At 44.1% G+C, this 144,179-nt stretch overlaps 1 protein-coding gene across 1 annotated transcript; it reads right to left on the reverse strand.

Moving 5' to 3' along the window:
- Positions 1-271: 271 nt before the first annotated feature.
- VIT (vitrin) lies at positions 272-105,177 on the reverse strand. The gene is made up of 15 exons (XM_015064230.3): positions 104,899-105,177; positions 81,867-81,936; positions 74,618-74,683; positions 60,974-61,130; positions 54,625-54,758; positions 49,487-49,564; positions 42,891-43,082; positions 38,023-38,079; positions 31,219-31,263; positions 29,692-29,754; positions 25,107-25,254; positions 11,928-12,031; positions 8,306-8,532; positions 5,308-5,821; positions 272-1,615 (listed from the first exon to the last, which is right to left on the reverse strand). The coding sequence occupies exons 2-15, from the start codon at positions 81,916-81,918 to the stop codon at positions 1,437-1,439; spliced, it is 2,016 nt and encodes a 671-aa protein (XP_014919716.2). The 5' UTR covers positions 81,919-81,936; positions 104,899-105,177; the 3' UTR covers positions 272-1,436.
- Positions 105,178-144,179: the final 39,002 nt, after the last annotated feature.

The raw sequence follows: 144,179 nt of genomic DNA on the forward strand, positions 1-144,179 counted from the left end.
TGAACAAATCTGTTTGTAATCGCTTTTGAAGTAAAATTTAGGGTTAAAGAATTTGAAATTGCTGACAATTAATGACTTGATTCCTCCCTGTAGACTTCAATGTTTTTAGTTGACAATATACTGTCTCTCCAGGTACCGAGAAATTTGGTAAGCTTGATACAAATTCTGCTAAATAGATATCTTCAGACTGTTTATGTTAAATATTTTGTCCCAAGTGTTGACACAGGTATAATCTTTTTGCCGCCATTCATGGTAGCAGCCTTCAACACACATTTTCACGAAACACAATTTGTCAGGTAAGTCATCTTTATTAAGGATTCTTTGGAACACTCCCCCATTACACACAGATTTCATATCCTAACAGATGAGTCCTTGGCAGGAGCTGGAAGTAGAAAGTGGAGCTCAACCAAACCCCATCCTGGCTTATCTGAATGCAACTATTAATGATCATATCTGGTTAACGACAAATGCAGTGCAAATGGTAAAACTGAATAGGACACAAGGCAACAGGCACAAACAGAGGCTCTCCCAGGAAACACCTATAACACTGACTCCTCAGAGGCAGCTCATGGTTCTCAATCAATGGCAGCATAGCAGTATTGCCAGAGAGCTCTTCAAACAATGCTGGTGTTCAGGCTCCACCCCCCGAGACTCAGATTCCATAGCTATTGGAATGGAGCCTGGGAGCCAGCATTTTAGTCTCTAAGAGAGTCTAAGGTGCAGCTCAGGCCAAGAGCAGCCTCACGCACTGCTGTTAGGCCAGATCACCGTGGTCCTCCAGGGCTGTTCCTCAACTCCTAACGCTATAGGATGCAGGTACACAGTGACTCAGATAATAGAGAGGAGGGAGGTAAATCAGGAGTGGCTATGCTGCTGCCACACTTTCTCTGCACCCCCATGGTTGTATTGTTACCATGGGCCAGGGGTGGGTGCATAGCAGGTGCTCTGAGAAACGAGAAGAGCGGAGGGTGGTTCTGCCATAAACCCTGTGAATATTAGCCATGATATGGTCAGAATGATTGCATGTAATCCTTTAAAACATTTAATGAAGCTACTCCTCTATTGTTATGATAAAAATGAAATTTGTTGAGGGTTACAGAATTGTAATTAGAAATAAAAATGGAAAAAATCTCACAAAAGCTCTAGTGAAGCCTGTCTTAAGTTCTGCACTCGATTCTGAACATTTATTTTGAAAATAATCACCAAATGTAAATCCCCAGCACCCTCAAAATGATGTATCATTTTGCCTCATTCTATAAGTTTCTGATCATCTTTCTCACTCCAAGTTTCAAAGTATGAAAAACCACACAGGCAGAAAACAATCACAGCACATCCATTGTCCAAGCCCTACACGCCTTACTGCCCCATAATGCATTGGGGTTGTCCCAGAGCCAGTCGGGAAAGCAGCATCCATCAGTGCTTCACCTGCTCTGAATTCAGTTTCGAGGCTGTGAGTTGAACTCTGTACAAATGTTCTGGATGACCTTGGGGACAAATTTGTACAGGTTGTCAAACTCATCGACAAAGAAGGAATGGTCCTTGGCGGGGTGAGTGGCAATGACTTCCAGCTCGTCCTGCGCAGCCCATGCGACACCTATTGCGTAGGTGATCACTCCTGTGGGGACAAAGTTTAGATGAAGCAAAAGTGCCCAAGAAAAGGTACTGCTGATGAATCCTTGCCTTACTGTTGCTCTGTTGGCTATTGTGTTTGAATGCAAACAAATTCAAAATCAGAAGTGTTCCTCAAAGCATAACTACCTGCTATGTGCCAACAGTAACAAAATTGATAGAGCTGCCATCTCATAGGAGTTTAGAATCTTTGGGAGGAAAAAACCCAGACAAAATGGAATAAATAAGTAAGATGTTCATGTCCAAGGGCAGTAGAGGGTATTTTGGGACAAGTAAAACTTGGTGCCGTGTAGATGACATCACACAGTACATGCCTGCTCTACCTGTGTGTAGAGCCAAACAAAATCTGATTGATTGATTGATTGATTGATTGATTTTTCAAAGATTGTATTTGTTTTTAAATCATCTCCATACCCAATGTGGGGCTTGAACTCACAACCCTGTGGTCAAGAGTCGTCAACTTGCTCCACTGACTGAGCCAGCCAGGCTCCCCTCAGTCTTAAATGCATCAAAAGTCAGTTTGAGATCTTAACGAAAACCATGGAACTGAATTACTTTAGGCTTGAAGGTGACTTTACAAGCCATACAATGCAATGTCATTCCCAGCGCAGGAGCCCTTGCACAAGGACCCGGAGAGACGGTGACCCAGCATCTGCTCCATCACTGGTATGAAGAAAGACTTTCAAGACAAGGAAGTGCCCAACAGTGTTGGATGCTGCAGGGAGGTCATGTGGGATTAAAACAAACAAACAAAAATGCACATTGGATTTAGAAAACAAGACATAGGTAGAGTGGTGAGAGCAGTTTCAGGGAAGTAAGTAGATGCCAAAAACCCCAGATGAATTGCTGTGAGGTGAGAGTGAAAAAGAACAGAAGATGTGGACACAGCACATAGAACTGATCCTTTTCAAAAGTTTGGCTGCAAAGAGAAGGAGGTAGGTGGGAAGTGGAGCAGAACATGGTATCAAAGAGTTTGGTTTTATTTTTTAGGGAGGGATCTCGGTGTGCCTAGATGCAAATGGGGAAGGGTGCCGGGGGGTTAAAGGTTCTGGACTGCAGTGAGGAGAAAGAGTCCCTAGGGAGGAGAGGACAGACTCAGAGACTAGGCATCTGTCCTCAGTGGGAAAACTGGAAGACTCGCTGCTGGATGGTTCCTGATTGGGGTTGGGGGCAGCTGGTCAGCGGGAGCTTGAGGTTACTCTGCAAAAGCCTGTTCCCATGCCACCTGCAGGCTGCCAGAGTGGGGTCAGCTACTTGGCCATGAAGCAGAGGGGAGAGCCTGGGTGTGGCTCTCCTACCCAGCCACCCATGGCAGCCCATGTCACCATCTTCCAAGTGCCCTGTTGTGCTGATTGGAGAGTCATCCACACCTCACATGGCTGTGGCCTAAGCTGCTTTTCAACTGTGGCTCGATAAGCTGCATTTAAGCTGCCAGTCCCTTTTCTTACCTCTCCAGTGTCTTTTCTCTGGATATTGTCTATGTTGTTGTCCACAAACACTAGCATTAGGCTTAAGAATGCTGCCAAGTGGCAGTGGGAACAGATTTGCTGCACAACGTGGCTCAGATCGGCTAAGCCCTCGTTTTGCACAAAGATTGAAAGGCTGCCCCCCAATAAAGGCAACACAAACAGTATTAGAAATTTAGCTTTTCAGATCCTTGAGTCCACCCTTGTAGAGAACCTTCTACTGGCAATTCTGACCAATGGTCAGCCAGCCTTGGCTTGGACACTCCTGGGGACACAATGCTCATTGCCTCCACATAATTTGCTTCTATTGTAAAGTTTCCCAGAACGTCTCTCTCAGTCTTCACTTCTTCTAATGAGGAGGCCGAGGATATCCTCTGGGTGAGGCCCAAAGGATGTCCATTTAGGAAAATGAGTAAGAGTGGAGCTAAACATGAACTGGAGACAGATGTTTGGAGATAGCAGGAGAGCCCTGGGCTTTCAGACAAAAGCTGGCCCATCTGGCTCTGCCCACTCACTTTGGAACTTTGAGAAGGCTGCGTCTCAGCTGTTTATCTTCACTCAGCTGACATGAGCCCGAGGGAGGCTGTGACTGCTGCCGACATGCAGGCCATCTACCATTTTGCTGTTGAATACCCCCCGTAGGCTCTACAAGGGCAAATCACTGGGAAGACTCTGCCTGAACCTGGTGTCTGGTTACTTTGGTTCCCAGAAGGCAGAACTGCTGGTTCATGAAGGCTTGTTTATTTTTCCCCCTCCTTGTTTAGGGAAGGATTAAAGCAGCTTTAAAGAATACTGAATATCCTGCAAACTAATGGAAATCAAATGCAGGCTCAGAAGAAGGGGACAACCCTGGCCCTGAGTGAGTCTTCTACCCTAGTATGTATCTGTCCAGTCTTTGGTGTTCACGGACAACTCAGTTTACTTTGGTTATCCTTACTATTATTACTAGCACTTGGGTTTTTGCCAGTTGTTTGTATTTTTGTGATATTTTGTGGTACTTTTCAAAATGGTGATTAAACTTGATTCTGTGAAAAAGGCATTTAATGGGACTGATTTTCTAAACAGCTCAATTTTCATAGTTTTAATTTTTTTAGTTTATTTTTTGAGAAAGAGCGAGAGCGAGAGAGAAAGAGAGAGAAAGTGAACAGGGGAGGGGCTGAGAGGGCGGGGAAGAGAGAATCCCAAGCAGGCTCCACACTGTCAGTGCACAGCCCAATGTGGGGCTCAAACTCACAAACCATCAGAGCATGACTTGAGCTGAAATCAAGAGGCAAACGTTTAACCAGCTGAACCACCCAGGTGCCCCTCATTTTTCATAGTTTTAAACTTTCTGTTGCCCTCTTACAAATTTTTATTCAGAAATATCTCTTTAAGTATTTTGGATGAAAATTTCTTTAAGGTTTCCTCAAAACCCCCAACATCTGGCTAGCAGCTACTTACAAAAAATAGTACTTTTCTTTTAAAACACTAGTTTTCTTCAAATTTCTAACACAATTTGGTGGCCTTCAATAGAGACTAAAATAATGAGTCAAATTCCTTTTTAATGCATTACAACTTCGTGTGTAATGCCTCAGAGTGTTGGGCGCAAAGGAGAGGGTTAATGTTCCCAGTCATCTGCAGGCCTTGGGTTTGCCATGACACTTTGTAAACCATCGTGGTACTCCCCACCTTGTTCCTTCTTTGCTGCTCATAGAGGCCTGTAGTGCTTACCAACACCTCAAATACATTCCCCATGGTTTTGGGCATTTTATTAAATGGTGGACAAAACCAGTGCATAAAAAGACAGCCCCGGGGTGCCTGGTGGCTCAGTTGGTTAAGCTACTGACTCTTGATTTCTGCTCAGGTTATGATCTCATGGTTCATGAGTTTGAGCCATGCAAACAGCCACAGCTGTGCTGTGCTGACGGCAGAGAGCCTACTTTGGATCCTCTGTTCCCCTCTCCCTCTGCTCCTCCCCTGCTTGTGCGCTCTCTCTCTCTCTCAAATATAAATAAATAAATTAAATAAATAAATAAATAAATAAATAAATAAAATATTTATAAATATAAATAAATAACATTTATAAATGCATATAAATATATAAAAATACAAATAAATAAATAAAATATTTACATAAATAAAACGTATTTAAAATAAATAAATAAAATAAAACAAAATAAAAAGACAGCCCCCTCCTTGTCCCTCACTGGACTGGTCAGCAAGACCAGCTTACCCTTGTGATGGGCAACCATGGCCGGTATTCGGACGTCATCATAGGATCTCCCATCAGTGATGAGGATCATTAACTTCCTCTTGTTGGGTTTGGACTTCTTGAAGAGCTGTTCCAGGGCATAGTTGATGGCGGCCCCCGTGCTGGTCCCACCACTCCAGTATCCCACCCTCTTGATGGCATTGAGGATGTCAGACTTGGTGCTGTAATCGTCAAATCCAAATTCCAGCCGCTGCTCGTAGGTGTACTGCACAGCCCCGATTCGCGTGTCTATGTCCGAAATCTCAAACTCTTTGCTGAGGTTGGCCACAAACTGGAGAACCGTGCGGAAGTTGCCTGTCCCCACGCTGCTGGAGCCGTCGATGACGAAGCCAATGTCGGCCGAGTTCAAGCAGGTCTTGCTACAGGCCAGTCTGTCGGTGTCACAGACCCGCTTCACCAGGGCTTGCACTGTCTTGTGGAGGCTGAACCAGCTCTGCACATTGAGCGAGTAGAAGCCATTTGTTCTGCACACAGCCTGGAAGACAGAGGGAAGGGACACTCGCCATGTCAGGTGTCACATTCTCCAGGCTGTTGTCACTACCCCGACCAGCAAGGCAGGCGAAGAAAGAAGCAAACAGACTCTTGTTTTCTGCACTCTTCTTCCTAATACTCTTTCTGCACCACGGCTCCCCCAGTCAGGTGCTCATTGGGGCAAAGATCCCTCAAGTTATCTCTGGACTCAGTCTTACTCCCTCAGCTGGCTCTCCGCTTTAGGGGAGAGCTATCACTTAAGCAAATCCTTAGAGAGAGGTGAATCACTCATTTCAGCTTTGTACCTGTGCCTCCCTGGGCCCCTCAGTTCATTTGTACTGGCAGCCGGCCATAAGATTGGCACTGGTGGGCACCAACATATGAGAGGATTAAAGAAAGTTTTTGTTCTGATGGGGAAAACAAGATACGTGAGAAATAGCTGAAGAAATGTTTCCAGAGCAGCCTTGCACCCAGCAACAAGGGGTCCCATACATATGTAAGGAGTCATGCTAGAAGTTCTTGGAGAGATTCTCTCATAACCCCCTGCCCTCACCCTAAAAGGAGGATATAACCCCTCTTCGTGAAGGAACAAACTGGGGGCCGCCTGTGAAGGGACATCCCTGAGTCCCTAAGACGGGAACACAAGTCTCTCTGCCTGCAAAACCCAAATTCTGTCCTCCAGATGACCCTGCCTCCAGACAAATGAGTATTTATTGACTTGTGCCCAAGCGTGTTCCAGAAAAAATGTACGGTAGCTACAAGTAAACATTGAGCAACCTGACTGGTGTGCTCCTGGAAGGGACCAGGCTTATGTTCCTAAAGTGAAGTGTTTCCTCCTTGCCGCTGTCTGTCCGGGGGTCACAGAGAGAGTCACAGACCTGGTGACTACAGATGAAGCAGTAAGATTACCAATTTATTTTAAAACAAGAAATGGCTTTAAAATATCCTAGGAAATGTTTTTAATTGGTTTGCAAAAACCTAAAAGGGGTTTATAAAACTTTCCATGAACTAGGTGGTATTTGAGATGAGTGTCCAGGTTGAGCTGAGTTCTAGCCAGTGGAGGGAAAGGAGGGAGACCCACCAGGCACTGGCTGAGGTCATGGAGGGAGAGGGCAGTGGTGCTTGGTGTGGGCAGGAAATGGGTCGGGACCACACTCCAGAAGGCCTCAAGAGTGTGGGGGACAATGAAGGGTTTGGAGCAAGGACCCCTCCGGACTGGAAGAACTCTCCATAAACAGGAGTTGGGCTTCATTGTGGAATCTAAACTAGACTGGGGAGCCCTAAGGGGGGAGACAGACCAGATGCAGAATGCTAGCGTGACCCAGGGAGGTAGCATTGGGAGTTATCGAGGCCTCTGGGACAGCTGTGGGGCCATTCATGTGAAGTCCAGAGGAGGAATAAATTTGGTGGGAAAGATGGCACTCAAGCTTTTTACATGCAAGATTCAAAGCTCTTCATGACATCAGGTGGAGGGAAGTCAATTGGCTGGAAACAGATGGAAACAGAGCTCAGGAGAGACCGGGGTTGGGGACAGATGAGGGTATTGTTGCTTGTGACTTGTGAGTGAAGGTGGCGGATGTGGCCTGGGAGGACTCTGTGGGGAGAAAGCCCAGTGAGAGGGAAGGAGAGGGCCAAGCACTGAGTCCGGGCAAGTCAGGTGCAAGACAGGAAAGGGTAGAGAGAGCAAAGGAGATAAGAGCCACGCTGTGTCCTGGAAGTCAAGGGAGATGAGAATTTCAAGGACGATGAAGTGGTCAGCAGATTGGTGCAGGAGGTTGAGCCCTGTGAGATCTGGAGACACAGACCATCAAAGCTAGAAGGGCGTCAAAGACAAACCAGTACAACGTACCCCTCCCTCCTTTCTTTTCCGTTTCAAGCTGGGGCCTTTTCCTTGGAGGCAGGTTTATGTGGAGTCCCACTGTGTAAAACATACAAAAGGTGAGCTTCTCCAGGGGAGTGGGCGCAGAGGCCTGGCTCCCCGTCTATCCTGCTCCTGTCTGCTGTCAGCCATCTCCACAGAAACCATGAGCAGAGTTTGGAAACCTGATCTGCCTGACCTGATTCAATGCCTTTCTTTTCTTGTTTATCGGGTTGGTTAATCTGCAGTGTGTGTGTATGTGTGCATGTACATGTGTGTGAGCAAGTGGACATGTGGCTGTGTGTGTGCTCACATGAGGCCTCACCAGGTGGCCTGGTGGAGGTCCTCTGTAGCCATGGAAAGAGCCTGGGGAAGCCTCTATTGGAGACTTGGGGACACTGCTTCTCCCGAGGGGCTGTTGTTGGCCTCAGTTCACCAGGTGGGTGTGGGGTCTTGCTCTGAGAGGGTAAGTCTGGCTTCCAGACTTACTAGCCCCTCACTAGAGGCTCCCCTACCTAGAAGAGAGCTCAATCCTTCTTCGAAAGTAGGAGAACAGCCTTGATGGCAGTTACAGCTTTGCAAAGTGCAGCAGATCCTGACGGTGGGTGGGTCCCTTGGGCAGTTACGTACCTTATGAGAGAAGTTGGGCTCCACCACATACTGCTTCTCATTTTCAGTGGCACCTTCGATGGTGATGAAGAAAATATTGATTCCTGACTCCCTTGCAAACCTCGAAGCCTCCTCCACCTTGTCAGTGGGCCAGCCATCCACAATCACCACGGCCACATTGGGAGCACTGCCTCTGTTCCCATTAGCTTTGGAAAAGAAGTTCTTGGTCACAAAGGAGATGGCCCGGCCTGGAAGAAAAAGAAACTTCATGCTTGGAGTGCTTAGAAATGCAGGCAAGATCCCAGGGGTGTAAAGAGAGCCAGAAAAACCCATTCATTCTCTTCTTTTGTTTGTTGGTTCCCCCCACCCCCACCAACTTTTTTTTTTTTAAACCACATTAACTATTTTGAGGTGTACAATTCAGTGGTATTAAGTACATTCACAATGTTGTAAAACCACGACCACTAACCATTTCCCTCCCCCATGTCACTTTAAGCCTTTAACTTCTAATTGTCTTTTATTTAAAAAAAAAAAGTGTTAGGGACCAGCAAACAGATGCGAAAGACTTTCATGGGAATAAAAGGGTCCCCTCTTTGCCTGCATGCTGGAACCACACTATGCTCTTTCTGGGAGCATGGGGTGGGAGGGGTTGACCTGGAGCGACAGGAGCCTTTTCTCCACCTCCTGTCACTGGGGGTCAGCCAGCCTGGTGCTCTAGGGGCTGCTGGGTGTGGAAGGCTACATTCGAGGTTGAGTGGTGTCTTTTGTCCAGTTAGGGGCACAGGTCTGGCTGGCGAGGGAAGCACCGCACCTGCTAAGAACTGAGGGACTGTGTTCTAGCCCTGGCTGCGCTGCCTACTGGCTGTGTGGGCCCAGGTAGGTCACTCCGGGCCTCTGGGCCTGGATTTCCATTTCAGCTGAAAGCCACAGTTGTAAGATGTAATGGAGCCTCCCAGCCTGCCTTTTCAAAGCACATGTTTCACACCACATAGGACCTCAGGGATTTTTCAGTCAAGCAGGGTGACAATTGTCCCAGTTTGCTGGGACTTTCCCAGTTTAAGCGCTGAAAGCCCCATATGTTCCTGGGAAGATGGGGATGACCAGGTCACCCTAGAGTTAGCATAGCTGCATACAGTAAGGTGGTGCTCTTAACCCGGGCTCTGTGGACCCCTGGGGCAATGGGCATGGGTATCCACAAATTCCCTGAAATTATACACAACATTTTGTGTATAAAAGTATTTGGGTAGAGGAGTAGCTTTCAGGATATGCTCAAAGGGGTCTTCAATCTAAATAAAAGTTAAGAACCATCTTAAGACTTTAGGATTAACGTCATTTCACTCAATGCTTTTTGGTTTTGGCCAATATCCTGGCTCCACGGGTTAATCTTAACCTGTCAAAAGAAGGATCAAATGATCACACATTCAGTTGCTGGAGAAAAGTCTTGGAAAACCCATGTGATCTGGCTGCAGGGAGCACAGTTGCTAAGGGAAAACCTGGCTGCTGAGAACTGCCTTCACAGCCAAGGGACATGTCCCTCAAGGCCCAAGGCACCTGGCAGTCCCCTCTGGCTTAATGTTAGATGCCTGTAAACAGAGCACACCCCTGGCCTCACTCAATCTTAAATTTGGAGGCCGTGGTCCATTACTGCTCAACCCACATTGCATCCACCTTCTAGCACATCTTGGAAGCAGAGGCTGGAAATCTGAAAACTACGTTGTTGAGACTCCCTTGCAACTACAGCCCTGGATTTGTTCTAGTTTCATGAATCGATGTGCATACATGAAATTTAGAAGAGTGAAGAGAGGCAGAGACTGTATTTTGGACTCTGCTCTTTCTGCTTATGAGCATCTGTAGGGTACTTGACTTCTTGGGTGGTGCCAGAGGAACTTATGTCTGCTGTCTAGCTTTGTTGCCATTGAGGTGGCAGGGTGCAGAACATTCTTTCTGTGCATGTGAATGGAGCAGGCAAGGCCTGGTTGGGGGGCTGACCACCGTAGCAGGAACTTCCTGACTGTGGTGGCTTCCTGGCTAAATCAGGTTCCTGAAGAGGCTCTATTGGCAGAATTGAGAATGTGATTTCCTGATCTTGGAAGAGGCAGCAGCTCCTTGGAGGTCCAAGTTTTGCAGGAAGACTTTAGAAAACATCTCTCAAAGTTCAACCTAGAGTTCATTTCTGCAGTCCTTTTGATTATCTTCAAAACCATTTAATACCTAGGAATAAACCCCTTTCTGCTTGAACCAGTTGAAATGGGTCCTGTTCTCTGAACCCAAACTCTGATCAGTACAGGGCAGGGATAGAACATGTTATCTGCTGAAAAAGGTATATGATTTTATTAAGACACCACTCTAATCCCATCAAGAACATAGGGTGTCTTCGGAAGTTTTAAAGTTTTGCTTCATGATACATTACTGCAGTATGACTGATACAAGTATTCAATTGAAAACAAATCAGAAATAAACTCTATCGGGGCACCTGGGTGGCTCAGTCAGTTAAACATCTGACTCGACTTCGGCTCAGGTCATGATCTCATAGCTCATGGGTTCGAGCCCCATGTCGGGCTCTGCTCTGGCAGGGCAGAGGCTGCTTGGGATTCTCTCTCTCTCCCTTTCTCTCTGCTCCTCCCCTGCTCACATGCTGTCTCTCTCTCAAAATAAATAAATAAACTTTTTTAAAAAAAGAAATTAAGTCTATTACGTTTGCAATGTGGTAATACTGATTTGGGGTCCCAGATAGCAGTGACTTGGCTAATGTTTATTTAGCATTTTTCGAAGATCAAGGGCTTTTCATTTGCCAGATACTAACATACCGGTCCACAGAGATGTACAATGAAGCAGAGAACAAAATAATCAGACTTATAGTAACTTCAAAGATGTTCCTTCAGAGTCAGTTCTATTCTCTGTGTGCTCCATGCCAAGCAACTGTGGCTCACTTCTCCATTTCTTTGGGTTTCAATGATACAAAGAGGTTCCCTGAGAAGTAGACAGCCCTCCCAGTGCCCCCAAAGCCAGACTACCATTTATGAATTGATATGCTGGCATAGGCTTACTGGCAACTTTTGAGTTTGGTTAGTGTGAAAGGGTTCCCCAATGCCTGGATAGCTCCTGGTGAACTGGCAAAATGGTTTCTGGACACATTGAGGGCTAGACTTGGACTTCTGGTAAACCCCCCACCCCACCCCTAACCACCAAGGTGCAGACATCTCAGGAGACTCAGCTTGAAACAAGGAACCTGTCTCTGTTTCCAGAGTCAACACTAGAACAGGGGAGCTCATTGGAAGAAGATTCCCAAGGGGCACTGTGGAACTTTCTGAGTGGAATTGGTTATAACATTTAATGTTAAATAGTTTATGGCTTGTCAGTCAATTAGGAAACAGTTACAATAGCAGTCCTGCTTGTCCTGAAGAAAGCTGCCAACCTGAGGAACCAGGCATGCTGGAACTCTTCAGCATATGTGTGGTGATGATTCTTACCCCTGAATCCATGATGATACCTTAGAAAAGATATAATTCATTTGTATATGTGTGTCATTTCTTGATGGATTATTATTATTATTTTTCCTCCTCCTATATAGGATGTTAGAAGACAATCACACAGAGGGAGAACCGTGGAAGCAAGCTAGAATGATCTGAATTCGGTCACATACCTGCATTGGAAAGCCCTCCTCTCTGGGTGATTTTCTCTATGGCAGTTCTCAGATCCCGGGAATTCATGTGAGTTCTGAGGTTAAACTGGGCAGAAGGGTTGTCTCTGGAGAGTGAGAACAAGAAATAAAAATTAGCTGGAAAGAGAACATGTTATATGCTGAAAAAGGTATATGGTTTTATTAAGACACCACTCTAATCCCATCAAGGATATAGGGTGTCTTCTGAAGTTTTAAGTTGTACTCCATGATTACGTTACTGTAATGTGATCTAAGTATTCAGTTGAAAACAAATCAGAAATCAACTCTAAAATCCAACTCTAAAATCCTTTGGAGGAAAGCAGAAATCAGAGTCTATTCTTTTATATATGAATAGAATGGAAGCCGCTTCAAAGCCTCGAGCTGGGTTTCATAAAATGCCCCACTGTGGACAGAAGGAACAATGAGATGGGGGGACTGGGGTCCTCTTCAGTGTGTGTAGAGAAAAGTGGTCTGTTTTAGGACTCAGGGTTCTAGTTTTGAGTGTGCTATTTCCTAGCTGTGTGACCTTGGAAAGTTGTTTAACTTCTCTCGGCTTCAACTTCCTCATCTAGGTAAAAGCAAAGATTGTGACATTCGGATTTCTAAAAAAACCAGGATGATAGTCAAGTGGGATTCTGCAAATGTGTAGGTGTCCCCAGGTTGCCTCAGACCCTCCTCTCCAGGGAGATAATCCCAGCTGGCATCCACTGCCTGGGTCACCCCTCCACTGGAATTGCGCCTTAACAGTGTTGTCCAGGAGAGGACATCCCTTTATTTTTTCATTTTGTGGTGCCTGTGACTGGGTGAGAATATTCAAATCTTACCCAAAAGTTTAATCTATTAACCAAAAGGTCAGCTGGAGAGGAGGTGGAGTGAATTAAATGGAGAAAGGGAAGGAGAATCCTTCTCTAGAGACGAGTCTCTGTGGGTAAGCTGGGCGTACAGGCATGGGAGCAGCTGAGCAGAGGGTGTGGATACGTTTTATGACCAGGTTGGGGAGGGGGGGATCTATCGGGTGGGTGTTTGCACCCACAGCCGCGATGAAGTGGGGAAGCACAGTATGAGCACATCTCACGATGCACTGACACAGAGCCATTGGCGCGGCTTCATGTGAGTGTGACCTCTAAGGTCACGTGGGCCCCCCACTCCAGAAAAGCCAGTGCTCGGTTCAGTGCTCTGATGCTGCCATCTTGAAATCCTTAGTTTTTAAAACAGGGCCCAGCAAATCATGTAACAGGTCATGCCTGCAGTTTACTAAGCCTTCAAGGGGAGGGAGAAGACTTTTTTCTGTTTATTTATTTATTTTGAGAGAGAGGGCCAGTGCAAGTGGGGAAGGGGCAGAAAGAGAGGGGGGCAGAGAATCCCAAGCACTAATAGTGTGGAGCCCTACGCAGGGCTCAAACTCACGAAACTGTGAGATCATGACCTGAGCTGAACCCCAGGGTCAGAGGTCTAACTAACCGAGCCACCCAGACGTTCCAGGAGAAGACTTTAAAAAGCAGCCTTTCCACAAGCACCTGGAGTAGGTCCCAGGAGAAGCAGCTTTAGGCAGTTTAGGTGGGAATTCCAAGGGGACTTACAGTGGATTCTTAGCAAGTCCTCTAGGAGACCTGGCAGTGTGGTCACCAGGAAGCCAGTTCCCTAGGACTGAGAGGAGACATCTTCTGTCTCTGTCCCTGCTTCCCTCCCCTACTCCGCCCATGATTCCCACTTTTCTAGGTATCTCAAGGTGATCTATGTCGGAGGAGAACTCTTGGAGACTGGCAGTGTGACCCTCTGTCCTCCATTTTATTAGTAAACGTGAGGGACATGGGCTGGTTCTCAGACCAAACCAAAGCAAAGTGCCCAGAAGGCATGCTTGTCTCGGTGAGAGGCAGGACAGGCTCCATTCAGGGAAGATGAGGGAGGTTTAAAAGCAGCTCAGTGACGTGAGTGTTAGGGCCAAACCCAACCAGAGAAATGCCACCAGATGAAAGCCAAGTTCTAGTTTAGGATTCAACAAGAACAAACAACAACAAAGCAAACTGCAGAATGGGGAAATGTGGGCGTTTTAGCTGAGCCCGACCTTACTCTCAACCTAAGTATGGTGTGGGTCCTCACGAATGGGCTGCAGTAACACAAGCCCTGTGCGGGACAGGGAGGAGGCATCACACAGAGAAGGAGCTCTGTGGTTTCCATGGTTAGATTTCTCTCTCCCTCCTGGCTCAAGGGTTTTGGGGCTTATATGCTTTGCAGATCAATCAGTGAATGCTGAACTTGCCCCCTGGCCATCAAGACTCAAAACCTGGACTCCCATCGCTATTTGCTCATCATAGGGCCCGTGAGTCCAATCAGTAAAACCCTTCAAGTTCCTTTGTACACCATCACTTGCTTTCATCCCTCCTCCATATGTCTGCAGTGACCCTCTGAGTTCAGGCACCCTGCTTCTTGCTGCTTCTATTATAAGAGTCTCTATTTGGTCTGTGCAAAGCCAATTGTATGCACATCTTCTAAAAACCTCTTCCTCATGTTCAGCTCTGAGAGTAAAATTCCTCTGCTCAAAAATCATCAGAGGCTCCCATGGTTAAACTTCATATTTTGGCTTTCAAAAGCCCATCCATAATTTAATGCCAACGTACAATGTTCATATCATGCTCTCTGTCTTTGTCCCAGGATAACCTATATCCTAGTTGGAAAGAGCTGCTCACTGTTTCCTGGTTTTTGAGCTTTGTGACTTTGCTCATTAACTCCCTCATCTGGAAAACCCAAATTGTGCTCACCCTCTACCTCTAGCTCCCTGTCACCCTGCCCGGTGCTGACAACCTCCATACCTGACTCTGCTCTCCTCTAACTCAACACCATACACAGTATGTAATCCCTGCAGGTTCTCAATGAACAGTATGAAGAAACAAACATTTCCTCTTTTTCTGTGCATCTCTACCTCTAAATGATGGTGTTGCCCAGAGTGTATCTCCCTCATGTCTCCCTCCTCATTTTATGCACTTCCCTGGGAGAGCTCATCAACTTCAGTCACCAGGGGTTCAGAGACCATTCATTCACATGCCAACAGCTGTCTGGTGCACACTGGTGGGTGCTCTGTCTTGAGCCCCAGATAGACATAAAATGACTTCCATCCATCTCTGTCCAGAATGCACTGTGTGGTGCCTGGGGGCGGTCCACAGCCACCTCAGGTTTGATATTTCCAAAACTGAAGTCATTTATCTTCTAAATCTGCTCCATCCAACCACTCATATCCCCTTCTGTGTTCCCTCTTCTGACTCATTGTCATCTCAGCAGAAAACATGCTGGACATGTTCTGACACCTCCTTCATCAAATGACATTTGCTATCAGACCAACCTCATAAATATCTCTTGTATCTCTCCCTTCCTTTACATCCCCATGTTTGTACTTTGATCTTTCCTTTCTTGAACTACTGCTAGAATTTCCTACCTGGTCTTCCTGTACCCAGGGTGGCCTCTGAAGAGGACCTTTTTTTTTTTTTTTTTTTTTTTTTTTAAGCAGGCTTCACACCCAGTGTGGAAGCCAATGTGGGGCTTGAACTCACGACTCCAAGACCAAGACCTAAGCTGAGATCAAGAACTCGATGTTTAACTGACTGAGCCTCTCTGCAGAGGACCTTTTATTCAATAGGCTATACATGCTGATCAGAGGCAAATTAACCTGGGAGCTAATAATACTTCTTCCAAGGGGCCTAATTTTGTATTTGTAATTATGTGTTCTTTTTCTTCACAGGACCCTTGAGCTGCATAAGCTTCAGAGTCCCCAGTCTTGATCTTCCCTTGGTTACCAAGGACTAGGAACTTTCTCAAGGCCTAAAAAATAAAATACGAGTTGAACCAAAACAAAATATTATGGGCTATAAAATTAAAAATTGCAAAATGGATATTGCCAATGGTAAGTATGTACATTGTCTACCAAACATAACACAACTTACACTTCCATAGTTGTACAATTTTAAACTCACCAAATTTTAATTACATTTGAAACTGATTTGTGGGCTAGATTTTCTCCCTCTGCAGGATTTCCTGCGTATGTGAGATGATCGTGTAGAAATCATAGCTAATCACAAAGTATTGCTCATACACACATAACTTAAAAAGCAAAAATATAAAATTTTCTTTTGAAAGTTTTTCCAGAAAAAAAATGTATTTAAATGTAGAACCTAGTCACTTAGTCACGTCCACAGCATTCCCTGGAATGCTGCTCAGGAAGCTGTCTTGATATTCATCACTTCGCAGAGCAATCGATTACCTGTCTCTTTCCCATTCTACATATACAGCCAAGTCTCCTTATTTGCAGTAGTTATGTTCTATAAAGTTGTTGTGAGCATCACATTAGCAAATACTGAGCCCTTGCTCCTAGGGGAAATACTGGCTTAGGTTCCTGTGGGCCTCTGGTCACATTTTCATCAGGAGATCGATATATAAACTTGTTTTATGTACGTTTCTCTTGGAAGACACCTAATTTAATATATGTTTCTTACAAATAATTAATTACATGCAATATTTCTGTCTAATAAAACACCAGCTGAGAAGGGTTTAACAGGTTCCTGACCCTGAGTAATGTTACCATAAATTTCTTTGGCTTTTAGCCTCACAATGCTGTCCACCATTTTTTTTTTTTTTTTTTTGCAAATCATTCTTCACTTCATGAATTCCTAAGTTCAGCTACTTTTCCATCTTTTTCATAGCTTCATCAGACATTATAGATATTACTTTAGAACTTTCCAGAGCAGAAGCACAAACATATCAGCGACGTTCCTCTTTCTTTTTCTGAAAGTACTGAATTATTGGTTCATTAACGTTGAGCTCATGACCAACGCACTGTCACGCATGCCTGAAGGAAACTTATCAAACAGTTGTAGCGTCTCAGTAAGTGCATCACAGCCTTCTTGTGCTTTGAACCCTAGATAGCATTTTCAGCACCACATTTGGGGGGCATTTCAAATAGTGAACATAACCAATGACAAGCACAAAAATATGAAGACTGTGGCACTAGATAGATTGTGACAAGGAGACTTGTTTATAGCATGGCGGCTGAAACAAGGCACAACATTGCCTTGTTTGACCTGGGCTGGGGATGTGTGTCAAGCAACTCAAATCCCACCCCTATGCTGTGCTAGTCTGCAGATGACTGTAAAAGTACCATGAGAGTTTGCTGCCAAATATGGAAGCCACAAGTCAGGAGGATCAACTGTTACCTATTTGAGAACAGGCGCTATGTCCCGGTATTTCCTATCCCTAATGTTTAGCGTACAAGTGATAATAGGTGATTGTGGAATAAATAAATGAAAGGAAGAAAGCTCAAATGTCCTTTCCTCTCTCAGATCATCCCCGGTGGAGTTGAACACTCTGCTTCTGGGCTCCACACTGATCCTTCTCTTCCTTTATGATACCATAGAGGTGGATGAATCCATCTACAGAGGCAGACAGATGAGCTATTCACATACCCAGTGAATGGATGCTTTTAATTTTATTTAATGTTATTTCTTTTAAAAATATTGCCTCCCTTACTAGATGGTGAAGTCCTGAAGAACACAATCTCTATCACATTTATTGATTTATTTTTAGCAGATTGAAAGTTTGGATCAGAGGACCTCTGAAACTCTCCAAATGCTAAAATTATGATTAGGGGCAAAGCAACTGAGCCATCCATCAAGAGACTTATAGGCAAATGTAATCAAACCACTTAGAAGAATTTCACATTAGCATCTCCTACAAATGGCATAGAGCTTAGTGCATGGTAAACACTCAATAAATCTTTATTAAATTGAAATGTAATTAAATCAGAGGGATGAGCGATAAGTCTTAAGTCTGCAAACTGTAGCAGCTCTTGGTACTAGAACACATGGGTGTATGTATCCTTTTTCAGGATATACGGGCTGGTGGCCTGACACCCAAGCCAGGTTACTTTTCAGAGACAGACTAGTTAAAAAGTTCAAAGAGGTATGCCACTACATTTCCATCTAAGTAATTTTATTACAAGATCTCATTAAAGGAAAACAATTTTTTTCCCTCAGCGATTTCAAAGCTTTCCTTTGAAAATAAGAGAAGAAAATAAAAAAAGGTTTATAGCTCAAGGAGAAAATAACAAATTGTTCTGTTTGGAAAAGAAGCTAATGACGAGAAATTATAGGGGGCCAGAATTTGTGCATGGAAAGGAATAATTTATGTGACAGGAAATGATGAGTCTGTGCATGTTTAAGAAAAAAGAATACCTATCAGAAATGGCCCCAGGTGATCAATTCCTAGGAAGGCTTGGGACCAGGGGGTAGGGAATTGGGATGGATATCAGTGTTTCCAGGCTTTCCTGCTGGTGCAACTCACCTGAGGCACTTGTTAAACTACATAGGTACCAGATCTCCTGCTGGCAGAAACTCAATTCAGTTGATCTGGGCTGGAAGTGGGAATTTTTATTTGTCTGTTTGTTTTAAACTAGGGATCCAGGCGAATCCTATCCTTAGGAAAGTCTGGGAAGGCCTGGGGTCTGAGGACTAATGAAGCCCTTTCAGTCCTAAGGTCCATGCAGTTCTAGTCCCAGAGGCTACTGCTTTACGCCCATAATACTTTCAGTCACACTGCGTGAGCCCCTCAAATGAATTTTTATGCCAGTAGAGACATATTAACTGATCATATAGCAAGAACCTTTCAAAACGGGTTCCTCCAACAAGGCATCACCTTAAGGTTACTAATGCTAAAATGTGACGATTCATGGGCTTAGTCACTGAGATGTACCATGTGAAATCAGGAGGATGTTCTAGGGTGACCCTGGCCACCCAAGGACATGCTGGTGGCTACAGATTGGGTGGCAAACTTGTTCCTTTAGTGCATTACCTGGCTCAGAACAGAAATGATTTTGCCCCCATCCTCTCAAAGGACCGAGAGCTATGGTCCACCCGGTGGCCTGGGCCAATCTGCTGAGGGACTTTGTACAACTAGCCCCTTCTGAAAGGACACTGGCCTTACACTTCCAAGGATCAGAGATGGGAAGCAGGGTCTCAGAATCAAATTTTGTCTTTAGATGAGTGTTTTTTTGTCACTAATGACAACAAATTCAATCCACCCACCAAAAAGTGGAGAATTGACCTGAGTACCTCTTCCTTATGGGGGAAAAGCAGACATGCAATCTGCTCATCTGAGAGTCACTCTGGAACCAACGGACTCTCAGGCTGGCTCGTCTGTGACCACATCACAGGGCTCGGAAGCACTACAACGTGGAATGTCTTGGCAACAGACACACTTGCTGGCACCCCCTGGGCTCAGACGTGCACCCGATCTCCTGGGGATCCTGTCTGATTCTATAGGTCTAGAGTGAGGTCTGAGGTTCTGCCTTTCTCCCAGATGATACTGTGGATCCCATGTTGAGAAGCAATGTCTTAGAGGATGCCACGCCATCAAGAAAATCAGCAGTGCGCTGCCAGTGATAAGGGGAAGGGAGGAGAACAGCTGAGGAGTCTAGAGGAAGCATGAGAAAGGCAGAGAAAAGGGGGAGGAGGACGGAGCGGAGGCAGCTCTGTAGGCACAGAGCTGGGAGAGGATTCACCAGATGACAGCACAAGCCTGTGGGACTATCTGTGCCTGAGCTCTCTGGTTGCACAATATAATCACCTGGGGAGCTCTAAAAATTAATGATGCCTGGGTCCCACACTCAGAAATTCTGATTTAATCGATCTGAGGTTTAGTCGGGGAATTGGGATTTTCAAAAGCTCCCCAAGTGGTTCTAATTGCATGGGGGTGGCCATCTGCTTCTCTAGCAGAATGATCTAGGGATCTAGGGATGTAGGGAGAATGATCTCAGGGGGGGCCCTGGGATAAACCCAGCCAACGTGCGGGGGGGGCTGGAGGGGGACCGCTGAAAGGGAAGTGGTAGAAGTCAAGTGCACTCTGTGTTTTATTTGTACCTCTGGGAGAACTGAATGGTGAGGAATAGAAAAAGCATAGGGTTCCTTGTGTAGATTTTATTCATAGCTCATTCAGCTTTGAGACTGTGTCCCTGAGGAGTGTGGCACACAGGCTCACCTGTGATCCTGTGAGAAGGGTCCTGTGAGGAAGGCAGAGGCAGTCTTTACAAGTTCCATTAGGCCCTTGGAGAGGCTGCTCGGGGGCCCCGTTGGTTTCTGTAAAGGCAGTGTAGACTAGGGCACGAGGAGAATGGGGTGGGCATGGGAGAGATCTGAGTTCTGGACGGCGTGGCCACTCTGCTCCTGGGAAGCCGAGCTGTGCCTGACTCTCTCAACAACAGACTGAAATTACAGACTAAAATATCAGCTTCTGGGTTTTTACCAGATTCTGACTTACTCAGTCTGGAATGGGACCTGGGCAGCGGCATCTGTGAAGCCCCCTAGGTGACACTAGCATGCAGTCGGGGCCTGGGCCGCAGCTTCTTGCTCTGAGCCCCCTGGAGCCATGTCTCATGCTCCAGCCCTGCCCGCTCCTCCTTTGCTGCAGACTCAAGAGAATGTGACAGAATGGTCCTCCTTGCCAGGCATATTCGTTTTCTCTTTCCGCTGTAACAAATGGCCATAAACCTAGGGGCTTAAACGCTCAGTAGCTTATGGTTCTGGAGGTCAGAAGTCTGACACGGGTCTCCCTGGCAGGGCTGCGTTCCTTCCGGAGGCTTGGGGGCAGGGGTGGGGTGGTTCCATCTCTTTGTCTTTTCTATCTTCTAGAGGCCACTTGCATTCCTTAGTTGTGGCCCCTCTCTCCATCTTCAAAGTCAACACTCACACCTCTGACCATCTTTCCATAGGCATATGTTCCTCTGACTGATAACAGCTGGGGAAGATTCTCTGCTTTAAGGCCTCGTGTGATTAGATTGGGGCACTGGATAATCCAGGATAATCTCCCCATCTCAGGGTCCTTAACTTTAATCACATCTGCAAAGTCCCTTTTGCCCTGTGAGGCAACATAATTATAGGTTCCAGGGATTTGGATGTGGACGAGTTTGGGGGCCACTGTTCTGCCTGCCACACCAGGCCTGACATTGGTTCTTCCCTCCGCTCTGACTGTCCCGTGCACGGGGGCTCAGCTGATCCACAGGAGTCTCTGGGCATCCTTTCTTTGCGGGGGGTGAGGAGGCAGGGAAGGAGGGAGGGGAGCCGCTGAGTGTACGACTGAGGGTCTTCGGTCCAGGGCTGATAGGTAAGAAGGGTAAGAAAGTGCAGCCCGCTTTCTACCTCACTGGACGACTGGTACAGAGCAATGAGCAGAGAAAAGTCTTATTTCATTCTGAAATGAAGAAAAGCCAACATGTGGCTTTGTTCTGTAACTGTTTTCGAATGTTGATATCCTAGGGTTGATTACAGAGTTCAGAAGCACAGGTGCAATTCTGTTCCATTTGTACCGAAACTGGGGGCTAAAACAAAATCATGTCGAAGGTCAGGGGGCACGAAGCACACGCGGATCCAGGCTGCAGTGAAAACACCAGTGTGTTGGTTTCATTCGTTCTGCCGGCTCGAGTTCACCTACTAGCCACTTGCTCTGGCTGTCCTTGCGTTTAGCCTTTCCGTGTGCCTGTTGGTATTAAGTGCAGTCACGAGCCTGTTGGCTGTGCACTTCTAAATCAGAGCTCAGCTGCAAAACAAGGGCTTGGTCCTAGGCTTTTTGCTCAAGCACAGCGTTTCAGTCTTCAGCTTGGTGGAAAGCTTCAATCATCAGAAGCTTTCTCGGCAGATGAGCAAAATCTTTGCTTTGAAGTCAATTTTGGTTGACATTGTAGGGATTAACCCAAGATTTAATACCTGCCCTCTCCCCAGTGGTCATGCATTTAGCTGTGTGCTCTTGGGCAAGTCACTCAACCTCTCTGAGGGCAGCACCGCCTCTCTTACAGCAGGCCTGTGATGATTGGGGAATGAACTCTGGTTGCCGGAAGGCTGGTGCGGTTGGGGGTTAGAGGCTTCTTCATGTGCAGGGAGGGGGGACGTGGGAGCATGCTGGTACCACAGTGGTTGAGGCCTCCCCTGGTCTGGATCAGGAGCAGAAGCCCAGGAAGTGCAAGGTGAAGGTGCGGAGGAGCAGAGACCGCGAGCCCGCTGCTCGGCTGAATGGGGAATCGAGGGGACAGAGAGACGCAGAGAGGCAAAGAGGGAAGGACCAACCACTTGTCAGTCCCGTGACATCAACCCCCCTTCCCTTGGGCTACCAGGACTGATTTTCTGTTTCTTGCACCCAAAAGATCTTTGTGTAGGATGCTTGGGAATCAGGATTCGGAATGAGCACTGCATCCTGTAAATCAGATCATTTTTAATACTTGCGGTATTTTTATTTCATATTTGCCTTTTGTTTCCTGTTAATAGTATGAGTCTCTTAAATTCTAAATGTAAAAGTCTAAATCTAGCCGTGAAAGTCTAAATTCTGACGCAGCCCTCCTAAGGAAACGCGGGGAAGGAATCTTCTGAGCCTGGCACGTATGAGCAGAGTTTCCAGATTTCAGGGACTCCTGCCTGGCCAGCTTCTTCCCAGCCCACACCTCTCCTCGGAGTGCTCATTGTTGGTAGGCTGGGCACTTCCTGTAGAGCCTCATTTCCTCATTATAACACGCGGGACTTTCTATGGCCCCAAGGCTCTGTGATCCTGAGAAAGCAACGCGATCCCAGTGACCCTAAGGTGGGCACTGGAATCCACTGAGGACCCAAGACTCCAGGAGAAGGATCAGATACCAAATCAGCCAAACACTGGCCCTTCCTGCTTTTCATCTTCCAGAAACACAGGCCCCACATCTGCCTCTACTTCTGCTTCCTCCCCTTTCCTGCCCCACTCCCTCCCTCTAGATGCACTAAGACCATTTGGTAAAGAAAGGATTGAAGGGAGCCCCCTCAGGAAGGAAGCCAGGGGGCTGAAATCAGAAGCAATTTCAGCTGGGCACACGGATTTCCCTTCCACCTCACACACACTTCTTATACCGCCCTCCAATTTATTGTGTTCCCCACATTCCAATGAAGGATGCATCACCTCCGTGCAACACATCAGGTCATTACTGACCACGCCACCTAACTGGAACCAAGGCTGGAAGGAAGGGAGAGGCGGCTCGTTTAGTCTGTTAGCCCAACCTTCATTTATTGGGTGTCTTCCGAGTACAGAGCCAGTCACCGAATCACAGGACATCAGGGCTGGTGGCGCCCTAATAAATCATCCCGTCCGCCCCCAGGACTTCACAGATGGCAGCACTCACATGGAGAGGTTAAAGCACCTGCTTAAGGTCACACAGCAGAGCTCAGGCCAGAATTCAAGACATCCTGTCACCAGTTTGTTGTGCTTTCTAGCCCACCCTATGGCTGAAGGAAGGTGCAGATGATTGATTCACTTCTATGAGTACATAAAGTGAAGGAAAACATGCAATTTCTCTTAAGTGCTCCAAATTAATAAGGACCCAGGATACAGAAAAAGATGAATAGCAAAGGCATTTTTAGAAAGCGAAATTGGAAAGCATGGAGGTAACTCTTCTTCTGCAAATGGTGATCACATTAGGAAAACGTGGGGGGAAATAGTTTTCTGGGGGGGAAGGAGCCTTTATTGAATTGGTTTTCCTTCCCTGCTACATTTGCTCGTTCATCCGCCTTCCCACTGGCACACAACACTATTCTTCCGCCCATTTTTCTTTCCCCTGACATATTTATTACCTTATTTTCATATTATACTATAACCCTTGGTATACACAGCTTTTAAAGCAGCTATTTTTAATGCAAGATGACGCGCCAAGCTTTGAACCCCCCAATAAAATTGACCGGGGACATCTGGCACTAAAATGCTTACACTTCCTCCCTAGAGAAGCCTGCTCTCCGTTTGCTATCTTTAAAAAGTAACGTAGGAATGAAAATAGGTTGACATTTCGAAAACAAAACAATGACCAAAAAATCTCATTTTTCTATTTCAAGTTAAAGTCTTCAAGATAGATCCCTTGAGAGTTGACATTTGACGCAGCTGGTTATTTTCATATATTTGACTCTGACTATATACAAGGGCCAGGTAGCTCATCTACTAATTTTTCTTCAGAGGAATACAAGATAGTACTAAACGTGTCATTGGAATTCAATGTTAAAAGTACAAATGCTATAAATTTATGAAAACAAAGGACTTGTGATTATTTCTTTTGACAATTGAAAAATAAATATTCTAAGGTCTTTGAGAGAACAGCCTTGATTAAAATACAGCTCCTGGAGATCCTTGGGGAATTCCAAAGGATCTGGAGACCCTCTGGTTGTTGTCAGGTACACATGTTTTTACTTTTTAGGTGCAGAGAAATTAAGTCGTGACTGAAGCTTCTGAGCTACAGGCACAGAGGTCTGTGTTAGTTTCCGCTGCTAAGGTTAAGCCGTGGGTCTGCGGGGAAGAAGGGGTCATCTTGTGTCTGAGAGTCCTTTGTGGAAAGGGAGATAACTATCCTGCCCTTAATGGTTTCTGGTCAAAAGTCCATCTATTATTTGAGATTTGTGCTTGTTCGCTCTTCTGATCGTTTGCTTATTACCTGTCAATATCTGTATATCTGCTTCAGGGAGAAGTAGGTTTCTCGTATTATAATGAAATAAGATGGGCTTATTATCCCAAAGAAGAGGTTGAGATTGGATGTCAGTATGAATGCTCGATTTCTACCCCAGCTAAAATAATAGAACAGAATGGGGACAGGCACCTGGTGCTCAGCTGACTGACAGAGACCACTCCCCTCCCTGCCCATTCTTCCCCATTGCCTGGTGAGCTCTTCTGGTACCAGTGCAGAGGCCTAAGGTCATATGGAGAAAAGAGAAAGGTCAACCTAGAACACCATATCTTCTGGGCATCTTACCTGTCTGTGTGCAGGAGTGAGCACATGGTACGGTCCACCTTCCTCATCTACAGATGACAAAACTGAGGACAAGAGAGGCGAAGGCCTAGCCTGAGGCCACGTGCTTGTTGTGGGCAGAGCGAACACTGGATTCCAGCTCTCCTCCTTCCAGATAAATATCCTCTCTACCAATCGGAAGTGCAAATGCCATTTACCTCCAAATGTTCATTAACCTGTCCTTCCCTTCTGGAAGAATCAGATTTCTTAAATGGCACCTGAATTGCTTCAGTTTCTTTCACTTACATTTGTATTAGGGAAGACATGAATTTATGCTCTAGGATGCGTTGGTATCATTTGTGGCACAAGATTAAGTATGCGATGCCACTTGGTTTCACAGCACTTACCCATACTGAACGATGCCCATCAGTGGACCAGCAGGGCCAATGTCAAGAGCTTGGGCAACATCAGCCAGGAACTGCTTTTGGATTCGGAATCGACGTTTGCCAATGCTTGAGCTCCCGTCAATTACAAATGACAAGTCAATTTTGCAGTCTGAGGAATGGAAAAGGGGTCTGTTATTCTGATGATCTCTCATTGCATTAACCTGGGCATTCTCCCCCTCCCTCTTTCCCCATCAGAGCCCTCCCCACCCCACCCCGAGAATCCAATGAAAAGAAAATAAAAAGAAGTGGCAAGATGCAGGGTATATTCACTTATTTATATTCCTGACAGATTTTCACTGGGCCCCAAGATCCGGGACACTTGGACTAGTACTTATTTCTATAAATGTTTTAGAATTCTCTGCCCCAGCCACACTGATAGACTTCAGAAGCAATGACCTCCCATTCAAGTTTGGGGAAATCCTGAGGATGGTTTCCTCGTTTCAGACCACATAGGTTCAGACCCCTAGATGTAGAATTCACGAAGACTGAGTCTCAGGAGCTTGTGCTCTCTAACTCTCATCTTAATTTTGTAGAATTATGTGTTGGGTCTTTATAAAGGCAAGAAAAAATCAGCAAGGCTAGTGCGGAGGGGAGGGCAGGAATGGTAGAATGAGAAATTAATACCAATTTTCTCCTCATGTCCCTGGGTAAGGCAACCATAGAATTAACCATAGAATTATCTACACCTATCAGTACTTGTTTGTAGCAGTCTTTGAATTTTTCCCTTTCTTTTAGTTGTGATAAAGACTGGGACATTTTTCTGGCTAGGATCCCTGGACTTCCATGAATATATGGAGGTTATGTTGGAGGTGGGGGCGAAGAGCTATTCTCAGCCTCTCAAATGCTGTAGAAATTGGTGGAAAGCCACATAGGCTAATAGTGTCTTCTTTGCTCTCGACTGAAATTGCATCACCTTAGTATGATAAAACTGATTATTCAAAGCTGATCAGAAGTTCTTATTTGGAGGTATGTATCCCTTTGATCAAAAAAAAAAAAAAAACAAAAAACAAAAACGGGGAGGGGTGCCTGGCTGGCTTAGCTGGTTAAATGTCTCACTTCAGCTCAGGTCACGATCTCATGGTTTGTGGGTTCAAGCCCCACGTCAGGCTTTGCACTGACATCTCAGAGCCTGGAGCCTGCTTCGGATTCTGTGTGTGTGTCTCTCTCTCTGCCCCTCCCCTGCTTGTGCTCTCTTTCTCTCTCAAAAATAAACATTTAAAAAAGTGGGGAATGAATTGTTTAACAACTGCAATTTGGGAGACAAAAATATTTCAAAGCACAGTTCCACGTGGAGAAAAAGAGAGGGGGACAGTAAAATTAGGAATTTCTGGGCTGGAGCATCCATGAGGACACAAGGACCAGTGATGCCCTTTGTGCTTGGTGGTCGCAGCTGCCTGAACAAGCCTGGATCTCTTTAAGCTGCCATAGGATCGCCCATGAGGCCACTCTCAGCCTTCTCTTCTCTCCAATGCATGTTGTATTGCTTCCATGTGACTGGGGTCTTCCCTTCCCCAGAAGGAGGTCAGTGGGCAGGGAGGGATATCTATCTACCTACCAATCAATCAAAGTGTATATATATATATATATATATATATATATATATATATAATGAGAACAAGAAATGGACATGAATTAACACAGTTTTAAGCAGATTTGATGAGAAATACTTATTAAAGAGTGATACTATGGAATTAGCAGATTAAGGGAAAAAAGTTGTATCTGAGAATGTGCTTCATTATCTTGCACTGGTGCATGGCAATGAAAGCGAGGGGAGAAGTAGGCGATGACAACGACCTCTCTGGGCCTGGCTGACTCTGCTCCATCTGGAATCAGTGCCTTGGCTCATTAGTGGATCTTGCAAACTTTTACTTCCTGTCTGCCTGGACATTTAGTGCCGGCCAACTCTTCTTCTTTTTCTGCTGGCTTCCCCTGTCCTTTGCTGCCCCCAAACTGCCTATACCCAAGCATGATCCTTGAGATGAAGATTACAGGAATCAAAGAAAATCAAGAAGTGAAGCTTAAAGATGTCACAGAAGCCTGGGAAAAAGCAGAAGAGAAGCAGAACAGTTCTAGGGCTACTGATGTACCCCACACGGGGCCAGCCCATTCTTTCCTATGTCCGAGCTTGCAATGAGAATTGTTGCCAGCAGGTGGCAGTGGTGTTCTTCAGGGCTTGCCGCTCACCAGGCAGGCACCTGTGGTTTGCTAGAAATGAGGACTCCCAGGCTCCACCCAGATCTACAGAATCAGATCCCCATTTCAGCAAGACCTCCAGGTGACCTGTGTGCACATTAAAGTTTGAGAAGCACTCCTGAACAGGGCTTTTTCTTCTAGATGTCAGTAGATTAGTTTCTTTTAAAATGAAAACTCTTTTTTTTTTTTAATAACTGTTAATTAGAATAAGGCCCCGAAGTGACTTCCTTTCTTTTTTTAAAAGAATGTTTATTTTTGAGCCTGGGAGGGACACAGAGGATCCTAAGTAGGCTCCTCGCAGACAGCAAGGAGCCTGATGCAGGGCTTGAACTCAGGAACCAGGAGGTCATGACCTGAGCCGAAATTGGATGCTTAACCGACTGAGCCACCCAGGCACTCTAAAGGCGGTTTTCTTTTTAAATAAATAAAGCCCACGGGGCACGTGGCTGGCTCTGTTTGTAGAACTTTGACTCTTGATCTCAGGGTCAGGAGTTCAAGTCCCATGTTGGGTGTGGAGCTTACTTAAATAAAGCAATGAGCCTCTTCTTCATGGACAATTTTTTCTCATTTCTTACAACTTGAACCTCATTCAGGATTCAAGTGTTCACTTCATAGCTAGGCTTTAAACAAGTTGAGATGCTCTCTATTTGCTTAGGTCTCTTTACTACTACCTGATGGCTGACATTGGAATCACCTGTGCTCCCCATTGCCCAGAATGCTTTAATGATCTGGCTTTTAGCTCTGCGCATGTGCTGAGACACAGCGGCTTTCTCGTATTGAGAGGAAAACATGCCAATATGTAGATGGCATCACTACTACAGGATAGAACTGAGTTACTAAATGTTCAGCATGAACAATTTATTACGGTCACAGAGGGCAGAGGTTGGAAGACGAGGAAGAAAAGGTAAGATATAGTGTCTACGGGAATCAATCTACCAATTTTCTTAATTGCTTTGGTTTTCTCCAACATGATACAATTTTTATAGATTAATGCTTTGTGTTGTCTCATACATTAGGCCAGTGCTTCTTAACCCTGGATATATATCAGAGTCGCTTATGCAGCTTCAACAAATAAGAATGCCTGGGAATCTCTCTGGGCTGTGCTTCTTAAGGTTTAATGTGCAAAGAAATCACTTGACTCAGTAGATCTGGGGTAGAGCGTGGGATTCTGCCCTCCTAACAGGCCTCCAGGTGATGCTGATGTGGCCAGACCATACACTGAGTAGCAAGATGTAGGGTGAGTGGGATTCAGTAGGTATGAGCAGGAACTGGACATCTTGAGTCTTCAGGTGATTCTCACACACAGCTGGGTTGGGGCTCACAGCGCCCTGGTAGCTGACTTGCAGCGACTTTCTAGGGGAATCTGCGGGTGCTCCCTTGGGCCTGTAGCACTCACCTGCCTCTCGGTTTTCCTCTTTCCCCCCCAACCCCGCCCGGATCCCTCCTGTCTGGTATCCTCAGGTGGCTTCTCCACCTATTTAGTGCTGAAGTTCTTCAAGTTTTTTCACTTTTTAAAAATGTATTTATTTATTTTGAGAGAGAGTGGGGGAGGGGCAGAGAGAGAAAGAGAAAGAGAGAATTCCAAGCAGGCTCCACCGTGTCAGCACAGAGCCCAACACAGGGCTCAATCTTGCAAACCATGAGATCATGACTGGAGCCGAACTCGAGAGTCGTATGCTTAACTGACTAAGGCTCCCAGGCACCCTGGAAGTTCTTCACGATTAAGCCCTCTGGTTTCCCTAGGTCACCTTTCCTGTTCTCATGACCTTGGTTTTAAACCCTAGCTCATCATCTTCCAACTCTGAATTCCCAGGGGGCTCCTCCTTCTCAAGTCAGATCTGGGGAGTCAGGCACCTACTGGACCAAATGTCTTTCAGAAGATGGAAGACAGAAACCATCTCCCTGCCCTACCCCTGTGGACCTCATGGCAATACCATTAGCCCAGCTGCTTCCTCTCTCATACCTCCCCCTCCAAGCCTCTAGATTCTTCCTCTCTGTTTCCTGTTTCTCTCCATTTCCAGTTCCAGCTCGGAGCTCTGTCTGCCCTCATGCCCAGTAAGCCCCTGGCCCTGCTGGCAAGCCAGTCTCCTCCTCTACCCCCCTCCTTTGTCTCCCCTTTCCATCCCACCCTGTTGCCATAGTGATGTTTAAAAAATCCGATCCTCTCCCCTTCGTGTACACAGTTTAAATCCTCCATAAGCTTCCCTTTCCCCTTAGAACAAAGTGACAGAAGAGAGGAGATCAATAGATCCAGGGTGGGAAAGAGGTGGGTTTGGGTGGGAGTAAGCAGGGAGAGAGGGAAGCAGATTGGATGTCACGGCCACTATGGGTTTCTAGTTGTCAGTTAACTTACTTGGATCTCCCTGGGATAGCGGCTCCAAAGCCTGTGTGCTTAATTCTTCTTTTGGAACAAATCCTGGAAAGAGCAGTAAAACTTTTGGTGACTTACAAGAACAGGAAGCATCTGGCCTTACCCCAGGGATGGGGACATAATGGATATTCACACCCAGCTGCAGGGCGAGGGGCTTGGCTACAGGCTTGACTGTGTTCTTCTCCACACCACCCCCACCTTGAGAGATAAGACTGAATTACTGACAGTCTACAAAAGACATGGCAGCTTATGGGTGCTCAGGGGTCTGAAGTCAGAAACTTGAGTTCTGTTCCCTACTGCCTGTTAACTGAGTCTGTCTGAGCCTTAGTTGCCTTACCTGCAAGCAGTAAGCACTTTGCCAGTGTGAATTATCCCTCTGTAAAACTCTGAAAATCTCAAGGTCAGGGCATGTGTCTTACCCATCGTATAAACCTTCACAGTGCCTATCACCATAGGTCCTCGGTCAACATTTGGTGACTGAGTCAATGCACAAAGATGGGTGAGACACATGGCCAGTCTAACTGGGGGGGCAGATGTAAGCTGCAGGGCAGGAGATAAGATACCAGCAACTCCAACAAGTGAGAGGGTCTAGAACACAACCCCTCCCCTCCACAGCCTGAGATTAGAGGGGAAGCTACAAAAGGGTTTTGTCCTTTTAGTGCGTGCATGCGTGCGTGCGTGTGTGTGTGTGTTGAATTTCAGCCTTGGGAATGTGCTTTAGAGCCATTTACATGGAAGCCAAGTTCACACATGTATCATATAAGGGAATAAAGACCATCAATAAGATGGCCTGGGAAGTTGGTCTTCCTATTTTCAGCATGCCTGGAGTGTGGGGTGCCCTCCCAGAGGCTCCATCAGAGGAGGGAAGTGCGGGGGGCTCTGCTCTTGGCTGTGGTGAGCTTTCTCCAGGCTTGTTAGTTTTTCCAATTTGCCAAGCACATGATTTCATCTTTCCATGAAAGGTCAGTCTGCTCATCCCACTTCCTCACATCATTTTGAAAATTCGCTTTGGGTGTCTAACGGCATTTCTCAGCCAGGAGCCTCTCAGGGAAACTGTCCAAAGCTCCATGTTGGAGGGAGGGGGGAAGAAACGTGAGGCCAGAGGCCTCTCCTCCACCCCGTCGTTCCCTACCAGTAAAATCTACCCTAGACCGAGAGCCAGAAGGCTGTGTTTGCTGTTGGAGTTTCAGACCCTTAATTCAGTAAACAGTAAACAGCGAGCAACACTCATTCATGTCAAGGGCCAAGCTGAATACCACTTTGCAAAGAAGGACAGGGCAATAGAAGGAAGTCAGAGTGTGCTTCGAGATGGAGTGAGCCTCTCAACCTAATTTTGGGGTGAGGAACTCACTCCCTTGTACGTTCGGGTCTTCATGACTCTCACTTCCCTTTCGTTATCCGGTGGACAACAGTGGGCTCTGTGCCACCAGCTGGATTATCAGACTCTCGTGATTCTGTAATCCTATGTCTCCAACTAGTCATGGCCAGGGGGTTGGGCTGTATAATTACCTGCATCTAAAAGGACCGATCCAGGTTTCCACAAGTCCATTTCCCCTGATTTTCAAAATTAAAAAGAAGCAAACTTGTTATTTAGGTGAAACCAGCAGAAACTTTCAAGTGAACTGCCCGGATGATAACATTTTCCACTTGTGGCAGAGAGTTCAATAAAAGAACACGGGACCAGACGTTAGGAAGATACCACCTAAAACCTACAGCGTTTTTTCTCCTGGGAAGCTCTGAAAACCAAAGACAAAAACATCTTTGCCCTTTCCTTTCTTTTACTGTGCACCAAGAATCATGGACTATAAAAATCCCGGGATTCAAGGGGACCTAAAAGCTCATCCAATCCAGACCAACCTCCCCAGCATGCTTCCACAACATCACTACCAAGTGAGTGGATGGCTGGTGCTTGGATACTGCCAGAGACAGGGAACTCATACCCAACCAAGACAGTACATTTCTTCTCGGACCGTTGAGACTGTTAGAAAATTTTTCATCGTATTGATCGGAAATCTTAATCCATCCTTCCATCCACATCCTTCCATCCGCTTATTAAGCGCCCAGCATATACCCAATATCATTTCAGGTACATTTGACTCACCCATCTATTTTATGTTCTCTTCCTTAGAACCACACAGAACAAATCTGGCCCTGTCAGGGAGTGGGCAGTCCACTCATTTCCTGGGGCTTGGCTGCTCATTGTGTGCCTCATGCAGAATAAAGCAGAGTCACCAGGCATTTCTATGTGCAGTAAAATGTTTAATGCCCCACTATAAACTGGGGTTGATAAGGTGGAAAGGGTGGTCGGGAAGGGAGGGGGATTCTTACCCAATAGTCCCTGACGTCTTTTGGAGAATCATGGCCAGGAGGGGCTCAGAGGCAGCACAAACGTGTTATGAAGCCTCATAAGGACACCAAAATAGCTGTTTCTCTTCCTCTGTCCCTTCCTTCTGTCCCCACCTCCCCAGCTCAGAAAGTGTAATCAGCCCATCAGCTTTGCAGCAGGCCGAAATGAGTAACACACCCAAAAGAAGTGATGTTTTCCTTCATAGGATGAAGGTGCCCGGCTATTTTGAAAGGCCGTCTGCGTTCGTGCACATTCTGATTTAGTGGTGAGAACTGAGTTTAATCTGGCTCAGCCATTAACCAGGCATACACCTTAAACAAGTCTCCTACCCTCTGTGAACCTTAATTTCTCGGCGAATCACATTAGCAGGTTGGGTGAGATGATCTCCCTGTTCAAATATTTATGACTTAGAAGTTTAAACGGTCGGCTCGCCTCATTTCTCTATCGCCACCTACTGGTAAACACACACACTTCACCCTTTCCTTGAAGAAGGAGTCTGGTAGCATCTCAGTTTTTGCCCAAGGCTTTCAGCACCCTTGAATGCTACAACGAATTAGAATTCTGGGCATACTTTAGCAAGAGAGAAACAGTTCCCTGACAGCAGGGAACCAAGCCCTTCCTCCTGTCCTGGGAGCCTGTCTTTCTGTTGGTGCCACTTATATTTGTTTGGGACAAGCATGAACCAAATCACTTATCCAAAAGCCGGAGGCTGAAAAATATTTGGACAGCTGAGACTTGGTGTTTTTTGGACTTGGTGGTGATGGGAAGGAAGTCTGTGAGAACACTGACATTCTGGTGTTGAAGAGTAACCAGGTGATGTGAGGATAAAAGGCACTGGAAGACCCATCCTCTGTCTACCCAACCTTGGCCGGGGGGTTGGGGGACTTGCCTACCTTCTCTGACCTCAAGTTTTCTCCTGTGTAAAGCTGAGGTCATGAACACCTGCCTTGACCTGCTTCCCACAGAGGTTAATGTGTACAAAATCACATCGCAAAGTGTAAGCCAGTCTTAAAAAACAAGGACTTATTTTTTGGGACGATACTCGCTTGGTCATCTCATAGATACAGTCAGCGTCTAAGGGAAGAACTGGCTCTGAAGGATTTCCGTGGAAAAAATGTAGATCTGTTAACGCTTACTGAGAGCGCGCTTGGCGTCAGGCACTGGCCAAGCACTTTGCAAGTTTAAGTCACAATGGCCCTGTGGGTTGGGTTACGGCTGTGACCTCACGTTACAGGTGAGGAAGCTGAGGCACAGGGAGAGGTCGAGCTGAACTTCGAGCTCAGGCTCCAGAGCCTGCACTTAATCACCCCCTGTTCATCACACGTGCGAAGTCACTGTCACGCTGGCATCTCAGGGTCATCTAAGGCCACTGAAGGACACACTACCTGGCACACTCCCCGTGACTCACGCTAAATGTGGGGGGACCCCCATATCCCTGCTCTGAGACCCTGGTGATGACCTCTGCACTGGTGACAGCTTCCGTTCCCTGCACATCTGGAGGTGACCAGCACAGGACCCAAGCGGGAGCTGTAAGACATGGCCCTTAGGGCTGTAAAGTTTTATGGGGCAGAAGCACAGTTGGCCCTTCGCCCCTCCCCCCCCCCCCAACCGGGTTCTCCCCAGAGAGTCCCCTGGAGTGTGAGTGTTAGGAGGTGGTAGTCTGAGAGGCAGCAGGCCTCCGGAGCTGGGGCACCCCCGTACCCTCCTTCCCTTGGCCCGGCTCCCTGCCTGGAGCCGCACGGTCCCCGTGGACAGCTCCCTCTTGCTGTAGTGAAATGGCAGGCACTTGCAGAGCCGCTGGCTGGGCCAGAGAGAGCACAAGGGCTATCAGAGCAGGCTGAGGACAGTCCAAGGTTCTAGGCACTTGATCTGTCACCGACGCATCCATAATGCTGGGTGTACAGACGGGTTGCCCTCCCAGCTTGGTGTGGGATATTGGTTTGGGACCTGGCAGCCTTTTCGCGTGCAGACAACATTAATTCCATGGTTGGGTTTCCAGGCAGGTGAAGCCTATTGGATCGAACACGGTAGCCTGAAGCCAGACAGCAGAAGCAGAATGGTTCTGAGGCAAAGTCACCGAGTTCTAACTGAAATCATCAGAAGCACCCTCCTTCCCCTGGAAATACAGCTGGCGTGGCCATGCTAGCAAGGTGGCTCCTGTCCCCACTCAGAGGGTGCTGGAAGGAGGGGCAGGGCCTGGCAGTGGAGGCCAGAGGTGGCAGTGGCCTTACGGATGACTGTGGGGCCTTCTACCTGTGGAGGCAGAATTCCAGAACCTGAAAATATCTTAGTTGTCTTTGTAGTCCTAATGCAAAGCACCGTGTCTGACATCTAGCATGCTCAGGAAATAGAATTTCTTTTAATTAAAGAACAGTTCCTCTGCAGTGGGGATGGTGGCTTAAATTGGGGAGGTTGGGCAGAAGGCATGGTGGGAGGTGGGTTTTAAGTCTGGCGTCCTGTGGAGGAGAGGATGAACTACTGAGGCCAACGACAATCTCATGAGGTCCATGTATAGCTGTCCGCGTCTGTTAGTGGGTTGCCTTAAACACAGGTATTTAGTGGGGCTCTGAGATGTGGTCCCATGTGGTATAGATTTGTATCAGTGATGAGAAGAGAGGCAGGTGGCACATTAATCAATTATGCGGATGACAGAAAAGTCGGAAGGATAGTTAATACACTAAATGACAGAATTAAGATACAGGAAGATGGCAAGAGACAAAACTGAGGGATTTCACAGCGATAAGTGTGATATTCTAAGTTGGGTTCAAAGACTCAATGGCACAAAGACAGGACGGATGTGACCTGCTTCTGTAGAAGTGCAAGAGAAAAACACCCTGGTGACTTGAGTTACTGAGTTATTGCCATGATGGAAGCAGAATATTTAGGCAGCGAGAGGCAGTGCCCTGGCACACACCCTTCGTGGGTGGCATCGTGTTCTGGTCTGAGTGCTCTGTGTGAGTCTTTCAAGGACTATGGTCACAATCTGCCAGGTCACAGAAAGACCTGTGGGAGGAACCGGAGAAATTTATCCTAGAAAAGATGAGACTTAAGGTGGATGTGAACGCTCCTTTTGTATATTTGAAAGGCTCTCAAATTCATACTCTTAAAAATGATTGAAGGGGCGCCTGGGTGGCTCAGTCGGTTAAGCATCCAGCTTTGGCTCAGCTCATGATCTCACGGTTCATGAGTTCAAGCCCTGCGTTGGGCTCTCTGCTGACAGCTTGGAGCCTGGAGCCTGTAGTCTCCCTTTCTCTTTGCCCCTCCACCTCTCGTGCTCTGTATCTCAATAAATAAATAAATGTTAAAAAAAAATGATCAAAGACCCCAAGGGGTTCTTGTTTGTGTGTTATCCTACTAAAAATCAAAGTGCTCGGTCATTTGAAACAGAATGTTAACTATTTCACCATTTATTATGCTTTTTTTTTTAACACGAGAAATAGCTATTTTCCAAAATAATTCAGTGACAAGGGTGACAAATTTCTTCAATGCCTGGCATAACAGAAGACTGTGGGAATCTGATATCTGTTCCTCAGTCTGTTGGGACATGTTTCGGTTGAAGGACAAGAAGAAAGTCTGGCCTCACTCAGTTGTGCGGTGGGAGCAGGGAGGACATCCCAGGATCCCCATGAGCAGGGTCCTCAGGCTTCACTCTGAGACACACTAGTTTAGCCAAATTAGGATCAATGGGCCTAAGTTCTAGATAGTTACGTCTAACAGTGAGGGGGCTGGGACCCCTCCTGACCACTCACTCAAAGGTATCTGATGTGGGGCAAAAGCCTTTCTCTGGCATATTTGGTGGGGAATCAGACCAGAGGCAGTTTATGCAATTCATCCCAATTCCATGTCTCAGTGATTTTCTAGCTGAAGAACTGGGCAACTTGCCTGATAGGCCTGATTACCTCTGAGGTGAGAGCCTGACAGAGGGTATCTAAGAGCCCCAAATGTTCTGACCTGCCTTTGCTCACGGTGTGCGAGTGGCTTCTGCCCACAGGCAGGAGCCCTAACGAGGCTGCGGGACCGGTGAGGCCTGGGTGCCCGTGGGCTAGGAGACACTCCGAGGCCAGGGCTCGCTGGGGGTGGGTGGGTGGCTCAGAGCAAAGTTCCAGGGATGATGGTGAGGGAAGGAGCTGCAGAAATGGGTAGGATTTGAGGATACAAAGGCAGCTGGGTGCATCTGGAAAGTTTAGGAAGATGGAGCATAATGGCTGGGAGCATGAAAGAGAAAGGGAAAGGAATGAGGGCTCAGAGCTAGAGAACTAGAGAGGTAGCATTAGAAAAAGAGAATGGGGTCAATCACTGAAAGTAACCTTGGGTTCTTGGCAGTCAAAAATAGGAGCTTGGAGATCAGGTAATCTGCCTCATTACCAACCACCCCCTGAGCCGTGTCTGATTTGTGGTGTATGTGAGCTCAATCAATCCCAGAGGCGGGTCCTGGGGTGTGCAAGGTGGGGGCATAGGCCACCCAGGCGGGAGCCTCTCAAGCAGACCCAACCCATGAGCGCTACTGGGTGTCTGCACGGCTGGAGATTTTTCTCTTTGACACGCCAAGAACAGACAAAGCAAAGAGACGTTTTCTAGAAGGTAAAACGCCTTGGCATGCCCACAAACTCTGACCATGTGGCAGGATGAGCTGCAGGGGCCAGCAGCCAGTGCATGGGGAGTAAGGTATTTGCAAGGGTGCCGGAGCACGGCTGGTGAGCAGCGGGCAGCTTACCCGGGCTGACCTGTGCTCCAGCAGGCTTCTGGAAAGCAGCTTTGGGAGAATCCTGACTTTGGATACCTGATGGGATCACCGGGCATCAGCTGATTCAGGTGCAACCAGCAGTCTGCTCTCGTCCCTTAATTTGCCCCCTAGCATAAGTGCCCCCGGTTCAGATCTTCCTTGGAGGTCAGCCAAGCTGGCTGAGCTTGGTTCTCCTTCTGGGGGTGGTGGAGGAGGCAGAGATCCTAGCCAAGGGGACAGGGTGCAGGAGTGCCCCGTGCCTGGCTGCCTGAAGGGTCCCAGGGGCCTACTGAAGGCTAGGATGGCCTTGGAACCCTTGCCTTGCCCAGAGATCTGATTCTTAAAACCCTTTGTCCAGGACAACAGCGTGTGCTTTGGCAAAGGTACAGTTGGGCAGCAACTAGATGGGGGACCACATGGAGCCCCTGCTCTGATCCAGTATCAAAGCAAAACAGAACCTACAGTCTCTAGGAATCTTTTAACATGCGGAGGACAGACTGGTATCCCCCAGCAAGAGTAAAACCTGGACTCTTTTCCTTGGGAGACCCAGGCCCCACATGGCAGTGCCCTGTGGCTGCAAAAGGCTTTGTGTCCCTGGATCAAGTGGATCAGCTTGTGGCTCAGGCCCTGAGCACAGTTTGTAGAAAGCGCCCGGCCCTGCTGGATTTTCCTTTCCAGGGCATCACAGAGAAGGCCTCCAGGGCATCACAGAGAAGAGAATTACTTGCCTCATCCCTCTGCCATCCCAGGGCTTGGGCCAAACTTTAAGGGATCTACACAGACGTGAACAAAGGGTTGCTGGGAGTGTCATAAGTCACAGAATTCCTGGAGGAGAGAGAATGGGCTTCTATTCTCCATATCATAGAATTACCCCAGCAAGATCGGCTCTGCCCTTCCCTAGACAAAGCCACAAATTTTTCTCTTTCTTTTACCCTAGTTCCTCAAGCATAAACCCCAGAGAGTATCCCTTTTCAGGTTTACAAGAGCCTAGTTACTGAATCCTTAGGAATTTCCATCATAACCTGCACAAAAGTGCCTCGAGGGAACAGCCATGGGTGAAAGCTTTGCATTCCTTTCAAGTTTCCTCACAAGCTGGGCCCCTGAGCAGTATCTCCTGTTGGCATCACTGGTTTAATGCCCTCTGTCCAAATCTAAATCAAATGGCAAGGATCTGGAATGACAAAGCTCATGTAAACACGTTTAACTTCCATCAGTAGCTGGAAAGGTGAGTTCAGGTTCTTACCTGGATCCGCGCGGGGGCTGTTTTGGCCGCTTGTGTAGGTGCTGGTGGCCCAGAGATCTGTAATAACATTTGACCGGTCAGAGCATGAATTTTCATTGAACTGTTCTCATTCTTTCCATGATCCAGCCTAGCAAGACATTACCAAGTTCAGAGCTAAGGTAAAGCTTTGTCCTTGGGCGGTCTGAACCTACCCCGATGAGGCATTGAAATGGAAAAAAAAAGGGGGGGGGGAGCAGGAATTTAACTCAAAAAACTGACTGAAAATTCCACATAATAATCACCCTTGTATTTCACAATTGTCAAAGTAAGTATCTTTTACTAAAGTGCCCTATTTTTTTTTTATACTTCATTATTCTTACAATAATTCTCAACGGTGCCACTCCTGAGGAGGTTAAAGTAATCCTTCAATAGCAATGTCACTTAACATTTAACAATTTGCTTAAATGGCGTTAACAGGGTATTGACACAAATAGCATTAGCTTTCAGTCATTTTAAAGGCACACGAAGGGTTATCCTTAATTACTTTATGAGAAAATCAAATGCAACTTCGGTGTTCATTATTTATTGGGCAATTGCTCTGAAGCAAGGCTTTAAAAGGAAGGAGGGGGATTTTATAAAGAGGGAACCATGGAAAATGAGCTGAGAGAAGGAACCAAGTTTCAGGGAGGGGGAGAGAAAAAAAAGGTCATGGAACAATATCAATTTCTCTTAAAACCCAAACTGTCCACAAGTCAACGTTTCCCTCCCTTTGACTCTGTTCCATCCGTCTGAATACAAACTCTAAATAGCTTTGTTTTCTGTCTCATTGTAACGATAACATGTGCTCACTGTGAAAATATATGCGGTGTATATCAAGAACCCACATGCAATCCCTCTATCCTCCGGTTGCTGGTACACAAGTGAGATCAGCACCCGTGCTGTTTTGTCGACTCCTTCCTTGAGTTAACAACCCACCACAGGCCAGTCTCCTGCCAGGAGGTGCACATATTCATCAAAATGGTAATAGCTGTGTGCTAATTGCTTTAACCATTCTGATGGTGGACAATTAAATCGCTTGTACTTCTTTTTCTGTTAGGAACAACATCTGTGTCCAGGCTCCTTGTTCCCCTCAGATGACGTTACCTCAGGATACATTCCAGTAAGTGCAAATTCTGGGTCGTTTCTCTACACTTTTGCCCAAACCACGTATCCTCAGTTTCTCATGTGAATTGGTGAAGAAGGATGTGGTATAGCTTAATTTGCATTGATTTGATTCCTGGGGAGGTTGAACATCTTCTGCTCTATTTATTGGTCATTTACAGTTCTTCCACTGTGGCTTGCCTGGTCATGACCTTCACCTATTTTTCCATGGGAATGTTCATCTTTTTCTTACTATTTGTAAGACTGGACTTGAAGACCTAAGTTTTCCAGATAAACTTAAAGACAGATACGCTTTCAGAGAGGAGATACACAGCGAGGTGAATGACCACAGCCGCCCGCATGTCTTGCCACCAGGCGGCGCTCTGCTCCCTTCCTTGGTTTACCCTTCTTCGTGGGCACATGTAATGTTAGGTCTCCTGAGTCACCTGTGGCACTTCTTGAAAGGAACCCGACTAGGAAAATCATGCCCAGCAGAGCCACCCCACCCTTGTAAGCCTGCGGTAGATTCAGCTGACCCTGCAGAGCAGGCCTGGAGGGATTTTCCATCTTTTCCAGAACTCCTTCCCCAGCATATCTACGGATCTGGTTCTACTGGCTGCCCACTCTGGTTGTGGGATGTGGCTCTGTGGGTGCCCGTGTAGTCTGGCTTCTCTCATGACGGACAGCCTCACTCCTGTCCCTCTGAGAAGTCTCTGTTGCTCCGGCTCTTGGCTCCCTTACCCCCAGCCTTGATTTGTTCCTCACTGTCTTGTTAGGTTTGCCTATTCACGGGTCAGTTAAGGGGTGTCCAGACCCATCCTTTTTCTTCCATCTGTTATCAGCTCCTCTTCTTGGGCTGGGAGAGCCCCTGTCTTTTCCTGCTACAAAGTTTCCACCTTCCGCAAGACTCCCTCCAAGTTCCTATGTTCTGTCTGAGAGGCAGCCTTTTATCTTATTGTAGAGCAAAGATACTCATTGATCCCAGAGGCAGATTGCTCCTGTTCTGGTACACACTTCTAGGTGTTCTAAGCTGAAGGGACCCGTTGCAGGGATCTTGGTAGGGTGTGTTCACAGGTGTAGCCCAAGATCTCAGGGCAGTGCCTGACACATAGTAGGCTCTCAATAAATATTTGTTGAATAAACAAATAAATTAGGTTTCACCTGGACACCCCATCTACAACACACTTCTACAATCTTTTGACTCTCGTCAATACAAAAGAGGAGAAAACCCTTAATAAAGGCAGTAACAACAACTCACTTGTCTATCAGCAATAAGAGAGTTGCTCTGTTATAGCTAGCAGAACATTCTCAATTGATTTGAAGAAAAAAAGGAATTATCTGTGTACTGATTATGATATAATATAGTTGGGCTAAAAGATCACAGCAAGTTACCTATAGCCATACATGAATATAGGCATTCGTGAAAGTAGACTTATGGTTACCTGGGGCTGGGGGACAGAGGGATCAGTTAATGGGTACAGGTTTCTTTTGGGGATGATGCAAATGTTCTAGAATCGATCGTGGGGATGGTTGCCTAACTCTGCAAATATACTAAGAACAACTGAATTGTATGATTTCAATGGGTGAATTGTATGATATGTGGAAAGTATTTCAACAAACTCTTCTTAAAAAAAGAAAAAGAGGGCTTCAAACATCCATTTTCACTTCTCTTCATTCCTACAGCAAATCCTTTGAGCGGGCAACATGGTTTCTTCATGCCCCCTCTCCCTTCCTCCCCTTCCAGTCTGGCCCATTTCTTGGCAGTTACCGTGGAGGCGGCATGGAGCGCTCCTTCTGAGTGTTTGCCTGGCAGGCTGTGGGGCGGCGTGGGCGCTGGCCGAGGTTGAAGAGGGAGGCTGCCGGGCTGGGAGGCTGCTGTCCAACGGCCCCTGTCCCCCAGCCAGGAATAATGAGGCTTTGCCAGGTCAGGAGCCACTACTACATCAAGTTCCTTGAGGTTTCCACCAGCACAGGCCCAGCCTGTCACAGGATTTCCAAGCTCCCAGTGTAGCCAGATAAATATGCCACATGTTTAATTATACGTGTTATGTAAAAACTGACCTCCTCTGAGGAGACACCAGGAGCAAACAACTTACTCAACCACTCAAAAGTCTCTGAAAGAATCAAGGGCCCCTAAAGTCAAGAGCCTGAAGTTATGAAGAAGGAAAGCTTGTGGCTTGAGGGCCTCTCTCACCCAGGATCCTTGCTTCCTATTTCTCTTGCTGTCAGGCATCATGTGCCTGTGCTCGTGTTAGCTGGGGTTCCAGAGGAACAGGATGGCGGGGGCGGGGACGGGGGTCATGTCCTGTGTATCCCAGCAATTATTTTTATGGCATTTTTATTTGGGTACTTCCCATCATCGATCCTTCCAGGGGTTGTTCATCCCATGGAATGAAAATAACCCTTGTTTCATAGAGTAGTTAGGAACATTGAGTAAAAAAACAGTGCACACAGGGTGCCCAGCACAGGGAAGCATGGACTGCGTGCTCCACTGTTGTTATTCTTCACCACAGTGGGCATTGGGGGTGCCTAACATCCTCTGGCCTCACTGCCCCATCCGTGGCAAGGGCAGGTCAGGCCCTTGTTTCTGGGATGGCTTCATTCGTGCCTGGGGTGTTCGGTTATGGCAGGGATGCCTCCTGCAGGACAGTCAGGGGGGAACCCGGCTGCTGGGGTGCCATCGTGGCTCTGCTGTTTCCCAGCCGTGTGACCTGAGGCCGGTTTCCTCACTGCCCTTCTCTCTGGTTTCCTCATCAATGCAAGGAATTAGTGAAATCAGAAGTCGTAGATCTAATTACGTAGCTCGGTTATGAGGATCTCATAGACTAATTGTAAGGTGCTTCGAAGTGTCCAGCATGTTGCAAGTGCTGACGTTATTTGTTAGATAAAAGGACGAATGGATGGCTGGACTCTGATATGGAACAGGCAAGGGCCCTGCTGTGTGGCAGGAGGTGAGGCTGAAGGAACAAGTCCTGGGCACGTCCTCCTAGGAGGAGAAAATGGCCCTGGGTGGGAAATATTTAGGAAAACCTGCTGTCACTCCTGCTGTGGAACGCTCCGGACTCTTTCCAGAAGACCTTTAGAAATGAGACGGTCTTACTAGCCTAGGATGGCTTGCATAAAAACCTGCATAGAAACTAGAGACTGAGTTATCAGTTATCAGCTCTTGAGGTAATACCACGTAATACCAAGATTGGTTAAATCTAAAACACTATTTAAGAAACGGATACATAAAAAGCAATCAGAAAGGGAGTAAAAACTTTAGCTGTCTGGCTTTTCCTATAGTTTTGTTTTGGTTTTTTTTTTTTTTGTTTCTTTTTTTTTTTTTGGTTTTGTTTGCTTCTAATATTTGAAGACTTCCAGGAGCATACGTTTGTCCCTTAAAACAAAACGCAACAGCATTTACCTTGAAACCTACTATCCCTTCGACTCGGCTTTTGCAATGGGAAAGTTTCACGTAACGTCCTACCTTCCTAAGTATGGTAACAGCAGTCACACTTCCAAATCTGTCTTAAGCCCCTTCCACGTGGTTCGCTTAGCTCTTAGCTTGGTCCTAACGTAGTATCAGGCTCAGATTTACCCCTGGAGTCTGGAAGGACACACCCACGCACTTCCGGCCCAGGTCTCGGCGCTACGCCTCAGCCAGCTCAAGAGGCGGGACTCCGCACGAGCATTCGGACAGAGCTGTTACCCCCGAAGCCCGTCTCCTACTTTCCTAGAGCATGACAACACACAGTCTACCTACTGACCCAGCTCCCCGCTCCTGAGGCCCACGGGCTGGGGTCTGAGGCTGCTGCTGGTGGAGCCGGCAGAGGGGGACGGCTTTGGCAGGCTGGCGTGGGCAGCTCCAGTGGCAGTGGCTCCCGTTATCTGCGTCAGGGTGACTGGCTGTGCGGTTGTTCCTGGAACTGGTGGCTTCTGGTAGGCTTTCGTGGTCTCATCTGTAAAAAAGATGAAATTATACTGAGTCCTACCAATTGGCTGGTGGGCCCGTCAGGACAGAAATGAATGCTTACTGAACACTAGCTTTGGGCAAAGATCTCTGCTAGCTGCTGCGGAGGAGAAAATCCACCTGCCCGAAAGGAATGTACAATCTGGAGGGAACAATGAGCCAATAAACAAACCAAAGACTAAATAACAATAAAATATTTAACTTTTTTTTACGTTTATTCATTTTTTGAGAGAGAGAGAGAGAGAGACAGAGCACGAGCGGGGGAGTGGCAGAGAGAGAAGGAGACACAGAATCCAAAGTAGGCTCCTGGTTCTGAAATGACAGCACGGAGCCCGATGCGGGGCTCCAACTCACAATGTGAGATCATGACGTGAGCCGAAGTTGGACGCTTAACTGAGCCACCCAGGCGCCCCATAACAATAAAATATTTAAATAGTTAAATCCTACAGCAACACTGAGAAGGCAGAACATGATTTACTGCCAAATTAATTTGCCAGACACCAGAAGCAATGGTTTATGAACCTTTTTCTTTTCTTTCTTTCTTTTTTTTTTTTTTTTTTTCTGCTGTGTCAGCATTGACCTCGGGATGGAAGGAACTTTGGGGCTTTCACTGTGACTTACTCTCAGAGAATGCATTCTAGATGTTCTAGCTTAGACTGGTTCATGACTAGTCAACTCACTCCTCTGGGCCCCAGTTTTCTCATCTGTAAAATGGGGTGATGGAAATAATTACATGGTAAGGATCACCTAGATTCTACTAAATTGTGCTCTTCATTCATGTGTAATGATTTACATTGTTTCCATGATTTAAAGAAATTTTTTTAGTTGGGGCACCTGGGTGGCTCAGTCAGTTGAGCATCCAACTTCAGCTCAGGTCATGATCTCACTGTTCGTGGGTTCAAGCCCTGGGTCGGGCTCTGTGCTGACAGCTCAGAGCCTGGAGCCTGTTTTGGATTCTGTGTCTCCCTCTCTCTCTTCCCCTCCCCCACTCATTCTCTCTCTCTCTCTCTCTCTCAAATAAATAAACATTAAAAAAATTAAAAAAATTTTTTTTAAGTTTTATTTATTTAGTTTGAGGAAGACAGAGACAGTGTGAGTGGGGAAGAGGCAGAGAAGGAGGGAGAGAGAGAATCCCAAGCAGGCTCCATGCCCGATGTGGGGCTTGAACCGTGAGATCATGACCTGAGCTGAAATCAGAGTCAGACACTTAACCGACTGAGCCACCCAGGCACCCCTCCACAATTTTAAACAAGTCTTAATGTGTTAGTTCTCTGGGGGCCCTGACAGTTTCTCTGAAGGTTTAGGGCACCAGTGGCTATCCTCTGGGCGTTGGATATTGTATTGACAGCCATGGTCTGTGTCAGAAGGGGACACAAAATGGTCCCCAAACTGAAGAGCACCCCAGTCCTGGGAGGGACCAGTTACATGTGTCACCTGAGCCCCCCAGCAGGGACATTAACTCCTATGCCTGCTTCTCTGTATTAGTGTCCTAGTGCTGCTGTCATAAATTGTCACAAACGCACAAACTGGCTTAAAACAACAAAAATCTATTCTCTCACAGCTCTGAAGGCCAAAAGTTGGAACTCAAGGTGTCAACAGTCAAGGTATGAGCGGAACCTGCTTTCTGCCTCTTCCATTGTCTGGTGGCTGCTGGCATTACTTGGCTTGTGGCCACACCCCTCCAGTCCTCAAGGCCAACATCCTGAGTTTCTCTCTGCTCTGTCTTCACATGACCGTCTCCTCCATGTGTATCAAATCTCCCTCTGTCTCCCCCTGCCCCAGATAATTCAGGATAGTCTCCCCATCCAAAGATCTTGACCTAATCCCATTGGCCAAGCACCCCTCCCCTTTCTTGTTTTGCCGTATATAGAAGAATTCACAGATACCAGGGACAAGGACGTGGGTATCTTTGGTGGTGCTGGGGCATTTTTCAGCTTACCACAGCATCGTAGCCATAGCTTTATTATTATTATTATTAAGTTTATTTATTTTGAGAGAGAGACAAGTGACAGAGCAGGAGCAGGAGAGGGGCAGAGAGAGAGGGAGAGAGAGAATCCCAAGCAGACTCCATGCTCTCAGCATGGAGCCCGACATGGGGCTCAATCTCATGAACTGTGAGATGATGACCTGAGCTGAAATTAAGAGTTAGATGCTTAACCAACTGAGGCACCCAGGTGCTCCCCGCCCCCAGCTCTAGCTTTTAACTCTGCTTAGGGATATGAATCTTTGGTACATAGAACAGCAGGCCAAAGGGACAGCATCTGAGATTAGGTGCCGTGCTGTTCCTGTGAATCATCCAACTTCCTCTTTGACACTGTACAGCATGCTGGGAAAACAGTGTCAGCACCACGACCTTGGACCGGTCACGCAGGCACATGTGTGCCGGGGCATTTAGACCCATCACCCAGCACTGGCATCTGCTCGTTTCCCACCCTGCCGCTGTCACCTGTGAGCACTGACTCGGGAGAGCATATCAGCACACAGTGCCCCAGACACAGGTTGGAGTTTGGCCGTTCAGTCTGCTCTTGTAGGCCATCCGGGCTCTCCTTTTCCCTGCTGTCACTAACAGTAGGTCACCTTCAAATCTGCCCGGAGATGGTGGCAGACGATTGCTAAAGAGCTGGCAGCAGCTCTGGGGGGGTCAGCCAGTCTTCACGCCATCCTTGGGCAAAACCAAACCTGCGTGGTTTATGACATTTCTGTGACTTCAAAGGAACTGAGCCTTCATGACAATCCTAGGGAAGTTTCTGATTTCTCCAGAGTAGTCTTCTGTCTTACTCTCTGGTAAATGCTCTGAAGCATTAGCGTCTTGTTAGGGGGATGTGGGCCCAGGTAGGACCCGCTTCATACAGGGAAGAGCCATTTAATAGAATAACATATATATTTTATGAAATAGGATAAAAGTATTAATTTGGAAAGAAAGATATAAAACCTACAGTACATTTTACTTGGAAATTGTTAATTAAGCCACAATTAAAAATAAAACTTCTAGCAGTAATGAATTTTGTCACCTTACACTCATGAGATATTGAGAACATGAAATGTCTTTTTCTCACACCATTGGCTAACTGTGAGGTTTCCAAGCACCCCCAGTCTTCCTTTGCTAACATTGATGGCTGGAGAGCAGATTAAATATCCTGATGGCAGCCAGTCGTGTTAGCTGCTTAGGACACAGATACTTTCAAGTGAGTCATAAATTCAACCAAGAGATCCATGTGTCTGGTTTTCCATGGTCTTCCATGGGCTGTTATTTCCACCTGCTCTCCTGCCTGGAACAGAACTGTCTTTAAGATGAAGACAGAGAAAGAACTCTTCCCCAATTGCTCCCAATTCCTTACGGAACATAAGGCCTGATGTGACCCAAAGTGAATTCTTCATTACACCAGGTTCCTTTTGAGCAGTTAGAAACGAAACCATTAAAATGGTTTCTTCATACAATGTCAGATACACAGAAGCCTCATGGAAATCTTTTCAAAGATTTTCATGGGAAAACGTGAAAATTTCCTTTAGGCTCTTAACCTATTACTCTATGGACAAAGTCATGTAGTGTTCTTTTTTTTTTTAATTTTTTAAGTTTAGTTATTTATTTTGAGAGAGAGAGCAAGTGAGCATGAGAGGGGGAAGGGCAGCAAGACAGAGGGGGAGAGAGAGAATTCCAAGCAGGCTTTACACCATCAGCTCAGAGCCCGATGTGGGGCCCAAACCCACAAACTGTGAGATCGTGACCTGAGCCAAAATCCAGAGTTGGATGCTCAGCGAATGGAGCCCACCCAGGCGCCCAGGTCATGAACAGTTCTGAACAACCTGCTCAACAGCAGCAGGAGGTCCTCAGAGCTCCCTACACCTGACTCATCATTGAATCATAGTGACGGTGTTAAAATGCAGACTCTGGGGCCCTAATCACATAGATTCTGATGCGCTGCATCTGGGACAGACCCTGGAAATCTGATTTGAGAACCGTCAGCCAGCATCAGGCTGGACTCCTGACTTCAGGCCTCAGCAGCTCGGCCACTACTGTTCCTTTGCTGTAAAATGGGGATGGTCAGACCAACCTGACGAGGCCGGGTCCTAACTAGGCACCACGTCTGTGAGGGGCCCGCACAGTGCCCGGCACGTGGTGGGCACTTGGCAAGTGGCAGTAGCTGACACTTATCATTGTGTTGTGTCACCCCTCCCCTTCCCCCAGTGGAGGACAGTGCGGACACTGAAGCCCAGTTAACAGCAGTGTCTGGAGGTCAGGGTGACGAGGGAGGGTTTGCTCTTCCCGCCACTGACTCAGGATTATACACGAGGGCAGGAAATCTATTCACTAAGCATCTACTACGTGCCAGACACCGTGAAGGCCTCTTTGACAGCGGCATTCACATTGGATACCAGTCACAGTCCCAGAAGCCAAGCCAAGAAGAGGTCTCACAGACAACAGGTGGCAGAGCCAGGATTCGGACCCCTGTTGGTTTGATTCCAAATTCCGCATGTCTTTCCTCCAAAGGGGAACACAGTGGAAGGCAAGTCATCAAAAGCCTCGAGATTCCTGAATGCGGTTCCCACCAGAGGGTGGCCCAAGGTCTCTCTAGAGTGGTGGCGGAGCCTGTCTTATTCCCAAGACGGGGGGGGGGGGGGGGGGGGGGGGGGGGGGCAGGGGTGGCCTTGGTGGGTACAGGCTGTGAGGGCAGGAGGCTCTGCGAAGTCAAGTGTAATGGATTTTGATTTTCCTCTGGGGGGTGGGAGGGGCCGGGGCACGTGGCCAAGGGGAAGCAGGAGGGGGCTCTCCGGCCACTTTCGCTCAGAACCCTCTGAGAAGCATTTCCTTCCCTTTCTCTCGCTGTAGTGCCAGCGATGCGCCTTCTCGGGTTTGGTGAGCTTCTCTGAACCAACACTTACCTGTTTTTACTTAGTTCAGAGTAGCTTGAGACTCGAGCCCAATACCAGCTGCCTGCCTGACAGTTGCTGCCTGCCTGGGGAAACAGCATTTAAATCAGAAGGAGCTGCCCCTGGCAAATCAAGGTGCTTTGTAGTTTTTTTTTTTTTTTTTTTTTTTTTTAAGATGTTTCCTATTTGTTGAGTGAGCTCTTTTCCCATGGAAGAAGGCTGCTTTGCTGTGAGGGGGTCATCCTGACCTGATTTACCTGTTAACTCACTGTCTTGGAGGGATTAGGAAGCCTGTTATCTGCACATGCCAAGACCAGAGCAAGTAACTGCTGGCCCCATATCTTCATCTCATCTGCTTCCCCCCATTTCTATAGGAATTTTGTCATCGGGATAGGAAAAAAGGGGACCCCCCCTTTTATGGTTCTCACTGGAATTTTTTTTTAATATTTATTTTTGAGAGAAAGCCTAAGAGCGTCCACGAGTAGGGGAAGGACGGGGGGTGGAGAGGGGGGACACAGGATCTCAAAGCAGGCTCTGCACTGACAGCAGAGAGCCCAACATGGGGCTCGAACTCACAAACCATGAGATCATGATCTGATCCAAAGTCGGATGTTTAATCGACTGAGCCACCCAGATGCCCCAGTGCTTTTTATTATTTTTAAAATTTATTTTGAGAGAGAAAGAGAGGGAGCCAGTGGGGGAGGGGCACAGAGAGGGAGACAGAGAATCTCAAGCAGGCTCCACGCTGTCAGTGCAGAGCCTGATGTCGGGCTCGAACCCACAAACCGTGAGATCACGACCTGAGCTGAAACCATGAGTCAGACACTCAACTGACTGAGCCACCCAGGTGCCCAGAGACTATAACTTTAAAGAGTGGTTCCTCTAGAAGCTGGGCAAGACCCCAAGTGTCCCTTTTGTGTTTATGTTGGAAAGGGATGTTTATCCCTTCTCTTTGTGTGGGAAATCAAAGTGCCCCCAAAGACACAATAACGCATAGCCTAGTTCTCCCTTGACACAAAAACCTAGAAAAAGGTATTTTCCTGACCTGAAGTCTATCTGTGCTCCCTTTGTGGTTCACATGACGCACAACCTCATAAACACTGTATCTTTGGCTTGGGTTATTTCTATTAGTTGTTTTCTGTTAACACCATCCTTTTTGCTTCCCTTCATTTCATACCTAGTAAGAGACAGCTTTTCCCCTTTCATCTGCCAGGGAACATTTCTAGACAGAATATCCTGTCATCTTCTAAAGTAACAATACAATTCAAGGCAACAACCATTGTGAATGAAGATTACAAAACATAGAGATCATCTTGGAACTCGAAAACCAAAACCAAAAACTGAAGCCTTACTCTTCAGCCCCAGCCATCTGATCCCCTTGATTTCTGGGGCCACGTTTCTGGCATTGGTGAAAATATTGCTGGCATCATTGGGGCTTGACCAGATGTTAATTTCTACACTACCTTCTAAAACACGTGTTTACAAACTCAGAATATTTAGATGAAATCACATATGAACACTTGCCTGTTTTCGCAGCAGGGCTTTTAGATGATGAGTATGTGAGCGCCGATGGGTAAGTTACACCCTTTTGGGATTTACCTTCTGCAAAAAAGAAACAAATTATTTGTAGAGCTAGAAGTTTTAGATGGTTCTATTCTGGTATGCTGATTCCCTCTTTCCTATTGATCTCTCTTGAGTTCAATAAATCGGTGGTCTCCCCCACCAAGCTGAACTGCTGATTACAATAAGAAAGTCAAGTGAGGTTTTGTTTTCCTGTATAGGCTGTGTTTTATTAATATTAGAAAGGAAGCAATAATATCTCTGTGACTCAGAGTTAACATTAGCAACCCTCGTTCTGCCCATGAAGATGTGACATGTGAGCTAAGGTTTTCATATGTGTGGTGCTGAATGTTTAATTAGGTCAGTAGATGAATGTAAAAGCACTCCCCGTGCTCTCCTTCTGGATGCTCCAGAGCTCTGGTCACAAGCTGGCTGTGCATGAATGGCTCTTTCCCCCTTTCACGGACCCTGTGGGATCCATTTGAATTCCATGGCACTAAAGAAACCTAGAAGTAGTTTTCAAAATAAGCATTTGTTGCCCACCTAGGGAAAGAAAGTTTAGAGGCCAGGTGAGGAGAAGGAATGTTAATATGTATCAGGGAAAACAAAGGAGGCATAAAAAAGAAAAACGATCAGGTGATTGGAGCTGGGTAAGCAAGTACCAAGCCTGATAGGACTGGAAATTGCCCGGAAAAGGCTATGGCGTCTAAAGCCTTCCTCCGCCAGGAAATGATGCCTAGAATTCCACACAAGAGTTTTGCTCCGCTTCCAAGTGACAGTGTCACTTGGAAGGTGGAATCTCCCTGGAGACTGGGGATTTGTCTCACTTGGTAACCGTTGAGACACTGCCTCAAGCGATGGCTGGTATGTAGGAGATGATCAGTTAGTATTTATTCGAAGGAGGAATATCTTCATGCTTAGATCTCTGTTACAATTTCAAATACCTTTAGGAGGGGTCCTACCTGGTATCTAATATTTGTATCGGACAGTGAAAGAATTTTAAATCTCAATCTAAGGAAATAGTTTTATAGGATGGGCTTGGGGACGAGATGGGGAGGAGTACTGAATGGAGAGCCCGAGCGGTAGAACAGAATCTAGTGCACGATTCTTGCCAAAAGCCCTACTGACACAAAAGGTTGTAGAGCCGTGAAGCAGCCAGAATGATGGGGTCTCAGAAAGGACCTGGAACTGGGAATGAGAACATCTACGTTTCTGTTTGTATTTGCCATGTATTCTCTGCCTCAGCCTCTGAGACTCTCATTTTTCTCATTCAGGAAATATGGACAATGATATGGACCAACTTACTACATATTAAGTTGTAGGGGCCTAATGAAAACAAGAAGTTAAAATGTTCTGGAACCATGTATTACCAGAGAGATGCAAAGGTTCTCTGCTGGTATGGTCTATAAATATCACTCAAAGTGGGGATGAGGCAAAATGTTTGGGCTGACTGAGTTATTTTATCCCATTAAAGTCCCCTGGGAACAGAGTTTTCCAGGTCCCCTGCCCTTGACTGGGCCTCTTCCAAATTGTGATTGAGGTTATTTCGGGCCCAGGGAGGGCCCTATGGCCATTGGCCTCACTTGATCAACAGAGGGGACTGCACAGACATGGTCTTCATCTGTTTACTGTTCTCACATTTAAAATCCTATGGCTTTTCCTGCTTCTATTCAGAAGGAAAAGGAGCATGAGCTCAGTTTTCTGAAATGTGGATCAAAGAACAAACGGGCAGTATTAGGAAGTCCCTCTCTGACCATTCCTATCCACGGACCGCCAAAAGATTGTGCTGACCAAAAAGGCATATCCTATCGTCTGCTTCCATCCCAGCCCACCAAAGTGAATTAACTAAAGGAGCACAGTGATGCGTGAAAATTAAAAATAAGAAGGTCATGGAGGCACCGGAGCCTTCAGAGGAGGATTCTGACACCATCCAGCTGAAGTTGGTGGCCTTGAGCTCCCAGATAGTGGGGAGCGTGGCTTGGCTGCTGGCCAGTGTTGCCCCCCCAAGTCACCCATTCGAAAGAGATTCCTACTCATTGCAGAAGCACCAATGTTTATTATAATTGGCAAAAAGTGTTTTGGTTAAATGTCACTAGGTGAAATGAGGGGACATGGAAGTTGAGTTTGTAGGGAATAATCTCAGTAGACTGATTTTCATTTAAAAAACCCAAAACATCTCTACTCTCTTGGAGTTAATTTTTCCTTTAAACCTCTGTTGGGGATTCTTGAATTGCAGGCTATGCATTTAAGATGGAAACAATCTTATTTAGCCAGGAGGTACTTGGTAAACACCTATGTGGGGATTACATTTCTCTATATACTTGACAAATTTGTAGTCGAGCTATTAGCATTTTCATATGGCCCCTGTTCTGAATTCTCACGGCACTGTGGTTGATGACTTTCCACTACCTGACATAGAAGCCAGTTTAATTTGAACCCTAGGCTGCAGAATTCTGCAGGCAAGAGGAAACAGGGATTGCTCAAGTTGTGAAGAATCCTAAAAGGTCTGTTTGTAGTTCTATTAAAACTCTGAAAAAAGCCAACTCTGATCAATGGAGGATAGTAGGAGTTGGGGCATGGGATGCATAAAGGTACCAGAACACCATCCAGATGGGAAGACCTACTATATTATGAAACATTTTTCTTTTCCTTGCTTTGGGTGGTCTTCCACAGGTGGCTCCTCAGGAGAGTTTCAAGATTCCTAATCTTGTTGGCATGCCAGAAGCTTTGCTAGAATATAGTTTAAAATCATGTGAAACCTCTTTGAAGAAAATGGGATATGCAAGACCCAGCATAAGGCCAAGTACAACACAAGGATAGAACACTATGTTGTGCTCAAACACCAATGAGGACGTGCCAAAAAAGCCCGAAGGGCTCCCACTGGCTGAATTTGGAAAATTTGAGCATCAAAAAGAATAATGATAGCCAAATTATGGAAAGAGTGCAAATTTCCATAAATTGATGAATGGACACACACATACATACATATATACATACAATGGAATACTACTCAGCGATGAAAAAGGAGGAAATCTTGCCATTTGCAGCAATGTGGATGGAACTAGAGGGTATTATGCTAAGTGAAATAATCCAGAGAAAGATATCAGATGATTTCACTCATATGTGGAATTTGAGAAACACAATAAACATAGTGAAAAGGAAGGAAAAATTAGATAAAAACACAGAAGGAGGCAAACCATAAGAGACTCTTAAATACAGAGAACAAACTGAGGGTTGCTTGAAGGGTGGTAGGTAGGGGAATAGATTAAATGGGTGACAGGCATGAAGGAGGGCACTTTTTGAGATGAGCACTGGGTGTCATATGTAAGAGATGAAACACTGGGTTCTACTCCTGAAGCCACGACAACACTATATGTTAAATTAAGAAAAGAATACTGGTGATAATGGATTATAACATATTTTCAAAAACAATCCACGACTCCCTAGTGGTACTTGAAAAAACAGGTGTGCAGAGAGGGGAAAAAAACCCTCTTCTTTATGTAAGAAAACTTGCTAACAAATGTGGAAGGAATGACAGAATTAGAACAATTATAATTTTGCAAATTCTAGTGTAATTCTTGCTAGTGCAAGGATCATCAATGGATGTTAAACCATTGGATGAATTTGTTGGGGAATGAGCTATTCATGCTGATTTGAGGTATCTCCCTACAGATTGCTTATTCGTTACAAAGTATCTCTACCATGGAGAGATACTGTAAAGTATCCAAGCAGTCCAGTTTAGCATCACCGACAACTGGATAAACTGACATTATTGAGTCTTCTGATATGACCACTGTGATAAAGCACAATGTGTATGCTATGATACTACTTATGTAGTAACCTTGGCAAAATATGTAACCTGAATCCAATCATGACATGGCTGGACATGTTTGTGGTCCAGACTGGGAGACACAGTACTGGACAACTGGCTGGGACTTCAAAAATGTCACTGTCATTCATGACAAAAAAAAAGGTAGTGTGGTGGTAGATAGTTTTAGATTATTGGAGAGTTAATAGACATGACAACTAAAGGCAATGGATGATTTTTATTATTTATTAGACTGTGGATCTGGAAGGAAGGAAGGGAGGTAGGGAGGAGACAGGGAGACAGGGAGGGAGAGAGGAGGGAAGGAGAGAAAAGCAGGAGGAGGAAGAAATTCCTATGAAGACTAAGATAACTGGATACTATTGAGGAAGAACTATTTGTTGGATAACATAATTGCACCAATGTTAATGTTTTAGGTGTGGTATTGGTATTGTGGTTATTAGGAAAATCTTGTTTTTACCAGATGTGTGCAGAAGTATTGAGAGATAAAGTGTCATGATGCCTGCAGCTTATTTTCACATGGTTTAGAGCAAAATGTAGATAAATGATAAGTGGGTTAATAAAGCAAATGTTGCTAGGTGAAGGGAATGTGGATATTCATTGTACTATTCTTTCAATTAAAAAAGTTTCAAAACAAAAGTTTGCGGAATTCACAATAATAGGAAAGGGAGGGTCATGATAATACAGATACTAGGTCACCTTTTTTCCCATGAAATCACACTTGGAATTAGCTCATTGACATTACCTCATTGGAAGAGGGAGGAAAAGAGTGAAAATGTTATCTACAAAAATTCTAAGGAGCTAGATAGCAAGGACCAACGAGTGAAACAATCAATTAAATAAAAAGAAATCTCAAAATTGCAGCTCAGTTCTATAAGAGCCTATATCCCTTTCCATTTACCAGAAATATCAAGGAATGAGGTTCTAGATATGAGACATATTTGGCCTAACTAAAGGAGTAGTTCAAACCCGAAGTTATTAAATGTAGTTCATTTCATTAAAAGTTTGATTGGATTTATGGATAGCTGCAGTGTGTTTAAAATGAGAAATTGGAGCCTTTTAATATTTCCAGACTTTGTAGTGATTTATCACTGTAATTATAATTTATTGCTTCATGATCCTAATTATCAGAAGAGCTAATGCTTCAGACTTTTATGAAATGAGTTGGGCCATAAACTAAAACCAATAGAACATTGAAAAGAATACATTTCATCCCATGAGGTCACTTAAGCCAAGTGCCTGGGTAGGGCTGTGTTTCTCCAGTGTGTGGGCGTACCTGAGACGATGAAGGACTCTCTCCAGCGTGGCAGGGACAATGACTGGACACCATTGGAATAACTCCCCTTATAGCCAGATTGCCCGGCAACTTTCCGAACAAGTATTTTCCCTCCTGAATTATCAAGCACACCACTATGAAGAGAGAAAAAAAAAAATTGAAGAACAGAAAAATATTCTTTGACACAGTCAACAGACTGATATCAAAGTAGCCTCCATCTTTATTTGAAGATATGAAAGAGTGAGATTAAGAAAAGGTTTATCCTGACCTTCAGTCCATCCCCCAAGAAGGGTGCCTTCATCCCATGGCCCAGCATCTGACCTCCCAGGTCAGATATGCTTCTCTTATTACAGAACCTGCTCGTTCCATTGGGCAGCAATTTCTGTTTGCCACCATGCCTCAAATTTCTCTTCCTTGGTTTGCTCATTCTAACTAGATCTTTTGAGTAAAACTTCTGACAATTTCCAGTTTGGTTTTGTGACATCACAGAATGAGTCCAGTTGTTTCGGAGGGTGGCCATGAACTTTTACCAAGCAAATTATTCCTTTTATTTTGAGCAAGGGAAGGAAGGTGTGTGGCTATACTGAACTCATTAAATAGAGTCCTGAAGGACTAGAAATTGTTTCTTTAATTTCTAGGATTTTGAAGGTTTTAGATCCTGATGTAACAGTGACTGACATATATACCTCTTGGCTTGTATGTGAAGCAGGGGTCCCATTCTGCTTCCTCGGAATCACTTCACATTGTCATTTCCTTGCCCCAGAGCCAAAAATGGCTCCTGTGGGTATCTGTGATTTATGGCACAGAGGGAACTAAAAAAGCACTTAGATTTGTTCTCATCAACACCCTCCCTTCCCTCCAGGAGTGAGAGTTGCCATTTCCTGCCCTCCCACCTTCATGAACCAACAAGTTTCAAGACTCACCTGCTCAATGACCCAGAAGGAAAGATAGTGATAATAGTACTTGACATGTGGAGCGCTTAATTGATTTAAAATCATTCTCAGGTATGGTATCTCACCGGGTCCACCCAGCAAACCCCTGACTTGTGGCATAGAGGCAGTGCTGTTGTTCCCATTTCACAGAATTGGGCTTGGACCAGCGGAGTGACTCAGGCCAGATTTTGTAACTAGTAAATTGGCAAGGCAGGGATTTGAACCCAGGTCTCGCTGACCTGGAATCGCGGGTCGGTCCCGCTTGGTCACAGTTGCCTCTGAGAGTCCAAAAGCACAGGCACCAAACTCCTCATCTTTCCAAATCTTTGCAACCCTGCCCTCCTTTCTCTCGGGGGCTCAGGATCTGTTACCTCACCAATTCCAGCTGTGGCTAGGCTGGTCTCGGCTCCCCGGACAGAGCACCTGGTTCCCACTCCCGTGTCTGCTCCTCCTGCTCTTTTGCTCTGGAAAACCAGCTCCCACTTCCGCCTGACAAGGCCTGTGTTGCTCAGTGCCCAACCTTTTCTTCTCTCCAGAGATTCTGGAAAGACTTTGCGGCATCCCTTCCTAATGATGCCTTAGAATCTTGTCTCACAACCGAGACTCTGATCATATTTGGTCTTGAGCCATCTTCTAAAAATTTCTTGAGTTGCTTTTGTCTCCCAACCAGATTAGAAATGTTTGTATGGAAAAGGCAGTGTTTTAGGCTTCTGTGCTGGAAGGCCTGTCAGTGGTGTGCCACTCACGCTGGCTTAGGAAAGCCAGTTGTTAACTTTTCAGGATCGTGGGAGTTGGTTCTCTTCCCACTGTAGCTTGACTCAGCCACAGTGGGAGTATTTATGCCACAGAAGCTGGTAAAATCAGAATTACCCCTGCGTTTGAGGAGCTGGTTGTTAAACATTTACAAGCACAGCTCTGGTGCGGCTGAAAATTCTAGTTATTAAAAAAATTATCCCATGCTCCTTTTACTTATAATTAATGAGGGAATTAGAAATCACAATAACACTTATGTTTTTATTTTCTTCCCAAGAAATTATTCTGCCCTTGGTTTCATACTCCAGTGTATTCAGGAAATGTGTGTGTGCGTGCATTTGCTCCTGTTTAAGAGTCAGAAGAACAGGGGCACCTGGGCGCCTCAGTCGATTGAGCGTCCGACTTCGGCTCAAGTCATGATCTCACAGTTTGCGGGTTCGAGCCCTGCATCAGGCTCTGTGCTGACAGCTCAGAGCCTGGAGCCTGCTTCAGATTCTGTGTCTCCTTCTCTCTCTGCCCCTCCCTCGCTCACACTTCTTCTTAGTTTCTCAAAAATAAATAAATGTAAAAAAAATTAAAGAAAAAAAAAAAGAGAAGAACAGTAGCTGCCACCTAGAAGGAAGGGAAGCAAGCGAAGGGGGGTCTGTGTTGAGCTTCCCTCAGGCTGTTCAAGGAGATGGGAAGGGTGGGGGCGGCGGTGGTCTCAAGCTGGACAGGCCTACTGATATCCCTTGTGAGGGTGAGGTAAGGCTGAAAACCTAGACTTTGGGGAAGATGTGATACCCAGCTAGGGTGTGCTCCTGAGATTTCCCTGTTGCAGACCAGACTGATGCCTGACCCTGGCAGTGGACTTAACTGGAGGATGTGGATCTTCCCAGATATTCTAGAGAAGAGTGGATACTGGAGAGGTCAATGGTCTGTGAACTACAGGTGCTAGTAGTCCATGGAGATGGGATGCACTAGAGACTTGACCACTGTAGGAGACACTAGAGAAGAGAGACAGCCTGAAAGAGGCTGTGGTTTTGCTTATGAAGCAGATGGGAGTCATGGTACCTTGGAGAATTTATGTACATGTGCCCTCATTTCTATCCTCACTCAGAGATAGGCACCTCATAAATATTCTCCAAAAGAGCAAAGCAGTTTTACTTCTTTGCATTCCTTAGATGCCCTGCATGGTACTGGGCATGGCCTTCTCCTCCCTATCCCTGGTATCCAAGGATTGGGCTACGCTGAGGGTCAACTGCGTGGTTCAGAGAAAAGGGCCGTTTTGAACAGCTGCCATTCTCAGGGTGGGCCTGTGGTCAGAAATCAGCATGAAGAGGGGCGCCTGGGTGGCTCAGTCAGTTAAGTGTCTGACGTCAGTTCGGGTCATGATCTCATGGTTCACAAGTTCAATCTTCGTGTCCGGCTCTGTGCTCAGAGCCTGGAGCCTGCCTCACATTCTGTGTCTCCTTCTCTCTTTGGCCCCTCCCCACTCATGCTCTTGTCTCTCTCTCTCTCTCTCTCTCTCTCTCTCTCAAAAATAAACATTTAAAAAAATCAGCATGAAGAGTACTCTGCATGGGGATGGCCTCCTCATCACCCCATTGGGCAGAAATCTTCCCCCTCCCTGGCACTTGGTCCTACTCTATGTATAGAGGTTAGTTCGGGACAAGATTGAGCCGAAATATGATGCCTCCAGTGTGTTCATTATCCCTTTGGGTTGACAGAATCAAGGGAACCACTCATAATAAGACATCTGATTATGATATATTGTATTAATATTAAATTCTAACCGCTAAATCTGAATTTCTAAACCAAAGTATGCTCTCTCCAGCTTCCCAGTTCTGACCGTGGGGACTCTGAAGGGATAATATGGGAGGACCCGTGTGTACTTTCTACTCATGTTCTAGGTCTTAAAGCCTGCCTTATGAAGACAGACTCATTCTGTTTGTGAAAAACAAAACTGAGAGTATCAAAAAACTCCTATCTGTTCTCCCTTAAGGTCTCCATTCATCCTCCCCAGGGACAGTTTCTGAATAGTTTCTGAGTAGTTTCGCACTAGATCAGACACTGGTCCAGAAAACTACAATGGCACTCGGTTGTTCAAGTAGCAAATCTTGTGTTCTGAAACATTCAAGCTCTTCTCCTCCGCCCCTCTACCCTCCTCTGTATTCTCTCCCCACGTTCTTTCCTACTCTCCAACCCCCAACATTGGGATTGCTGAGTCCTGGTCCTTGTCAAAACCCTTCTTATTGTCTCCCCAGTGGGGTCTCCATCCATCATAAAGCCATTCTCAACTCTTACTGGTCCAAAGTCTACATCTACCTCACATCCTCACTTGTACATTAAGCAGTTCTGGGACCCCTGCCCCTGTTCTTATGTACATATGTCACCTGGGCTCTGGACTGGAAGTCAGAGGACATGAGGTCTAATCCTGAATTTGCAACTAACTAGCAACTTAATTAGCTTCCCTATTTCTCAGCTCCTCTTGTAGCAAATGGGGATGTTAACCACAGCCTCAGGGTCGAGATGATGCTGGAAGGAGGGAATCGTAGCGCAAGGGATTACTGTGATTACGATGACATCTTTGTGAGGTTGAATGAACTCGTGTGACTCTGTCCTGCATGGGAAGCATGGAAAGGCAAAAGAGATCCAGCAAATGCCAGAGGGAGCAGAATGCCAACCATCTGGATCACAGATGGGAAAATACAGGCAACCCGAAGACAGGCTCAGCCTCTGCAGCGGACCCTGTGTCCACACAGACACAGCCTGGAGAGGGCCAATGGCGCTGGAGCTGACTGGGCATGCACGTGTGTGGGGATGTGGGTGTGCATGCACATACGTGCAAGCACACGTGTGGGAGCACGCACGTGTGCATTCGTGCATATGCATGTGTGTGTAGATTTGTGTGCCTCTTGCCTTTTTGCAGGAGATTTATTTCAGAGTGAAAGCGAAATATTTTTTTCATAGTCTGGTGTTAAGAAATAGTGTTTGGTGTAGGTTCTGTCCCTTTTTTTTAAGTTTATTTACCCATTTTGAGGGAGAGAGAGAGAGAGAGACAGAGAACAGCATGAGTGGGGGAGGGACAGAGAGAGAGGGAGAGAGAGAATCCCAAGCAGGCTCCGTGCTGTCAGCAGAAGGAGCCCCACACGGGGCTTGATCTCACGAACTGTGAGATCATGACCTGAGCTGAAATCAGGAGTCAGACACTCAACCGACAGAGCCCCCCACGTGTCCCTGGTATTATTTCTCTTGAATGTTTCACTAGTTCTCCGTAATAGAGCGTTTGTAGTCCTTTTCCCATCGGAAAATCAGCTCATCATCCCCCCGCAGTGGTGGGGAAAAGAGGCCAGCCAGCAGACTCTTCCAGTAATTCTTAAGTCTTATTTTACACATAGACTTTGCTTTTGCTGCTTCCCAAAATTTCTGAAAAGCTGCTGACGACACACCTTCAAAGGGAGTGAATTTTACATCTTTGCCCCTCTGTCTGGCAGAGATAGGACGGCACTATCACCTGACCGGTGTGCAGGAAGGAAAAAGATACAGAAGCCTGACTGATTCAGAAACTTCATCCGGCATCCGGTGGCCAAGCACTGACTCAGGGGCCGCATCTCAAAGCAGTCTCAGAGTGGTAGTTAAGAGCTGGACTTAGGTGCCAGTCCCCACATGAGTACTTTCTAACAGTGTGGCTTTAGAAAATCTAGTCTGCCTCTCTCTCTCTCTCTCTCTCTCTCTCAAGATGTGGACGGTAGTAGCAGCCACGGCGTTGGGAACTGTGAGGATTAAATAAGGTGACACAGGTGAGGCGCTTGACCCAGACACATTGGCCTTTTTGTCAAAGGCGCTGCGTGGACACGCATTCCCCTGTGTTTGGACTCGCAGCCTGAGCAAAAGAGGTTACGAGTGTTTCGGGGCGCCTGGGTGGCTCACCCAGTCACGTGGCTGACTCTCGGTTTCGGCTCAGGTCATGATCTCACAGTTGGTGAGTTCCAGCCTCACGCGGGGCTCTGCGCGGACAGCACGGAGCCTGCTGGGGAGTCTCTTTCCCACTCTCTCTGCTCTTCCCCTGCTTGCGTGCGCGCTCTCACTCAAAATAAACAAACTTAAAAAAAGAAAGAAGGATGAGGATTCTGTGAAGGTCACTTTTGCCTCTCCTCATTTAGGCAGTGACTTAGTTCAAAACATGTCACGCTTCCTGTCCTCCTTCCTGGGGGACAGCTGACCAAGCAGTGGCACCTGCCACCCTCCTTCTCACGTGTCCTGTTCTACTTGTCTCCAGGCCATCGCCACGGCTGTGACACTTCTCAACACTTCTGTGCCTTGCTTAGTCATATCCCGATTATTGCCTTGTTCAGCACGTACAGGTAGAAAAAACATGCTTCACGTCACCGAGAACTGTGGCTCCCTTGTCACGAACATGAGACAGTAGAATTCTCCCCGTCCCATGAAGTCAGTTCTTTCCCTGGAGGGCTGTGAAAAGAGACTCGGGGCCATGCTTGGCCTCTGCCTAATCCCAGGGGATAGGGTTGCCACACGAAATACAGGATGCTAGGTTACATTTGTAGAGTCTCGTTTGCTAAAGCAGGCAGCCCTGCATGGCAGGGGGTGGGAGGGGTGGGGGGTGGGGGGGAGCCCTGCCTGCAGCCTGGTTGCTGGTTGTTAAGCCCCGTGGAGCTACCCACCTGTGAATCGCAGCACCGCACACGCTTGAGTAAGACGCGTAGATGTCCGTGCCATAAACGTGGTATTTGGGGTCTTGGCACCCTGCTGGGCATTTCACAACGAACTCAGGATTGATGATCTTTCCGGCTTTGACATCACAGTTGATCTGAGGCACAGCTGGGAAAGCAAAATGAGGCCAAAATTACACCTAGGGGTATCAGCTTATACACTGGGTGGCTCTGTCAGGTCATACATGATCATTTACTTAATCTCTAAAAGCCAGGGCCTGGGCCGACCCTGGGTCCTCTCCATATAATGAAAGCAAAGATATAATTAGGACATTCCTCAGGCTAAAAGAACAACAGTGACCATCCACCGCATTTAACCTGCTGAGAGCAAAAACAGAGGTGGATTCTTGTGCTTATTGAGACAATTGAAGAGGAGAACTCTGGGAAAAGACCCACCTCCGGGGGGTGGGGGGTCAGCAATGTCACTGTGGGTCCATGACTGGGGAACACTGGCTTTTCAGATGCTCTCGAGCTAGTTCGGGAAAAGAGGGAACTCTCAGATGACCTTTCGGGCCACAGGGAAGGTATTTCAGGGAGGGTAGATGAGGGAGCACGGGCTGGGGCCAGGCGGCCTGATGCATCAGAGGCTCTGTACTGGAGCCGGGTGGGAAGGTGGGGATTGGCGGGGGGGTGCTGGGCCAGGTCAGGAGGCTTGAGGGCTTGTGTTCTGTGCAGGAGGTGGGACACAGTGGAAGGTTTCTGGGCAGGGGAGACAGATAATGGAAGAGATCTTAGGTCGTGGTCCTAGACAGGGGTCCTAGGTCCGGGCTCAACATGATAGTGATATTTACTCATCTGCCTCAACACATGATGGAAAACTAGGACCCTCCCCCCCCGCCCCCCATCCCCTCTGTGGAGCAGCCAGGGGAAGCTCAGTCTTTCCTGTCTCCTTTGTCCTTCTTTGGCTTTGTGACAGCCATTGCCAGACTAGCACCATCCATCAGGCAAGTGTTCTAGAGCCGAAAGCTTGTCTGGGAACGAGGTGAGGTAAGTTCTCCAGGGACAGCAACTAAAAGGGGATGTAGCTGCATCTTCCTTGGAGAAATTTCCCTCAGAAACTCTGAAGGACAAGGTCTCCTAGATGATACTATACTGGTGCCCTTGCAGCTGGGAAATGTATTCCGTTCAGGGCCCTGTTCTCCAGAAGGGATTCTGAAACATGAGCATAGTTCAAAAAATAGGCAGAGGCTCAGGAGGTGTCTGTAAACCATCAGGTGGGAGGGCTGGCTGGCAGAACAGGTTGTCTGGCCACAAGGAGGCGAGAATTCGGAGGCGACAAGTGATTGCCGTCTTTACACGTAGGGCTGGTGTGTGCTAGGACACCAGAGGACCAAGCTAGAACTGAAGGAGCGACTTTCCATAGAGGCAAATTTTGTAAAGAAGAACCTTCCAGTGATCGAGGCTGTCCTTGAAGGAATGGGCTGCCTTGTGAAGCGGTGCGTGAGCTGAAGTATGCAAGCAGGGACTGAAGAGTTGAAGATGAGATTTCTCCATTGGGTGGGAGGTAGAATCAAGCCCCGCCCAGGGCTAAGAGTTGGTGAGGACATGCATGGAGCCAGGATCTCTGCCAGGCCACCCACCCTCTCCCTGGGTGACTGAGATGGTCTCAGAGTTGTTAATGGCTTCCAGCTGTACCCAAAACTCCCCCCACCCACCCCCCCAACTCTCTCTCTTTTAACCCTTATGTACCTGAATGGAGCAGAGTTGCATTTCTCTCAGACTGCAGAGAAAACTGATGTTAGAACTTCTGCTCTTTTCCTAAGCTCCTCCCAGATGATATCGGAAGCCCTCCTCCCCCGGGGGGCCGGGGGGGGGGGGCTGAGTCTGATCACAGGCTAAAACAATTTGTGGTCTAGGTTAAGAAGCGGAGTGCTGTGCTCAGAACAGCCTGTGGTTTTCTTCTCCCTACCACAGGTTGCCTCCTCTCCAAAGCTATTTTCCTTTTATCTTTCATTCTCTTAAATCCCGATACTCAAGTCTGCATTTACTATTTTGAGTCTCAGAATATCTTTTTTTTTTTCTTTTGTAAGCAATTTGGGGGCTGAAGACGCCAGTGTAGTGTCTCCTTAAATTAGTTAATTGATCCCTGGGCGTAAGTGGAAGTGTTCGGCTCTCCTCCCTTCCGCACACCACTTCCCCAACCCCAAATGCATCTGCTCCTTTACATGGACACAAAATGGAAGCATGCCTTCTTGGTTCTTAGGGATTTGAACCTGGAGGTGACCAGCTCTGCGAACTGGGATTTAATGTGGATGTGACTTTGGCTCTCCTGGAGGCCAACCCAAATCTTCTGGAGTGGAATAAATGGGGGTATATCTGGAAGCTTATTGCCTGAGTATTACACAGTGATCAACGCTATTGAAAGACTTTAAGGTATACACAACACACGCAAAGGATTTTCCATGAAATAGTTGTTTTAAAAAGACAAGTGGGGGGGGAATGTCACATGGGAATATTTTGCTTCCTGCTAATCAAGTTCCCCTTTCCCTCAAGGGGTGTTTGTTTCATTTTTTACAAAGGCCTGGAAGTGCCCTAAATAAGCTCTGTTTTAACTGCACCCAATTGGATTAGCAAAATCAGTGAATTAACTCAACCCATAGCAGGGAAAAATGAAATCAAGCACATATGCTCATGTACTTTGGAGAAACAGAGTGCAATGGCAAAGTGTGGCTAAAGGTCAAATATTTGTTAAATTTGTACAGAAAATTAAGCTGGAGAGAGTGAGCTAATTAAAAGTAATTGCCCAAATCACTGGGAAGTGTAATGTCTGAATCCAGCCTCAGGAAGAAGCGGCCATTTGCATTTTGGGGGCCACTTTTCTTTGAGTATAGAAACCACAGTTTGGTTCTTTAAAGTATTCCCCCAGTTATTTGTGAAGTAGCCTGTTTTCTTGTAACCTTGAAGAATGTTTCATCCATCCACTTATAGCCCAAAGGAAGTGATTTCTCTTTGCATTTCCTCTGAATACTTTTGAACCACTCTGATCTTATAGCTTAGGTTTTCCTTTCCTTTTTCTTTCTCTTTTGTTGTTCAGGTTCATTTTCGTATCTCTCTTCACCCTTCTCTGGGTTTTATCTCAACCGTGCAGAACTAAGACTTCCTTAAGAGGACAAGACAAAATTAAGGCAGCTCAGGAAGTATCATCCTCAGGTCTGAGGGGAGGAGGAAGACCTTTGGCAAATGCCTGGTGAGGGGTGGACAATGCGCGCGGCTTCCCTACTGTCAACTTCAGGGGATAACCTAGAAGTCATCAAAAGGTTTACTGCCAGCAACGTTTGAAGAAAGCAAGACGAGAGCCTCTCCCGGTCCTTCCAGAGTAGACAGGTGCCATGGTGGTGAGGGAGCCCGGGGCTGAAGTCACAGAGATGCTAGGGTTGTCCAGAACTGCTTGGGTGGAACCTTTGCACAGAGACCTGTTCCTTGGCCATATACTCTTCTTCTCCCTAGTAGGATGCCTTTAGGTTACCTTGCTTTCTCATGGTCACTATCACTTTCATTGACAGAGCTCACGTGAGAGCATTGCAGAATCCGCCAAGATTTCTTCCTGGAGGTCCTTGGCACCAGCCATAGGCAACAGGGAACCACTTACAACCCAGATGATTAGAACTGAGAGATGAACTTTAGTTGCTGTTCACTGAGGTCCTGTGTTTGCTGTATGGATCTCAGCGGGTCCCTGGGCAAAACTGGTACTGTCTGAGTCACTATTTCATACAACACAGGAATACTAGAGGTAGGTCTTCTGCCTGATCTAACAACGGATCAGGTGATGGGCTATCAGACTGGGTAATGTCGCATACAATACGCCAATCACATAGCAGACCAAATCAAACGGAATACTTGTTTTCTATTCATCTTTTCACTGATCCCAGGTGAGCTACATTGCTTCTGGAAAACAGATAGGTTTCCTAATCAGTTAAGAGAAGCCCTTTGTAAGGTTGCCTCCTGGCAGCTTATGAGGAGGAATTATTATAACATAAAAGCACTTATGTATAAACAGTTTTGATGTGAAATTTGATTTGTTAGAAATTTGAAACTGAATATGAAATTTGTTAGAGTGTGCTATTGAACTCAAGCAAAGTCCAATTTTTAAGATAATTATGCAAAAACATTAATGAAATAAAAGTGACCTTTAAATAAAATTTGAAGATGAACTGTCTCCTTGATCCTCATGCCCAGTGACCAGACCATGTGAATCCTTCCTTGGTAGTGACTTCTTTTGCAAAGCATTCTTGCCTATTTTTCTTAAACAGTCCTTGACCACCTTGAATCTTTGGGCAAAAGCCATCAATACTATTTTGCTGCCTGTGGAAAAATTTCAGAATCCTTAAGGCCTTTCCCAATCCCCTCCACAGGACTTCTGGGCTCGCCAATATTGCTCCTGGCACTTTTCAAATGCATGTCATCTTGCAAACTTGGCTTGTATCATTTCCCACACCTGGAACCCTCTTTCTTATATCTGTGTAAATGTTACTACTTGTCAAGGCCCCAGTTTCAGTCAGATCTTCATCTACCTCCTGGAATATATATTCCACAAAAGTAAGGATTCTTGTCTGCTTTGTTTACTGCTGATCAAAAATGTCTGCTGAATGAATGAATGGATGAATGAATGAACTGGTCCATTAGCAAATCTTACCAGTTTTATTTCCAAATCTGCTATTTCTCTCTACCTCCATCTTGGTCCAAGTCACCAACATTTCCTGTCTGGACTATTAACATAATAGCCACCTATCTTGTCTTCTTCCTTCCATGTTGCCCACCCTTTGCCCCAAGCTTTCCCCATTAGACAGTCAGGGTGATTCTTAAAAAAAATGTAATCACATTTCATCAGTTTCCTGATTAAAACCCTCATTGGCTTCTTATTGCCCTTAGGATAATGTCCAAGCTCCTTGAGATGGTCTACAAGGCCCAAAGGACTTGGTCCCTGTACTCCTGTCTACTTAATCTCCTACCACTGTTACTTGGTGATGAGAATGTGCTAGGCAACAAAATCCTAGAAGAAGGAGCCTTCAGACAGAAAGAAGAGCCAGTGCAAAAACCCTAATGTGGGAATGGGCTTGGTGGTTTGAAGAATATAAAGGAGGCCAGTGTGTGTAGAGAACAGTGGAGGAGGGAGAGAGAGATCTCTGATACAGACTGGGAGGTCAGCAGGGGTCAAATCACATGGGGACTAGATGAATTAATAATCCTGCCATAACCAAGATGTCAGAAATTGTTTTTGCTAGCCCTCTTTCCAGGACTGTACAATAGCTTTTTTTTTCAGAAGAAATTTATTGATAAGCCTACTCGGGATAGAGGCTGAGCTTCCAAGGACCTGTGTGTGGGCTGAACTCTTCAGAGAGGCAAGGAGAAGCATCTATGTGTAAAAGGGGCTTGAGAGGGAGGTAGGGGCATGAGATGATAAGGGAGAGAGAGCGAGGGTGAAAGGAGGTGCTGGCAGAAGATTTTATGCTCTACAAGATGACCTCTTCTGTTGATCCTGGAAAGTCCATAGTAAAAGCTCCAAAATATGATAAAACATCAGATGCAGGGAAGTTTCTTGTACAAGTTAGTAAAGTAGCTGAATCACAGGGCACGGTGGAACAGGAAGGCCATTGCAACACAGGAGTGACTAGGTAGAGAAATCATGAAGTTCATTGCAGATTCTCCAGAAATCATGGGGAATGCTCCAGACTTTTTAAAAGATTATGGAACTGGTATTTATACAGGTTTAATCTGGCATCTGAGGATCCATGGTGGCCAAGCTAACACTGGGACGACATCACTCTAGATGATGGAATGACAGCATTAGTTAGAGGTGGGGCTGGATTTGAACTCTAACATGTCTGATTCTAACACTATACCACATTTTCCCTGAGACAAGCTTTTGCCAAGATGTGAAGGCTTGGGGTTAAAAATATTTTCCTTTGGTCATAAAAGATTCCTTAAGAAGACTATATCAAGCGACATTGGAGGGAAACATAAGGCATGTGATGGAAATTGTTTACAAAGGCAAACCCAGTAGTGAGCATGTGCCTCCACAGGTAACTCCAAGCTCAAGCTTTAAGCACTTCTTAAAAACTCTATAAAGGTTGGTCCTTCTAACCAGGCTTCCATATGCTATGGAAGGACAGCGATGAAGGAGTGACTGGAGAACAGAGGTTAATCTATCTGTGGCAACACAGCTTTTGGGCAGCTGCAAAAGTTTGTGTCTCTAAAAATAACCTATTTTTAGTTTTCAAAGGACTCTAATACACATTTTTTCTTTCACTTGAACCCTACAAAACCTTGAGAGGTATATTATTTCTACATTTCAGAGAAGTGAGTTGACTTGCCCAAGCCCAAGTACTAAGTAAGTGGCAGAGGTAGGACCCGCACTCAGGTCTCTGGCTCTAAAGCCAAAGTTTTGCCGCTTCCACCTGTTTACTTCTTCCGTAACTGAGGGAAAGAATTAAATTACTCTTCCCTAATCTAATCCTAAGGGTTTTCCTGAACTCAGAGGTCACTGACAACCACCAGTGGGTGAATATTTCTTGAAAATTTGTGTGTGTGTGTGTGTGCGCGCGCGCACGCACTCATCTGTGCATTTATCCCATTGTTTTCCTGTTATTTCTGACAAGTGCCATGGTAGAGTTTGCTCAACTAAAAATCTGCAACACAGAGAGTGCACCTCCCTTCTCACTCCCACCTCAGAAGGAGGGCTAGAAAGTGAATCCTCTTCCTGTTTCATGGTCTGAGAAAGGGCACACACACCATTCTGTGTGGAGAACACACTGGTGTTGGTACCAGGTGTCTAAGAAGCAAGCAAGCACTGAAGGTTACTCACAAGTTGCTACAGCTAACAACACGTGAGCCTACTCGGGAAGCTGTGTGTGTGTTCTGCCCAAATCTGACAACCACCCAGAGCTGTCTCTTCATCAGTGTCCAATGCACTAAATAACCAAGTCCCGGAACAATTACCTCTTCATGCCCAAGGCAGTACCTCTGGGAATCATCAACCTTTCAAGGTTGATTGCAAAAATCTTTCCATGCCTTACAAGGTATTAAGGTTAACTTATTGGAAAGAACCACGTGGATTAAAGGTTGTACATTTCACTGCAAGTTAAGACTATTTTAACAGACTCAATGTAATGGAAATATTTCAGAATGTAGCTTTACTGCCCTGGAGAATATCTCACTGTTACTTATCCTACTGATTGTTGTCTTCATTGTGTAGACAGCTCAGGAAACTCTGAAGGTCCCCATCATCTAATGAATGGCAAAGAACAAAGCTTCTCCACCTGGCCTTGTCTAGTCCTAACCCATTTCCCAGCTGCATCTCCCATGACTCCCCCACACTTAAACCGACTACATCACTCACTGTTTCCTGACATCATCTTCCACTTTTTCCCCAGGATGTCTGGGCTTAGTCTACCTAGAAAACCCTCCCACATACCTCTGCCCTACTTTCAGTTCGTGTCCTACCTCGAATGCTTCTTCATCAAAGCAGTATGAATCTTTTTTTAATTTTTTTTTAACGTTTATTTATTTTTGAGACAGAGACAGAGCATGAACGGGGGAGGGTCAGAGAGAGAGAGGGAGACCCAGAATCTGAAACAGGCTCCAGGCTCCGAGCTGTCAGCACGGAGCCCGACGCAGGGCCTGAACTCACGGACCGCGAGATCATGACCTGAGCCGAAGTCGGACGCTTAACCGACTGAGCCACCCAGGCGCCCCAGTATGAATCTTATTCATACATCCCTTGTTATTCTTATGTAATCATTTGCCACGTTTTGCTTTATTTTATAGTGGGTTTTGGATGTTGTTTTTGTTGTTGATTTGTCCATCCATTCAACAAATACTCAATGAGCATTCAATGAGTCTTCATGTTGCTTTTGATCTAGATGGCAAGACAGACTCTATAAAAAAGCTCTTCTAAGAATGTGGGATAAGTACAGAGCAGAGGAAGTGTAGTGCACATAGGAGCCATATAAACTCGTTTAGTGTGTGTGTGGCAGTGGGAATTAGGTCCAGGAGGTCTCACCTTTGCATAATTTAATTTTATCTTCTACAAGATTGGGTGCTCACTGAAGTCAGGGACTCTGCAGGATGGATGGCTGGTAACATGTTGCATGGAGCTGATCATGGCTCTCACCTGTGTGATGCCATCTCGCCTGAACCCACTTTTAACGGAAGCCATTGCTTCTGAGGCTCTTCTGGGGCTTCCTTACATGTAGAAAAGCCATGGAGGAGACTTTATAACTTAAAAGATTTTTTTCCCTCCTTTACAGACACTGCCTGGCAGGGATTGTTCCAGAGATGCTGGTGGACATAATTTAAGGGGAAACATATGATGTGTTTGTTACAGTGTGGCCTGAAATGTTCATGAGGCTCTTTTTGAATGTGGAATCTACACATAGACGAAGTTAACAATTAAAATTCATAAAGTACAGTGACTGCCTTAGGAGAAGAGTCTTATGAATATACCCGAACCCTTCAATAATTATTTGTAGCCTACAACAATCGAGAAAAATGCCCCCACATTTTGGTCATTTGTTAGCAACTGCTTGAATAGGTTTGTACTGACTATGTCTACCACTGAGGTGCCTCTAAGTAAGGTCAGACCCATGGCTCCAAAACATATCAGGAAAATGAGAACCTTGAGAAATCACCTCTGAAAATAAACTTGGTGAAACTCTCATTGCATATAGTGTGGTAAGCTTTACCATGGACTATACAGTGGGTTGATTTGTTGAGACATTAACTTAGGTTTATTCTGATTGTATTCCTCCCGCCGCCCCCCACCCCCTTACTATTCTAAGAAGGTAGTCAGGCCTTTGTCTACTCCCACCTCTGGAATTCAAGGTTGCAAGAGAGAGGGCAGAGTTGCCCAAAGACAGCCCTCACGCATTGGGAATTCGTTTCTCCAAATCCCCCCTGTTTGAGAGCACTGAGCTTGGTCAGCCCAAAGAGTGATGGAGAGGAAATGATCTTCCAAGACTGGGAAGGTGGGAGTGGGCAGGTAGGTCTCGGTGGGGGAAATGTCTCTGTTCCCTAATAGCTGCCTTGGAGGAAAATCATCTGGGAGCAATACCTGGTGTGGTGCCCCTCACAGTGAATCCTTAGTCCTGGGACTGCCGCCATCTTTCCCAAGATCCCACATTTCAGAAAACAATGGAGTGCCCAACTTCTACAGATAACATGGGTTTGGACACTGAGCAGGGCACGGGAGCTCCCTGAATACTGTAGATTGCATAAGCCTTCCAGGGACTGGAGCGGGGAGGGAGGAAGCCCCTGTAATGATGAAATTTTAATTTCTCAGCCCCTGGAAATTGGCAGTTTGGAGTCAGACCTGATTTGATTAGAAAATGAAGTGATGTGATAAGCCAAGCGTGCTGAAATTACATTGTGCCTAATACAATTGTGTACATGAAAGCAAAATATTAGCTTGAAATGAATGGTCATGCATAAGAGCGAGGAGTAAGTTTGTAAGAGCTTCTCCCATTTCTTTTTTTTTTTTTAACCTTTGCTTTCCCTTTTGTAAGACTCCCATGCCAGATTATTTTCAACATGTAAGACCTTCTTGGTCTGAAGGGCCCCCAACGGAGATAAGTGATATCCATGAGGGCCTCTGGGGAGCCATAGGAAGACCAAAGAAATGGAAAAAGGAAAAGGAGATGAGAAGAAAAAGAAATGATAAAGAAGACAAAGGAGAGAAAGCAAAGTCTACATGTAGACAGAATAGATGCACTTGTATGGCACATGGCTTCTGGCCAGACCAAAGGAAGACACCCACGCTGGTTCCTCCTTTTCCTGTTCTCTCCACATCTCTTCTACTTTATTTCCTATTTGGTCAGCCTGTAGTCATCCCACACCCCTCATCTGTCTCCAGGCAACAGATACTTCGTTCCTAAGCCCTGGCTGGCTTGGCAGAAGGCACTAAGAAAGCACCTAGGGTTGAACCTCACACAGACCTGCATTTCCAATCTGGCTCTGCCAGCCTGTGGCACCAAGTCGTGGGCACTGAGTCAAGAGCAGCGCTGCATGGGTCGTAGGGGTCAGTGTCCACTCACCAAAACTCTCAGATTAGTTTCTTCTTGTTAGCCTTGAATGGGCACTGGTGCCAACGGAGGGCTGGCCCGAAGAGGGGCCAGAGGGCACTGATGAGTACCCATGGTTTTACAATCATATCTGCAAGTACCCCTGATCTGGGATGTCTGTCTACTTCATGGGTTCTCAAATTTCACCAGGCATTGGGATTACAGGAGGGCTTGCTAAAACATGGATGGCTGGGACCCGGCGTTCGCATGTCTGATGTCAGCAGCCTGGGCGGGGTGGGGCAGAAGGTCCCAGGTGCTGCTGGGTGCGGCTGGTCCAAGAGCACACTGTGAGCATCACTGACCCAGTTCGTTCTCACACCGAGGCCAAAGTGATTGGTTGAAAGTCTTGCTTTTATGATTTCCCTTTTCTGCCTAAAATCCTTCAGTAGCTCCCTACAAGATACATTTTGGGGTGTCAGCTGAGCTGGAAATGAAATAACATTTTCCTTGGGGAAGAGGTCGGAGACCACCTCCTCCCCACCTCCTCCTTTTTGAGCGTCTCCTGGGAATATGGGCTCCAAAAAGGCCCACCTTTTGATCTTATGATGCAAGGCCTTCAGCCTTCTGACCTGTGGATCCGTAAATACTTACTTCTAGAAGGAGCTCGGGGCTGTCCAGGTATAGGGGAGACGACCACGGAGTCCATGCATTCACCTCTCAAGGAGATGAGAGAAAATGTAATTGTCGTGCCTCCTACTTCACTGTAGACCTTCGTGTGAAGTGCTGGGCAGACTCAGTGGACGCTTTCACTGTACCCGTACATGCATGTAAATCCGTACCCTCACCAACAAACTGCATGCTCTCTCCTCTCTCTCCATTTGTTGGCAGAAAGAGTTTTGTGTTTTTTCAAATTTTTTTTTTCTTGGCAGGATGGTCTTCTTTCCCCAGCACAACCCTAACTACTTTATTCTTCTCTGAGAACCACCCTGCCGCCTGGGATGATGCAATTAGGTTCTATCTCCCAAGAATGTGGAGTCAGTATTGACAGACACCATGTGCAGAGTGGGTAAAGGGAGGGGGAGAGGGAGGACCAGGGAGAGAGAGGGAGAGGGAGACAGTGAGGCAGACATGCATAGAGAAGCAGAGGTACTCATTCTTGGGGACTTTTTGTCTGGGGTGCGGTTCCAGCGAGTTCCAGCTACCAACCCCCCACCCACGTCCTGCCAAAATCCCTTTTGGAGTTATGCTGATTGCAACCAAAATAATGTGCACTGAGATATTCCCATAGCCCTCATAAGGAAGTCCAGATTCCCGGGCACGGTAACAAAGCTCTCCACGATCCCACGCCTGTTTAGTCCTTCACCTCCTATCTCAACACCTTCACTTCCTACTCTATGTTTCAGTCACATCAAACTACTTTTTAGCTCTTTCCACTCTTCAGGCCTTAAGCGTGCTGTTTTCTCTCTGCTTGCATCCCTCTCTTCTCACCTTTGCCTGGTCTAAACCTAGTCGGTCTTCACATATTAGTGTAGGTGTGGTGCTTCCTCCAGGAAGCCCTCCCAGATATACAGCTCTTCTCCACATTCTTGGAGTACGTTTAGCTGCCTGGTGACTTGCCTTTCTTTCTCCCTAGATTTTGAGCTCTGTGAGGGCAAAGACTGAGTCTCAATCGCTGTTGTATCTGGGTGTCTAACATAGAAACCGGTACTTGGTGGGCACTCAATAAATACTGATCAAATGAATGGAGTGCCTCTTTGCCATCAGTCACCTACCCCAGTGGCAGACTGACAACAGCGAAAAGAAAACATGAAAATGACTTTGGCCTCAAGCCATATAGACTGTCATTTAGAAATACTCCTGAGGTAAAGAATCAGACATTGCCATGGTTTGAGAATATCCTATTACCTTCACTGTATCCCCATCTCCCTACCCCCCTTATTTCATCATTGTGCCAGGGTTTCCAACTAGAGAAAAGGCCTCTTGCATGTATTGATTCAAATGTGCTGCATCACCAGGGAGATTTTGAGTATAAGGTTAGAATTTAGCATATCAGAAATCTAATCCATTTGAGATCTCTCAAAGAGGTTTGCCTTTGGGTCATTTAGCACAGGCTTTCATAGTCACTGACAACTGTTGTCATGGTAATCATGGAGCCTTTCATGATTTTTGTAGATGAGTTAATGAAGATACTGGAAACAGCCCAAAGGAATTCATACTTGGGTGTGCGTTTGTCTCCATATTAACCCAATCATTGTTTTGAACACACATCTGCCCCTGGGCTGATTCTCTTGGCTCTTGGTACCAAAAAGGAATAAATAAACAACTGATTCCTTTTTAGGATTTTAGGCTTGGAGGCTGTGGATGGCTGCTCTTTTGGTCTCATTTCAACAGGAAATCCCACATGGAGGGTTTAAAGGAGCAGAAGGGAAAAAGAATGGTGTGTGAAGCAAATATCTTTCTTTTATTTCAAATTATTAATGTTGCTGATTGCCAGCATCTAAATTTAATGCCTGTGAAGAAGTTTCAGTTGTGGGAAGCACAGAACATTGACTATATCTACAGCATTTCTTTCATGGTCCTTTATAAATAAACCTTCACTTAGGCCTTCATCAAATGCACAAATTTAGATCCAGATATCTGAGCGTGTTTAGAGTATTGGAGTGTGAGATTTTCCATCTATGTCCTGTCCTGCTAGTGATTTCCCAATATCCATTCTTCCTTCTTTCCCGTAATACAATCCCTTACTTTTAGCTAGGCATGTGGATGCTTGAAATGAAGACATTTCCCATTCTTCCTTAAAGCTGGCCAATGACATTTAAGTAGAAGTGGTGTATTTCACTTGCTGGACTTATCTTTAAAGGGGTGGGTATGTGTCCTTCTTCATCTCTTCCTGCTGACAGGAATGTGGATGTGATGGATGGAGCTGGGGCACCCATTCTGGGCAATAAGTTGAGAGCCATGTTGAGGAGAGCAGAATGACAAGACAGAAGGGGTGCAGGTCCCTGGAGACTGTAAACCTTCCATAAAAGCCCAAACTGACTATGTTTACAGGAGAAAGAAGCTTTGCTCCTATTTAAGCAATTGTTATTCTGGGTTTTCTGTCATCTAATTTTAACTGATCTATTATCCAAAAATGAAATTTATTTTTCCTCTTTCCACTGATGAGGTGTGAAACCTTATGCGCTTTTCTGTGAGATTTACCTTCTTATCCCAGAGCATGCTGGAAGGTGACCATGTTTGCATTAGCCAGACTCAATTTTCTGGTATGGAGAATTGAGACAGCATTTCAATGGCAAGAAACTAGCTACTCCAGCTTAGCCATAGAAACTTAGTGTTGCCCGGCCTTTGTATGTACATTTTGAAGTTTTCCAATATGATGGGACCACATATCTTTTACCCTAAAATCAGCGCTCCTATTTCAGATGCTTTTGTGGAATGAAGTAGGTGGTAAATAATAATTACTACTAATTAGACTGAATGCAAAGTAATTGAAGGAAGACCAAGAAACCCCAAACCTTCCAAATTATCTGAAACAAGCATAACAGCCCAATACACGGGAGATACAAGTCTTATGCTAGTAAGGAACTGCAGTTTTACTTACTTAACTTGGGCCTTTTAATCTTCTTTGTCATGTCTTTATTTGAGTGTATTCCAGTCGCCAGCAAAACTACATGAAAAAAAAAATTGAAGAAAACCTAATCAGTATCATTTTACCTAAACACTTTCCTTTGACCCTTATCTTTGCTTCGATCCCATGTTAAAATATTCTCATTGGTGGAACTAATTTTCCCTTAAATGAAGGTCGGGGAAATAAGATGATTAGTTTGTGTTTTTGTCCTCCGCGGAAACAGGCCTTTCAAAAACATCTCTTGGATACCTGCCCTTTGCTTTTCTTCACATTTCACCACATCAACTCCCCTCTCTCCAATTTCCAAAGGAGGAAATGTGGGCCTGGAGAAGTCTACTCTTTGCTTGGTGCAGAAATAAATGATAGAGGAAGGATGAGCACCGAGCTCTTCTGGCGCTCTTTCCTCCGGTCCACACTCAGTTTCCAAATGGCTAATTCCCCTCTAGTCGGAGAACTCCATGCGCATGCGCATGCCTGTGTGCTTGTGTGCATGTCTGCGCATGTGCATGCCAGTGAGAAAGGGAACGCTGGCAGGGAAAGGTAAACTAGGAGGAGGGGGGCTGGGGAGAAGAGGGGGACTGGTCGCAGGGTCTTAGGTGTGACCTGGGTGTCCCCTGTTGGTGCAGCACCTGGTTCTGTGCCCCATCAGGGCCAACTGCAGGTAGGTGACCTTTCCCCTCAGAAACAGGAATAGAACAGCTTTTGGAGACGGCTGTCTTCAGGAGGTGTAACACCAGAGGAAGGAGGGGGGAACTCTCTCCTTTTTAATTCGAAGTCACGTTACCAGTTTGAGCCTTGTGTTTTTAAAAAATAACATTGGCCAGTTTTTCTTATTTCCAAAATAGTACACGTTCCTCACTGAAGGATGTAAAAAACACAAAGAACAGTAAGGAAAATATAAATATAGATGAACACAAGAGTATAATATTTTTGGGTTTTTTTCTATATGTGTACTTATTCATGCAGGTGCTCAAACAAACCTTTGATCATGCTCACACCGTTTACAATGTTTTATAACTTATTTCTACTTGAGGATATATACAAATACTTTTTCATGTCATTAAATGTGCCTCTCACAATAATTTTAAGTGTGGGCAAGGTATTGCACTGTATGGATGTATCAGAATTTAGCTAACATCTGATTTAATATAAATTGCTTCATCTCCACACGGATCCTTTGTTATTTCCTTTAAATAAATTTCCAAACAGGATTTCTTGTCTGAGAGACATGCCCACTTAAAATTTCAATATGTATTATGAATATTTCTCATAGCATTTTTTTTATTAGCAATGTCTGAAAACGTTCATGTCTCTACCAATGCGAATTCTACCTGCAGATAGAAAAGCAATGTTTTCCCTTCAAAAAGCTGGTGAATTCTCCATTCTCCTTCCTTCCTCTCTAGGTCTCCCTTCTACCCTACCCACCAAAAGCTGGTACTGTTTCACACGTCTCTATTTTAGCCACGTTTTTGAGAACTCACTTTGTGGATGGGGTTGGGACTCCAGAGGTAAACATGGAGAGATAGAGTAATCAAAACAGGCATTCTACTTCCTGCCGTGTGTGTGTGTGTGTGTGTGTGTGTGTGTGTGTGTGGGTGTGTGTGTGTGTGGGTGTGTGTAACACAACTCAGATGCTCAATGTAAGCATACGTGGACTTAGGAATTCTTGAATTGGCAACTACCTTTGAAGGAAAATGTCACCAGCATTCGTTAAGAAAACTTTGTATTTATCTTGTGATTAGCTAGTCTGCACCAATGGTACAGCCCTTGAATTATCCCCAGTTTCGACCTTTAATGTTTAGCGGAGGCCTGGACAGTTGACATACCATATCCTGCAAGAACAGACACATGAAAGAGAACTGAATGAGACCCAGAAGTCGAGCCCGGTGGAATGAAGGCATACATTTTTTATGTGTTATTTACTTCTGGGGTTTGGGTGGGTGTGAGTGTCCTGGAGGTCTAATTTTTATAGTGGTCTCTGTGTCATTTAACTCTGTGCAAAGACACATCTTCATTTTATCCACGAAAACAACGAGCCCTAGAATATTAAAAAAAAAAAAAAAGCAAGTACTAAATAAGTATATAGAAGAAAATTAAGCAAGTAGAAGGAGTAAATGAAATAGTAAGTAATACATTTGGGTATCAATATTTGTGGAAAACCAAATACTGTCCTCCCAGGTCTGTGTGCCTGTGGCAAGTGGTTTACAAGTCTCTGTATCATTAGGACTATAAATACTTCGGTAAGACCACCCCATCACTCGCATTTGCTCCCCCATGACCCTCCAGGCTGAAAACATGCATAACTGGGCTCAGTTTTACCACAGTGGTTAATAAAGTCATTATTTTCAATGGAACGCAGAGGCCCTCTCCTTGGCCTAGATGCTTGTTAATTAAAACTCTCCAGAAACCACTCCTCAAGGGGAGGGCTGGTCAATAAGGCTGCAAATGTGCTTGTGCCCTGGAACAAGTCTTCATTCCTCACATATAAGGCTTCCCTCCCTGCACTGGAAATGGTGAATTGACTGTTGAATTTGGGAAAGAGAAAATCAGTCTTGTGTTGCCTTTCTTAGGAAGTCAGGCAGGGCGCGGGGATGGATGGCCAATACTCACTTCCGAGGACAAAGTGGACCACAGGTCTGAAAGCCAATCCCTTCTGTAGGAGTAGCTAGTCACCGGGCTATGGAGGCCATTAGTGTCTAGAAGGCCTGAGGATGTTAAATCTAGAGGCCAAAGTTCCAAGGCAATCATGGTTTATGAAATTTGTTGCAATACTTCTCAATTGTTGAAAATTCAATATTCTAGTTTTGAGTAACGTTGAATAAAGGGAATACGGTTCTCACCTTTTGATAGTAGTGCTTGAAATTACCAAGCCAACGAACTGTTGATATTACTTTTTCAAAGAAAAGATTTCCCCCTACTTCTCACTCTCTTCCTCTTTAGAGTAGCCATGAGTACAGTTGAGAGGGCTGAGGTGTGATTGTTTTAAAATTCAATTTAAATAAATTATCATCCAGATAGCTTATAGATAAATACAAATGAGTTGGCTTAAAATGATGTTCGGTCTCATTAATGACAAGAAATGCAAGGTAAAGCCAAACATGATAGTTTCTCTTATCATGTCAGTAAATATTGAATACAAGATTATACTTAATCTTGGCATGGATTTGAGATGATGGCATTTAGGTACACTGCTGGTAAAGTCTAAGCAGGTACAGTCATTCTGGAAAGTCATTTGGCAATATATGTCAGTAGCCTTAAAAATATTTCTATTCTTTGTCCTAGAAAATATGCCCCTAGGAATGTATCCCAAGTTATAATTAGAGATAAAGATAAAAAGTGAGGTAAACAAATGTCCATTACAGCATTATATATAATGGCAATCTGGAAATAATGAAATGTTGGAAATATCCCAACAATGGGGGTATCCTGAGCATTTATTACAAATGATGTGTTAAAGAATATTAAACGGCAAGTGCTCAGTTCTAAACTTAAGAATGATTCTGACAAAGTTAGAATATATGCAGAGAGAAATAACATAGCAAAATGTTAATGATGGAATTATCATTTCTATTTTCTATATTTTCCCCATTTTATAGTGTATTCCATATATGTATTCCATATTTTATATAGAATATGTTTCTTTTACAATCAGAAAAAGGCAAAATGTTTTATAATTGGGTCATGTTGAAATCATATAGGCTTATGATAATGCAAAGTCCATTCCAAAATCATTGGTATGATTAATAGGCACTTGTGTCCCAGTTCTCCCTATCAATAATGAATTATAATCAGAATTCACTTACTTTCAAGAAAAGACATGAAGGGCCAGAACATCTAATCAATGACCAAATCAGGAAGTACTTACTGAAAACTTATTATGTGCCCAGAACTTTTATGGAAGTGCCTCGTTTTAGCCCATAAACTTTTTGATAGATCCCTTCAGGACCCCTGAAGACACTAACTCCGGTGGTGTTGACAAAAACTCTCTCCTTGACCAAACTTTAATTCAACTCCTCCAGACCCTCTTCCCAGCTGGCCTTTGACCGTGGGCTTCATTGTCTCTCCTTGTTGATTCTGCATCACTCGGTTTTAGCAAGAATCCTGTTTAGAGAGAATCCTCCACCCTTGATACCTGATTGCCCTGGTCTGCCTTTAGCAAGAACCCCCCACCCTTGATGTCTTCACTCAGTAATTTCCATCCACTGACCCATGCGACTTGCTGCTTGGATAGAAATCTCCATGTTCCTTGTTGTATTTGGATTTGAGTCCAGTTCTATAGTGCGATCTCCTCTACTGCAATAGTTCCTGATTACAATCTGTTTTTACCTCTTTAAACACTATCCAGCTCTGGTTCTCTTTAAGTGTCCACAATGCCTTCCTGAAAACTGATTTACGAGGCAGGTCATTTTAAAGCAGTTCAAATTTCCCCCATGCTTTAATTTGGGATTATGTTCTCAATGAAACATCTGGCATTAAATAAATCAGAGCTTCATAGCAAAGACAGGACAACTTAGTCTCTACAATCATATAAATCATACAGTTATGCTTCAGATCACAAATATTAAAGCTGGGAGGAGCTTTGCAGGTTATCCTTTTATTTTATAAAAAAGAAACAAAGTTCAAGGTTAACACCTTGGCTAAAGCGGCAGTTATTTGGGGGCAGAAGTTGGAACCAGAACGCAAGTTTGCTGGCTACTGTCTTAGCCCATGTATACCACTTGCTCCCCATAGGTGCAGTTGTTGAATTTGATGCCGTCTTCAGGTAGGTAGAGTCAGAATTGAGTTAAATTACAGGACATTCAGCTGGTGTTGGGGAATCACTTCGTGTGGTGAAAAAACCCACACATCAGAATTGGGTACAGAGTTGGACTCTGATACCTTAGAAATCCAGCATCCCTAAGGAGAACAATTTATTTCACGATTATTCTTGAGTGCCGGTGGGATGTGTCAAGCACTGGCGATGCACCAGCTCTTGCCCTCAACGAGTTCACAGCTTTGGGGGACCTGGGCTAGTGGCAAGGCAAATGCCATGCAGCTATGATGAGAATCAATACAGGGTGCAATGGGACACTTAGAAAGATGGCCTGATCAAATGAGGGGCTGAGGGAAGGTTTCTGAGGACCAGTAGGGCTTGGGGAGGTATGGAGGCAAGAGGAAGAATATTCCGGGAAGGGGAACAGCATGGTCAAAGGCCTGGAGGGGAGAAATGATGTGAGTCTCAGGGGAATGAGAAAGTCAGTACTTTTCAGGTCCCTGGAAGCCAGAGTGGACTCCGTGGAGAGCAAGGAGCACAGAAGACAGCAAGGGCCATATCAGGAAGGCCTCCCCAACAAGCAAGGCACTTTAATTGATAGGACCCCATCTCAAAGACAAAAGGGAAATACTGAGGAGTTTAACTCAAGAGTGGTGATCAGACATGGGCTTTAGAGAGATTGGGGTATGGGAGAGAAGGAGTTAGAGGGGTCAGGATTTGGGGCAGGGAGGCTGTCATGGGTACCAAGGAGCATGACAGGGAAATGGTCCTGGGATGGAGACCAGCAGATGAACAAGAGAGATGCCAGGGAGGCAGACGTGTGAGGACACAGAGAGGGGATTTTTGTGACAGGAGTCTCCTTTGTCTACTTTGATTTCTCACTTTCTGAATGAGTAGCCCTGAGGGGAGAGAGTTTTGCAGAAAGGCAGGCTGAGTCAGGCTGGGACCAGGAAGGACAGTCAAGTCTTCCTTCTTGGTTCTGTGATGCAGGGGACATGCTGAGTATGAAATGGCCTCAGGGTTTGCTTGTTTTGTTTGTTTTACAGTCACTAAAGCCTTCTTATTTCTGACTCTCTACCTGCCCTGAATAAGAAACCTGCTAACAGGCGAGTGATTGTGGGAGGGGGCAGCCTCTCAAAGGACAAGGTCCAAGTGAAGGAGCCTGAGTTTCCCAGGTGAATATCCTTCAGCAGGTTGGTGGAGGAGTCTGGACCAGAGCCCATGTGAACCCTCCGACTCCCAGTCTAGTCTCCTTCCACCAGGTGAAAGCCCTCTTGCCTTCTCAGCTGTGTTACCTCTTTCTCTTCCATTTGCCAACTCTGCTGTGTAGACGCCCTCTGCACAGACCTTGAACATTCAGACTATGTTATGGGTTTAATTTTGTCCATCCTAGATTCGTATGTTGAAGTCCCAGCCCCCACTACCGAATATGACCTCATTTTGAAATAGGCTGCTTGCAGATGTAATGATTTAAGTTCTGATGCGGTCCTACTGGACTAGGTTGGGCCTCTAATCCAATATGTTGGATTATAAGTGTTATAAGAAGGGGGAAATTTGGGTGCACACACAGATGCACACACAGAGGGGTGTGACATTAAGAAGTGCCCAAGATGGCCCGCAAACAACCAGAAGCTGAGAGAGAGGCATGGAACAGACTCTCCACCACAGCCCTCTGAAGAAACCAAGCCTGCTGACACTCTGAGTTTGGACTTCTAGCTTTCAGGACAGTGAGCGAATAAAATCTTGCCATTTGAAGCACCCCCCACCCCCACCCCCACCCCCGGTTTGTGGTATTGTGTTGTGGCAGCCCTAGTGAACAGATAGACTGCCTGAAAGGGCTTTGCACACTTCCCTGGCATTAGTATCACAGCCATCCGTGGGGTCACTCTATCCAACATGGTTGGGGTGCAGTGGGGTTGAAATTACTAGAAGATTACCCTTCGGCTTAAAGCTAAACCCGTCAACCCTCTTCTCTCTTCTGGGCGAGCTGCTGCTCCTCCAGAGCCTACCCAAAATTGTGTTCCCTGCTGACAATGGGTAAGGGTTTCATCTCCAAAAGTATGGGTCACCAGTGGTTACAAGTAAGGTCATGTCAGTGATAATAATTTTTTTTTTTTTTGAGGAATAAGAAACAAGAATGTTCCCAAATTCAGAATCCTTAAATGTGCTCTATCTGCAATGTTGGCTAGTTGCTGAAGAATGCACAGATATGTGCATATAAATGTGTGTAATATGTACAAACATGTAATACATACATTTGCCTTATACAAAAATATATACACACTTACATCCTGAATTTGATCCACAGTTAACATTCTCACTGAAACTTCCCTCCAAACTATGTATCATAAAAAGATACACTGTGCTGTTTACATGCACTGTCTTGGTTTAAACCTTTTCTTGGCAAGATTCTTTGGACTTTAGGAAAATGTTAAAAGTGTATCCAGATACACATATAAAAGTACTTACCAAGGAACATTTCAATAACAGATGCCTTCATAGTGAGGACAACAATCCCCATAAAAATCAAAATGGCACCCTGGAGAGGAAGAAACAATAACACCGTCACATTTCAGCCAAGAGTTCTGAAATTGGACGCATGGAGTGGGGGGGCGGGGCGGGGAGGGCTGCCTCGTTTTGCATCGCTCCCTGGAGTCTCAGGATTCTAAGTGGCAGCTTGCTCTAAGGAGCCCACAGAGATGGCAGTGGCCAGCCTCACTGGTACCCAGAACCCCTGCTGGCCACTAGTCCCTATTCTTCACAGGTTTGGTCTTTACTTAGAACCGAAGACAAAGTAACTCCACAATTTCGGGAAGATGTTCAACCATCCTTTAAATTAGGACAAAAGCTACACTTATGATATTGAGAGAACATTTTTGGATTACAAGTAAACAATGCATTCCTCATTCAATAAATATTGATTAAATTCCTATTATATGGCTAGGTATTATTAGGGAGGAAGTGATGGAAATGGAACTAATAAAGGTTTCTTAAAAGACTTATATTTTAAAAGAAGTGGGAAGACATGTGTAGATACAAATAACCATAACGTTAGTAAGTGTGCCAGGCTCCATAAGGGAATAGAAGAGGCGTGTGTAGACCAGTGGTTCTCAAACTTTGCTGCATATTAGTATCGTCTGCGAGTTTTATTTTTTCAAAAATTTTTTTTTAACGTTTATTTATTTTTGAGACAGAGACAGAGCATGAACGGGGGAGGGTCAGAGAGAGAGGGAGACACAGAATCGGAAGCAGGCTCCAGGCTCTGAGCCATCAGCCCAGAGCCTGATGCGGGGCTCAAACTCACGGACCGTGAGATCGTGACCTGAGCCAAAGTCGGACGCTCAACCGACTGAGCCACCCAGGCGCCCCACATCTGCGAGTTTTAAAAGGCCCTGATGTCCGGGCTGCACCTCAGACTAATTGAATCAAAATCTCTTAAGGTGGGATCTAGCATTGTGTTTTTAAGAACTCCCCCAGGTAATTTCAATGTGCTGACAAATTTGAGGACCCGTGGTTTAGAGCAAGACTTGCTAAATCTTACATGCATAGGAATTACCTGAGATTTTGTTAAAACGCAGATTCTAATCCAGTAGGTCTGGGATACTGTCAGAGATTCCCTAGGAGGCCAGGGAATTTTAGAGAAAGGAGAGATAATGACAGCCATGGGGATAAGAGAAAGCCTCCTAGAGGTGGTAGCATTTGATCAACTTTGAAAGACCAACAGTTTGGACATGCAGAAATAGGGAGAAGTGACCCCAAGGTCACTTGGGGGAGGAACAGCACTGACAGGAGCTCAGAGGTTAGCATAGAGGATATGAAGATGCTATCGATCTGTATGGGGTTTCCTCCTTCTCTTGAGGCTATGAGGAAACTCTAAAAGGTTTGTTTATACTACCATTACTCATTACATGGAGCACATACTGTGTACTCTGTTGCCTCAAATCTTCACGATAAGCCAGTGTGGCAGATTTTATGATGCCTTCAGGAAAGTAAGGCTTAGAAAGGTTAAATGTCACATCCCTGGTGACCAGGGTGGTCAGTAGGACCGGAATGGAGGTGGAGTAGGTAGGAAGGATCTGCCCTGGGCACAGGCAGTGAGGAAGAACATTGTCTGAAAGAATTTAAACGCTTAAGGTTGGTCTGCTTTTTATTACCTTTATAAGCTAGCAATTCTAAGCGATGTCAGTGATAAAGCACCCCTGTCTTCTGGGGTGCATGGCTCTCTGCCCAGTGCCATTGCTGTGTGGCCTAAATCTGGCATTCATACCCTGCACTCTGCTGTCCCCAGTGGTGTTATTCTCTGGGGCAGGGAGACAGGGAAAGCCCCTGACTTGTAGCGTTTGTTGATTTCTGTGTAAAAATTCCATGGCTGATGACGAAGCCACCAAAGTAGAGAATTGGGAACACCATCTAGGACTAGCTAGGTCCAGTGCAAGCTTATACCCAATATTTAGATTCAGTACTATGCAGATTTTATTAACAAAAAGCAATTATCAAATTATGGTTGAGGTAGTAATACAAGTACCTGATGCAATTAACTTAAATAAAACTTTTTAGTATATGAAAGATTTTATTACAGACAATTAAATTAGGCAGCAAGAGTAACCTCAAACAGAATGGATTATTTTGCTAATTGCCAGCAACAATTGCAATGTGTTAAATTTCCCAATAAAAGTTGTTGACTACTGTTTACATAATAGACAAATAACGGCTCTTAGCTTCAAAATAGAAATAAAATCATACATACAGTCAGTTTGGCAATTTGATGCTTAAATAGCTGGGTTATGTTTTGGAAATAGGGTGATAGCAATTAAAAAATTTTTTTCGTCTTTTACTATTTTGACTCTGAGAAGCTCCGGAGCCACTTAACATGTTTTCAGGACGAAACCGTTAACTTTTTATGGAATAAATGCAGTATATCAAGCTACCCTACTGTACCGACCTAACCCAGCCCCACCAGTTGGCTGTTACTGTTCAGCTTTGCAGATTTTATCAGGTCACCCTTGATTTCTGCTTCTCTTTCTCCACCTCTTACCTATCAGCCAAGGCTGTTGGCTCTATATTCATAATGTATCCAGAATCTGACCATGTCTTATCATCTTTACTACTGCCATCTGCTCCAGGCCATGCCTCCTGTCACCTGGTTATCGCAATCAGCCTCCTTACTGGGCTAGTTCCTTCTTCCTCTGACTCCACAATCCTCACAGCAATCAGAACTCTGAAGTGGCTCCCCATGTTACTCCGAATCAAAGCCCAAGTCTTGACAAGTGGCTTACAACCCTATGTGATTTTGCACCATTGGCCCCCCCGACCTCATTTCTCCCCATTTTCTCCCTTACTTGTTAAGCTCTGAGTACAATGGCCTCCTGGCTGTTTCTAGCACACACTTCTCATCTCATGGTCTGTTTCCTCTACCTGGATGCCCCTCCCCCAAGATCAGAACATGATTTACTGCCTCATTTCTTTCAAGTCTTTGCTTAAATGTTACCTTCTCTTGAGACATCCCCTTACCACCCAACATAACCTCTGCCACCCACCACCAACTGGTACACCCTATCCTTTTCCCACTATTTTTTTTTCATGTTACTATTGCCACTGACATACTTTATTTGTTTTACTTGTTTACTGTTTGTGTTCTCCACTAGAATGCAAGCTCCATGAGGGCAAGGATTTTTCACTCGATTTTTTTTTATGTGCCCGATAAATACATGTTGGATTAATGAGTGAGTAGCTGGGGCTTTCTCCTTTCCCTGGGAAATAAAAAAAGAAAACCGACAATCTTGTGAATACACTAAAAACTAGTGAATTGTACACTTTCAAGGGTTATCTTATGGCATGTGATTTATATCTCAATAAGCATTATTGATCGTCAACAAACTGAAGATGGATTGCAGAGAGAAATGCTCTCAGATCTGTGTCTTACAACTTGAGGAGACATGATGGACCTGACCTTTACGTGCTGGGACGGGTGGATAAAAACAAACAGGATTCCAGGAAACACTCTAATCCTGTAGGAGTTATCACCCAAATGCTGACTCATTCATCATGGACTAGAATCACTCTGGTCTCTTGGAATCAATGTTTTGAGGCCTCTTTCTTACCACTTCAATTTCTCTCCTTGTTTGGCCCATTCACTCATATACTGAAAGAAAGTATAAATGTGCCTTTTTGAAATGTGTGTTGAAAAACCTCTAACCCTCTCTTAGCCATTCCAGAGGCCGGAATTGAGGATGGCTGCCACCGCTGTTAAGCAGTACTTGTAGACTGTCCAGTGCCACGAAACTGTGTGGTGCACAGTAATGTTGGAGCCCTGAATCCTCATGTGCTCACCAGGGTTTGAACAAAACCCAGACAACTGGAGTTTCCAAAAGAATGTGTTACTGATTCATGAATTTATGGATTGCGCCATGAGATGGAATATGGAGTCCTGAACATGAAGTTCTGGTGAGGCAAATGAAGCCTGATTGTGAAATAAAAATACACACTAACGTAAGTGGAGTAGCCAGCCAACTTAATTAGACCTCTCGTTGCCTGGATTTAGAAAAGAGCGAGTTGGTAATAAATAATAACATCACCTTATATTTATACGGTTCTTCGGGTTTTTTTCCTCCAATTTAAAAATTGTGCCAAAATGCACAAATGTAAAATTTACTGTCTTAACCATTTTGTAAGAGGTTAATGTTGACACATTCATAACGTACAATCATCACCGCCATCGATTTCCAGAACTCTTTTTGTCTTGTAAAACTGAAATTCTATGCCCATTAAACAAAAACTCCCCATCTCCCCCTACTCCCAAGTCCCTGGCAACCAGCATTCTGCCTCAAGGATTTTGACTAAGTACTTCATTTAAGTGAATCATATGGTATTTGTCTTTTTGTGACCGGCCCATTTCAAATAGTATGATGTTTTCAGGGTTCATCCACGTTGTAGCCTGTCTCAGAATTTCTTTCTTTTTGGTGCTGGGTGATACTGCATTGTATGTATAAACCACATTTTACTTATCCTTTCACCTGTTCATGAACTCTTGGGTTGCTTCTACACTTTGGTTATCGTGAAAAATGCTGCCGTGATCGCGGATGTACAAGTATCTCTTAGAGACCCTGCTTTCAGTTCTTTTGTTTATACCTCAAAGGGAAATCACTGGATCATATGGTAGTTTTATGTTCTTGTGTTTTGAGGAACCACCATACTGTTTTTGGAATGGCTGCACCATTTTACGTGGCCATTAACAGCACTCAAGGGGTCTAGCATCTGCATGTTGTCACCAACCTTGTTATTTTCAGTTTCTTTCGATGGTACTCATTCTAATGGGTGTGAAGTGGCATCTCGTCGCAGCTTTGATTTGCGTTTCCCTAATGGTTAGGGATGTTGACCAACTGTTTGTGTGCTTGTTGGTCACTTGGAGATCTTCTGTGAAGAAATGTCTATTCAAGTCCTTTGCCTGGTTTTTTAGCAGGTGGTTTTCTTGTTGAATTCTTGGAGTCACGTATACTTTCTGGATATTAATCTCTTATCAGCTATGATTTGCAAATATTTTAACCCATTTTTTTGTACTTTGTTGACAGTGCCTTTGATGCACAAGATTTTTAAATATTCATGAAGACTAATTTGTCTATTTTTCTTTTGTTGTCTGTGCCTTTGGGTGTCATATCCAAGAAATCATTGCCAAATCCAATGTCATTCAGCTTTTGTCGTATGTTTTCCCCTAAGAGTTTTATAGTTTTAGGTCTCACATTTAGATCTTTGGTCCATTCGAGTTAAATTTTGTTTATGGTGTTAGGTGAGGGTACAGCTTTGTTCTTTTGCATGTGGATATGCTCTTCTCCCAGCACCATTTGTTTAAGAGTCTGTCTTTTCCCTATTGAATGGTCTTGGCACCGTGGTCAAAAATGATTTGACCATATATGTAAGGATTCATTTCTGGGCACTCTATTCTGTTCCATGTATGTTTCTGTCGATGTATGTTTCTCTGCCAATTCCACACTATTTTGATTACTATAGCTTTGTAGTAATTTGTTTTTTTACTTTTAGATCAGGAACTGTGTGTCCTCCAGCTCTCCTCTTCTTTTTCAAGACTGTTTTGGCTATTTGGTGTCCCTTGAGATTTCACATAAATTTTTGGATGCGTTTTTCAATTTCTGCAAAGAACATCATTAGAATTTTGATAGGTATTGTATTGAATCTATAGATTGCTTTAGGTAGTATTGAGATCTTTTTAAAAATAGACTTTATTTTACTTATTTATTTTTGAGAGAGAGAGAGAGAGAGTGAGCATGTGAATGCCTGCAAGTGGGGGAGGGGCAAAGAGAGGGAAAGAGAGAATCTTAAGCAGGCTCCACCATGAGATCGTGACCTGAGCCGAAATCAAGTGTCTGACTTTTAACTGACTGAGCCACCCAGGTGCCTTGGTATTGACATCGTAAAAGTATTAAGTCTTCCAGAGGCACCTGGGTGGCTCAGTCGGTTGAGCATCTGACTCTTGATTTCGGCTCAGGTAATGACCCAGGGTCATGGGATCCAGCTATGTATCAGCCTCTGTGCTAAGTGTGCAGTCTCCTTGGGATTCTCTCTCTGTCTCTCTGTCTCTCTGTCTCTCTGTCTCTCTCTCTCTATATATATATGTGTGTGTGTGTGTGTGTGTGTGTGTGTATTATATATAATATATACATATAATAAAATGAAAAAAAATACTAAGTCTTCCAGCTTATCAATATGGAATACGTTTCTACTTATTTATGCCTCCTTCAGTTTCTTTCAGCAATATTCTGTAGTTTTCATTGTATAAGTCTTTAGCCTCCTTGATTAAATTCCTAAGTATTTTATTCTTTTTGATGCTATTGTAAATGGAATTGTTTTCTTAATTTCCTCTTTAGACTGTACGTTCTTCATGTATAAAGATGCAAGTGATTTTTGCCTGTTGACGTTGTATCCTATTTGGCTGAATTCATTTATTCATTCTAACAATTTGGTTGTGTAATCTTTAGGATTTTCTACGTATAAGAGCATACCATCTGCAAACAGATAATTTTACTTCTTCCTTCCATTTTAGATGAATTTTATTTACCTCCCTTGCCTAATTCCTCTGGCTAGAACTTCCAGTGCTATGTTGAATAGAAGTGGTAAAAACAGATGGGCATCCTTGTCTTGTTCCTGACCCTAAGGAGAAACTTTCAGTCTTTCACCATTGAGCAGGAGGTTTGCTATAAGATTTCATATATGGTTTTTATTATGTTCAGGTAGTTTCCTTCTATTCCTAGTTTGCTGAGTATTTTTTATCATGAAAGGGTACTAAATTTTGCCAAATGATTTTTCTGCATCACTTGAGATGATGTTTGTTTTTTCCTCCCTTTATTCTATTAACATGGTATATTACATTAGTCGATTTTTGCATGTTCAACCATTTTTCCATTCCAGGAGTAAATCCCACTTGGTCATGTTGTATAATTACTTTTAATCTGCTTCTGAATTCAATTTCCTAATATTCTGTGGAAGAGTTTTGCATCCACACTTATACGGGATATTGTATTGTTAGGCGACACTGTAGTTTTCTTTTCCTGTGGTGCCTTTGTCTAATTTGGGCTCTGGGTAACGCTGGCCTTACAGGATGATTTAAGAAGCATTCCCTTATCTTTAGTTTTTGGGAAAAGTTTGAGAAGGTTTGATATTGGTTCTTCTTTAAATGTTTGGTGGAATTCACCAGAGAAGCCATCAGACCCAGGGCTTTTTGTTGTCAGGCGATTTTTGATTACTGATTAAATCTCTATACTAGTTACAGGTCTATTCAGATTTACTATTTCTTCATAGTCTTGGTAGGCTTTGCGTGTCTAGAATTTGTCCACGTCAGCTAAGTTATCCAATTTGTTGGCATACAATTGTCCATAGAACTTTCCTATATATTTTTTTTATCTCAATAACATTGATTACCTCAGAGAAAGAAAACCCGGTAAGTGGTGATGAGAGACAGAAGTGAGTGTGACAGTTTTGTTCTGTTGAAATCCTTACTCTGTGCCCCTATGTAAATAAGTCAGAAATTAGTGAAACAGGCTGTTTGGAAGATTGAACATAGATAACATCGATATTTAACGAGAAGCTGCAGTCATCTCCCAACCCATTCCTTGCTCTCTGCTTTCTGTTCCGGGTCATCCTTCCCCCCAGCTGGGGAGGATCAGCTTCCTGAAGCATGGGTCCGAGTGTACATTCACCCTCTCAGAATCCTCCTTCACAGTCCACTCATCCTCTGTGGAATAAAAGCCTGGCTTCCTCAGTGAGGGATTTCAAGCCATCACACTGCAGTTCTTGTCCGTAACCCTCTCCTCTGACCCCAGCACACCTGGAAGTCAGAGGAGGGTTTTTCTCTACACACGACACCTCAGCGTCTCGTGTGTCCCATGAGCTTACTATTCCTCTGTCTGGATTAGCTCCTCATCTGCCTTACACAAGCCTCTCCATCTCTCAACGTTCAGCTCATGGGTCACCTCTTTCTTGTAAATCTTTGTGACCTCCTCGTCACAATTCATCTTCATTCGTGCATCCATTTAATCATCCAAAAAAATTGTGTGCTCCATGCTAGGCGGAGAGGAGCGAGATGCAGGTCCCATCATCAAGTTGCCTAGGGTCTTCTAGAAGGAGACTGATATGCCCTCACCATAACTAACACAGACTGAGCACATACTAAGTGTCAATAATGGCTCATTTAATCTTTGCAACAACCCCATGAGGTGGGGGCTCCTTCCTGCCTTAATTGTAGAGGTCCTCTGCCCAAGGTCACAAGGCTGCGGAAGAAGAGCTGGAATTCACAGCAGGCATTCTGAGACCAGAGCCCTGCATTGGCAAATCACTGTTTTGTAATAAGTATGCTTCCTTCATCTGTTCTGATGTAATTGCTCTGAGTTGGTATCAATATTGTTTTAAAGCTCCCCCGGTGACTCCCCTGTGCAGCCAGAAGTGAGAATCTCTGCTGTCAAGGATACGGTGATGGCAAAAAGTGTGGATGGTCACATAGGCCTGGGGCATGGGGATTGGAAGGGGCTTGAACTCGTTTAACTGGCAGGTCGGAACACAATGAGTGAGGAGGGGAGGACAGGACACAGGGGACTGAGTAGCTTCAGGAACTGGGAGCTGCTCTGAGAGGCTGGGCGAGAGATCAGACTGTTAGAGAGGAAAGAAGGGGCCATGTTGGCCTTGAATGTCATGCCTAAAGAATGTGCAATTGATCCTTTAGGCAATAGGGAGACATGGAAGACTTAAAAATTATTTTTGCATTCATCATTTTTAATAAGCCCCCTAGAGGCTTACTGGAGCCCCTCACTTGCAGAAAATCTGCCCTAGTGGGCGTGTAAGATTTATGCAGTGCTGGTGTTTGTCTGATCTATGATGCTACAAGGGGGAGCACCTAACAGTACTCTTTGTCCACAAGGCAGAAAGAGCCAGTGTCCATCTGGAAACGCTTAATAGTTATGAGAGGCTTGTGCTGTATTTCCAAAATGCCAAAAATCCCCCGAGGGCAGACATCTCTGAATGGGGAGAGGCTACATGTGCAGCCTTTTGCTTTCCCCATCTCTGCCTGATGTAAAGCCTCAGCTGTTTGTCAGTGGATGTGGGTTGATCTAGTGAGGTTGGAAGAAGGAAGACTGGTCCTAGGAGGGGTCTTTTCAATGTGGAGGTGGCCTCGATCTGCATATAAACCTTTACATAGATCCTATTCCTCTGGGCTGGGCCTGAAACACTGCATTTCCTGTTGCCATGACACCAGCAGTCACTATTACAATCCCCCAGGATTCTGTGAAGGAGAGGGAGAGGGAGGGAGGGAGGTAGGGAGAGAGCACAGGAGCGAGCCAGAAAGCATGGTAGTTTTTCTCCCTTTCCTTATTTTCCTTCTCTTTCCAATCCCTTCTTCTATCTTAAAGAAATACCAACAGAAAAGTACAAGCCAAATAGGCAAGGGAGGCAGGGGAGAGTTTCCCTTTTCTCCATGTTGGCTGCTAAGAATATACCAGGCTACTTGAAGGTATGCTCTGAGGCAGGCTTTGCGGACAGGACGCTGATGGTTGCCTAAGCAGAGCGACTTCTTCTCCACTTCCTCTTTCCTAACACAACCCCAATTTGATAAAAAGAATAAATGCACACAGATGACTTAGAGGAAGCTGCTCTCTCCCTGCTCCTGGGGTGGATCCTGATTCCAAGTCTAAGCCAAGGATTGTTATATATACTTTCTCCCCCTTGCTGGCAATTGCTTCAGAACCCCAGCCTTGAGCCTATCAACACGGGGCCCCCTCCAAGCGATAGCGCCTAGTTCAAGGGCGGGCTGTGTCCTGAGGTGTGTCAGACACACAGAATGGAAAGACTTAAGTCTGTGTTTTTCAGGGAGAGAGGTTGCCTCCCTTGTTGGTCTGCTGGCAGCCATCTTGTGACCACGAGACAAGTCAGTGTGAGGAAAAAGTCAACACAAAAAAGGAGGAGGACGGCCAAGTGAATCGCAGAGAAATGGAGCTGGAACTCTGTCTTGTGCCTGGAGGTGGGGCCCACCTCTGGACCACCTGACAAGTGAGATAATGTGTTTCCTTTTCAGTTGGGCTTGTAGCTGAGAAATGATTCCCGATTCTTTCCTAACTCAAAGTACCTGTCTTTGTGACTACAGAAGACTATAACAGTGACAGAGTCCGTAAGAAGCTTTCTCAACAATTCTCTCATCTGAATCACCTAAGAACCTCTTGATGTAGAATGGCCATTATTATCCCTATAATTCAGAGCAGTGAAGTGACTTGTCTAAGGCCAGGTCTCTATTTTAGTCCCATGCTCTTTTGACTATATCAAACCTCTCACGTAACTGTTACTGTAAATAAATCCCATGATTTATTATATATTATATATTATAAAATAAAAACTCCACTCATTTGTATAGTTCTTTGCACATTTAAATGCCTGGTTACATCTAGGGCTTTAATCTCAAAAGACCCCTGAAATGAATGTCTCAGATGTTACAGTCAGACGCAGAAATAATAATGCTAAAATTAAGTGATGCAGCTGGTCTGGCAGGAAAAGATAACCTATGCCAATCAAGATCCCCCTTGGGATTTGGAGTTGGGACCCTGAATAAGATGTAGAGATGAAGGCCAAAGAGAGGAGAAGAGAAAGCCTATGGCCCCAAGAGAAGCAGGGGGAGAAGACACCTTGGTTTCTGGCCACTTTCCAGTTCCCATTTCCAGTGTGACGGAGGTCCAGCTGGACTGGGTCTCCTGCTCATGACATAGATGTTTCTGGGCCCTTTTACTCCAGCCAGTTGGAGTCGGTTTCTATTTCTTGAAGCTTTGATTCGAACCTCCCCTTCTTTAGTTTGTTTATTTACTTTGAGAGAGGGAGAGAGAGAGGTTGGGGGGGGGGGCACAGAGAGAGAGAGAGACACCTTAGGCAGGCTCTATGCTGTCAGCACAGAGCCCGATGCGGGGCTCCATCTCCCAAACTGTGAAATCATGACCTGAGCCGAAATCTGGAGTTGGATGCTTAGCCAGCTGAGCCACCTAGGTGCCCCCAAACCCTTTTCATCTCGTTTTAGTTATCTCTTTCTCTGACATGATTAGTAGTAAAAAAATGAAAACCCTTAAGATAAAAAGGGCCCTGGTGCCAGTCTTGTGGTAGCCTCAAGCAGGGGTTTGAGAGGCTATATCCCGGTCTGGAGGGAGGCTCTGGGAACAAGTGTGACAAAGAATCTCACAAGTTGTGGCAGCACCTGAGGAGGAAGAACACAGCCTGCACACCTGGGGTGCTCTGGGAGTGGGTGACCTTGAGCTGATGCTGTGAGAATGTCACTGTGGAGTTTCCGATATGTTTAAGACCATGGTTCACGGGGCAACTGGGTGGCTCAGTCAGTTAAGCATTGGCTCAGGTCATGATCTCAAGGCTCATGAGCTCGAGCCCCATGTCAGGCTCTGTGCTGACAGCTTGGAGCCTGGAGCCTGCTTCGGATCTGTGTCTCCCTCTCTCTCTCTCTCTTTCTCTCTCTCTCTATCCCTCCCCTGGTCATGTTCTGTCTCTCTCTCTCCTTCAAAAATAAATAAATATTAAAAAAAAAAAAAAGACCATGGTTCACAACCAAGAGGATTTTGCCCCCTCCCCAAAAAGGTATGGTAGTGTTTGAAGACATTTTTGGTTGTCACAGCTTGGGGTGGGGCCTCTGCTTCTAGTGGGTAGAAGGGTGGGGCGAGGGATGCTGCTGAATGCCCTATAGCACATGGGACAGCCTCACAACCGTGAATTATCCAGCCTGACATACCAGTAGTGCCAGGGTTGAGCAACTGTGATTTCTGAGATTTTTTTTCCCAGTGTGTTTATAAGAGGGTTATGTTTACTGATGTTCCAGTCTAGGAATTTTCCATAAATATTATAGGTAAATATTTTTTATAACCAAGGTGTGGACAACTCAGGCTCACTTTCCCCAGGACCGCTTTTGATCACCACGTACAGTCAGGTCAAATCCTGAAGCAGAGAGATTTACTGGTGGACAGTGGGGGACTAGAGAGGTCATCCCTGTGTTCGATGATGGAGATAGGCCTCTGCCATTAGGCTCATTGATCCATGTGGCATGTTTTTGCGTGTCAGAAAAGCAAAAAGGGAAAGCCTTTTTTGGTGTGCGTGTTTCGGACCATCATTTTGTACCTCGTTAAGAACCTGACATATGGTAATGCTTACCGCATCCACAAAGGCTTCGACCAATAGTGATTTCTAGTAAGGTTGCAAACAGTAATTACGTTTCTAAAGTGGTAGTTTAGATCTTCTATTGCCAGTAGGAAAAAAATACTAGTTTGCAGGCATGCCCCCAAATGAGCGCTAAAGAACTCCTTCCAAGAGTTATTTATCTTCCGTAATGGAAGGGCAGTAAATCTGGGGGAAGGGCTGAGGACCTCACTAAAAGGCGAGGTGGACCATGACCGCTCCTTTCAGTTACCCTGGCAACTGTGTGCGGTTAAAAGATTCTCATGGAGCTTTGGAAGATGAGCTTCTCTCATCAGAAGCTTCTTTACTTAATGTGTTTGACACTGTGGATTAGCGCTGCCTCCTCCCAGTGGGTTTTCTCCTTTGGGCTCTGAGGTTTGTGGTTGCCAAGGGCTGTCCACTGTGAATGTGGAGCTCTGTGCTTGGATCCGTCCAGCTGTGATCCCCGGAGCCTCGACTGGCCTGAACACTCTGTGCTTTTTGGTCTGCCTTCAGTTCTGAGGCACAGAAAAACATTTTCAGGTCTTGCCTAGCCTCCCAGCTGGGGTAGGAAGGAAGATGAGGGTGATTCTGTAAGATCCATAGCATCTTCCCGTTGGCCTCCTGGTAACGCGTGGGTTCCTCTCAGATGAACAGGGTCCTGGGTCTTCCCATGCTGCAGAGAGGCAAGCACGGGGCTGTGGGTTAAAGCGCATTCTTGAATCCCAGCAACCAGAGGCTCCTCGAGGTGGGGGGGAGGGCAGGTCGTGGAGGAGGGCAGTCACTGCAGCTGGGCATTTGAGGTGATGGAGGCTTAAGTCCCAGACATCCGCGGAACCAGCAGAAGGAGGCATTCTGAAGCAGGAGACCCAGGTCTCCAAAGCCATGTGGCGTCCCGCTCCGGGGGCCCTCTCCAGACCATTCTCAGCTCTGATGGAGCCTTCCAACTGTCCTTCGTGTCCATCCCGACAATTTTGGCCCAGCTGTCTAGTGCCCTGTTACATGAGATGGGATTCGTTTCTTTGTTGTTCTTCATGGGACGTTTTCGAACCTGAGAGCCCACTGGGATCATAACAACTTCATTTGTTGAATCCCTACCGAATCTCCACACTGCACACATACCATCTTCTTTAATTGTCGTGGCGGTCCTACGAGGTAAGTCCTACTATGCCCACTCTTTAGAGTAGGAAATTGAGGTCTAGAGAATTTAGGGAGCTGTCCAAGGTTGGAATGAATGTGTGGCAACACCAGAATTCCGCCCCAGGCCTCACTTTATCCCCGCTTACTGCCTCATTCTACCCCTGCAGGAGGGTTTCACGTTCCTCTTCACCTTGACACGTATGTCCCAGGTTTTTTGAAATATTCTGTTGACAGTAGTTAAGATGCACACTGTAAAATGCATACGGTGTGTAATAAAATTGTCTTGGTTGTGAGGTCAAGGGATTTTTTTTTTTTTTTTTTTGAGTCCTATCTGGGCCTGAACTCACACAGAGCTTTCTCTCTCTCACAAACGCTATTTAGGGTAAAGTGATGCACCAGGCATATTTTTAAGTTTAACCAGGCATAACACACCCATCTAAATAAACATTTGAGTGTATTGTAATTGACTGTGTAATGAGATGTTAAAATCGGATGACCCTTTGTCTTAGCTTCAGCAGAGACTGGAGACTACATGAGAACTCATTGCATGTTCCAAAGTGGTCTCCCTGATGGTCCTCTTCCTGCTGTCTGAAGTGATGGGGGTGGGGACACGCCCTGCTCCCCTCCTGCATCTGGAGAGGGGAAGGCGGGGGGGGGGGGAATGCCAATAACTTTTCCTACAGCCCTTCCTGCTCTCTGGTCTCCAGCTTCCCGCTCGGCTCCTATAACTCTGGTAGTAGTCTGGAGGGAGGCAGTCGGCCACACATCCCGGCTCTTGGTCACCTCCTTTGGAAGTCCATCTTGGATGTCCTGTAGCCCCATTTAAAATGACCGACTAGTCTTGGGGGTGCAGTGGACGGGTGTCTGGCTCATGATTGAGACATCTACATCTACCGGAGAGAGAATAGCTTGTGGCAAAGCAGACCCTGTGCAAGAGTCAGCCTGGGGTCACTTCAGGTCCTGCCCAAGCCAGGTGCACGGAGGGCTGAGGAGGCCACAGTGGAAATCATAGGAGATAGACTGCCGGTTTTTCAGAGGCTGAGCAAGGAGCTGTAACACAACCCCCTCCCCCGCCCGCCCCTGGCCAGAGCAGATCTGTATGCAGTGGCATCTGGGGAACCACGGCTGAGGCGTTCCCAACAAACTGGTAGCATCTCCCAAGAACCCACAGAAGTGCCCCATGCAAACAAGAAACACCTGCACATGCCTGCCAAATCCAAGGAACCCGGATGCCAACTTAACAACAGAATCCGCTGTAAGGCCCTTCTGTCCTCTTACCTTTCCTCTCTGTACCCACTTCAACTCTGGATCTGAAGGTACTGTCATTGGCAGCTAAGTGGAAGGTGGGTAGAGGCACAAGGCAGAGAAAGAGAGAATCTGGTCATGCCTCCTTCTCCGTTGCAGCAGTTAGGCCTGGGGTGGGGGTGAAACTTTAAACCTAAGCATTACTTAGTATTAACATCCATATTAATGGCTAAACTGATTGTCTGGAGGTGTAGCGTGGGTAAGATCTTTTTAAAAATTCTGCATGTGGCCTGAGATATTAAGGGACCTACTCTGATTTCATCCAGGGCAGAGGCAAGAACTGCGGCAGAGTATGTGAATCGGCAGAGGGGTGGGGTGGGGGGGGGTGCACCTAGGGGAGCTTGAGAAGCATTAGGATAGTGCCCTCCATTCTGCTTGTCCAAATGCCACGACATTACTTTTCCCCCTCACTCTTCGGCTTCAGACCGTGTGGTCCTTGCAGGCATGGTGCTACCTCAGGGCCTTTGCATTTGCTCTTTTCTCTGCCTGGAATGTTCTTCCTCCAAGTGTCCACATAGATTGCTCCCTGGTTTTCTTCACCTCTCTCTCTGTTTAAATGTCCCTTTATCAGACATTTTATCTAACCATGCAATGCACATCGTCATCCACATCTCACTGCTCTGTCCAGTCCCCTTATTATACATTCTTAGGTTTTCCACAGCCCATAATACCACCAGACCTCTCATGTGGATCTGTTTATTGTGTGCTCCCCAGAGCAAACTCTAGGAGAACAGAGACTATTTTCTTCACTCTTCTTCCCGAATGCATAGAATTATGGATAGCGCATGATTGTGGCCCAATAAATATTTGTTGTTTCTGTTGTTCAGTGTTATCTCTGCTTCCCCAAATTCCTTTTACCTTTCGGACTGTAGATTCATTCACTCTATTATACAAGCAAAGCCAGTCTGGGCAAGCTGACTCACACCTTTACTTCCAAAGCCTGTTTTCTCTGTCTGGGACACAAAGGAACCCGGAGGAGGGAATTCACTTAGCATTGAGATGCCAGTGACCTGATCTCTTGGAAACGATACATTGGGTTCCCCTGAAGGAATAGTTTCTCTCTCTCTCTCTCTCTCTCTCTCTCTCTCTCTCTCTCTCTCTCTCCCTCTCTCTCTCTTTCTTTTTAAATCTGAGAAGAAAGAATGCAGAATGAGTCCCTTCTCACTATAGCCCGAAGGGTGGTTTTTATGAATTTTTACCACATGTCCACACAAAACTTGAGCCTTTCTCTCACTGAAGGAAAGAATGTGAGAAATTTTTACTAGAGTCTTGTCCGTGTAGAGACCCTTATCAGGGAAAGTGATTTTCTGAAGTGGCCTGAGTCATTAGGAAATAGGTTTCTTTCTCTGACTCGCAGCTAACTTAGCCCTCGAGCGAAGATAAAGGACTCCTTTTGGGGACTGGCTACTCACAGGGCTTGATAATGAGGTCTGCTCCTTGGCCTTCCCCCTGAGAATCAGGTCTTCCCAGCACACCTGACAAGTGTTCTTAAATCAGGAGCTCATCTAAGAATGACAGAAATAAAAACCTCCCTTCCTGACAGAGCTTCTCTGGTGAGATCCTTACGTCTGCTCCCCTCCATCATTATTACCCCTGTGTCTACACTTGCAGGAAGGAATTTTCTCTGCAATTTCTCTGAAATTTAGTTGGCTTGAAAATGATGTTTTCAGGGATGGCAAAGATTAATTTAGTGCAGTGACAGAGAAACCAGGGCCGTGTGTACTTGCTGCCTGGCGGATTAAGAATGTGAGCTTTGGAAATAGACCGCGTAGGTTTGAGGTTGAGCGCTATCACTTACTAGCCGTGTGACCTCGGACAAGTTACTTAACTTCTCAGTGCCTCAGTTTTCTCATCTGCAGAATAGGAATGGTAACAACCTACCACGTATGGTTGTTGTTAGGATTAAATGAGTGAATATAGGAGGAGGGCTTAGAACAGTGTCTGGGCACATAAGAATAGCTGTGTAGGTGTCGGCAAATATTATTTTTGTTCAGTGGTGGTCAATCGTGATTATCGTCATTATCCTCATTGTTTTATCTCCATCCTCTTGCAAATAGGGCCCATTTATTTATTTATTTATTTATTTTACATCTAAGTTAGCATATAGTGCAACAATGATTCAGGAGTAGATTCCTTAATTCCCCTTACCCATTTAGCCCATCCCCTCTCCCACAACTGCTCCAGCAACCCTGTTTCTTCTCCATATTTAAGAGTCTCTTAGGTTTTGTCCCCCTCCCTGCTTTTATATTATTTTTGCTTCCCTTCCCTTATGTTCATCTGTTTTGTCTCTTAAAGTCCTCATATGAGTGAAGTCATGTGATTTTTGTCTTTCTCTGACTAATTTCACTTAGCATAATACCCTCCAGTTCCGTCCACGTAGTTGCAAATGGCAAGATTTCATTCTTTTTGATTGCCAAGTAATACTCCATTGTATATATATACCACATCTTCTTTATCCATTCATCCGTCGATGGACATTTGGGCTCTTTCCGTACTTTGGCTATTGTTGATAGTGCTGCTATAAACATGGGGGTGCATGTGTCCCTTCGAAACAGCACACCTGTATCCCATGGATAAATGCCTAGTAGTTCAATTGCTGGGTCATAGGGTAGTTCTATTTTTAGTTTTTTTGAGGAATCTCCATACTGTTTTCCAAAGTGGCTGCACCAGTTTGCATTCAAATGGGGTCCATTTAGACTCTAGTTGAGGACTTACGAGAGGAAAAGCAGCCAGCTGAATCTCTCTCAACAAGATGCTGCTCAGATTAATCATGGCTTGATTTTTTTCGACTTGTTGGTGAAGGAACCACACGGGTTTGTGACCCCCATTGAGTTCTGTTCTTCTAGGGCTCCAGAAAGGGAGTGATTCTACACTTATGTTCCTTCCTACTCTCTCAGATTTATAAGGATCATCACCCCATTCTCATGAAAATCTTCTACATGACTGTAGGGCAATCGAACCAATCAGATGGCTGAGGAATGATACCTAGCTTTTTAAAAAGAATTGAAGAAAGCCTCTAGTCGAGAAATGGGAAGTAGAAGTGAGCCTAAACATTTTTTTTAAGTTGTATCACCAAAATAAAACACAAACACCAAAATATTCTCCAAACTGGATCTAAACCAAACTAGTGTTTCTTTTGTTCCAAGACCATGGCTTGTAGATTTGAGGAAAGGATTTTGGCATCCACTATCTCAGTTCACCTTTCTCCCTCAGGATATTAGCACTGGAATGTGGCAGCGGATTTCAGCCGAGTCACAACATCTGCATGGGGGATTTGCCTTTTGCAGGTTGCCACATGATGTGCCGCGTTTATAGGTCTCAACTCAGAGCATCACCTGGTACCTGCTTTGTACACTTCCCAGGCAGCCCCGAGCATTTCACATGGGCAGTCTCTAAGGATCTCTTCAAGCTTTGCAGTCTGTTGAAGTGGAAAGTTTTCTAGCTGATTAAAAACAAATTCTAAATCTAGTATCCACGACTGTTTGTTTAACGGATGAGGTAACCGTAGAAAAATGCAATAAACAAAACTGAAATAGTCTTTGCTCCATTGTGAACGTGGGGCTCTGGGAATCTTGCTGGATTTTGGTCCTTCCTCTCCTGTTCTGCAAACAGGAACTCACCTAGATGATCACAGACTGACTTAAGCGTGTGTGTGTGTGTGTGTGTGTTAATTAAAATTTTATTCTTCATTGTGGAATTTCTTTTTGGTTCTGTTTTATGTTGTCTAGGTCTTTGTTGAGCCTATTTTGTTTTTGTTGTTGTTTTCCTGGTGTTATTATCTAGCTGCATTGTAGCTTTAGAACAATTATTTTGAATTCTTTGTCAGGTAGTTCATGTATCTCCATTTCTTGAGGGTCAGTTTTTGGAGATTCACTGCGCTTCTTTGGTGATGTTGTTTCCCTGTTGCTTCATGATCCTTATACCCTTGTCCAGTGTCCAGTTACCTCTTTTGGACTTCATGGCCTGACTTCAGTAAGGAAAGGTGACTTTGGTAAGGTGACTTCACCTGTGGGTCGAGGCATGATGGGGCAGACTGCAACCCTGGGTCTAGTGGTACAGGGAACCAAGTGTAGCGGCTTGTGGTGGCTCTGGGTCCAAGGACGTATGATGTCTCGACAGCTCAGGCTGCTCGGGTCCATAACACTGACAACCGTGTAGTCCTTGGTGAGAACTTTGGTGTATCTGCAAGGGCTCTTTGGGTCCTTAGTGATGCCTCAGGGTCCAGAGGCTAGAGACCAGGGAGGGCAGGCAGTGGTGATGGCTGGAGCTGGCGTTGTGCATGCAGGGGCTGCCGTGGTCAGCTGCAGGTGCCTGTGTGGTGGCAGGGGCTGGTTGTGGGCACGCCTGTAGTGGCCGGGGTGGGGGTGGGGGCAGGCCCAACTGCTGGTGCATTAGCAGGTGCCTGGCTCCTGATTGTCATTATGCTCTCTTGTGGTCTCGGGGTCTCACCATGGGCTGTGCACAGCAGTGGAGCCAGTGATGGGCGTTGGGCCAGCAGGGCACAGGTGCACAACTGGAGTGGCTTAGCTGCAGGTGAGCTCAGGGGTGTGGGCAAGTAATAGGAGTTAGGGCTGGATCTGAGCTGACGAGCTGCTGTGCGGGCCCTGGCTGTTGGCATGCTCTCCTGCCACTTAATTAAAAATTAACAACCAGGAGCACCCGGGTGGCTCAGTTGGTTAAGCATCCGACCCTTGATTTCAGATCAGGTCATGATCTCAGGGTGTGTGGGATCGAACCCCTGTCAACGGGCTCTGTGCTTATGGTGTGGAGCCTGCTTCGAATTCTCTCTCCCTGTCTCCACTCTCTCCCTCCCTCCCTCCCTCTCTCTCTCTCTCTCTCTCTCTCTCTCTCTCTCTCTCTCTCTCTTTCTCTCAAAATAAATGAACGTTTTAAAATTAACAGCCAGCACTATATCAAACGGTCATTTCTGATGCCTCACCTAAATTCGCCCTGGTCTGTCGCTCCTTCCTTTCCCTCTTCTCTGCACTAACTACGTAAGCTGCTCACTGCCATGTGTACAAGGACGTTTCTTATATGTCACATGTCGCAGGCCCCCTTTGCAGCTCTCTAGCTCACACCATGTATGTTCAGAGGGCCAAGAATTCCATGCCCTTCTGCAAACCAGAGGGACACATTCTTAGGCAACGAGAGAGGGCCTTTGGGGTTTCTCAAATTACAGACATCACAGAAGTTGCCTCTCTTGCTTATCATTTGCTGACTGATTAATTAGCTCATATCCTCTGGATGAAGAAATGGCAACACATTTCTCATAATTATACTCATATCACATAATTTCCTAAGTCTAATTACTTAGGACATCCACAAGGGTTAATGGCTAAAAGTTTAAAGAGTATCACCATCAATGTGTCTCACAGCTGATCTGATTTCTTCGTTCTAGTCACATGCAATAAAGAGAATTTGGGGGCATCTGGGTGGCTCAGGTAAGTGTCTGGCTGCAGCTCAGGTCTTGATCTCATAGTTCGTGGGTTCGAGCCCCACGTTGGGCTCTGTGCTGACAGCTCAGAGCCTGGAGCCTGCTTTGCATTCTGTGTCTCCCTCTCTCTCTGCCCCTCCCCGGCTTGCACTGTGTCTCTCTCTGTCTCTCAAAGATAAATGAACGTTAGAAGAAATTAAAAAAAAAATTTTGCTGACATTTGGGTGCTGATGGTATATCAAGCACCAATGGAAGCTTTTTGTCACAATCCTAATAGACACTAAATGATAGATGCCTTTTACAGATGAGAAAACCGAGGCCCAAAAAGTTGAAGTAACTTGCCAAGGTTAACACGTTTAAAAAGAGGCAGATCCTCCTGCCAGACAAACTCCCACAGGATCCATACAGCACAAGTGGGCCACTTGAACTTGGCCTTGCATGCAAGGCCTTAAATTTAGGTGTTTGACATTATCTCCATATGAGGTCACACAGTCATAGAAATGCACTAGAAAACTGAAGTAGGTCTGGCATACAATTTGGACCACACTGTCCTCATAATAAAACTGTTATATATTATATATATACACACACACACGTTTACATACATATAATTATGTAATATATAATAGTATATACACATATACATGTATACACAGTTGGGTTACATTTCTGTAATATGCAACTACGGTACATTTCATTTTTGTGTGTGTTAAAGTCTTAGGTAAACACAAATATTTTAAATATATCATAGGTTCCATACTTCCTTCACTTTGTAATATACAGAGGCCTGGCCATGTCTTGACATGGGAGAGGTTCCAGTGCCCAGAACCGTAGCATTAGGAGGGAAACTTAGAGACTAACTATCTTGCCCAAATTTTCATTTCATACGTGAAGACATGGAGACACAGAGGTGTCGAGTAACCTCCCCAAGGTCACACAGCTAGAAGGCCCTTCTACTGACCGACCTGTGTGCTCTGTCCTGCACCCACTGCTGCTGCTGTAGCTGCTGCTGCCTGGTTCATGCTTCCAAATAAGCAAGGAGAGGTTATGCGTATGGGCACAAGTAACATTCTGGAAGCCTTGTAACATTTCTTTCCAGGGCAGTGACTCCCTCCAGTGTAATCTGTTTTTGAATATGGGGGGGGAAAGATTACATTTCCATGGGACTTTGCGCATTTCAAAACCCATTTGGAGCTGAGAATCAGCAGTGGACCTTGTGACCACCCTGGGAGGGTGCGTGCGCAGGCATTGCTACTTCTGTTTTTCAGATGGGTAAACAAAAGTCAAGAAATGTTGCACACCTCTCCCAAGGTAACACAGCCAGGTAGTGGCAGAACTGTTACTGTAATTTAGGACTCCTGGCTTAGACCGTTGTGCTGCACGCCGCTGCTTTTCTGCGTGTGATACGTCCTACAGGAATTACAGAGGAGAGAGCACAAGCATTTTTGTTTTCCTGATGCTATTCATAAACCATGTTAAACCCAGTGTATTTTTGTCTGAAAGAAACTACTCCTCATGTAATCAGTAACCTGGCAAAAAAGATAACTAGATCTTCTAAACGATATTCATACAGTAAATGCTATGAAGATAGATAGTAAGCGTTTCCAGTGTTCCTTAGGTGTTTCCTTTCAGTGGTGAGGTATAAGATATATTTAAATGAAGCTTAGTCTGGGAAACCAGCACATTGCAATTAAAAATGCAGCCCTTTAGTCTTGCAATTCTTTGTCTAAAGCCCTTTTACAAAAGACGGTATTTTAATTCAATAAATGAAAGGCACTTCCAGCTTTCCTACTGGAGGAGGAGGAGGAGGAGGAGGAGGAGGAGGAGGAGGAGGAGGAGGAGGAGGAAGCTTAGCTACCACTTCCAACTAACACACAAAACAGAGGAAACACACAAACAAATAGCATTTGATCTTGCTTTGCTGCAGGGCGTTTTCATCTTTCAAAAGACGGAGGGAAAAACAACCTCAGAACTTTAACCACCAAAGCTTCCAAATTTATTGCAACACAACGTAATGGCAAAATGCTATTTTCTTAGCGCTCAGATTTTTTGAATAACCACCATGGCCAAGAATGCCTGGTTTTATTTTTACAATACACCCAAAGAAAATCTGGAATTCTACTCTCAATTTGGGGATGGCAGAGATGCCTGGGTTTTTCAGAGCAAACCATTGAGTCTAGTTATTCGATCTTATCCTCTCTGTTTAACCTGTGCTTGAGGCATTTATTTCATGTTTATACTAGTTTGACACAAATCATGCTTAAAAGAGATTTCATACCCTGTCTCCCTCTGCAAAGTTGGGCTACAATAGTAGACTTAACAATGCCAGCCCTTTCTTGGGCTTATCAGTTAAAGAAGCATTCAGCCTAAGAAAACGCTTCCAGTAGAAACAGGATACACAATTGTACATCTAGCCACATTCCACCGAGATTTGTGTGAGCAGAGAGAAGTATAGATCTGCACTAAAAAACTTCTCTTCATTTAGCATCAATGTGTCCATTTCTCATACTGCTTTTCATACATGGTTGGAAGCAACTTGTTACAATTCTGTTACATTCCGTATAGGAAGCAAGGTTTAAAAAGGGCAGGATAATAAAGAGACTTAAAGCTACTTCAAAGTTCTACACAAATGTCCTACTTTTCAACTTTTTTTTAACCATAATTAAATTGGTTTAAAAATACAGTGAAAATCTTGTTCTAATCTTATCTCAGCACAATTTATTTATAGTTGATATACATAATATTAGTCATTTACAAGGATGTCAACTACCCCCACTCCCTCCCAATTCTCCTGAGACTGAAATTTGTCCAGACTGATTTCTTGGTCAGGGTGTGTATTATAGTTTCTTAATGAGAAATACATTTTAACATTTTTATAATAAGGTATGGAAAGAAAACTATCTACATAGCTTAGTAATTCATCAGACATACCTTGTTTGAAGAAAGCAATTTTTTTTCAAAAATTTTCCACCACACAGAATGGATATCCTTTTTTCTTTAAGCTTTTCTGCATCACAAATCCCATCCAAATTATTCTAAAGAAGAAACAAGGAGAGGTCCAAGCAACTTTCCTCTTTTCTCAGAGGAGCTAATCAAACATTCCCATCAACCTCTCAGCACTTTGAAAAGCACATTTTAGCCACACACACACATCCACCACACACGTACATGCTCACACACACACACACACACCCTCACACACTGCTTCTCACACTGGTTTTAGTGCTGAATTAGGCGGTCCTCTTTCAAATTTCCACTCCCACTTGCTTTTCTTTGGGGTAAGGATTTCTAAATATTCTTCTCTAGCCTAAAGCACACATTTTCAGTAAGCAAATTCTATAATTAGAAATTCTAAAAAGTAGAAGAGAGGAGGCTAGATAAAATGGGAAACAAAAAGTATCCTTTAAAAAGGTTGTACACGGGGCAATTAGATTTTCTCTTTCTTTTTCAAATGCTACGAAACAGCTGGTTAAACTGCATAAGGAAAGACTACTGTGCCAACACCACCAACCTGATTCTACCGGACTCTCACTCCTGGAGTCAAAAGCACTTTTCCTACATGGTAATGCTATTTTTTTTTTAAATTTTTATTTTTTAGCTCACTGTGGTCCTTTCTGCATTTTGGAAAGCTTAATGAAATGACTGTAGTCTATGTTGCTGGTAACAGGACACAAGATAATAATAGTGGGAAGCCAAACCTGACTCATGTTTCGAAAAACTGATGGTGGCGAGCTCACATCATCAGTGAAATCTACCGATTTTAGTTATTATTGGTGTCATCAGTTACATGAAAGGAATGCAGACCCAAAACATGCACAGGCATTAGCATATCACAGCATTTTAAACAGCACACTGTGAGTCCATCTGGCACTCCTTGAGATTCAAGTGTGTGTCAATATGACGAGCATCTTCTCTCCAGCAGGGCAGGAGGTAGCACAGAACCATTTCTCCTCCTGCTGGGGAATGTGCACTCACGCAGCCTGGGAGGACAGTCCTCCCCCCAGCAGCCTTTCCACCCTATCTGTTGCTCTGAGGTTGCCCCTTATTTAAGATTACGGTTGGAATGCTATTGAACTTTTTCCCGCCTCCATTTGGTTCTGCGTGTAAATTATTTTTTAGTCCTGTTTCTTCTTCCACCAACCCCTGAGCCAAAACCATTGGTAGTAAGAATGGGGCTGCCATCATCATAAGGATGGCTTGTCCCACCATCAGGGTTAGGGGAGGTTCAGATGAAATGGCTACCCAGGGCACCTGCGTGGCTCAGTCAGTTAAGCATCTGAGTCTTGATCTCGGCTCAGGTCATGAGCGCATGGTTTGTGAGTTCAAGCCCTGCATCAGGCTATATGCTGATAGCACAGAGCCTGCTTGGGATTCTGTCTCTCCTTCTCTCCACCCCTCTCCACCTCCCTCAAAATAAATAAACTTAAAAAAAGAAATAAGTGACATTCCAACCTGAATAACTGCTGTTTATCAAATACTTACTTTCGCTAGGAATGGTGATAGCCATTAGATAGATCATAGATCATAGGTCATCTCATTTAAAACTTAAAAGAATCTAGAGAGGCTGGTACCATTATTCCCATTCCTCAGATAAGAGGACTAAGGCTCAAAGAGATTAAGTAACCCAGACAGAGAGGCAAGAACTGGGATTCAAATTCAAGGCCATCTCATTCAGAGGCAAGTGTGCTGTGTTAGCTTCTAATGTTAGTCTGGAGCTTCTTCTCTTTCCCTAATTTGTTTTCTTTTGGTGAATAAGGCAGAATCAGATGTAAAGGTACTGAGAAACATGTGAAGAGATGCTCAAAGAGAAATGCAAATTCAAAGCAACTATATTTGTGGTGATGAAAAATACTGTGGTCACCCCATATCCTTGGAGGACATATTCCAAGACCTGTAGTGGATGCCCGACACTGACTATAGTACCGAACCTTATCTATACTATGTTTCTTCCTCTGAACCTTGTCTATACTATGTTTCTTCCTCTGCATGCATACCTACCTACCATAAAATGCAACTTAGAAATTAGGCACGGTAAGAGATTAGCAACAATAACTAATAATAAAATAGAACAATTATAACAATATACTGTAATAAAAGTTATATAATGTGATCACTCTCTCAAAATATCTCATTGTATTGTATTCTTGTGATGGCACAAGATAATGTAACAGAGTGAGGTGACAGACAGGCACATTGTGACACAGCGTTAGGCTAATATTGACCCTCTGGCAATTTGTCGGAAGAACCATCTGTTTCTAGACCAGGTTGACCATGGGTAAGAGAAACCACAGGTAAGGGAGACTACTGTAGATACTGATGGTTGTACATTATGAATGTAATTAATGCTAGTGCATTAATGAACTTAAAATGGTTAGACTAGCAAGTGTCTTGTTATATACGTTTCATAATAAAACAGAAATTCCCTTTTGGGAAAAATAATAAAACCTATATAATAACATTATGGCAAGGAAGTTAATATTCGTAAAGTTCTTGGAACCTTACCTATGTGAGGCAAATATGATATTAGTGTTTTTAAAATGAGTAAAATGTACATCAGCACTACTGCGATCATTTTCTATTGCTGGGTCACAAATGACCATACAGTCAGTGTCTTAAAACAATGCCCATTTCCTGTCTCCCAGTTGTGTGGGTTGGAAGTCCAGGTGGGGCATGACTGGGTTTTCTGCTCAGGGTCTCACAAGGCTGAAATCAAAGTATCAGCTGGACTGAGCTCTTATCTGGACTCTCTGAGAAAGAATGTACCTTAAGTTTGTTCAGGTTGTTGGCTGAATTCAGTCCTTTGTAGTAGTAGGATTGAAGTCCTCATTTATTTTCTTTCTTTCTTTCTTTCTTTCTTTCTTTCTTTCTTTCTTTCTTTCTTTCTTCCTTCCTTCCTTCCTTCCTTCCTTCCTTCCTTCCTTTCTTTCTTTCTTTCTTTCTTTCAGTTTATTTATTTTGAGAGAGAGAGAGAGACAGTGTGTGTGAGCAGGGGAGGGGCAGAGAGACAGGGAGAGAGAGAATCCCTATCTGTGCGGAGCCTGATGCAGGGCTTGAGCTCACGAACTGTGAGTTCATGACCTGAGCGGAAATCAAGAGTCAGACACGTAACTGACTGAGCCACTCAGGTGCCCATTTTCTTGTTGGCTGTCAACCACAGGCTGCTCTGAACTCTAGAGGTCACCCCACTTCTCCCCACATGCCCCCCCCATCTTTAAGCCAGCCATGACATGTTTCATCCTTTTCATGCTTGGATTCTGTCTTTCTCTTCTACAACAAACCAGAGAAAACTGCCTATAAAGGGTTGTTGTGATTAGTTTAGGCCCACTGGGATAATATCTTAATGTCGACTGATTAGTGACTATAATTACATCTGCAATGTTGCTTTGCCGCTTAACTGTGACATAATCATGCCCCAGGGGCAAAGATCATCTTAGAAGCCTGCCTACGTGCTGCTATTCATCTCAACAACGTTACTTTGAGGGAAAGAAAGAAGCAGAATGAGAAACAATACAACATCGGAATGGTTCATTGTTTGTGTCAATCTATGTGTCTAGCTTGCTGACTGCAGACCCCAGATTTCTCAGTCACCATGTGATCCAATTTCTCAGCAAACCTCTCTCTCTCTCCCCTTGGTTCTGCTGCTTTGGAGAGCCCCCACGACTACAAATGCAATTATGAAGATTAAAACGATGCACATAAAACTGCAATATTCATTTTGCAAGAACACTTATCAGTCAATGAATATATACTCAGCAGACCCCTGGTGCTTCTGAGCCTCGTGCTTGCTGTTGCTGACGGCTTCTCTCGGATCCCTGTGTGGATCGCATGCTCATCTTCTTTGCTCAAATATCAAGATGTGAGTGAGGCCCTGCTTGGACACCCTGATTTAAAATGGCACTCACCTCTCCCCGCAGCACTCCCTCTGTTTTCCTCATAGTGCTTATTGCATTTTAATATTTACTATTTGTCTTTGCATTGTGCGTCCTCCACTAGCATGTAGGCTTTGGGAAGGCAGAGGTCTTTCTCTGTTCTGGTCTCTGACGTATTCCTAGTTCTTTGAACTGACACATGATAGATATATAGTAAGTCTTTCCTTTTAAAGGTTTTTTTTTTTTTTTAATGTTTGTTTATTTTGGGGTCAGAAAGAGAGAGAGAGTGAGCGCACTCTCTGGGGGAGGGGCAGAGAGAGAGAGGGGGGGGGGAGGGAGGGAGGCAGAGGATCCCAAGCAGGCTCTGTGCTGACAGCAGCAAGCCAATGCAGGGCTCGAACTCACGAACTGTGAGATCATGACCTGAGCTAAAGTTGGACACTTGACTGTGTGAGCCACCCAGGCACCCAGATATACAGTAAGTCTTAACTATATGATTACAAACACATTAGAATGCTTGCCTGTAGGGAAAGGGAATGCGAGTGGAGAATTGGGGTAAGTGGAATAAAACACATGATAGCAGAAGGTCCCAGAGTCTTGTGTGGACCAGTGAGGAGGGTGCCGGGAATTGACTGGACCTTCCACACCTAAAGGCTGGCCGCAATGGTACCAGCTCAACCCTCAAGCTGGGAGCCTCAGGGAAATCTTTTGACTTCAACAAAAACAAGGTCACACCTTCCTGGTAAGTGGCCTTGAGCTTGCTACTTGGCATAAACTGAACTTTTAGATTGTTTCTAGTTGAGAACAAAATTTGTGGCGTTCAGTTTTTTCCTGCATTACTTTTTGAAATTCTGTTTGGCTTATAAATCACCTGTGGTTGTTTGAAAGCATCGGCTCTTTCCTAAATAACTGTTTGTCACTACGTAAACTTAGTGTCCCAGTCTTTACTGTACCCAGCACAAAAACTCAAACCTCTTTTAGAACATTTTCTATTAAAAGTTTTTTATTATTGTCGTAAACATTGAATTTGATGGCTCTTTAAAATACTACCTCATTTTTTTTTCCACTCCAGAGATAGAACTCAGGGAAATCAATGCCCTCTTCCTATCACAAGTCCATTATTTTATGTGACTTTTAAAAATTCAGGGTGGCAATTTAAGAGTAAGTAATGAGGTAGCCTTTTCAGACACTCCTGATACTTTTACTGTGAACAGGTATAAAACGCAAGAGTTACACCTTTTATAACACAAGCTCTCTGAAACGTCTAAGGCCGCGTTGTGTTTGATGCTCCATCAATTTTTCATAGAAATATGATTTGCCTTGAACTCCTCTACAGTAGTTTTGGGACTTTTTTCCCCCTTTGGTAGAAGCTTACTGCAATGATCAGGTGTTATTTCTGTTTCCTGGACACTTTTGAACATTGCTGCTTAAGTGCACCTGTTCTGTGTACTGTCAGTGCGACATGGGCAATTTGCTACCATAATTAACTTGTGTTAAATTTATGTTACCGCTGTCTTTCAGAAGCAAAGGGGTTATTACAAGAGAAACATATCTTTTAAAAAATGGAAGGAACCAAACTGAGAGTGTGAAGAACTTATAGACTATGGGTAGCCAAAAGAGATTTTGCCACAGAACATAAAAGAACCTCTGAAACTGGAAGGAAGGTTTGTTTGGAGTATATCAGAGGGAAAAATTGATTAGAGATTGGACAGGAGTTATTGATTATGATACAAAAGATAAACTTAGTGGTGCAAAGGCGATAGTGAACCAATAGGACTCATCTTCCTCAGCCTTTTTTTTGTTTGTTTGTTTAAGGATGTTAGAAAGATTACTACTCCCAAATGCTTCCCTGAAAGAAATGAGCTGAAATCACTGTATCAAATATTGGACAACCCCCACAATATTCCAGGCCAAATTGACAAAAAAATAAATGCAGATAAATCACTGTGTGTGCAATAGCAGAAAAGAGATTCAAAGACCTACATGATGATATTTGGAACAGGAGGCTGTAATGTAGATCCTAGCATTAAAAAAGGCTGCTGGTCTGGCAGATTCGCAAAATACAAAAGTACCTTATTCAAAACAAGGGCTCGAAATGTTTGGCAGGAGATCATAGGCCTTATATCTCCCTTTTATGCCACGTAAGCAAATGGAGTCTGAAATAAAGGACTGGTTCATTGAACACTGGCCAGCTGGGGCTCTGCTGATCTAAGCTGGTCGCGGTGTGCTATGTAGCTCTCTTCTCACTGCAGGTCTGGGGGTTGGCTGGCGGGGCCTCCGTTCTACGGGTATGTATTTTGGCGCCTATGCTGCAGGGCAGCAGCTATACAGGGGAGGAACTTCTCACGGCAATGGCAGAGTCATAAGAGGGCAACAGGAAATGTGTGAGGAGTCTTAAGGCCTGGTCTCAGAACTGGCACACTGTCATGTCTGGCCCATCCCACTGGCCAGAACAAGTTTCACGAGCCAGCCCAAAGTCTGGGGTCAGGACACAAGGCTCTACCCATAAAGAGGCTATGGCAAGGGTGTGAATGAAGAGAGGCGTGGAGATTTTCATAGTTGATACACTGGCACACTTTATCAGTGTCCGTGTTTGCCTCTGTGTCTTTCTTCCCATGCCTTCTTTCTGGATTCAGGTTTCTTCTTGCTGATAAAAGTTTTGAAGAAAAGAAGAATTGGTAGATACTTTAACGTGATAAAATATATCTGCCTTAGTGCTAGAACCCATTCTCTCATTTAACGGGGAAACTGTAGAGGCATTCCCACTAAGATCAGCAAGGATGCCTACTATCTCTACTACTATTCCACTCTACTAGAGATATTAGCTAATGCAATTCAACCAGAGAAGTCTATTAAAGGAAAGAAAAACTAGCAACGAAAGAGTAGCACTGTCTCTATTTACCAATATAGAAATTTACGTGAGAGAGAGAGAGAGAGAGTGTGTGTGTGTGTGTGTGTGTGTGTGTATGCACATATATCTTTGCCTCCCGAGAATGTGTAGAAGCAATAAAACCTCATTATCAATGAGCATATGTAGAACAAAAGCTTGGTTTCTAAATATCGTTCTTCAATAAACAGAATCAAATATTCTTAGAAAATACTTGATTCTCGGGCTCAGGATGGGAAAGTACAAGATGTGCCTGGAACATTTGGGAGCCGGTAAGTGAGAAAAATGATGGCGACATGTCAAAGGATGCATGAGCTGACTGGAGGAACCCTCCATAGCCAGATCCGGGACAATTTGGACAACAGACCAAATAATGGTATTAATGAATTAACACATTAAATAAAATCACAATTTGGGGATTTGTACTAATATAAATAATTAATTGAAGAAAAATAAATGCAGGAGAGGAACAGCTTCTTTGTACAAAAGAATTCTAACTAATAAAGGAAGAACGATGGAAATAGAAACCATTCAGCAAGTAGCACAGTAGTCGGTGAAAAGATGATGAGAAACAGGATATTTGCAGAGCCCCAAAGTATCTCCCCAGAAGATATTTATTAATTAAGTAGGGGGAAATAATATCTTTACAGTGGAGAAACCTGGAAGATGCCACTTAACCCAGTGATCCCAATTGACATCATCAGTGTTTAGACAAATGATACTACATGCTCCTAACAGGATGTCCTGAGAACACAACATTACTTCTGTGGGATCCTTGCCAAAAATGTGTAACTGACATTAATCATGAGGACACATCAGACAAACCCAAATAGAGGAACGGTCTACAAACGAACTGGCTAGTACTTCTCAAAAGTGTCACAGTCATGAAATGTCATTAAAAGAGAAAAAGATGGGACAGTGAAAGCAACGTGTGAGTGCAGATTTGCTCTTGGACCAGAAAAAGGATATTAATGGGAAAATTGGTGGAATTTAAACGAAGTCCAAAGATTAGCTAATGATGTTGTACTAATGTTAATTTTTTGATTTGGATAATTGTAAGTATGTGAAATATTAGTATTTGGGGAAGCTGGGTAGAGAGTATACAGAAATTGTTTGTACTATTTTTACAACACTTTTGTAAATCTGGAATTATTTTAATATGAAGAGATAAATTTTTTAAAAGGAAAAAAGGTACCATATGAATGGAAAATTGGATTAAAATTGGATAATAAGTTTTAGTAGAAATAACATCAGATTTGTACCAGGAGACCCGTATTTGTATCTTTTGGCTCCTTATCCTCAAATGAGTTACTTGGGCAGTCAGATTCTTCATTCTGTAAAATGAGGAAGATAATTTGCACGATCACTATATCAAGGGGGTAAAGTTGATTGAGAAAATACCCCGTAATCTCTGAATTGCTGCACAAATTGTTATTATTAATAATAACGATGATATGGCCTTCTTTTGGACAAGATCAGAGACAGTATTCAGGAATCAGATCCTTTCAGTAATATTTGTAACTGCTCTGGAGAAAAAGTGCATAGCAAACATTAAGGTTTTCCAATGACCCCCAACTGTGCCAGCTTGTGAATCGATGTGGATGTGAAGCAGGGGGAAGCCAGGCCTTTGTGGGGCACAATGCAAGGGGCAGCACCTGGAGATGAACCAAACTTCTGCCACAAGCAGAAAGGACAGGCTCAGAGTGCCTTAAAACAGTAGAGAAAAAGGACCTGGGTCTCTCTATGGAAGGGACTCCAAGAATGCCTGCACAAAGCCCAGGTCACACAGATCAATATGCTTGTCATGGGGCGCTCGGGTGGCTCAGTTGGTTAAGCCTCCAACTTCAGCTCAGGTCATGATCTCATGGTTTGTGCATTCGATCCCTGCATCAGGCTCTGTGCGGACAGCTTCTCCCCTGCTTGTGCTCTCTCTCTCTCTCTCTCAAATAAATAAATATATTTTAAAAATGTATTTGTCGTGGGGCACCTGGGTGGCTTGGTCGGTTAAGCGTCCAACTTCAGCTCAGGTCATGATCTCACGGTCCGTGAGTTCGAGCCCCGCGTCGGGCTCTGTGCTGACCGCTCAGAGCCTGGAGCCTGTTTCAGATTCTGTGTCTTCCTCTCTCTCTGCCCCTCCCCTGTTCATGCTCTGTCTCTCTCTGTCTCAAAAATAAATTAAAAAAAGTTAAAAAAAATTAAAAAAAATGTATTTGTCGTAATGTTTGGGTCTTAATGTAGAAAAAGATGGCAGGTTACCACTTGGAAAAGCACATACAGGTGATCTGCATCTGGATGGAGGTGGCCCAAGTGGTGGTAGTTATGCTATGGGAAGGTGGCCCCGGACATTTCCATCAGCAGTATAATGAATAGAGCTTCTGTTTGAAAGAGCCAAGTCTGAGATGTGACAGGATGGGACTGAAATGGCATGAAAGCCATGGAAGATATCACAAAAGAAAAGATTGATATGTTTAACAGCATTACCAATAAAACTATGATATGGTTTTAAAAAATCCACATGCACACTGTGAAGGAATTAAAAGACCAATGACCAAATGGGTGGGAGAACATATTGGTAAGAAATACGACAAATGGCTAATATTCATAAAACATAAAAATACTTAAAATTGGAGGCACCTGGGTGGCTCAGTAGGTTAAGCGTATGACTTTGGCTCAGGTCATGGTCTCACAGTTCGTGAGTTTGAGCCCCACCTCAGGCTCTGTGCTGACAGCTCAGAGCCTGGAGCCTGCTTCTCATTCTGTGTCTCCCCCTCTCTCTACCCTTCCCCTGCTCATGCTCTGTCTCTATTTGTCTCTCAATAATAAATAAATGTTAAAAATTTTACAATAGTTGAAATCACTAAGTAAACCTCAAAAGAACCACCAAATGGAAAGAGAGGCCAATGACATAAAGACACACACACACACACACTGTAAATGGACAATAAACACCCATTTAACCTTATCTGGACATTCAATAAATACAAATTAAAATGATACCGAAACACCATTTTCAGCCTGTCGACTTGGCACAGATGTGTTAAATATTTGACATTCGTATGGGTATTGCTACTCAGAGCAAGCAGTAGAATTGGTACAACCAAATTTGTTGTACTAATTTCAGAAAGCGATTTGGCAAGCTGTTCCATGAAGCGGAAAAAAGTGTGTCATCTTTGACTCAAGAATTCCCCATCTATGAGTGTATCCTAAAGGGAAAACTAGAGATGTGTTGGTCATATCTAGGAGCAAGGCAAATAAACAGCATAATTTATGCTGCTTCCCTGAGCGGCTGAAGCTGCTTTCCCTGCAAAGAATTTGGCTCTCACTCGGGTAGGGAGATGGGCAGGGCTTTGCCAGCAAAGAGCACATTCTTGATTTGGTACCACCCAGCATCCTCCCCAGTGTTCACTAAGGTCCTGGGTTGTGCCCCAAACCTTGTTTGGTATTGGCTCAGTGGCCCAGTGGAAAGTTTCAGAACTTCTTTTTTTTTTATTTTTTTAAAATGTTTATTTTTGACACAGAGAGAGAGAGAGAGAGAGAGAGAAAGAGAGAGAATGAATGGGGGAGGGGCAGAGAGAGAGGGAGACACAGAATCTTAAACAGGCCCCAGGCTCCAAGCTGTCAGCACAGAGCCCAACAAGGGGCTTGAACTCACGGACAACGAGATCATGACCTGAGCTGAAGTCAGATGCTCAACCAACTGAGCCACCCAGGCGCTCCAAAGCATCAGAACTTCTAATCCTAGTTATTATGTATTATTTGAGAAGCTTTGCCCTTCTGTGCCTCTGGTCTTGGGAAACATTGATAATGATGGTAACTACAATATTAATATTTGTCCATCAACTGATGAATGGATAAAGAAATTGTGGTTTATATACACAATGGAGTACTACGTGGCAATGAGAAAGAATGAAATATGGCCCTTTGTAGCAATGTGGATGGAACTGGAGAGTGTTATGCTAAGTGAAATAAGCCATACAGAGAAAGACAGATACCATATGTTTTCACTCTTATGTGGATCCTGAGAAACTTAACAGAAACCCATGGGGGAGGGGAAGGAAAAAAAAAAGAGGTTAGAGTGGAAGAGAGTCAAAGCATAAGAGACTCTTAAAAACTGAGAACAAACTGAGGGTTGATGGGGGGTGGGAGGGGGGGGTGGGTGATGGGTATTGAGGAGGGCACCTTTTGGGATGAGCACTGGGTGTTGTATGGAAACCAATTTGACAATAAATTTCATATATTGGAAAAAAATAATATTTAGTGAGCATTTACTGTGTACCAGGTAGAGTTCTTTTTTTTTTTTTTAATGTTTATTTATTTTTGAGACAGAGACAGAGCATGAACGGGGGAGGGTCAGAGAGAGAGGGAGACACAGAATCTGAAACAGGCTCCAGGCTCTGAGCGGTCAGCACAGAGCCCGATGCGGGGCTTGAACTCACGGAGTGTGAGATCATGACCTGAGCTGAAGTTGGACGCTTAGCCGATTGAGCCACCCAGGTGCCCCAATACCAGGTAGAGTTCTAAGCACTTTGCAGATACGAATTTGGTTAATCTTCAAGCCACCCCAGTGAGTAGCAATCATTTTTGAAATGAGAAAACCCAGGTAGAGAGAGTGACATACCCAGGGCCAAATAGATGAAGAAACAGGGTCAGCAGCCTCTCCCCTGACTGTGCTGTTTCTACCTACATTGCTGTGAGGATCAGAACAGAAAAATATGTAAAAGAGATTGTTTAAAATCATAAAGCAGGGCTTACATGTAAGGCCTATTTGCTGCCTGAAAGATAATAAAGGAGATACTGTGGAGCACTTTCCTTGGCAGCATTTGCTGATAATTCCACATTTAAAATTCAAATAAAGAAATCCCGACTAGATATAAAAATGAGTATTGAAAACCCTTTTTATTTTCTTAGACCGTAAGCTAGTTGACAAGGGTTCCCTTGCTAACTGAGGGGGGAGGTAGGGTTCGGAGGAACTTTCTTTTCCAATTTTCTGAATGCAAAATTTAATGCAGACTGGAGAGTCTGTTTTTCAGCAAAGGGAGGTTTTCTGTGGCCTGATTTGTCTGGCTGTATTCCCCCCCCCCCTCCTTTTAGATAGAAGAAGCTTAATTCGATGGACTTGTAGGAGAAATGTTTTGTTTTCCCATGTTTTGTGAGATACCAGTGTAGGAAAGGATTAATTAGCATAAAAGATTAATTACAAAGCACTTGAACTAAATGGATTCTCATTATGATGAAAGTCGAACATTACCACTTCATTAGCAGAACAGGGAAAATGCAGATGGCGAGGTGAAGAGGTTATGACTTTCCCAACCAGGTGAAGGGGGAGCACCGGGCAGGAGTGGGGGAGGGGCATGTCCAGCTCAGGCTGTGAGCCCCAGGGCCACCACAGTCTTCCCAAGTCCGGGGTGGACACACCTGACCACCACATTCCCTCATTTAACAAAGTCAGGTATTTAGAGATGCTCCCAGTATTTTGAAACACTTGAGTTAGTGATATGACTGGACTCGTGGGTGTTAGGGTACCTATTTACCTTTTTCTTTCTGACACCTTCTTCTCACCCTCCTTGGAGGGCACCTCTTCTGTCCGTTCCTTCAACACGACTTCCCTTCAGAGGCCTACCCCCAGCCTCTGCTCTCTTGGCCCATGTGCCCATCTTAGTTTGTGGTGTCCACTTCCACGGATCTAAGTACAAAATATAGGCTGAATTCTTTCAAATCCTTATCTCCGGACTCTCTCTCATGACTTCCCCTAGCTATGGTTCATCACCACCTTGATACTTCACCGGAACCTCAAGCCAAAATGTCCAGACAGGGGCTTGTCATCCTTCTGAATCTCCTGTCCTGATTTGTGGTGGCCCCATCCACCCAGCTCCACAGGACAGAATCAGGGAATCGTTACCACTCTCGTTCCAGCCTCATTCTTTTTCCTAAAGAGATACACATTTTTTTTTTTATTGAGGTGCAATTCACATGTCATAAATTCACCCTTCAAAGTGTACAAATCCAATGGCTTTTAGTAGATTTACAGACTTACAGACTATTACCACAATCAATTCTAGAACATTTTCATCATCCCACCTCACAAAGAGCACCCCTTCACCTGTCATTTACCATAATGTTTTTGAGGCTCACCCATGTTGTAGCAAATCCTGGTACTCTGTTTCTTTTTATGGGCTAAAGAATATTCCATTGCGCCCATTATTTTTTCTCTGGACAATTACATAAATTCCTAACTTGTTCTTTTGCTTCCAGGCTTATTCATCTCCCCCATCCATTCTCTGCATTGTTTCCAGAGGAATCTGTAAGCATAAATTTGATGACGTCCTGTTTAAAATCTTTGGGTGGCTCCCCACTCCTTGAGGAGGCCTGAACTCCTGGGCATGGCATGTGAGTTCTAGGATGCTTCCACTGACCTACTCAGCTTGTTTCCCACCCTCTCCTCCTGTTCCCTGGGTGCAGCCTGGACAGGACTATCTGCTCCATTTGTTTTGTGTGAGATGACCCCTTCCTGTGTTTGTAGGTGTAGCCCTTCTGCCAGGAATGTCCTTCCTCCCAGACTCTGCCCAGCACACTTCTGCTCATCCTACTCTATTTCTGTATCATTTCCTGCTCGTGTTTCCATAGGTTCTAGAAGACATTAGGGTATGTGTCGCTTGCTATAATTATTTGTGAATATCATGAACTTGAATCCAGGAGCTAGCTTTTGCTCCTCTCTCTAATCTTGGGGCCTGGTACAGAGCCTGAAATACAGGCAGAAATTGATAAATGTTTGTTAAATAAATAAATTCTTGGAGATAGAGATATCATATTTTAATGTTCCTGTTTGTAGCTTACCAAATAATAAACAACATTAATATTTTTGTCTGAGCACATGTGTAATAAGTGGGGTTTACTAAACACCAGACTGTTGTGCAAAAAGAAGAAGAAAAAGAAGCAGCAGCAACGGCAAAGCTACCATTAAACAGAATAGAAATTTTATTGCCTGGGAATGGCTTAATTTACTTATCAGAGATTCACTAGACAATTGCTGACTGCTTCCTTTTACTCTGACATGATTAGCTCGATTAGCTCGAGGATCTCAGTAAATAACCAGTTTGTAGAAAGAATCGGTTTTTGAATTTGAATCTGCAAAGGGCCTTTCACCCATAAGCCGAGGATTTTGATTGTGAAATTCTTGTAGTAACTGAAGGCGTGATCACTAAATGTAGGTATTTGTTTCTACATGCGAAACCTAAGAAGCCAAACTAGAATTTCTTCTATTTTGTGAAGTGAGCGACGGACTCACTGAATCGACCAGCAGTCTACCACATGTTGTTCTGCTACAGAAGTTTGTGTTTGGTATTTTTGAGGATTTTAAAAAAGACTTCAGTTGTGTAGAGTTCTTGCTCTCTTTAATTCATAGCAACAGTATGAGAATGTACTTGCGGAATTCTCAGTTGATGATGAAATTGTAAAAAGTTAATTGACTTGGCAAACAGAGTCACAGGTATGTAACATTCAAAGGCAGATTATAGCTTTTGTGTGCCAGAGCATAAGAAGTCTAAGTGAAGCAGTGTTCTCAAGAAGAAGGTTGGAGGACCAACTACCTGACTTCAAGATTTAGGATAAAACTGTAGTAATCAAATCAGTGTGCTGTTGGCAAAAGAATACACAAATAGATCAATGGAACAGAAATAGACCCACATAAAGATCCAACTTTGATCTTAGGCAAAAGAGTAAGGGCAATACAATGGAGAAAAGGCTTTTCAACAAATGGTGCTACAATTGGACATCCACATGCAAAAAAAACAAAAAAAATCTAAACACAGACTTTACACCTTTCACAAAAATCAACTCAAAAGGAATTACAGATCTAAATGTAAAATGCAAAACTGTAAAACTAGGAGGTAACACAGGGAAAAAAATCTGGATGTCCTTGGGTAAGGCAGTGACCTTGAAATACAACCCAAGGCATGACTCATGGAAGAAAGACTTGATAAGCCGAACTTCATTAAAACTAAAAACATCTACTCTGGAGAGACAGTGTCAGGAAAATGAGATTAGCCACAGACTGAGAGAGTATGTTTGCAGAAGACATACCTGATAAAGGACTACTATGCCAACTATAGAAAGAACACTTAAAACTTAACAACAAGAAAGTGGACAACCTGATTAAAAAACAAATGGGCAGAAGACATTTCAGACATTTCACCAAACAAGATATATGAATATCATATAAGCATATGAAAAGATGCTCCCCGTCATATGTCATAAGAGAGTCGCACATTATAGCAACAATGAGATACTATTGCATACCTGTTAGCGTGGCTAAAATCCAAAACACTGTCAACAACGAATGCTGGTAAAAATGTAGAGCAACAGGAACTCTTACACATCGCGGTGGGAATGAAAATTGGTACGGTCACTTAGTAAACAGGTTGATAGTTTCTTACAAAATCAAAAATACTCTCACAAATGACTCAGCAGTGGTATTCCTTGGCATTCACTCAGCTGAGATGCAAAGTTATCTCCACACAAAAGTCTGCCCGTAGAGACTTATGGAAGATTTATTTATAAGTGCCAAAACTTGAAAGCAACCAAGATGGCCTATAGGAGGTAAATGGATAAATAAACTTCGATACATCCAGACAATGGAATGTTATTCAGTGCTAAAAAGAAATGAGAAAGTCAACATGCTGTATAATTCCAACAATCTGACATTCTGGAGAAGGCGAAGTTATGGAGACGGTAAAAGGATCAGTGTTGTCAGGAGTTAGGGAGGAAAGATGAACAGGGGAAGCACAGAAGACTTTTAGGGCAGTGAAACTATTCTGTATGGTACTCTCTGTCTTACTGTATCAATTTCTCTTTTTTCTGAGACATTCTCATCAGCATACTAACATGCTCTAAAACTTCTATCTGAAAAAATAGCCAAAAAAGAAATCTTCCTCCCATGACTCAATATGCCCACCTAGCTACTGCCTCAAAGCTTTGCTCCCCTTCACATGCAAACTTCTTGAAAGTTGTCCATCTTTACAGTGCCCACTTTCTTTTTTTTAAAGGTTATTCTTTTGAGAGACAGAGACAGCGTGAGTGAGGGAGGGGTAGAGAGGGAGGAAGAGAGAGAGAATCCCAAGCAGGCTTCCTGTTGCCAGCGCAGGGCCTGACTTCAGCGCGGGCCTTGAATTCACAAAACTATGAGATCATGACCTGAGCTGAAACCAAGAGTCAGATGCTTAACCGACTGAGCCACCCAGGTGCCCCTATCGTGCCCACTTTCTTATTCTCTCCCCCACCCTGTAGTCCCTGCTAGTCTTCTGAAACTGCTCCTCCCCAGGCCACCTGTTACCTCCACAAGGTCAACTGCAATGACCACTTTCTGGTCCACCTCTTCCTTGACCTTTCAGCGTATTCGACATGACCTCCTTCGGGAAATATTCCTATTCTTGCAGCTACCCTGATAGCATGGTGGCGTCCTTTCTGGTTTTGTTCCACTTCACTATTACACCTCACCACAGTCCCACCTGACTACTCCTTCTCCATCTCCTTCGCTGGCATTTCCTTCTTTGCTTTCCCTGTATTTGTTGGTGTCCCCAGGGCTCAGTCCTGGGCCCTTTTCTCTATTTTACACCCCTCCTAGGTGAACCATTGGTTCCCATGGTTTTCTCTTCTCCCATATGCCAATAACCTCTTTTCTGCATGTGAGGGTCTCTGACCCCAAGCTCTAGACTTCTGATAGCGCATCAGACACAGGGTAGGCATGGAGTGTGTCTCTTTTTTTCCACAGCAATGGCTATCCTGCCTGGTTAGCAAATTAAGATGCGTCTTGAGACAAAAAAAAAAAAAAAAGTAAAATGTATGATTTGGAAAGACTATTATCATTAAAGAAAACTTCTTTAATGGTAAATTATTTTATTATTTCAGCAGAGGAAAGCTTATTTCTTACCACAATAGCCAAACACATTGCAATTTGTTTTATATTCAAGCTTCCTGGCTCTAAATATAAAAGTGAACTCAAGTCAACCAGGGTGCAAATTTTCCGTGTGTGGCCTGCCTTCCCTCTTCCCCTAATTTTGTAGTTGGAAACACCTTAAAAGGGAAAATAACCCCCCTTTGGGCAAAGTGAAACAAAAATGTAAACCGCATCTTATGCTATCTTGAAGAAATGTTTATGTTTCCCATCATTACATTTCGTGGTCAGGAGTAGGCTCTTGCGAGAAAATGGGGGAAAGAAATAGAAAAAATATCAAAGCACATGCATAAAATCATAAAAATAGAAGAGACGGCTGTGTGAGAGCTTACTTTAAAAAACAGTAAACTGATTATTTAATGCTCATGCCAGCTGAATTTTTAGCATCTCTATGAATAGGTTGGTAAGAATAAAAGATGGGCTTTCTCCATCAAGCTTCCCAGTCTCTGCTGAATTCAGGTTGCTATTCACTCTCCATCTTTTTTGGACAATTGGTTCAACCCCTAATCCGGTCCTCCTATCTAGAGAACTTACTCCTTCGGCAAAAATTCCCTTTACTCACCACTGTATGATCCCCACTCAGCACCCACCCCTCCCCCCGCCCCGGAAGCAAAGGAGATCTTCTGTCCCCACCCCCAACCCCATCTATCCCATTGCCTAGTCAATACTCTGGGAATTCCTGCAGAAGTGTCCATACATAGAAACTATGAACTTTAGAAAAGCTATAATTATGAAATCAGTGTGGGGTTACTAGTAGGCTTAGGAAGGAGCAGTAAGGAAGAATATTTCTGTGGAAGTTATTAATGGGGACAAAGAGCTGTTTTTATGCTGTCTTCTGGAAAATGTCTCCATTATGCCTTATTCTCAATTGCAGAGGGGAGTTTGGGGGTGAAGAAGTGAAAGAAAGCGTCTTTCTTAAGTAAGATTATACAATATGCATTTCATTGTCTCTCAAACAACTGGTCCTATAAGTTTATTGTTCAAGTTTTGTATTTTACAGCCATAATCTGTGACGTTACAACCTTTGAGCTATAGGCAAAGGCATAAGAACACATTATGGAAAGATACAAACCTCCCTCTTCCTGCTTTCAAAGACGTCTGCAAAGAGGCAGGCAGCACAAAGAAAGACGTTGTTAAACAATGAAAGTCTAAGGGGCACGTAGTAAATTTTTCCGCAGAGCAAATAGCGCACGATCAGAAAATAGGGTAATGAATAAGATTGAAACTGGGCAAACCAATGCTGAAATCAAGAGCAGGAAGGAAAAAAGAGGTTGGCGGAAAGTTAGCAGGCACCAAATTCTTTATAAGCTGTGGGAATTTGGGGGAAAGTGTCAAACTATTATTGAGCCAGAGAGAAATTTGGCTATGCCTAAGAATGGTAATGACTGGAAGGTGGAACTGATAAGAAGGATGAGGCATGTAAGTTGAAGTTCAGATTCTTTTCTCTTTTTTTTTTTTTTTTAATTTTTTAACGTTTTTTATTTATTTTTGAGACGGAGACAGAGCATGAACGGGGGAGGGGCAGAGAGAGAGGGAGACACAGAATCGGAAGCAGGCTCCAGGCTCCGAGCCGTCGGCCCAGAGCCCCACGCGGGGCTCGAACTCACGGACCGCGAGATCGTGACCTGAGCCGAAGTCGGACGCTTAACCGACTGAGCCACCCAGGCGCCCCTCTCCTTTTTTTTTTTTTTTTTGAACAGCTTTATTGAGATATAATTTACATGCCAGAAAGTTCACTTGCTTAACATGTATAATTTGATGGTTAATGTGCAATCATCACCATAATCTAATTTTAGAACATTTTTATCATCCTCCAAAGAAACCCCAGTATCCATTAGCAGTCACTTCTGTTCTCTCTTTCCCCCAGCCTCTGTCTCCATGGATTTTCCTATTCTAGAATTTCATATGAATGGAATCATACAATATATGGTCTTTTGTGACTGGCTTCTTTCACTAGGCTTCACATTTACAAAGTTTATTCATGCTGTAACATATGTAAATTCTTCATTTCTTTCATGGAGAAATAATATTCCATTGTATGGACGGAGATACCACATCTTGTTTATAATGTTATTAGTTGATGCACATTTGGGTTTCCACTTTTTGCCTAGTAGGAATAATGCTGCTATGAACAATCATGTACAAGTTTTTGTGTATACATATTTCTTCATTTCTTCAGGGTAGATACCCAGGAATGAAACTGCCAGGTCATTGGTATCTCTAGGTTTAACATTTTGGTGAACTGCCAAACTGTTTTCCAAAGTGAGTGCTCTATTTTACATTTCCACCAGCATTGCGTGAAAGTTTCAATTCCTCCACATCTTTGTCATCACTTGTTATTGTCTGTCTTTTGATGTTAGCCATCTCAATGCGTATGAAGTGGTACCTTATTGTGGTTATGACTGGCATTTCTATGACTAATGAAACTGAGCACTTTTTAGTGCAGTCATAAGCCATTCTTCCTGTCTCCCTTGCTACTACATGTTCATTTATTATCCCTCAATCTCCCGTCCTGTCCTTTCTCTGGAGATATGGCAAAAAACCTGGATACGCAGGACCTGTATTTTCTGTGCTGAAGCTATCTTTCAAGGAAACTCCAGGACAAGTTCATTACTATTGATTCTGGACAATTGAAATTACTAAATTTGGTTTAATTGAAGCCAGTAGACTTTTATTAAGTGCTTTGGTGGTATTTATGTTCGAACTACTGAATATTATGCGCTTCGTGACTATAACTCTTGAAAGTTACTAGAACTATAAGTCCATCAATAAGTATAAAATAAGGAAGAATTAAGTAAATTCATAAGAAAACTACCAAAGTGTGCTATGACTGAAATGAAAACCTTCCAATATACTTACCCTTGACTCAACCATCCACTACTAGAAATCTATCCCAGGGAAATGATTGTTATAGTTCCATGAATGTTTGGGTATAGTGATGTTTGCCTGAGTGTTATTTCTAATTGTACAAAATCCAGTAGTTTGATAGGTAGGTAAATAGATTATGACATATCCACCCAGTAATTATGCATTTATTTAAAATGATTTACAAATATGTTTGTTATATACCATGCAGAATGTATGGGAAGTCTCCAGGGACCAGAAAAAAAAAGGCAGAAAGGAAAACCAGAGCAGTAAACAGGAAAGCTGGTCCTGCAGCAGACTTGGGGAGAAGGGGCTGGGGAGGGGCTATTAGATTTAGGTTCCTAGGGATTTGGGTTTTGATATTCACATGGGGATAGGAGGCAAGAGCTAGGGTACCTGACTGTGCAGCATAAGGCCAGACTCCTTGAAGGACTACAACCAGAGAAGGGGGGCGATTTGGGGAAACTCTCCTCTGCCATAGAAATCACATGGGATTCTGTCTGTCTTGGCTAGTCTCTGGGTAGAAAAAATAAATATATTTTGAAATTTTGTAATCATGAACCCGTAACTCATGTAGGATTGGGACCCAAATTTTACTGCCTAAGTTCAAGAGGAACTTGGCGGAAATTAAAAAAAAAATGTCTTCTATGCAGGGCCCCTAGGGTACCTGTCAGAAGACAAGAGAAATACACATGTCAGCAATGCAGATTGCACAGGTCACCAGCAGATCAAGTTCAAGGAAGAAAAAGCACATAATCCACAATTCAAGGTCAGTTTCTTCTACTTCACAGATTTTTTTCCCCCCTACAAGATTCCTTATTTTTCAAAAGTCTGAAAAGAAGATCCACACTAATTCTTATCACTCTCATCTTTAAATGTTCCTTCTCGTTTCTTTCTGGCAGCCTGGAAATTCTGCCTTGGTTAAAATGTAAAATCGTGACAAGCTAATGTCAGTGAGGATGATTTCTGAGTGGAACTGAATGGGATCTTTTAATTTGCTGAATAATTGCCTGCCAAAATTATCCATCAGATCAGAAAACAGTTTTCTGTTTTGCTTTTTAAATGTCCTCGCTTATGCTTTCTTCGTGGTTGGCATTTTGTGATTATGCCATTGTTTGCAATTGTAGGTATGCATATTTTGTATCAGCTTTTTTGAACTGTTGTCATCTACTTGATTCATTGCACCGCAGTTTGGTTTTGTATTGTAAATGCTCACCAGTGTATCTGCAATACTTTGCAACATTCACTCAACTTTGTCCCAGCTCCCTCTCTGCTCTCAGTTTCTCCTTGGTATTTACAACTGGTGCACGTTCTTCAGGTATCAGTGAACATCCTGCTTCAACTATCAGTATTCTTTTATTTTTATTTATTTATTTTTAATGTTTATTTTTGAGACAGAAAGAGACAGATTGTGGGGGGGGGGGATGCAGAGAGAGAGGGAGACACAGAATCTGAAGCAGAGCTGAAGCAGACACAGAATCTGAGCTGTCAGCACAGAGCCTGACGTGGGGCTCAAACTCACGAAATGTGAGATCATGACCTTAGTCGAAGCTGGACGCTTAACCGACTGAGCCACCCAGGCAACCCTACCATCAGTATTCTTTTAAAGGAGTTAGTGCTATTTACTTTCTGACTTGTAAAAGGTATTATTATTATTGTTACAACAATCCCACCACTACTCTGGAACATTCCACCCTAGGTTTCTGCTGACTCCTGCTTCCTCAGTGACGGTGTAACATATTTGAACAGAAACTTTTTTTTTTTTTTTTTAAGATAAGTTCATTGCTTTAGAAACGCATCTGGCTGGATATTCTTGTTTTTGTTCTTTCAGATGATTTTAAGTTTTAGTTTAAGCTTGCAGGCGGCGTCCTCCATGCAAGTGGCCCTGTAGATTATAATGAGGACTGGGAGAAGCAGGGAAATGTCTTGTGAGGAGCTGCTTAAGCTTACAGAGATAATTCGCCTAAACACAGAACACCCAGGAAAGTCATAAAACGGTCCCCAGATATTGGGATAATGGGGTCGAGGGAGGAATAATTCAGGAGGGAGCTGTAGTTTCACTATGCAGAGGAAAATGTTAACCAGAACTGGGCAACAACTAGATAGATGACATTGCAGATGAGTGGTTTTTGTTAGTGGGGTTTGAAGGATCAGGCATAAGCTTCAAGCCCGAACCCAGGGCTTCACTCCCTTTTAGGCTTACACAATACACATTCCATAGTAGGAAGAAAAAAATAATTGTGTGAATTATATACACAGTTCTCTTAAAATTTAATTGATTTAATTATGAGATGAAGCTTGGAAATAGGGTGTCATTATATTTTATACCCTTTTCTGTCTCTTACCTTCAGGGGAAGAGAATTTTGTGATGTCTCTAACATTCTTTTTATGATTTAAATGTCCTTCCCCTTGGGGCATCGTGTAGAAAAATAAGACAGCACTTTGGACAAGTAGCTTTTATTTTCTCTTTACTCTTTGGAATAGTCATTAAAGTATACAAGTTAAGAAATACGAAGGGTATTTTGTTCCTAAGAAATATAAAGTCACCTAGGGGCGCCTGGGTGGCTCCGTCGGTTGAGCGTCTGACTTCGGCTCAGGTCATGATCTCGCGGTCTGTGAGTTCAAGCCCCGCATCAGGCTCTGTGCTGACAGCTCAGAGCCTGGAGCCTGATTCGGATTCTGTGTCTCCCTCTCTCTCTGACCCTCCCCCGCACATGGGCTCGCTCTCTCTCTCTCGCTCTCTCTCTCTCTCAAAAATAAAATAGGGGCACCTGGGTGGCTCAGTCGGTTGAGCGTCAGACTTCAGCTCAGGTCATGTACTCATGGTTCATGAGTTTGAGCCCTGCATCAGGCTCTGTGCTGATGCCTCAGAGCCTGGAGCCTGCTTCAGATTTTGTATCTCCCTCTCTCTCTGCCCCTCACCCACTCATGCTCTGTCTCTCTCTCTGTCAAAAATAAATAAATATTTAAACAAATTAAAAAGAAATACAAAGTCACCTAAACTACATATATTAATGTACTCATGGATATGATCGGCTCTTTGCTTTTTTCAACTCCTAAGGAAATTTAGTTATAGGTTCTAAACTAGAGAAAGTTCCTCTTTTAAAGAGAAATCCTTGTAAGAAAACAAAATAAAGCAGAAAGAAGAATGGCAAAACCCTGAGAAGTCAATTGTCTCATTGTTCCACAATAGGGCACTCTTGAGTTTTGCAAGTTGCCCTTTTAATGGGCAGAAAGGGAACCGTGATACAAATGATCACTTACAAGGTAATGCTTTGGTTTCCTATAATGAGTTGCGTAATGTGTATTTTTCTTAAGTGAGGATTACAAGTCCTCACCAAAGAACTGAGTATATATTTGTATAATTTTCCTTGAAAAGTGCCACCATCTCCTGTTGAGTGGTATCGTTTGGGTCTGAATTCTTTGAAGATGTGAACAAGCGTACAGATATTTTTAAATTTGCAAGTGATGTGCTAGATTGAACTTTTTCTTCTAGACTTTGCATTTGTGAGTAGGGAACGTTATTTCAGTCATTAGACTATTTTTAGGTATTCCAAAGGCCCTAAATCCCCATTAACTTTTGGTCTTTTCAAAAATAAACCTTAATATTAGGTTGAGGTGGTGTGATATATAAATAACCTGTGAGTTTAATTCCTCGGTAGGTAAATCACTGAAATAATAGTCTGGTTATTTGGCATTGTATACATAGACCAAATAATTAATGTATTGGTTCTATTTTCGCTTAAAATTTTTCTTTTGTCATCATGAATGAATTAAGTAGGCATATATTTTTCTTACTAAAGTTTTTGTTTCATTTTGGATAAAATGGCTCTTGTATAAACGAACAATTTTGAAAAGAAAGGGAGGGGGGCGCCTGGGTGGCTCAGCCGGTTGAGCGTCCGACTTCAGCTCAGGTCATGATCTCACGGTCTGTGAGTTCGAGCCCCGCGTCGGGCTCTGTGCTGACGGCTCAGAGCCTGGAGCCTGTTTCAGATTCTGTGTCTCCCTCTCACTCTGCCCCTCCCCTGCTCATGCTCTGTCTCTCTCTCTCTGTCAAAAATAAATAAACGTAAAAAAAAAATGAAAAGGGGGAAAATGAATCTGTATATAAACCAAGTTTCATATCTATGTATTACTTAGAGAGGAGAGACATGTACTCTGGTGGCATCTTGCTCTACTTACCTAAGCCTGTTGCTAAAATCGTTGGCTCAGTGCTGAACTCTTTGGAGAAATACATGGTACATTGAGGTAGGAGTAGAAAATGAATGGAAATCTGTTCTGAGAGATAGTATGTCTCACTTCCTCTCAGATGTCTCTTCTGACCCTCCCAGTCCTTGCTGCTCTTATAGAGGGGTGGTCAGGGGGATGGTATTTAAAGACGGGAGAAGTTTCAGAAGATACTCAATCCACACTTGCATCCAATGGGTTCTTAAGTATCCCAGAAAGACAGACATTTGGCTTTTGAGTACTTACCTACATCCTGGGAAAGACAGCACTCTGCCTGCCAGGGCAATCTCTTCAAATGGTGAATTTGTAAAGGTCTTGTTCCTGTGGCTTTGAAAGGTTGTGTCATTGTTAAGTTATTTCAGATTTGCTGGCCTCTGAGTGCCCTCATAGTTGCAATAGTGCATACCATCTGCCTCTTTTCTGTTATGTGACCTCCTGTAAGAGAGGACAGCACTGTAGTCATTGTCCTGTCCTTATCACAATGCCTGCAGAATTATAGCCATTGAAGAAATGTTGATTGCTGCATTAGTATTTCTGGGGCCTGGAATGGCTTATGACTCCAGCCTCTCCACCATTGCGTTATTACTCTTCTCACCTGAGCATAATGGAACTGGTCCTTAACACCTATCACGTGCATGTAACAACTAGAGCTAATTTAGTGGGTAGAAAGAGAGCCAGAAATCTTATGTTTGCTACTTCATTTTTTTTTTCTGATCACAAAAGTAAAGTTGGTTCATTGACAAATGTTTGTAAAATACAGAAGAGTACAGAGAACAAAAGAAACGATCTGTATTTGCATCCCTCAAAGGATTCCATTTTGCTTGTATGTACGCCTGTGTGGAAGTGTCTGTAAAGTGTGTGTGTGCGTGTGTGTGTGTAAATCTTGAGAACATGCCTTGCACCTCTTCTGGGATATGTGGACCTTTGTCTTTCTTTGGGGGACATAGAATGTGAAGCAACATAAAAAAGTCCCACTTAATGTTCTGTTTTCATATAAATATGTCATGATCTATACTTAATATAATGGAATGATAATTTGAAGCAATAATTGATTTATTTTTTCTCCCTGTACTTCCCGCTTCCCTTGTTACCTTTCCTCAGATGGGTCAGGTGACAGGAAGCCTCCTTTCAAGGGAAGCTGTGATGGTGGAAGCAGATAACAAAGGCTACAATTTCTTTATTTTTAGTTTTGAAAACCATAATCCAGCTGTGAGACCAATGGATCAGGAAAAAATATGTGATCAACTGAACTCTCCTCGATACGTTTCCCCCCACTACAAATATGAGGAACTAAGACAAAAGTTATATTAGGAAGTATAAGAAAGGAAAGATGTTAATCCAGCTGTAAACATAAAAATAAATTGTAAAAAAAATTAGCTTCAAAAGAAATGTACAGGACTAACATACAGAAAATTAATATAAAAATAGCTCTACTGAGGGGTACCTTGGTGGCTCAGTCGGTTGAGTGCCCAACTCTTGGTTTCAGCTCAGTTCATGTTCCTAGGGTCATGGGATCATGCCCCATATCAGGCTCTGTGCTGAGGGTAGAGCCTGCTTGGGATTCTCTCTCTCCCTCTCTTTCTGCCCCTCCTCCACTCATGCGCGTGCGCGCTCTCTCTCTCTCTCTCAAATAAAAAAAAAAGATAACTCTTCTGAAGGTCAGGAAAGAAAATAGGAGTAAATGTAGAGACATGTTTTGTTTTTGATAGACACACTTAATATTACAAAAATGTTAATTCTCCCAAAATTACTTTATAGAGTTCATACATTCCCAGTCAAAATCCCACCAGGATTATTTGTGGAATTGACAATATGATCCCAAAGATCAAATGGAAGAACAAACTCGCAAGAATATTTGGGAAATTCTGAGTTGGGAGGGATGAGAAAACGTTCTCCACCACAAATTAAAACGTATCATGGAGCGGTTAGAAATGTTTTAATTGTGCTCCTGATGGGGGAATAAAAAGTCAGATCAGTGGAGCAGAATGGAGATCTGAAATAGAGTCCAAAGTGTATGGGAGTTTTGTTTCCCCGAGTGTATTACAGTCATTTCCCAATTTTCCTTATTGCGGTCTTCCTACTTCTTTTATTAGCCTCTTTCTATCCTTTCTCCTCAGAACATCCAGAGTCACTACCTAAGAGCATAATCAAGTTATGTAAGCCTTGACTTAAAAGCTTTCAGTGGGTTTCCACGCAGTTGGAATCGAATCCGTATTCCTACCCTGAATCTCTTGATCCAACAGACCTGCTAACCTCATCTCGCAGCACACCTCTCCATGCTCAGCATGTCTCAGCCACACTGGCTGCTTTCTTACCTTTAAAGAGCCAAGATCTTTTTCCATGGAGCCCATGCACCCGCTGCTCCTTCCATGGGAGTCAGGGGTGCTTGTCCCCTGGCTCTTTTCGGGGCTGACTTGATCTCATGCTTTGAGCTCTGGCTTAAATTCAACGGAACTTCCTTCAAGCACTCTTTAAGAGGAAGGTGCCCTCAGCTCCACCCCATCATTCTTTCTCTGTACTGTGTTCGCTTCCTTCTCAGCACTTTGCAAATTGTACTTACTCGTTGGCCTGCTTGTTATGGTCTCCTCCAGCATACTGTATGCTGCAAAATATGGCGGTACATGGCAGGGACTGTGCTTTGCTTATCACCCTGCTTCCAGCATCTAGCACGGTAGGCTTTCAATTGATATTTGCTGAGTGAGAAAAGGAATACATGCATAAATGAATAAAATCGGTGGGCTATTGAAGAAAGGAAGTTTGGGCAACAGGATAGCCTTTTAGAACAACAACAACAGAAATAGCATGTACTCTTTATTTTCTTACATAAACATAAATTTAAGGTTGATCAAAGTTTTAAATTTAAATTGTAAAACCATAACATTTTATAAATAAAACATAACTGAATGTTTTCACGTATTTTGAGCTAATACGTAAGTATGATTCTTGGTGAATACATGAATGTGAGATATCCTGGTGATGTTTAAGAAATTGCTTTTGGGGTGCCTGGGTGGCTCAGTTGGTTAAGTGCCAGACTTCGTCTCAGGTCATGATCTCGGTCTGTGAGTTCAAGCTCTGCATCGGGCTCTGTGCTGACAGCTCAGAGCCTGGAGCCTGCCTCAGATTCTGTGTCTCCCTCTCTCTATTCCCCTCCCTTACTCGCATTCTGTCTCTCTTTCTCTTTCAAAAATAAATAAACATTAAAAAAAAGAAAAAAGAAATGCTTTTATCTTACATTAAAATTTTAACATTATTCTATCTTATGTTAAAATATATTTTGCATTCATGTATCTAAACCTAGAAGCAACATCATTGTCCCTTGTCTTTCAGTGTAAGTTGTTGTAACAGAGACCCACCCCAAAGGCAATGGTTTAATCAAGATAGCAGCTTATTTTGCCTTTAAAGAAGTTACCGAGATAAGCAGTTCAAGGTTGGTGGGGTGACTCGATAGTCTCGACCTGCATCCCCATCTCCCAGCCAATGGGAAGAAGGAAGGGTAAAGGGAAATACAGGTTATTTTATTCTATGGTCAACCTAGAAGTTAGTTACATGGACATGGGATGCATCTTTGGGTTCACATTCCACTTACTGGAACCTGGCCATGCATAGCTACCATGGAGACTGGAAAATGCAGTCTTTAGGTGGACAGCCTTCTTCCAAGCTCTGATTCAGAAGTTTCATTACTGAAAGACAGGGAGAATGATAATTGATGGATACCTAGGAGTTCTTGCCACAAGGAGGCACTTGACCTACAATACCACGAAACTGACTTTTTCCTTCTCGTGTTTTGCCTTATATTTGTTTTTACAGTTAGTGTTATCTGGATTTTCCCCTTTCTTAAACTCCAGCTTCAAAGTTTACAGACAGGGTTATGCTCTTCTGGCCATTGTCATTTCCCCCAGTCACTGCAAAAGTTTTCCACTCCATCTTGTGTTAAGAACCCCATTGTCCTTGAAATATGGACTGATTCAGCAAGCCAAACCAGATATTCCAGCACATCTATGTTCAGCTATTTGTTTTCAAGATCCTTTTCCCTCTCCCCAAATCATGTCCATTAACCTGATTTTGAGGATCCAGGGCCAGCAAACATTTCCTGTAAAGGACCAGATAACACATGTTTTAGGCTGTGTGGGTGACACATACAGTCTCTGTACATAAATTTTTGTTTGTTTTATAACTGTTTGAAATGTACAATTATTCTTAGCTTTCAGACTGTACAAAAACAGACGGTTGGGCTGCTTTTGGTACACATGCCATAGTTTGCTGACCCCTCTTGTACAACAGTGAATGACAATGGGTGTCTGTATGTCTCCCTTAAACAGTGAGGGAGTGACAGTTAGTGTTCCTGCACTAGATGATATATATCAAGGAACTACAAGGAATATCTTGCTATGTCGGCAATGACTATAACTCTGACATAGGTACGTCTTCTGCTAAATAAACACTGGCCAAAAATTATGATATAGTCAGTATCATAAAGCTTTATGCTCTATTTATGTCATCACAAGGATGAAAGTCACACAGTTTGTCATATATATATCTCAGTGTCTTTTTAAATGTTATTAATGTCAACCCATCTATACATATCTTTGATAGAAAGATGCTGATGAGACCCTAATAGCTGACAATATATAGCTTAGAAACGATTTTCTAATTCCTAACTTAAAATGCTTACAGATTGCATTCTCTCTGAATGTACATTAAGCCATTGATAATACGATTAATCAACAAGTATTTCTCGAACCGCTATCATATAGTAGGCGCTGTACTAGACTCTGGGAATGCAACAGTGAACAGATAAAGTCCCTACTCTCCAGCAGGGGGAGCTCACATTCTAGAGACAGGCAACAAACAAATAAGCACATTCATTAAACATGCAGGATGCTGACAAGTGCTATGAAGAAATATAAAGTATGGAGGTAAGGATATAGATAATGTTTGAAGGAGCAATCTTACAGTGGTCAGGAATCGCCAAAATGAGATGAGAGTTGAACTAAGTCAAGAATGCAGTCGGGAGCAAGTTATACAGGTTCCAAGGGACCAAGTGCAAAAGTGCTCATGAGTGCTCAGGACCAGGAAGGGGCCAGCTGTCTGGGTAGAGTGGAAGGCAGGGTGTTATACAGAAGGTCAGAGGGCTGATGAAGTCAGATAGCACAGGATGTCATCCTGTGGGTTTTATTTTGAGTGAGATGGGAAGCCTTGGGAGGGTTTTGAGCAAAGAAGGGTTTTGATCAGACTTAGGTTTTAAAAGGACCACTCCAGCTGCTGTGTAGAGAACAGACAGAGGGCAAGAGTGGGAGCAGGGACACCAGGTGCGAGGTTATTGTGACTGTGCAGGTGAGAGAGGACAGTGGTTGGACAGGCTGAAGGTAGGAAATGTAACTGTTTTCATGTGGCTCAGCACATGAAGTAGGTTTGCTTTAATTGTATTTCTAATCCTGGAGGAATCCAGTACCACCTAATTGTCTGTCCCAGGATGGGCGTTGGTAGTCAAGGTCTCTTTCAATGGAAAACAGGCTAATTAAACAAGGATTTATTATGGTTTACTTATATCTCAAAATCTAGACAGTGCTATATTATGATCACTAATAAAGAGTCCTGGCTATAAATTAGGATGAGTTCATGAAGCAGTGCTTCCTTTAATATCGGAAGAGATGATGGAACGCTATTTAGAGCTAAGTTATGTAGAACACTAATCTTTCAGCGATGGCTTGATTTTCAGACCTCTATTTACATCATTGCTGCAATAAGGAATGAACACAAACAAATGTAACTCTACGCCTAACAATGCAAGGCACCAACTGCATATAAACAAAGCTAAGCTCACAGTGGATCCCCAGTTAATTGTTGTGAATGACAACTGAGTGATGCATTTTAGCATTTAAAAATTAGCACACTATGATGTGCTGAGGACATTATAATAAATGAGAGGACTATAAATACCTTCCAAGTCAACACTTTTTTCTCATTTACTGCCAGGAAGTAGGTGCAGAGTAAATGAAGCCTTCCATTCTCTGCCATATTTTGAAGACGACTTCAGTGCTGAGTTTGGAATTTTTTTTTTCTGTCCAGCATTCCCCAAACTCACTTAACTAGTTGATTTTGGGGTGGTAGCTTCTCTCAAAAGACAAAGAGAGAGTATGTTTTCAGTGCAAACAGGTCCTTTTGTTAAGACTGATCGATAATTTTACTTTTTGGATAGTTGTGGCTTCTATAAAGGAAAGTGTACAGACTGAAGTATACTATACAGCTTAACTCATTTTCACATGCATGTATACACTCATGTAACTACTGCCCGGATCTATGTGTAACATATTTACAGCATTTCAGATAACCTTTGCATTTCCTACCAGTCAATACTCCACCAATGGAAATCATAATCTGACCTCTGCGTCCATAGTTTTGCCCCCTTTTTTTTGAACTTTGTACAAATAATATTATATAGTATGTATTCTTTTGTATCTGGTTTCTTTTACTCAATACTGCATGATATTCATCCAAGTTGTCACCTGTAGAAGTTCAAATTTTTTTTCATTGCTGTTTAGTATTCCATCGTGTAAATACACCACAATTTATCCATTGTACTGTTAATGGACTTTGGTAGTCTCAAGCTTTGGGTCAACATGAATAAAGAGCTATGAATACTCTCATACATGTCTGATAATGAATATACATACTTGTATATGTTGTCTCTATGCCTAGGGGTAGAATGCTATGGCAGAGGGTCTATGCAATACTGACTTGCATCAAACAGTCTTTTATTTTTTGGACAAGAAAACAAATTAGTTCCAGAGAGACAACAGTGTTTGATTGTTGTATGAAAAGAATTTGATAGAGTGTTTAATTGGATTACTTGGAATTATTTGCTTGGTTATTTTTCTTTTCATAAAGATAAAAAGTGAGGAGTCACATTGATATATCACCCCACAACCATTAGGATGGTCACTATAAAAAAAGCCAATAAATACTGCTGCAGGCAACTTTTCATTCACCTTCTTCTGCATAGAGGACAGAAATTGGGATGTGTGATTAAAATCATAATAAAATTTATTTCCAGTTATTTAAAAAAACAGTAAATCACAAGTGTTGGCAAGGATACGGGGAAATTGGAACCCTTGCACGCTGTTGGTGGAAATGTAAAACGGTGCAACCACCATGAAAAACAATATGGAGGTTCATCAAAAAATTAAAAATAGAATTATTGTGTGATCTAGCAATCCCACTTCTGGTTGTAGTCCCCAAAGAATTGAAAACAGGCTTTCAAAGAGATATTTACACACCATGTTCATTACAGCAGCATTCACAGTAGCCAAGAGGTGGAAACAATTAAAATGTCCATTGAAAGATACATGGATAAAGAAAATGTAGCATATATGGGGGCGCCTGAGTGGCTCAGTCGGTTGAGCATCCGACTTCGGCTCAGGTCATGATGTCATGGTCTGTGAGTTCCAGCCCTGCATCAGGCTCTGTGCTGACAGCTCAGAGCCTAGAGCCTGATTCAGATTCTGTGTCTCCCTCTCTTCTCTGCCCCTCTCCCACTTGCCCTCTGTCTCTCTCAAAAAATAAATAATAAAGATTAAGAAAAAAAGAAAGAAAATGTGGCACACACACACACACACACACACACACACACACACGCACACACTGGATTATTACTCAGTCTTTAAAAAGAAAGAATCCTACAACATGATTCAATCTTGAGGATATTATGCTAAGTGAAATAAGATGGTTACAGAAACACAAATAAAGCATGATTCCACTGATATGAGGTAGTTATGAATAGTCAAAATCACAGACACAGAAAGTAGAACAGTAGTTACTGGCAGCTGAGGAGAGGAGGGCAAATGAGCTGTTGTTCAGTGCATATAGGGTCTCAGTTTTATGAGGTGAAAAAGTTCTAGAGACCTGATGAACAGTGAGCATATAGTTCACATGAGTGCCCTGGACATTTAACAGCGTTTCAGGTGGGGAACCAAAAAGATGGATATTATAAAGACCTTATAGCTTTGGTCGAAAAATATCCCTCTCTGCTTTCAAGCAAACATGTCATCGAGAAATGAGATGTTCGTAAGATGTTGTAGAACATAACTATGTTTGTTCACATAGGCTTCTCTGCTCCCCTGTTGCCACGTGGATAGTTTGGGAGGAAACAAGGTCCTTGATACTGAATAAAATTATAAAAGTAATTTTTTGCAAAGCAGTGAGGAGTTATTGCTGATTTATAGAGATTAATAATTTACAAGTACAAGATGGTTATTTGCTAGTTCTCTCTGATTAAATGAATCTATTTTTGTACTCACGATCTTTGCATGAAACAAAAAACTCTGGAGTTACAGTGACTCATAAATAACCTTAGTGAAGCATTCAGTCCATGATCTAGCCAGTTGCAGGTTGTCGATAGACGTGATGGAGTGTAAAGCCCTCTGGACAACAGCTGTGCTGGAGCTCAACGCCTACCCAGGCAGGACAGACAGACGCTGCCTCCTGGTGGGCACCAGGGTTTTAGAGCAAAGTTGAGGCTTTCACAAGACATCATAGCTTTCCCAAAAGGGTCATGAATTTAGGTAAGCCAGAGAGTATGGTAGGCATAAACTTGTTGATCAGGGCAGGCTTTCCAGTCAGTCAAGGATATTATTGTCCTAAACTCAGCTTTCTGAGTTGACCTTACTTGAAAATCAAATGGGCTATTCAGTTGCTCAGAAAAAATAACCATTTATTTTTATGGAATTTGTGAATATGTTTTTATCTCTATCGGGGCATGAGCCTTTGGCCATGGGGCCTTGGGCCTTGGGCCACATGCTGCCTGCCTTATCCTTGCCATAGGGCCCAGGATCTAATTTCAAAGTGAAAGATTGGAATGCTGCCTCCATTTTACTATTTCCTGAATAGACCGAGAAAATAACATTGTAATGGCTAAAATAAGCAGCATTATTTTTCTCACCAGGTACTGTAATTTTCCATACGGCAGACCATCTAAATTGTAGGACTATAATATTATACATTTTTCCCATGGGACTAAATAAAATTATTTTCATTTAGAATTTTTTAAGTATGGTAAGCGTTTTACATTTTTCCCCCTGAATTTATTGTTTTCCTTTCCCCTTCCTTCCTTCCTCTCTGTCTCTGTCTCTGTCTCTGTCTCTATGTCTCTGTCTTTCCCTCTCATCCTTGTTTAGATACCAGTTGAGTCAGTTTGGAATAGAATTTGAGCCCCAGAATTCCAACAGGGTTTTCCTAGCAGCGTAAATCTTACCCCTCAAGCTATCTGTTTCCCCTCTTATAAGATAAAGATAATAATAGTATATCCTTTAGGGTTACTCAAATGATCACATGAGACATTTTTGCCTGGCTTGGTAAATGTTAACTACTATATATTATTAATATATACTATATACTGTGTATACTACATAACTACTATATAATATCAATCTGACCATATAGTATACGCAACATCAAGAACACTGATCTGGAGTAAGAAAACAAAAAGGAAAATCTCCTAAGAGCAGTCCAAAAGCTAAACTGATGGCAAAACTGATGAAGGAGATCTTGAAACTCTGCAAATTAGATACACAGAAACAAGAGAGAATTAGGAAAAATATATGCTTTTAGTCAATGAAATAGCAACAATAAGATTGTTGCATTAAATGAACAAAAATTAGTTCAGGCCATCAGCTAAGCAAGAAATTTTTTTTTAATGTTTATTTTTGAGAGACAGGGAGAGACAGTGAGCAAGTGGGGGAGGGGCAGAGAGAGAGGGTGACACAGAATCCGAAGCAGGCTCCAGGCTCTGAGCTGTCAGCACAGAGCCCCACGTGGGTCTCGAACTCACAAGCTGTGAGATCATGACCTGAGCCAAAGTCAGACGCTTAATCGACTGAGCCACCCAGGCTCCCTGAGAATTTTCTTAATCATGATCAGCATTTATATTGATAAGACTGTTTTAAGGGATGATATTTCTTTGAATTATAGTGGAGATGAAAATAACTTCGAGCTTACAGATCTCTTGGTCCAACTTGGTGATTTCATAGGGGAAGAGACTGGGGGTTCCAAGAGATTCAGCCCCTTGCCGAAGGTTACACATCTCCTCATGGCAGATCCAGACCAGAACATGGGTTGGTCCCCTGATTGGAGTCCAGGGGGATATCCGACTGGAGCATACAGCTTTTGAATTGTGACAAGATAAAAACAAACAAACAAACAAACAAAGTTCATGCTGGAGTGAGAACAACTTTACCTTCATATCAGGGATCATTTTTTGCACATGGAATTCAAAGCATTTTGAAGAGATCTCATTATACCTGTTTCTAAATGGAAAAATAGAAACAGAGATAGGCTCTTGGTTGACTGGCTTTGTAGCCCCGCCTCAGGCACCATAAGTATATCCCTCATGCCCATGAATGCTGGTATGTTAACCTGCCCCTGATGCTGGGACACCTTACACCTTGCTTTCTATTGCCTACTTTTATAGTCCTTTGTCGTAATCTCCTTTCTGCCAAATGTAAGCCTCCCAAAAGAGTATTTTTTCCATTGTTCGTAGATAAATCTCCAACTTCCTGAACAGTGCCCAGCATACATCTGACCATCAGTGAGAGTCATGCCATTTCTTGAATGAATGAACATAGAATTGACAGTCTTGGTTTCTCTATCTAGACACTTGAATTGGCAGATGAATTTTGGGCCATATGTGTAGGCTCTTATTTTGCAACCTCTCCTATATTGCCCAGTTCCATACCCTGCAACCATGGGTCAAAGGAGCCTGCCCTTGGATCATACCCTGGATTCCGGGACACAGCATACTGAGCACATTCTGTGCTCCACTCAAGACGGACAGGAAACAAGACAAAAACAGGTATACTCCAGAAGACTGGACTTCTATGTTTCGGAGGTATAAAAGGGAATCCTCCAAAACTTGTGCATGGTGACAACTTGAAGCCGGTGAAGCCACCCCTCTGGGAAAAAGGAATAAAACCAAACGCCATGTACGTAAGCCCAGTGAAGCCAAGCAAGGCCTCCCTCCAGTGGAATCAGCCAACCACCATTATGAAGGTTAACTCACCCTTCAGACTGGGTGTACAAGGTTTCCTTTAGCTTCCAATTGTACTTGACTTTCATTTGAAGCATGCCTCACCAGCATAACCAGACTGCTTAATCACTGCTGTCAAAGACTTGGGCAGCAAAACAGTGTTAGGCTTTTGCTTTGTTTCGTTAAGCAAAGCAGCTTCAGTCTCTGTGGTGAAAGAGTCCTCTATCAATGACTTCCAGTGTAAACAGGAAAACCTCCACATACACTGCCTTTTTGCAGAACTGCTACATCTCCTGACCACCAGATGTTGTCTACAGGGTCTTATAAAATCCCCCAAGGGGTCTGTTCTGGAGAAAAGGATAGGCGAGCCATCCAGTGGATCTTCAAGATGGGCAAGCACTTCTCAGCCTTGGGGGTGTTTTCAATGTCCTCTGCGTCAGCCTTCTTTCCTCCAATTTTTATGATGTCATGTGATTAACAATCAGATACAAGGTTTAGCAGGAAAGATGCTATTAGGTAAGTTGAAAAGAGAAAAAAACAGCATCCACAACACAACCACTCCATGCACATACCTGACCAGCTCTCCTGACAGACTCTGTTGCTGCACAGGTCACTGGGAACACCTAATTGGCAGACCCATCAACATACCTTGCCAGATCCTTGGAGGGGGGGAAGGCCTTAATTTATGACCCCAAGACAAGATAATCATAAGGTTGGGAGAACCCTTCTCTTGTAAACTATCCTGGACCCTATGCAGCTCTAAAGACAGCTGGAATATGTGTGGACAGCACTGAATTACAATAATACCTATTGATTGAAGAAAACTGTTTTGTGGCCTTAGAGTATTGGGACAATATTTGTGAGGGACGTGGTCATTATCAAAAAAGGAAGTTTTAAAACTAAAGGAAGCAGGAGTGACTTTTGTGGCTTTGGTGAGGTTCCATTTCATTCTGTACCTGTTTCCCTGGTGAATCATTCCAGTATGCACTGGTTCCTACACTTGCTGGGAAGCCACTGTGAGTGGGCCACCAATGAGTCTCTAAAGAGAAGACCAATATGACTCTCCCTTCTCTGCCTGGCCTCCCCTAACATGGCAAAAATTCAGATTATTCTACAGGTCATCAGGCCGTGTCGGCTTAAGCCAGGAAGTCTCAAGAATTGTTTTTGCAAATAGCTTATTATCAGAGGAAATGTCAGCTGAGCCAGGAGCATTATTCTTCCAACGGACCTGGGTGTTGAGGGATTTAATTGGGGTGAATAGTTGAGCAAGACAAAGATGGCTTTTCCTTGGGGACCCATGTACTCTATAAAAGGGCTAAAATAGAAATGCTTACGCAATGACTTTCTTCCTAAAAATTCAGAACACTTCAGAAATGCCCATTAATTGTATTCTCGGCTCAACTCTGAAGGTTAGCAGACTGATGATAAAATAGATGTTCTGGGAAGTTACATATATGCCCGTAACTCCTTGTTTTTTTCTTTTTTAATGTTTATTTATTTTTGAGAGAGAGAGAGCAGAGGAGAGCCAGAGAGAGAGAGAGGGAGACAGAGGGTATGAAGTGGGATCTGTGTTGACAGAAGACAGCCCAATGTGGGGCTGGAACTCACAAACCACAAGATCATGCCCTGAGCCGAAGTCGGACGCTCAAACAACTGAGCCACCCAGGCAGCCCTCCTTGTATGGCATTGTACACTCATCAGAAAAACGGACGATTGATTGAGTACCATCACCAAATATCATCAAGGAGTGCAAATTCCAACCGTGTGTGGAGAGAGGAGAGTTTGGAGGCATTTGGAGGGCTTACAGAATGATCAGCCCACCAAGTCTCCCTACAACTTATATTATTCAATTTCAATGCTCAAGCCCTGGCTATTTTCACTTGTTTGATCTTGTATGGAGAAATTTGATTCCAAAGTCTATTATAGGGGACTTGCATCTTTCCATCATTTCTGCTTTGGGAGGGTACATGCTATGTTATTTGGTGCGTAGATGTTCATGATGACCACACCTTCACTGTGATTTGGAGTCTTTAACATAATAGAGCAGCAGGAGCCAGAAGAGTATTCGGTGATGTCCACTCGCTTTCTGTGGTATCCAATAGAACTTTTGTGACAATGGACGTGGTCTCTGCACTATTTAAATTGATTAGCTGAATAAAATAAAAAAAAAATTCAGGTCTTCCGTCACATTACCCACATTTCAGATGTTCAGTAGCTATTGTTGCTAGCTGCGGCAGGATGGGCCAGCACGGTTATATAGTATCTTCTTTGTCTCGCTTACTACTTTTTAGCTTGAATTCCATCCTGCCTGTTATCAAAGCCTTGACCCCTGTTTTCTTTTTGTTTGCCTTTGACGGGCACAATTGGGCTAACATTTTCTTTTTAACCTTTCTGGATCACTTGGTTTTAGGCAAGTGTCTTGTACAGAGCACAGAGCTGGATTCTGCTTTTTAGCTTAGGTGAAGCCCATTTGCACTTATTGATATGACCTCTGTGTTTGATCTCATGTCTTTCATTTTTTTGTACGTATTGTAAATGCTAGTAATGCCATCTCTTTTTAGTTCATGTGTCCTGGCTGCATGCTCTGAGCAAACTAAAATTAGCTCGCATCCTCCTCTTTCTTCTCTCATCTCTCATCTGCTTTCCAATTTTAGTCAGTAATATCTTCCTTAGTGTTACCTTTGTAGTCCTAGGCTTCTACAATTCAGCTTGTCAGCATTAAATGATCTCCTATCACCTCCTCCAGCTGCTCATGATGCAATTAATATTCTACTTACCACATTCTCTCCCCTCCTTTTTCCTCCAATATTTTATTATGAAAATTTCCAAACCTACAGCAAAGCTGAAAGAATTTTCCCTTTGAGTACCCATACACTCACTGGCTAGATGCCATCATTAACATTTTACTATATTTGCTTTATCACTATGTGTCCATCCTTCCATCCATCTGTCCATCTCATTCTTTTCAAAGAAAATTGAAATTCACTTCAAAGTAAATTGCAGACATTAGTACATTTACCCTTAAATACCTCGGCCTGCATATCACTAACTGGAGTTTAAATATTTTTTTAAGGTGTTTTCCTTTAGTGTAAAATGTACATGTTGTAAAGCACCTCAATCTTACGTACACCTTTGCTAGTTTTGAAAATTGCATACATCTGTGTAACCTGACCCCCCCGCCCCGTAACAAGATATTGAACATTACCATTGCCCCCAGAACATTCCCTGTCCTCGTTTCATGTTAATCCCCACACAACAACCAGAGGCAAACTTCTGATTCTTTGCCACCATAAATTCGTTTTACCTGTTTTAGAACTTCACAGAAATAGAATCAGGCAGTATGTGCTCTTTCGGGTAAGGTTTCTTTCACTCAGCATCATGCCTTTGAGGTTTGTTCAGGTGATTTAGTCCTATTTATATAGCTCAGTGCTATTTTACTGTAAGAACATATGGCATTTTATTGTATATTCTCTTATTAATGCTTTGTTTCCATTTGGGGGCTACTATGAGTAAAGCTTCTATGAGCATTTTTGTACCAGTGTTTTTTATTAGCTTTTCCAATTTCTCTTTGGTTAATACCTACATGTAGAATTCCTGGGTATGACACAGGTGTAGGCTTAGTTCATGAGAAACTTTGAGACAGTTTCCCAACCAGTTTGTATTCACGCCGACAGTGTATAAGAGGGCTGTTTTCCCCACCTCCACACCAATATTTGCTGTTGTTAATCTTTTTAAATTTCAGCCATTCTGGCGGATGTGTACTGGTATCTTTTTGTGGTTTTAATTTGCATTTCCCTGATGACTAATGATGTCGAGCACTCTTCATTTGCTTATAGGCCACTTACATATTTTGTTTTTTCAAGGGCGTATTAAAATATTCTGCCCATCTTACAGGTGGGTTGTTTGTCTCTTTGTTATTGAGTTGTAGGTTTATTTGTTCCAGTATGCTGGATACCAGTTACTTGTCAGATGTATATTTTGTGAATATTTTCTTCTAGTCTGTGGCTTATTCACTTTCATAACAGTATCTTTTGATAAGGACACATCTTTTAGTTTGACACACTTAACTTTTTATTTCAAAACTGTTATAGTTATTGCTTCCAGCATCCTGTCTAAGAAGCTTTTGTCTACTTCTCCTTCAGACTGCAATCTGGGTTCACTGGGGGTGGGATCTGCTTTAAGCTCACCTCATGGTTGTTGGCAGGAGTCAGTTCCTTGTAAGCTGTGGATCTGGTTCCTTGCTAGGTGTTGGTAAGAGGCTGCCCTCAGTTCTGTGACACGGGGGCCTCTCTGTAGGCCGGTGTGTTTCATCAAAGCAAGAAGAGAGTCTGCGACGAGATGGAAGTCACTTGCCTTTTATAACTGAATCATGGAAGCGACACCCCATCACCCTTG

This window comes from Acinonyx jubatus, chromosome A3, assembly GCF_027475565.1.
Source record: "Acinonyx jubatus isolate Ajub_Pintada_27869175 chromosome A3, VMU_Ajub_asm_v1.0, whole genome shotgun sequence".
In the NCBI taxonomy this organism is placed as follows: domain Eukaryota; kingdom Metazoa; phylum Chordata; class Mammalia; order Carnivora; family Felidae; genus Acinonyx; species Acinonyx jubatus.

Coding starts and splice junctions, on each gene's coding strand:
- VIT (XM_015064230.3), bottom strand. CDS start 81,918: ATGGGGATTGTTGTCCTCACTATGAAGGCATCTGTTATTGAAATGTTC. Junction 49,565..54,624: donor AGAGTCCTTCATCGTCTCAG/GTACGCCCACAC, acceptor TCTTTTTTGCAG/AAGGTAAATCCCAAAAGGGT. Junction 25,255..29,691: donor GCTATCCCAGGGAGATCCAA/GTAAGTTAACTG, acceptor TCCATTCCTCAG/ACTGCAAAATTGACTTGTCA.